The sequence below is a fragment of the Dysidea avara genome, chromosome 2, assembly GCF_963678975.1.
Source record: "Dysidea avara chromosome 2, odDysAvar1.4, whole genome shotgun sequence".
NCBI classification, from domain to species: Eukaryota; Metazoa; Porifera; class Demospongiae; order Dictyoceratida; family Dysideidae; genus Dysidea; species Dysidea avara.
In genome coordinates, this window is record NC_089273.1 from 35,775,257 (window position 1) to 35,919,435 (window position 144,179).

At 37.9% G+C, this 144,179-nt stretch overlaps 3 protein-coding genes and 2 long non-coding RNA genes across 7 annotated transcripts; 2 read left to right on the top strand and 3 right to left on the bottom strand.

Moving 5' to 3' along the window:
• Positions 1–18,023: 18,023 nt before the first annotated feature.
• On the bottom strand, positions 18,024–19,879 carry LOC136244585 (uncharacterized). The gene has a single exon (XM_066036151.1). It carries the CDS (start codon positions 19,809–19,811, stop codon positions 18,054–18,056), a length of 1,758 nt encoding a protein of 585 aa, XP_065892223.1. The 5' UTR covers positions 19,812–19,879; the 3' UTR covers positions 18,024–18,053.
• A 3,298-nt stretch (positions 19,880–23,177) lies between these two features.
• LOC136244594 (uncharacterized) lies at positions 23,178–25,529 on the bottom strand. The gene is made up of 3 exons (XR_010695458.1): positions 25,248–25,529; positions 23,873–23,944; positions 23,178–23,380 (listed from the first exon to the last, which is right to left on the bottom strand). It is a non-coding gene; the product is annotated as an uncharacterized lncRNA (long non-coding RNA).
• A 5,106-nt stretch (positions 25,530–30,635) lies between these two features.
• Positions 30,636–90,606, top strand: LOC136247197 (neurogenic locus Notch protein-like). 3 transcript variants are annotated; one of them, XM_066038835.1, is made up of 8 exons: positions 30,636–30,754; positions 31,169–31,236; positions 66,042–66,359; positions 69,006–69,233; positions 82,617–82,730; positions 82,949–83,221; positions 86,425–86,625; positions 90,204–90,606. In XM_066038835.1, exons 3-8 carry the CDS (start codon positions 66,188–66,190, stop codon positions 90,437–90,439), a joined length of 1,224 nt encoding a protein of 407 aa, XP_065894907.1. In that variant the 5' UTR covers positions 30,636–30,754; positions 31,169–31,236; positions 66,042–66,187; the 3' UTR covers positions 90,440–90,606. The 3 variants fall into 3 exon arrangements, with proteins under 3 accessions (XP_065894907.1, XP_065894908.1, XP_065894906.1); XM_066038836.1 differs by lacking the exons at positions 30,636–30,754; positions 31,169–31,236 and adding exons at positions 33,362–33,548; positions 33,596–33,650; XM_066038834.1 differs by lacking the exons at positions 30,636–30,754; positions 31,169–31,236 and adding an exon at positions 34,059–34,199.
• LOC136246322 (uncharacterized) lies at positions 48,226–50,266 on the top strand. Its single transcript, XM_066037716.1, has 3 exons — positions 48,226–49,477; positions 49,541–49,630; positions 50,253–50,266. The coding sequence occupies exons 1-3, from the start codon at positions 48,241–48,243 to the stop codon at positions 50,264–50,266; spliced, it is 1,341 nt and encodes a 446-aa protein (XP_065893788.1). The 5' UTR covers positions 48,226–48,240.
• A 14,961-nt stretch (positions 90,607–105,567) lies between the features above and the next one.
• Positions 105,568–140,362, bottom strand: LOC136247211 (uncharacterized). The gene is made up of 4 exons (XR_010697197.1): positions 140,241–140,362; positions 135,680–135,804; positions 124,660–124,855; positions 105,568–105,843 (listed from the first exon to the last, which is right to left on the bottom strand). It is a non-coding gene; the product is annotated as an uncharacterized lncRNA (long non-coding RNA).
• Between the last annotated feature and the right edge of the window lie 3,817 nt (positions 140,363–144,179).

The following is a 144,179-nucleotide window of genomic DNA, read 5'->3' on the forward strand; positions in this document are numbered from 1 at the left end:
TAGAAATGTGGTCTCTTAACATAGGTGCATGGTCACTATATGACAGGTTCCACCTTACAATTGTAAATGATATTACATATCTAACTCAGCATCTAATAATAATGTTGGAAATACAAATCTGCACTATGTGCAAGTACCATACTGCATGGTGTGCATGGGTGGGAGAAAATGGGGCTACTTTTTGCTCTTATAAATGGCTATAACTTTGCAATAGTAAAAGCTATGGAGTTTCTTTAAATGTTAGTGTACTCTTCAGAGCAAGAGCATTAATTTGACACCAAGTTTGTGAATTGTGACCGAATTTTGGAAAATCACCCATATGGGCGCATTTGATACCTAAAATATTTACTGATCAAATCACAAACTTTATAGTGCAAATCTATTTGTTAAAGGTTTTAAGCCATTCTCAATACCTTAAATTACAAGAAAATTCTTGAAAACTGTGCCCTGCTCTTATTAGCAACCCACTAAACATGGAAATTCTAATTATTTCACATGCACCCATATGGGTGATTTTCCAAAATTCAGTCACAATTTTGAACCATTTATAGGTGAGACAGATGAAAAACTGACCATTTAAAGCATTAAATTGGGTGTGAAGGTCATCAAAGGTTAAATCTGAGGTGGCTCCCTATCAAAAAATAACCTTTATGATACATACAAACTATGTGGCAGGTTTCATGCTTTTATCCAAAAGTGCACATAAAAAAGTCTTAGCACCCTAACTATATTGCTATTATTGATATGTACGTATTACTGCAATGTGGCACTTACACATATTGGATGACCCCCTGCTCCCTATCAAAAAATAACCTTTATGATACATACAAACTATGTGGCAGGTTTCATGCTTTTATCCAAAAGTGCACATAAAAAAGTCTTAGCACCCTAACTATATTGCTATTATTGATATGTACGTATTACTGCAATGTGGCACTTACACATATTGGATGACCCCCTATTTGCTTCATCAAAACTATTATGCATTGTGCCAGGTATGCAATGTTTATTAACTTGTGTGAAAGTTTATTACACCATCGCTGCCCAACGATTTCCTCAGTTGCCCTTTCCCCAAAGTGATTATAATTTGTGTACATAGATATTTTTGCATGAGTGTTTGTCAGTGGTGTAGCCAGGAAAAAAATTTACCGAGGCAAAGTTTATACATTGGCCTAATTGAGATTCTATTATGTGTGGTACAGTAATGCTGTCTAGTAACATTTGAGTAGAAACTCCGGGGTGCCAAAACTCAGGCCTGCTCAGCCTGTTGTTACTGTTTGTTAAGCATGTTGCATATACTACATGGTTTTGTTAAAGGTGTGTATAAATGTATTTGTACGTAGGAGTGTTAATTGTAAAGCGTTCTTGCAAAATTAATAATAGTCATGAAAACACATAAATTTTTATCTCAAGCTTAGTTATGTGTTTCTGAGTACATGTATATAGTAACTAATTACTAATTATTATTCAATTTTATTAGCTACAAGTAATTTGCTATCATAATTATTGTTTATTGTTCACCTATACAGTAAGGATACTGAGGATGATGAAGCTATGTACTATCGTGATTCCTTCATCGAAGTGATGAATAAGATTGAAGACTTTGAGATGTAAACATTTACAAATGTGTAGTATTATAGAGTTACACAAATACATTTCCTCTGTACCCATGCATATTTTAGTTTTATGAACATTATTATTGTATCACCCTCTGTAGCTTATGTAGTTTTTACCTTACATCATAACATAGCTGAATAGTAATAACAACTGCTTGATTTCTTATTGAAGTACAGTAACTGAGTTGCATAATGTGCATGGATATATGTATGTACGTAGATTGTTATTTTACATCACATTATTATGTATTATAGAACTTTGCATGGGTGAGATGAAAGTAAAAAGTGTACTTTAAATTTCATAAAGTTAGGGATGTGGCGATTATGCCAGCATAATTTCGGGCATAATGGATATGTGTGGGAATCAGAAATTATGCTGGCATTTTAAGGTGATTATAAAGCTTTAAAAGTAGGAAAATCTGCAGATTGTACAATTCAGTTTAAAAAGATCAAGATACTCTAATAGAGCAGTCAGAAATTCCAATAGAACAGTCACTGAATATGATTTTTGCTTTAATAAAGCAGTCACATTGAAATGAAGTACTCTAATATAGCAAACAGCTAAAGAATTCGAAGCTTAAACATCAATGAAAATGGTCTGATAGAACAATAAACTGGCATTATTAACCAATTATGGTGGCATAATTTTGGGAATAATGGGCAATCCTCAAAAGCATAATAGGTGATCTTTTGAACACTACTCAAAAGCATAATGTTCAATTTTTGGACATAATAGCCTCATGCCTACATAAAGTACACTTTAGGACAAACAGTGCTTTATTGCCCAAAGAGTGCTTCATTGTATATACAATTAAAGCACACTTTCCAGTGTAATAAAGCACTCTTTGTGGGAAATAAAGCACAGTTTCCCAAGTGCTCAACAGCTCACAGTGCTTACATCAGTACAACCAGTCACCCAAAGCCAGTAAAAGCTGATAACCCTCGCTGCTCTGAGTGGTCAATCACCCCAGCCAACAAAAATGCTACCACTGAATTGCTTTTATAAACATACCTAAATGCTTCAATGATGGGTGGGAGAAGGTAACATTGCTGTTACGTTTGTTAATGTAAATGTACAAGTCCTATAGATATCATGAAAATGCTTCACCATGTGTCACAATAGAATCGATTATTTGTGGGTTGTGACCAAAACTTTCCAAAATACATAATGAATGTCTACCATATGGTGTGAACTACATGTGAGTTACTTTGTTAATCCAGTTTGTGCATTCAGGCTGCTAATTAGGCTTGAGTCTGTTATGCTCCAAAATTTTCCTATTATGCTTTTTGGCATTTCCCCAATTTTTTGCCTATCATGCTTGTTTTTTATGCTTTTCAGAAATGCATTTATGCTTTTATTGTGTTTTTTCTTTGTGCAGAGAAGTTCTTCATACAATACAATGTAAATGGAGAAGTGTCAATTCAACTGCAACATAGCTACAAATAATAGCAATAGCTTCATTGTAAATTCAGAAGTGTGAAGTTCATACTGATGGTATGACTCCTGCGGTCACTTAGTGTGGTCGTCATACTTCTGAAGTATGAGCATCACACTAAGCGACCGCAGCAGTCATACCATCAGTATGAACATCACACTTCTGAATTTACAGTGTTGAAATTGGATGTGCTACAGAGTTGGTAGGCATGTTAGAGCAGGGATGCATATCTATAATCCCTCAAAAGCTATAAGGATTTATTGTATAATATCTTTGTAGCTTTGTAATTTGTATGCAAATAATTGTGACCCAGTCTGGGATTAAAAGCATCAAGAAATGCCGGTTTTAAGTATTAATTTTAGTGCGTTGTAGCTCGCCAATGGTTGACGCTATGTGTACCAAATTTTCACACATTTTACACCAATTTTTTACCTTCCAGAGCATCCACTGTGGAAGTAGCCAATAACTAAGTTTCCCGCCATTTTAGATAGTTTTAAAATGTATCAGGTGAGCTGCAAAATGGTGGGAGGTGGGAAGCCTGGAAAGTGGGCAAGATGGTGTTCAAAAATTGAAAAGGAAGGCGTAGGGATGAATTAGGTCACGTTTTGGGCCAATGAGGTCTCAAAATTGACTAAAATTAAAGGAAATTCACAGCAGAGGTACGTATTCAACACCACAGAGTTGTACAACCACTACAGTCATCCCCAGGCAGACCAGAGCTCTATTAAGGCCCCACACCGCATACGAATCGCCACTGGGCTTGGAAAAAGCAGCCAGCAAAACCAGACCACTCAAGTCTAGCTGATTTTGATTGTGGAATTAGATAGTTTATTCATAGCATTCAAAAATTGAAAAGGAAGGCCAAGAGATGAATTAGGCCAAGTTTTGGGGCACTGAGGTATAAAATGAAAGGAAATTCACAGCAGAGGTACTTATTCAACACCACAGAGCTGTGCAGCCACATACAGTCATCCCCAGGCTGACCAGAGCTCCATTAAGACCCCACACCACACGTACGGATCGCCAATAGGCTTGGGAAAAGCAGCCAGCAAAACCAGACCACTCAAGTCTAGCTGATTTTGATTGTGGAATTAGATAGTTTATTCATGTAGCTTTGTGTCCTGGGTGAAAAATCGAATCTGCTGACATGGGCGATAAGACCGATTTTCTCAGACTGGGTCACAATTATACATGGTTTATGATTGACTCACTGATTGATCTTCTGAGTTGTAGCAGTTGGTATTTAAAGGACAGCAACTGATAATGTGACTTGCATTTGCAGCACATGCCAAGATCAAGACACACGGTAGTGTGTCGTGCGGCCCAAGAAGCCGGCGCGCCACACCGTGAGTATATTGACAGGAAGAACGAAAACGTCATTTTCACACTTTTGTATCTCGGTGATCACCTATCTGATTGGAACCACATTTGCTACACAGTTGCCCGCCACCCAAGGGAGTCTACATTCCAAATTTGAAGGAAATCGCTCCAGCCATTTCCGAGATACGAGCTGCCAAAGTTTCGTTTTTTTTTCTTCGTTTTTTTTTCTTCTTCTTCGTCTTTTCGCACACTTGCAAAAATTGCTATAACAAGCAAACGCGTACTCCGATCGCCTTGAAATTTGGCACACAGAAAGGGAGTCCAAAGGCGAATCCTAGCATCAAATTTGGTACAAATCCGATGAATGGTTCAGGAGTTATGACCGATTATTCGCGTAAAACAAGATCGATTTGTTGTCACGCCTACAGGGTAAACCGCTTCATGGAATGAGTTGAAAATTGCTATGTAGATGGAGTAACCATCGTAGGAGTGTCTTTTGGTGGTTTGAAAGGAATCGAGATAAAGACCACGGAGTTATGACACAAAACCCAAACTGTGTCACAATTACGCGATCAATTTTTATGAATAAAAAAGTATTAGTTTTCACGCCTACTAGGCAAACCGCTTAGAGCAATGAGCTGAAAATCGGTGTATAGCTGGAATAATCTTCATAGAAAGTCCTTGCAGTAGTACAGAAGAATCGGATTACAAACCACTGAGTTATGATTCGAAAGCCAACTCCGTGTAGCAAATGCGAGATCAAGATACTCTAATAGAACAGTCACCCTAATAGAGCATTCGGCTAATTTATTTACTCCAGAATTCTATTACATCACAAGTTATTCTGTAGGGAGTTCAGCTGCAAACAGTTAATCTTATAGACAGTTCAGCAAGAAGACAGTCACCATGTGGAGAGTTAAGCAAATATATCACTATAGAGATTCAGAACATTACAAGTCACACTGAAGAAAGTTCAGCTATAAACAAGTCATGCACTATGTAGAGAATTCAGCTACAATTAAGTCACTCTCTAGAGAATTCATTTACACAGAATTCTGCTACACACAAGTCACTGTGGAGAGAGTTCAGCTACAAACAAATTACCCTTTAGAGTGATCAGCTACAAACAAAACACTTTGCAGGGTGTTCAAATGCAACAAATCAATTACCTTTAGAGCGATCAGCAATGAACAAATCAACACAAATCTACCTGTAGAGAGATCAGCTAGAAACAAATCACCCTGAAGAGAGTTCAGCTACAAAAAATCACCCTGTAGAGACATCAGCTAGAAACTAGACACAATGTAAGGAGTTCAGCTACAAGCAATCAACCTGTAGAGAGTTCAGCTAAAACAAATCAACCTGCAGAGAGATCAGCTACAAACAAATTACCTTATAGAGAGTTCAGCTACAAACAGATTACCTGTAGAGAGATCGGCTACAAACAAATCAACCTGCAGAGAGATCAGCTATATACACACAAATCAACTTGTAGAGAGATCAGCTACAAACAAATCACCCTGTAGAGAGATCAGCTAGAAACTACACACAATGTAAGGAGTTCAGCTACAAACAAATCACCCTGTAGAGAGATCAGCTACAAACTAGACACAAAGTAAGGAGTTCAGCTACAAGCAAATTACCCTGTAGAGAGTTCATCTATAAACAAATCAACCTGTAGAGCAATCAGCTAGAAACAAATCACCCTGAAGAGAGGTCAGCTACAAAAAATCACCCTGTAGAGAGATCAGCTAGAAACAAATCACCCTGAAGAGAGGTCAGCTACAAAAAAATCACCCTGTAGAGAGATCAGCTACAAACAAATTGCCCTGTAGAGAGATCGGCTACAAACAAATCAACCTGCAGAGAGATCAGCTACACACAAATCAACTTGTAGAGAGTTCAGCTACAAACAAATTACCCTGTAGAGAGATCGGCTACAAACAAATCAGCCTGTAGAGAGATCAATTACAAACAAATCACCTTATAGAGAGTTCAGCTACAAACAAATTACCCTATAGAGAGATCGGCTGCAAACAAATCAACCTGCAGAGAGATCAGCTACACACAAATCAACTTGTAGAGAGATCAATTACAAACAAATCACCCTGTAGAGAGATCAGCTAGAAACTACACACAATGTAAGGAGTTCAGCTACAAATAAATCACCTTATAGAGAGTTCAGCTACAAACAAATCACTCTGTAGAGAGATCAGCTAGAAACTGGACACAATGTAAGGAGTTCAGTAACAAGCAAATCACCCTTTAGTGAGTTCAGCTACAAACAAACCAACCTGCAGTGAGATCACCTACAAAAAAGCACCTTGTACAGAGTTCAGCCACAAACAAATTACCCTGTATAGAAATCGGCTACAAACAAATCAACCAGTAGAAAGATCAGCTACACACAAATCAACTTGTAGAGAGATCAGCTACAAACAAATCACCCTGTAGAGAGATCAGCTAGAAACTAGTCACAATGTAAGGAGTTCAGCTACAAGTAAATCACCCTGTAGAGAGTTCAGCTAAAACAAATCAACCTGCAGAGAGATCAGCTACAAATAAATCACTTTATAGACAGTTCGGCTACAAACAAATTACCTTGTAGAGAGATCGGCTGAAAATTAATCAACCTGCAGAGAGATCAGCTACACACAAATCAACTTGTAGAGAGATCAGCTACAAACAAATCACCCTGTAGAGAGATCAGCTAGAAACTAGATACAATGCAAGGAGTTCAGCTACAAGCAAAATCACCCTTTAGTAAGTTCAGCTACAAACAAATCAACCTGCAGTGAGATCACCCACAAAAACGCACTTGTACAGAGTTCAGTTACAAACAAATCACCCTGTAGAGAGATCAGGTAGAAGAATTCACCTTGTAGAGAGTTCATTTACAAAGAAACCATCATATAGAGAGTTCAGCTACAAAGAAATTACCCCGTAGAGAGTTCAGCTAGAAGAAGTCACCTTGTAAAGAGTTTAGCTACAAAGAAACCATCATGTACAGAGTTCAGCTACAAAGAAACCACCTGTACAGAATTCAACTACGAACAAATCACCCTGTATAGAGATCAGCTAGAAGAAGTTACCTTGTAGATAGTTCAGCTACAACAATTCACCCTGTAGAAAGATCATGCTAGAAGAAGTCACCTTGTAGAGTGTTCAGTTACAAAGAAACCATCAAGTAGAGAGTTCAGCTGCAAACAAATCACTCTGTAGAGAGTTCAGCTACAAAGAAACCGCCATGTAGAGAGTTCAGCCTCATACAAACCACCTAGTAGAGAATTCAACTACAACAAATCACCCTGTAGAGAAGAAGTTACCTTGTAGAGAGTTCAGCTACAAAGAAACCACCATGTAGAGAGTTTAGCTGCAAACAATTCACCTGTAGAGAGTTCAGCTAGAAACAAATCACCCCGTAGAGAGATCAACTGGACGAAGTCACCTTGTAGAGAGTTCAGCTACAAAGAAACCATCATGTAGAGAATTCATCTGCAAACAAATCACCCTGCAGAGAGTTACAAAAAAACCATCATGTAGAGAGTTCAGCTATAAAGACACCACCATGTAGAGAGTTTAGCTGCAAACAAATCACCTGTTACAAAGAGTTCAGCTACAAAAAAACCATCCTGTATATAGTTCAGCTACATTTCAAGTCACCCAGTAGAGAGATCAGCTGCAAAAAAAATCCTGTGGGGAATAATGAGCATGTAATAAATATATGTATATAATTTGTATAATTACTAATAAAATCAAAAATAATTGAAGTACTAAAATTCTTCTTTAAGTTCTTTTCTTCTTCCTGTGGTAAAGAAAAAAACACATGGGTTAAAAAAGCCCTAAAGCCAGCCATAGGCCGGCTTTGCAGTATACAAATACAAAAAGAAGTGATATCTAATCAAAAACAGCCAAGCTGTAAAAAAAAGGTGCGGCCCCCATAAAGGCCATGGTGAAAAAAGATGTGAAATCCAAGGTGGCGGCCAAGAAATGGCTGTGATGGTAGGTTAATGGTTACATTTTAATAACGGCAATTCAGGTGAATTTTGTGCTGATTGGTCTTGGCACCAAATTCACCTGAATTGTTGTTATTAAAATGTAACCATTAACCTACCATCACAGCCATTTCTTGGCCGCCACCTTGGATTTCACATCTTTTTTCACCATTGCCTATATGGGGGCCGCACCTTTTTTTACAGCTTGGCTGTTTTTGATTAGATTATATTAGCCTCATAGGGACAAACACTTAAATGGTTCTCAATCTCTTTGTTGCATGCGATGACCGTTCTATTAGAGTGTTTGACTGACTGTTCTATTAGAGAATCTCAATCATTTTGAAATATTATTTTGCTGGTTTACCCAGTCTCACTGCAGACCTGCAGAGACTTCACTATTTTTAATGTCCAGACATTCCACTAACTATACTAACTCACCATTAACTTTACTATCATCAGAACTTCTATTGTATTGACTTTTGTCTTCCAATCGAGCTTTCATAATCATGATCATCATAATGTTATCACATTTTATTCAAAATTCGACGATGAGACGCTTTATATAATAATGATTGAAGCTAAACTGCTTTGCCATGCCTTGGTACTAGTTGGAACATGAACTACATGTGTCCTATAAAACTCAAACCCACAATGAAAAGCATTCATTCCGTCTAGTGCAAACTTGTTGTAGTGCATTTTCTACTCATTGTCAAGAATAATTTCACCATCCAAAACAGGTTAGCCAATGACTTTGTGACTTATAGCAGAAGTTATACTTAGTGTGGTGGAAATTTGCCCATTATGCTCTTAATTATGCTCCATTATTCCAGCATTATGCTTTTCATACCCTATTAGTAGGCATTCCAGCCCAACTTTTAATTTTTGGAAAAATAGGCTTTTATATGCTCAATAGATAGAGTATTAATTGCCGATCTCAGAAATATATAGTTTGTTGGGTTGGAATTAGCTACTTTGCCATGCACAGTGCTTAAAAAAGGTACATTTTTTCTCCAGGGCTCCCCATACATTTTAAAGGGGAAAATGGCACAATTTAATCAGGAAGCCATCTAGCAATCTGGACTATCTTGAAACTGCAGTTACTTCTAGCTGCAAGTTTGTACATGTAATGAGAGTAACTTCAGGTCTTATTGGATCTCAGTGATCTTAATATGCTTTGTGGTGAGCAAAATATGCTTCACCTACTGCACACTTCTCAATACAACGGTGTATATCCATAGGTAAGTGACTATCTCAAGTTGGTAAAAACATCAAGTTAACAACTTATAAAGGTAAACAACTAAAGTGGAGGTGCCACAATGATGCAACAATACCTAAGGTGGAGTTGTGGTTTCATTGTTATGCTGACTTTGAAGTGGCTACACTTTTGAGCTGATGACACAGCCACCAGAAAATTGCTCTGGAGCAGGGGCGTATCTAGACCAATTGTGATGCCCGGGCAAACTACTAACCTTGCAAGCAACTAAGGCCAACATAATAAGATTCCTTGTTTCCCGTCACCTTGAAACCAATCAACTAGTGAGGGCGGGCAGTTATTACTATTAATAACTAAAATTTTATTATTTTGTACTTTAAATTAACAACTACTGTCAAACCTTAGAAAATGATACTTATAAAAAAACTGCGGTAAAACACAAGTTAGTGTATCTACAATACAATACAATACACTGAAAAGTAATAATTTACAACCAGTTTCAAATACATCTCTATAACACACCATTTTACTTACACACAATAAACTACGGAATTCTCTCCTCAAGTTTAAGTATGTTCCTTAGTCTTGGGTCTCTTGATGGGTGTTTTCCCTTCTTCCTTATACAGTCTGCACACATTGGAAGATTAACAACGTCTTCTGACCTGTCCTCTTTTGCACAGTAGCAACATATCAGTTCAAATCCACAAGAATATTAAAATGACATCATTTCTTCTGAGGTGCTGGGCGATATTAACTCTATAGCAAACTTACCGTAAATACCAAATTGTGAGCAAACTGGTATAACACACTGGTCAATTCCAGACTATCAGAGCGTCTATCTTGTTCCCTACAAACGTTTTTAGTAACCTCGTTCTCTTTAATTCCTCTGTTACTTCAATGTGGTATTGTCCAGCCTTTATGCACCTATCAATGTATTGCCCCACTACCCCCCCCCCCCTTGGGCATATATGGGGCTATAGTGGGGATTTGACACAGCCGAATGTCAAATGCCCCATAGTAGGGCAAACCTATCGTGTCAAATCCCCACCGTTGGCCCCAGTTGCAACGCGGGATTAACTCGGGATTTGACATAGCGAAGGAAGTTACAACAAAAAATATTTGGGCACTTACTGAACGATCGTCAAATGCCCCATAGTGGGGCAGCAGTTTCGTGTCAATTCCCCCTGTAAAGCCCCACTTACGCCCGAGGGGGGGGGGGGGGGGTGGTGGGGCAATACATTGATAGGTGCATTATACAAGAAAAGAACTCACTGAATGTCACGTTTTCTTCGTGGAAATCCACAACAGTCCACGGAACTATCACCCTTCCTAATACAATTGTAACTTGCACACTTATGTACATTTGTACAGTTTCTTGTGTAAACAATAATAATCTTACTAAACAACATAGCCACGTAGCAAAGAATATTCTCGAACATATAGCAGAAATCACCTTAAGAACTTACAATAATAATTACCAATGGTAGGGTCCGCAACGTGAAAAATGAAGTAGCAAGAAACAAATTCCCGACTATCGTAGTATGTTACCCTTAGTGCCCCATCACTAATACCACCCTTGGTTTGGAACTGAGTTCCCTTGTTGGAGAGGCACTCGGATTTTAATATCTCACGTGATTGATCTTTATTTCGTGCGCTCCAAAGAAGACGTCCAGAGCTCCCAGATTCTGAGTGTGATATCAAGTGTTGTTGGCCTACCAAACCATGCATAGAAGTGAGTAAAACTTTGCCTGTGTTTTCCACGGAGGCTGACTTTCTGCGGATGGGTCGAGAAAATTTTTCGTTCGAGGTGCTCTACCAGCCAAGAGAAGAGAAGCCAATCCTATCACAGAAGATGGTAATGAAGTTGGATGTATAAGTATTCTACACACCAAGTTTGAAAGAGCTGCGACCTTTCTAACCATCTGGCTGGCAGAGATGAAATATTCAGTGCAGTGATCTTCAATGATTTTGGTGGGTTTCCTCCTTCCTACTGTTACAAACTGTCTTCCTAGGAGCTTTAAATCAGGAGAAGATCCAGAAGAACATCTAAGGCTTCTACGAAGTGGTCAAATCCTTGACTTGTAAAGTTAAAAGGCCATTACAAGCTACTACTCTAATAGAACATTCACTCTATTAGAACAACATGTATAGTCACTACATTTGCCATCTACTATTAGTTGTGTCAATTGAACAGCTGTAGACAAGTTGCTTAGTTAATAAAAGTTGCACAGTCATAATATTATTGTATAAATAATATAGAATATAGTTTCAGATCAAAAACCTTGTGTATTGGTATGTCAATAATCCTGCATAACCTAGCTAACTAGCAACTTGTTCAATGTTTAGGGCAAAGGCTATAGCTTTAAATCATACTGAAGAACACAATTGTATAATTTGCAATGTTTGATGTGCATATTGTGCACTTTGACATCCTCATGCAGTGTGGTTGGGTGTTTTATGTACAAGTAAAGTAGTCCTCCAGGGATGGCATCCCAGACATCCTGCAATGTACATGATGATAGAATCACTGCTAGTTTTCACTAATTGTTGACATGTGTAGTTACATTTTTATCCAAACGCACTTAGTTATAATTGTAGGAGTGCATCTAGCTATAGTTTCATTTGAAACAATATGGTATATACTTTAAAAAGTTGCACAACGTTAATTTATAGCATTACAATTTCCATTTTGTCATTAGCACTCTCAGTCAAGGTGTTAAAGCACAAAAGTGTTCTAGGATGGAATCCCAGTCCCCTGCCATGTAGTTGATCTCATGCTAGGACCAGCACACTAAGTGTTGCATTTCCCTGTGTTCTATGTTGCATACTCATCATCTCACTCACACTACTTTGGATAGCAGTCACCAAAGCTGAATCATCCATGATAGCTGTCAATCTAATGATAGTTCATGGAATGATTGGCAGTATGATTTTAATGCAGGAATAGCAAGGGCGGACATTATTTAAGGGGGGTCTAGATTGATGATGCCATGGTCTAGCTGTGAGTTGAAGACCAAAAAAGGTCACTACCTGCTGGCAATAGTTGCCCTCCACCAACTAGACTATATCTCCTTAATTATAACAACATACGTAGCTTGCTACACTGCTCCTTTAAGAATACTGTGACTGCTCTATTAGAGTATATACTTCAATCTTGACTGCTCTATCATAGTATCTAAATTATTGATGCTATTGAGCTAGGTTCTCCATCACAGCTACAGATAATTTTAGGGGGGCTAAGCCCCCATAATTTTTTCACAGGGGTTGCAGCCCCCTTTCTCTGCTGCCCCTGAGGAATAGACTGTTTTACCATAAAGTTGTGTTAACAACTTTCAAGTGTAGCACAATAAGCACATGCTAAATTTATAATTATGAGCATAAGTAAGCATGTTTATCACTGCAATGACTCCTTCATAATTAACTCTATAATAATTATCTATATTCACTAGTTGCATTGTGCTCAATAAGTAGACAAACTGCCAGGTCTTTCATTTCTTATTCCAGCTCCTGCATACATTTCCTACATCCTATTAAACTATATAGTGAGGCATACCATATATACTTGTACATTAACCTACTCACATTCTATAGGTCACTTCAAAAACAAATTGTGTGATTAGTCTATTACATTACACACATGTAGTTTACAGTAAACAAATCATACATGTGCATGACCATATGCTTAAATAAATTAGGTCACATAAACTCAATCATCAGTTTCTCATCCATCAATACTCAAAATATTGTGCAAGCTAATAGCCAATTATTCTTTACAAACTACTTGGCTGAATTGATGCCCCAAATGATTTGTAATGCTACGTTTTAGTCTGCTCTAGCCATGCATTTATTAACTTTGATGACAGCTTCATACAGCTGCACTCAACAATCAATGGAACAAACAATCATTGATATGGTAAGGGAAACAATGACATAGGCAGAGATGCAAAATTAATAGATCTAGATGAACAGAAATTTGGCTTTATAAAGCAGATAACATTGCAGATTGATGAGTATTTTCAAGATAAGTTTGTTATTTTGCACGGGTGTTGTTACACAGAGCAGTCCAATGCATATGGACCTGTACAACAGGATAAATGTATTCTTTGGCATATTTGGCACAGGCCTAATTGCAAGTACTTTGTAAGGAGATGTGCGTGGTTGAATAATTCCTTAAACACATTAGTGAATTTTATTGTCCAACAGCATAATAAAAAGCATAATAGGCTGGAGTGTTATGCCACATAATGCTAGCATATTAGGTGGATATTTCAAGCTATGGAGCTTAATTCCATGAAAATAGATTGATACTCTCCAATAGAGCAGTCACTTTTAGTGAAATACTCTAACAGAGCATTCACTGATTAAAATGTTCAGATAATTGTCAAAATTGTTGCTAACCTAAGAGCATAATGCAAGCATAATGGGAACATTTGATGAGCATAATAGGTGAAAATTTAGGGAAATTCCTGAAAGCATTTTGGGCAAACTTTTGAGCATATTTGACTCAGGCCTACTTGCAATTGAATGTAAAAAGTGTTTTAATTAGCCCATACAGACACAGATTCAAGCCGGATGCATGCCCCAGGGCTCTGAGACAGTACTTTAGGTGTCACTTTAAAAATTAAGCAGCTACTAACAGTTTGTGATTGCTCTATTAGAATAAAAGCACGTTGATCTTTTGCTACAAGAATTGACCACCAAAACTGGGGGACCATGCATGGCCTGTGGTTCCCTGCCCTATTTTCACTACCTGTGCAAAACATGATAAAAGGACAAAAAATGTGTGTAATCTATTGGTCTACTACACCTATAAAGTAATAAACCACTCTAATAGATAGTGCTGGGCGGTATTGAAAAATAGCAAACGATATACCTACGATAGTCGGGGATTTGTTTCTTGCAGCTTCATTTTTCACGTTGCGGACCCTACCAATGGGGAAGTAAAGTGGTATGCGGGCGGGTTACGGGAAACAAGGAATTAATAAATGCTGGCCTAAGTGAGCAACCTGTGGGATGTTCATACATACACTCATAAAATTTTGTTTTTAGTGCAAAGCATGGCTAGCTATTCTGTATAGCTGCCAACTCTATCTGTATGGTGCATGAACATAAGCATTTATACAGCCTATCTAGCTAAATCGCTACTGCATGATTGCTACCTAATCGATTGTGGGATGTATATGTAGTAGTAGTAATCACGTGCAGCGCCACAACACACTTAAGAGATCTTGTGTGATAAGTCCTCCTCCAGTCCTCCATTGAAGATGTGACTCACTAAACATGACAATTCATCCACTGACTGGCTCTGCTTCAGTGAACTTAGGTCTACACAAACTGGCAAAAATCCTGGTGATCTCCTACCACTGTGACTAATACAATTGTGTTTTAATAATAGCTCTCATCACATATCACACTCCACTCCTAAATTGTACAACACTGACTCCACACTGTTCCCCTTGTGTCACGTTGCATCTAAATAAATTCGGGAGCTATTAGAGGACTCTGTTTAGAGCATTATCACTGACCTCGCACCATCAAACAATAATCAGACAATGTGTAAACACTCACACATCACGTGGAGAACACATGGCGCCATTTTTTGATTTTAACTGAACGCGCAGAGCTAATTTGTTTCATATTATGGCGCACCCCTTTTTAAAGAGAGGGTGCAAGTGTCGATGGCAGGCAGAACCCGAGGCAGAAGCTGCTGGCAAATTAATGGTAATGGGGGTAGGGAGGATTTATGTGTTAAACGCGATATTTTGAGTGGCTGCGAGACCCAACCATTTTCTGATGCCCGGGCAAAGTGAAGTGATGCCCGGGCAAATGCCAGGGTGTAGCTACGCCACTGCTTGGAGATGAAAATCACTAAGTAACTACGCACTTTAAAGTAACCACCAGTGACTACCTTTCACCCGACAGAATGTTTTTTTTAAGTTTTAAAGTATTCTACATACATTACAAGGCTTGAAAAGATTACAAAACAACACCAAACTTACTTATATGTAACGCGCACAATAGAACTAAGATTTTCATGATGATCAGCGTGTGGACAAACCCCACAGTGATTTTCATCCTCATTGGAGCTCGGATGACGGAGCAATCCCAAGTTAAACACGAGTTGTCATTTTGTGGGTTTTATAATACAGAGAATTTTTTAATTTAAAAATCTCGGATACTGGAATGCCTACTATTAGACCCCTATTTGGTGATTATTAGTTTCTCATCCACCGCCTGCATCCTTCTTAGGCTACCGCATGACTCAATCCACAAAGCTATGTTGGTGCTCACCACTGACCAAATTTTGAGTCAAATAGCTTTTTTATGAATTGCCAAAATTGATAAAATATTTAGCATGTCTGTGGAAGACCCCTTTTTTGCAATTCCCCTCACATATAGTGATACAAGCAAAAGTTTTTGTATACACTCCATGCCATACACCATAGGGGTGAGGGTAGGGAGGAGGAGACAGCGCCCAAATATAACACAGCTATATAGAGGTGCACCAACATTGGTATTGGTGAAAGGTTGACTTTTTAGCAGATGTAGGCAGATATTGCACATAAGTACTATAATGAGCATTAGTTGCAAAGGTTTTCGTGATGACCAGGGTTCAAATCCTGAGGTGGTCACACTATTTTTTTTCTTCTTTTTTACACACCTTTTTACCACTACCTTTTTCGTGATTTTTTTTCTTTACATAGGTTTTTGTGACCACTTTTTGGTAACGTTTATTGTATTGTTCATACTGAAAACCTTTTAGATATCTGTATCAGAATCGGTAATTTTTGTAGCCAATATATCAGTTATTGGTATATTGGAAAATTTCCACATCGATGCACCTCTACAGTTATCATTCAGTAATTAGGCTTGAGTACATTATGCTTTTTAAATTACCTATTATTCTTTCTGGCAATTCTTTTTTATTCACCTATTATTCCCAAAATTATTCCCAAATATTCTTGCAGTAATTCCTGGAATTGTAAAAGTCAAATGGATATTCTTCTGCAGCTGAAAATATAACCACTTGCAAGTATAAAAACTATCTAATCCAAAACAGCCAAGCTGTAAAAAAAGTGTGCGGCCCTCAAAAAGGCCATGGTGAAAAAAGATGTGAAATCCAAGGTGGCGGCCAAGAAATGGCTGTGATGGTAGGTTAATGGTAAAAATTTTAATAACGACAATTCAGGTGAATTTTGGTGCCCCGCTTGGTCAATTGGCACAAAATTCACCTGAATTGTTGTTATTAAAATTTTTACCATTAACCTACCATCACAGCCATTTCTTGGCCGCCACCTTGGATTTCACATCTTTTTTCACCATAGCCTTTTTGAGGGCCGCACACTTTTTTTTACAGCTTGGCTGTTTTGGATTAGATTTCACTCCTTTTTGTATTTGTATTCATCAAAGCCGGCCTATGGCCTGCTTTGGGACTTTTTAAACCTATCTTTTTTTCTTTACCACAGGAAGAAGAAAAGATGAAGCAGATGTACCTTAAATATTTCTGATTTTATCAGTAAATGTACAAATTATATATATAATACATATATGTGACCGGGCCTGCTAAAACAGGGCATGTGGGCATGCATCACTCTACAGGTCATATCTCAGTGCTGGAACAGAATATTTGTATTTTGTTACTTGAATTATAAAGCCAGTTACATTCTTACTATATGCTAAAAATTGCATCGCCATAGCATAACGGTACAAAAGTTATGAGTGATGAAAGCTTGAAAAAGTAGGCAAAAATCATGTGCGCACATGCTCTATTTTCGCAGGCCCGGTCACATCAAGACGAGTCGCGAGGCCAGTAAAGCAGAAACGCGCCGCAGACAATAAATGACGCGACCACTACGTGAGGATTTTACAGGAACGAACATTGTCAAATTCGGCCTTCCTGTAACTCACCCGCCACTTACGCTATCCCTCTGAAACTCTAGAGTTGAACTCATCGTGTCACTAGTAACTACCATACAAGCAGTGAAGCAAATCCATGCCGATTGTTTCGTGATCGAGATTGCCGACATCAAAGGGGAAGTTTCATTTTTTTAAATTTTATTATTTTTACCGCATGCGGTTAGACGCAACCGCAGGTGTATGCCTTGCGTTCCTTTGTGCATTCCAAACATTGATTGCCCTGCTATCGCTTCAGTATTCACTTAATCGCCTCAAGATTCACATCATCGATTTCACCATACATGATTACCCTACAGTCGTAATTTCAGCACCAAACGAAGTTTCAGTCGTCCTCAGTCGACCTAGAGGCCAAATACAAATCCCAGATTGTTGTTTTCCGCAATACTCGCTTGGCATGTAGGACAATGTATCTTTAAACTGTTCTAAAAGTTTCGTTCAGATTGAAACATATGTTTTCGAGAATGGCTAGTTTGAAATTTGAATTTAGTCGCCCCCACGTAATTTTTTTATTCGGAAATTCACGGACTTTAATCAACTAAACTACAAACACAATTAACTACAACAGGGGTTTGGGGAAAGGAAAATCAGAGTCCTCACACTGCAAAGCCCAGTACCGTAAAATCATACGGGCATTGTTCGTCCATAAAGAAACTGAAAGTTGTTGTAACAAATGTTTACAAGCCTGTTTGGTTGATGCACCACTTCTGGCTGTGGTGCGTTCAGCGATGGTACGAAGGGTCTGAAGCGCAAATGGTGACCAAAAACCAAAAGTTTCTACAACAAGTGGGACAAAGTCACACCCTGCCTCCTCTACAGCATCTTGATGTCTCTGATCCTTGGCTAACTCACCTGCTGCAGCAGCTACCCCAGCACAAGAAGAAAAAGAAATGTGAGAAGGCTGGGTAGTGCTACGAACAGACACATCAAAATAAGCTGCACGACCATGCTGAAAGTCAGGGTGGTACACATCACCTGGGCGAGAATTATCTTCATAAGAAACACGTTGTTCCTTCAAAACTCCTGAGTGACTCTGGGACAAAGCATGATAAACAATGTCAACTAGAGCATCATGGCGACGAATTCTCATAGGACCATGAGAACATTCTAGAAGATGGTCACCAAATTGGTCAATGGAAGTAAGACACACACATAATGGGGAAAGTGGAAATAGAGGGATTCCGAGCCACAAACGAAGGCCAACAACAAACTCAGGACCAGGAATAGCCAGAGCAAGGGAGACTTGAGGAATAGCTTTGAGCCATCCACTGCTAGTACCAGATGAGTGAGAGAGAGCAGTAAGTCGAGCACGGTTTCGGACGTTGAAAGAAGCAAATAGTTGGTCATACTGATTTTGATCTAACAGAGCCTGTAAGTCCTGCTGGGTAGCAGAGGGAATAAAGATATCAGATGTAAACCTTTCAAAGGTAGCAACAGCATGTTCTTCATTTGGAAACACTAGATCATGAAAGTCCTGGGATAGAAGATGAGAAGCCAGGAGACTAACACTATTACATGAACCCAAAAAGGCCGTAGCAGCGGAAGAAAAGGATGAGCGCAAGCCCAGACCCCCCAAGCGAAATGGTAAAGTGGCTTGGCACCAAGAATCATTAGGAAGACTACATTGTATTATGCGACTTAGGCAAGATTTAAGATTAGAATCAAACTGTTCTAAAAAGGAGTGCAATATACAGAATGGCACTGTGCGCAAAAGATGAATGATCTTGCAGCTTCCAAGGCAGCTGCGTAGTAAATGAAGCTCAACTTGAGGGTCTTCTAAAATTGCAATGCTGTCTTGAGCAGCTGTAACCTTGGCTAAACGAGAGAACAAGAACTGATCGAAAAAGTTGTCAGTTCCCCAAATATAAGATCCCAAAAGCTCCAAACCTTCACCAGCTCGGTTGATACTGGTGGGAAATTCAGAGAAAGAGTCTCCAGAAGGCCAGAATAGTTCGCACTTGGACAGATTTAAATGGAGACCAAATCGGGGACCATGAATTGAGAAAGAATCTAAAAGCTTCAGTAAGGAAGATTTCGAACCAATAAATGTCCCATCATCTAAATACCACAGATGTAATTTGACTAAATCATGAAGCTTGACAAAATCAATAAACTGTAACAGAACTAAAGAAAAAAGCAAAAGGCCCAACGGATCACCTTGTTGTACACCAGATGAGGCCATGATACGTCTAGAACCAAAACGAAGCTCAGCAGGTTGTGAGTAGCACCACTTAACCCAAGCAGAAATCTCTGGGAAATCTTCAGCAACTCGTTCGAAAAAAGCAGTACGACTACATTCATTGAAAGCATTCTTCATGTCTATTTTTAACAGAGCTAAGGAAGAGTCAGAAGCATGTTGGTAAATATAATGACGAGTAACGTGGATAGCGGTCTCCAACTCCCCAGGAATTCCAACCCCCACTTGACCGTAGGGGATAAAAATACTAGGGAGAGAAGGACGAACAGCAAGACAACATAATCGACTTGCTAGCCGCCTAATTACTTCACCCACAGCAATTGGGCGGACCCCTCCACCTTTCTTTAGCAAAGCAGTCAAAGGAGCTCCACACAACCAAGGAGAAAGACAAGAAGGAGCTTTTCCAGAAAGCAAATGGTTCATCAGACAGGTTAGAGAAAGAAGACAATCACGAGCGGCAGGAGCAGTGGACCCAGCAATCGCATCCAACAAATGTTGAGCACGGAGTTTGGAAGCTCCAGGGCTGGTCCCCTTTGGAAATGCTCGCAAGCAAGACAAAACCACTGAGTCATCAACTGTGAATGCAGGCTTAGAAGGCAACACACTTACATCTGGACATGGCGAAGAAGGGTGACGATGGAGCAAATCTTCATATGCAGAATCATCATCATGACCAGCAACACCCTGAGATGAAAGGGCCTGAACAGCATTACTATATCTTCCCTCCCTAGCCCAAAACAAAGCACGAGCCTTACAATACAAACCATGGGAAACCCCTCCACGAGGCTTAGAAACTTTGAGATCATCTAGCAAAGAATTCCAAAGGCTATGAATGCCCCCAGACTGATTCCAAATATGTAAACGGTCGAGTAAAACAGAAGACATGACAAAGCGACGACGTTGACTATTAGTAGCTGGAATGCGTAGAACAGCTTTTGCAAACATAGTCAAGCGAACAAAACCCCAAACAGATGAGCAAGCTTTACGAAGTTCAACACTTAAGACCCTGGCTAAAAGAGAGCGGACACTACAAGGAACATGGGCAATAGTATTAACAGGACAAACCATAACATGGTCCATCATAAAGGTAAGTACCTCAGATTCCATATCCACAGGACCTTGAAAAGAGCCACATGCAACAGAGTTTAAACCAATTTGTAATGGATCAGATGAAGTGGAGGAAGGTTCATCAATGATAGGGGGAGTGGAGGCACATGGGATGGACAACTGAGATAAGGGAATGCTTGACACAGTATTAGCATTTACAAGTGGTGCACGACAATGTTTTCCTGTACTCAGAAGACGTCTACATCCAGAATTATGAAAACGTAAGTGAGAAGCCCAACGGCAGGAAGGTTGTGAGCAAATCAAACAATTACAAGAGTCAAAAAAGTCAGCAGGTGGAAAGGTAGACCTTGAAATATGAACAGAATTAATGTGCTGCCAGAGATGTGAACAGGAGGAGAAATGCTTATTGCACAAAGGACAGTTATTTAGATCTGAAACAGGTGACGGGGTGTGACTGGGGCTGGCTTCAAGGGAAGATAACAAAAGATCTGGATCATCAGCTGCAACGGCTGTAGTAACTGGAGATGATAAAGTATTAACTGAGGATTTGCTGACTAAGTTATCAACTGATGACTCACTAACTGAAGATGATGAAGTATTAACTGAGGACTTGCTGACTATAGATGGTGAAGTATTAACTGAGGACTTGCTGACTGTAGATGGTGAAGTACTAACTGAGGACTTGCTGACTGTAGATGGTGAAGTGCTAACTGAGGACTTGCTGACTGTAGATGGTGAAGTATTAACTGAGGACTTGCTGACTGTAGATGGTGAAGTACTAACTGAGGACTTGCTGACTGTAGATGGTGAAGTATTAACTGAGGACTTGCTGACTGTGGATGGTGAAGTATTAACTGAGGACTTGCTGACGGTAGATGGTGAAGTACTAACTGAGGACTTGCTGACTGTAGATGGTGAAGTACTAACTGAGGACTTGCTGACTGTAGATGGTAAAGTACTAACTGAGGACTTGCTGACTGTAGATGATGAAATAACAATTGAGGATTTGCTGAATAAAGATGGTGGAGCACTAACTAAGGACTTGTTGACTGGCACTGGTGAAGTGTTAATTGAAACATTGCTGACAGAAGCAACTGACTCAGTACAAGCAACCACAGGAGTCAAAACCTTGCCAGTATCCAAAGTATCCACTAAGCAAGACGATGTACTAAGACTAGCTAAAGCAACACTTGGCTGTAAAACAGATGACGCGGACAAATCTCATGGTTACCCCGGATGTCTTGGCTGTTGAAGAATCAAAAAGTGACGAAACAAACTTAAAACATTTTCTTCCTTCCGAACTAGTATACGACTCCAAAAATTCTCCTAATGGTCTCCCACAATAGCGAATAGATTTCTTCCAATTCTTGGTATTCCCTCTTCCAGCGCGACGCTCGAATTCACAAGGCGTCAGCACCACAGAACCGAGAAGCACACAGCGGCTAGAACCATTGTACAAATCTTTCACACACAAACCAGCGCTTAACGAAACACAGACGATGTCCAATACAGCTTTACAAGGAGAGCAGGACGACAACATACCACCACAGGTTGAAAAAAGGATTGCTCTCTACGTAATTTGCTCTCCACGTAATTTGCTCTCTAAGAATTTTACTCGGAATTTAAAGAATGACGCAGAGCACAACTGCGGTCACTGGGTATTGATGAACTGGCGCTCTATGTATAGTTAATCAGTGCATATAGCCACAATGAAGTGTGCTGCCATAGATTATAGTCCACAGATATAATCTATGGTGCTGCATACCATCGTTCGTTTTTAAATTTAGTTGCCCCCACCGTGACGTAATTTGTCCCTCTAAGGGCGCGGCTTAAAGAATTACATAGAGTACAACTGCGGTTACCAGTTGTTGACACAAGCTGCGAGTAATTAGCACATGTAGCTAGCCAATTGTCACCATGCATTATTGCATTTTATAGCACCCCCACACAAAAATTACACATGTAATTATGCACTTGTCAATTTCATTCCCCACCCCCCCACCCCCGGGGAGGGTGGGGGGAATACAGGGGATTTGACAAATCGTGGTGTCAAATTCCCCACTACTGGGGCAAAATCGGCTGTCAAATCCCCACTATGTCCCCACCCCTATAGTAGGGGATTTAACGACACCTCAAGGATGACTAAGCGCATATTTCATGCATGCGACTAGTAATAAGCCTGCCCTGTAGCTAGTAAAATTAGCTATAGCAAGCGCGATTTTATTGTTTAGAAATGCAACTACCGAAAATCGGTCCGCCCCGGGACAACTGTCAATTGCCCCAGTGGTGGGGACAAGAAGCAATGTCAAATCCCCACCTGGGGTGTGGGGACGCCCCGGGGGTGGGGGGGTGGGACATGAAATTGACAAGTGCATTACAACATACAGAGGACAAATGAATACCAAACACTTTTCACAACAATAATGTAAGAATTGTACAATAATGACTGTAAAATAACTGCTATGAAAATGTTTTCCAGTGGCCCGCCATGGTAGCAAGTCTCACATGACGGCATGTAGCTATATTCATCCAAGCACAATGGGAGTAACAAGTAAGTACGATGACAAGTTGATATAACTCCATTTGTAGAATCCAGATGAGTGGGTGTTGCTCCAGTATGTCTAAACAGTTAACAAACATTCCTGTTATAAATACGTGCTAGAGTTGCAATATAATAGTATAGTATTTAAATGCAACAATACATAGTCTCCATTGTATCACTATCAAACGACACTAAGTGGAGGATATTGTTGCATCTCTAGTATGTCTTAATGGCCACCAGTATAGAAAGACAACCTCTCTTGAAAAGCCAATTCCAATTGAGAATTTATACACTGTTACCTGTTTATTGAGTGAAGGTGGCAATAAACAAGTTCCACCGTAATTTATACACGTGATGTGATCCTGTATAATTATTCTGTCAGTGGATGAGATCCACTTGGCCAGGACAAAATGTGACTCAAATGTCCTGGATGATCCATACTCAACCCACTTATGACCCAGTGGCACAATGGAACTGAGTATAGAAAATACAATTATATTTATTTCTAAGATGTGTGGATGTGTGGACACATTACAACACATTACATGTACATACAAGACATGCTACGTACTGTTTTAGCATTTCAAGTCACCACATTATGTACGGACCAGTCAACAATGCTTCATAGTGCCCATCAGTAAACCTGAAGAAAAGTTACGAAAAATAAAAATTCACATAATTACAATGAAACCTCATTAATATGGCCAGCTGCGGAACCAAAAAATTTGGCCTGAATAACAAGGTGGCCTTATTAATGAGGTCATAAAGTACTGCTTAGCTATATTTGGGATATACTAGAGGTGGCCAATATAATGCGGTGGTCTTATTAAAGAGGTGGCCACTAAGTGAGGTTTCACTGTACATACAGTTCACAATCACAGTGGTGAACAATATTAATGGTTAACAATATACACTGAAACCTGCAGGTCACTTCTTGTGGAAGATTGCTCTCTACACTAAATTACACCTTCAGAGATTGTATTTAGATGGATGATACAGTAACACATTGTGACTTCAATACTCGTGATGTGTCAATGCTAGGCAGCAACCATATACACGGCACTGCCAATGCACAACATCACACTTGCTCGCACACACAATTTTGCTCAAGATTTTACAAATTGATAATTAAGAGGTGTGGAAACTAGCTGTTCGCTCGAAAGACTGTGTGGCAGCTGTTTTCCTTCTGTACAAGTGGCCACCAAGACAGGTCCACTGTGGATGAAAGCCAGGCATTAGATATTTGGTATTTCATGTGTTGAAGGCATTCCAGGGCTTCCGGTAGTCTCAAATCTCACCACAGTTTACCTCAGGCAGTATTGTGGTCACCACTAAACCACCGGAATGCTGTGCTATGTTCATCTTATGCTTGGCTACTGTATTGTAGAACTGAAATGGATACTCTGAAAAATATATCCTATGGATAATGACTTCATCACTTTCTTCATCAGGAGCTTATAAGGACCAATAGTGAAACTTTTACACTTTGGGCTGACAGCCAACTGCCTAAGTCTGAAGCAGTGCCTTTGGTGCTCTAACAGATTGGCTGCCTCCTTGCTGCCAGCACTCACTGTCTCATACGCTGTCACACACTAAATCCATCTCTATAGCCAGTTAGAACAGCATGCTTCTTACCTTTTTTAAGGCCACAAAATGCAGTCACCTCTTTAAAAAGCTAGGTCAGAAAATTTTTGTCCCTACAGCCTGAATAATGACCAGTTTTCACTGTACTATTAGTGATTAGTGATCATGGAGGATTATTTATTAAGATACTAAGATAATGCTACAACCTCTAAATATAGCAGTAAATTTTTTTACCCTGGTCCAATGTCTCGTAATAATCGTGAGAGACTCTATTGTGACAAATACATGTTTATCATGATATGTGCTAATCGCCTTTTTACAATTAAGTTTTACAACACAAATACATGTATAGTTAAACTCACCAATTGTGACTAAATCCCTTCAACACGAAAAGACAAGTAATGAGACAACCTTGGAGACAACAGCCTCACAAGCCTATTCTGGTGCGCTTATTTAGTAGTAATATAAATTTTAAAGGCGTTTATTTACAACAGGACATAATTACGTGCCCTTCTATTGTCTCTGTACATACTTGCCTTTTCTTTACTATTCTCATTTCATTTCACAAGACCTCTTGGCAGGGGCGTAGCTTCTTCGCCATATGTGACTAACAAACTAAATGTTTTTGATTTTTTCATATTACAACTAATGATTGTGGTTTCTATGGTACCACTTATTGAAAGTTTTGATCCAGATTTACTTTTAGCATTCACTTTTGTTTTGCTAATGATACCACTGATAGCTTTTTTGATAATGGAAATTTACCTTACAGGGTGAAAATCAAGAAAATTACCAAATACTGTATACCGCCTACACCAGACATTACCAATAACAACAATGAAATACCAATGAGAGATTTTGTTGATAGTATTATTGATGATAGTAGCAGGAGGAATGCCACTGTGTGTGAAATGTGAGTATGCTGTTGTGTCACAAGCAGCAGCACACAAACACATTTCTGATTTCTTATACTATGAAATAATGTTAAATTAATAACTAACACATGTGCCACTCAGATACTGCTGCATAATGATAGTTAGTTATCATTCTAAATGATAATAAAATGATAGTACTGTAAAATACCCTTCACATTACATAAAAATATGTGACTGAATTTCACTAAACAAGGCTTCCATACAGACCATAACTCCATGTAGGAGCATGACATTAGTTTCAAAATTTGACTTGGAATTGTATAATGCTATGATATGGAAGAATTGTGTATAAACGTTAGGTCAATAGCTTACTGATTAGTCAAGTTACAGTTGCTGAAAGTCAGAAAATTGAATGTGTGTGGATTCAGGAAGCCTTGTTTTGTAAAATTCAGTCACATATATATATATATATAGACTGTATTTTAGTATGTATATTAATTAGTTATATACAGTATGTTTATATGTACACAGCAAGATTGATGAAGCTGTTGATTTTCGTGAATCCTTCATTGGAGTGATGAATGAAATTGATCCAGAAGACTGGTAACGTATTATGAGATAGGAACAATCACAACAATAAATTTACATTGCTCATACAATATTGTTACGTTGATAAGTAACACGTATAACTTTTTATGTTGCTGCTGCTTTAATGATATCCCATTTTATTTTTGTACTATTGCTCTTAGCTGTGTATACAAACTGCAGTATATAATATTTTGCATAATATTTATCTGCTGGCAGGTATATAAATCAATGAAAATTTATTACCTTATGTGATGTACTGACCTCAAGTTGTGTAAAGTGTACATGATTAATTATCAACTAGACTATACAAGTAAAGATTTAAAAGTTCCTACATTACATTATCAGTTTCTACTATGTACATGATTGGGTAGGTGATTCCATAATCTATCTGCTGTGGAGAAGAAGGAATGGTAATATGAATCTATTCTTGGGGATAAGTGTAAACTTTTTGTTGCAACTACTACCCATTATGGGTGTGATTAGGGGTGGCCTGAAGGATGTAATGACAGGGTACATGTTGTCCTATTATGATCACACATACACTAGATAGTCAGATGGCTCAAAGGCCATTAGTTTACCCACATGTACAGTATCAATAGGACACGTGAGCTTTTGCTTAAATCTTGCTTGAACCTGTTAACTGTCCAGCAGTGCCAATTTAAGCACATGTGTCAACTTGCATAGAACAACTGACTGGAAAATTCCAGTATATATGTATAGATGAATTAATTGTATTTAAAGTAAAATTAGGAGTATGTGTGATCTGTAAATGCTCCTCAGAAATGTAAAATAGTGTACACGATTGTACACAAGTAAATAAGATGGACAGTGAGTGGATATTGGATTATGCAAGTGCTGTGTGGAATCTCCTGGAGATTCAGAAAAAAAACATCTTTATAGAAGATCAGCCACAAGTATCATTGGTCTAGTGAATGCTGTCATGACTGAACTCTACTACAGGATCCCACTCCCTCTCTTTACTATGCAAGCATTCTATATAATTATATAATTAACTTTCAAAGGTTTTCGTTTTTGTTAATGGCATTTATTTCTGGAATTTTTTCTTGCATGACATGCTCTCTGTACCCCATTGATCCCCTTTTACACATTTATTGTATAATTTTTTATGTGATTGTGCAGTGATGTGCATGTAGCTATAGTTTGTCATGCTTTGTTTTTGTATCCTGTGATTTTGTAGATGATACCCCTATAGGCTTTAACCTTTTATACTCACCTTACCCTTTTGTGGTTGGACCAATAAAAAAATATATTAGTATATAGAATATGCTTTCTGGACAGTCTTTATTAATCATGAGTTCATCATAGGGATATGGTACAGGGGTGATATTGTGTAGTTTACAAAAGTGCTTTCTGTTATAATATTGTTTTACAAAAGACAGCCACTGATCGCTATGAAAACTTGAATTAATATTTGTAGCACAGCTATTTTAGTTGCAGGTTACTTTTACTTTGTTGGATGCATCTGTTTTGGCAAGCATTTCACTCACTTTGTGTAGTCGATTAGCTAACTGGCATAATGTTATTAATTGTACTACTGTGATGATTTGCACATTCATTACACATTTAGGAGAATTTTATAGCAGCACATTACCATAATTATTATAGCACAAAGTTCATCAGGGTAAAAATTTGACAAATTTGATGGTCTGTTATGCAGTATTTCCAAAATTTCCCTCTGTATTAGTTGTATTTTTGAATACAATGTCAAGAATTTCATCAAAATTTTGCTCGTGAAAATGCTTGATTGTTTGGATATATCAAAATTTTACCTAATCAAATATTTGTACTACATAGTGTTAACTAAAAGTTCTCACACCAAATAATGCATTTTTGCCATTCCGATAGTAGTAAGTGCAATAATGCTACTGAAATTCAATTGTGCTTCTTCAGTGTTCCTATTATGCTTAATATATTATGCTCCTATTATCTTGGAACATTTTAATCAGTGAATGCTCTATTAGGGTATTTCACTACAAATTAAAGCAATTATTTTATTAGAGAGCATCGATCTAAGGAGCTATGTACAATACATTTAGTACTCTACTGCAGATTGCAGTTCCACTGACTGCTCTATTGGGGAGTATTCATCTATTTTCATGGAATTAAGCTCCATAATTTGAAATATCCACCTAATATGCTAGCATTATGCTGGCATACTACTCCAGCCTATTATGGTTATAATTATGCTAGCATACAATATATATTTGAGACAGGCCTACTTCCAGACCAAGTGGAGAGTTGATTAAGACCTACTGCTAATCAAAAGTAAAAAAACCATTGCCTGTACGACAGCAGGCTGTACTTGCACTTTTAATTTTACTACTACTCTTGCAAACTGAATGTGCATTGTACCTAGCTTTGAGAATTTAAAAACTGCATGGAATCCATGATAACAATTCAAAATAAATTGTCGATAACTGTGTGTAAAGACATTCTGAAGTGTCTAGATAAGTCTAAGGTATTTATTTATCATCGCTATCATAGTCTAAAGTATTTATTTATTATCATCATCATCATTATCATCATTATCATTCCACAGTATATATCCTTCATATAATTTATATGTTACTGCTGAAAAATTAAATGACCAATTACGCAAAGGGATAATCCCATGTCCCGTTAACTTAATCAGATGACACACAGTACTGTGTGTATCATATGTGACTGGATTTTGGAAAAACGATCCAAATCGCACATTAGAAGTTTCGAGATAAACGGTTTTGAAGAATTGAAGCCAGCATAACTCTCCAAGGATAGCAAGCACGCGTATGAAATTTACACAAAAGATGCATCAATCTGTTACCTTTCAAGCCACTTCCAGTACTTGTAGCTGCTTGTACAGTTTCCCGCCAAATAAGATAGAAAATCTGAGCAGTTGGACGAGCGAAGTAGTATCACGAGTGCTCACAAAGGGGTGGAGGCTGGGGAGTGGCGTGGAGGCTGGGGGGTGGAGGCTGGGGGGTGGAGGCTGGGGGGTGGCGGGGAGGGCAAAAGATAGGCCTCAAAATGGAGGCAGACCACGATTGGAGTCCAGACACGAGATTACAGGGCTGTGCTGGCTCCTTAGTGGCTGATATGTAGCAAAATCTACAGAGAACACGTCTGGCCAACATTGTAGGGCTGTCCACCAGTAAACCACTGATTCTTGGCAAGCCAGGTCCTTCACAAGGCCTGAAACCGCCATTTGGGCACTCCACACCACCCAGAAAAGACGTCTATTAAAACCAGCCTCGTGTAGTTTGAGTAGTGCTGAGGGTCAAAACTTGTAGTACGATAGTGTAGCTATCCACTGGTGGTGTTAGTTTGATTTTGCCTGATGTGCGATTTGGTTCGGTTCTGTAAAATCTGGTCACATATTAGGTTTGTTTCTAGTCATGGCAGCATTTTACTTCTAGTGATAGATAGTGACTGATAATCATACATATATTATGTAGTTTGTTGGTATAATTGTATCTATACAAGTTGTAACTTTTAAACATTGTTAAAACAGCTTTGACATGCAAACAACTTTTGATAATTCCAAAAGATGTTTACCATACAGAATGGTGTGTACATCAACTGAAAGTAATGTACATATTCAAATATTGACAGTTAAACAATGACTATTCTAATAAAACAAAACTATCAATACATAAACATTGTTTACCAAAAGTGAGGGAGCTATCTTTTCTCAGATGTTCTGATACACAAAGCTTCCATGTACAAAACCATTCCATAATATTATTATGTATAGTCTTATATATTCACACACATATACACTGTACGCTGGTAATTGTATAATATATATCTACATCTACAGGAACAGTTGCATTCTAGCTATTTAAGTAGTAGCTGTAAAAGGTTTCAACTACCATTAAAACACAGAAACAATCCTCATTACTACTTTACTGAGTAGCTATACACTTTAGTTCTGCTTTAAACACATGTACAACAGGATGATATCTTACAGTATACCATAGGTATAAATTTATGGGTTGAAACCTGCTGGTGACTGTTGTTGGTATGTATAGATTAAATATTTGAATCCAAGTTATGTAAGTTGATTAGAAGCCATCTAATTAAATCTGTTATTTAAATAACCTGACCCTAAATGATAGCATACAAAAGACTCTTGAAAGTCACTTTTTATGGGAAAGGCATCATTTTATCTGTATGGTCATAATAATTGCCATTCAATTTATAAGGATTTAACATCCTTTTATGGTTTCCATAGCTCTATTTGGCCTATTAATAGAATGGGTTCAGAAACCAGCTTTAATTGATGGACAAGTTGCTCACGAAATTAATATGACCTGCTGAGCGAAAACCCTACTTGTTTGCACATTTCTGTTTTTAGCTTTTGAAATACGGTACATCGAGTAAAAGACCTGACTTGTGCTTATATAGTAAGGCCTTATGTTGTACTATATGGTCAAAGTGTCTATTAATGGGCATATGGAAACTATCTGGGTGCTTGTTGATCAGAATTCTCTAATGGACATGTGTATAGTATATATATATATATATATATATATATATATATATATATATGACCAGGTCTGCAAAAACAGTGCACGTGGGCACAAACTACACCCTGCCACTCTACAGGTAATATTTCAGTACTGGAACAGAATATTTGCATTCTGCAACTTGTATCATAATGACAATTAAATGTGTAAATAGAGCTAAAAATTGCACTACCATAGCATAATGGTACAAAAAGGTATGAGTGATGAAATTTGAAAAAGTAGAGGAATATCATGTGCCCACATGCCCTATTTTTACAGGCCCAGTCACATATACTGATTATTTTTGTGTAGGTGGCAACCTAGTAGTCAGGATGGAAGGTGATATCGAGGCAGTGAGGTAGAGTGATATTGTGTGATTGGTGAGTCAAGTAGAGGTGTACCGATATGGGTTTTTGGCATGTACCGATATCCGATATTGGTGCCACCAAAAGAGGCCGATAACCGATAGTCGTTCCGATATTTGCATTATAGTTAAAAGTGTACATTTACCTACCCTACAACAACATGTGCATGTATTCATTGCTATACTCTGCCTGTGGTGGTACACAGCTTGGGTTTCTATTGTGCAATCCAGACAATTAGTCACCCACAAACATTTTTTATGTATACTCCCATGAAGCCTTGTAGGATATTTCTGCATTCTAATGGTTTGTGAGAAAGCTGGTACTGTGACAGCAAGTTTCCTTGGTTATCCCGTGACCCTTCTTTTTATTACAAGGTAGCTACTCTATAACTGCTTCATTTATAAAGACTGTGTCTGTGATAAGCTTTCCAGCAACAGACAGTAGAATCGCGTGTATTTATATGGCTTCTCGTAACGTAGCGCTTGTTTCATAGTGAACAATAAGCCACTGGCACTAAAGAACCACATGAATAACGTAGAAAACCAATGCACAATCCGTTTATGTACAAACTATTACTACTGTATAAATATCGGTAGCGATATCGGTCCTCCTGCTGTTCTGTACCGATACCCATATTGGTAAAAATTGCCATATTGGTGGCCGATATTATAGCCGATCCGATTATCGGTACACCTCTAGAGTCAAGCCAGAAACTGAATAATAGTGAGTTCTGACTAAAGGAAAGAGGGGTGCATACGTTGGTATATGCCTTCTTTAGTCTTCCTTGTAGCCATGGGTAGTCTAGTGAATCTCCTACTCTGCTTCTTTAATACAGTAAAAATACAAAGAGTATGCCTATGTAGACCACTGATGAGTGTATAATAAAAAAATATATACAGACTGAATGAAGAAACAATCCCATCTCTCACTTGTGTTTTGTTGTATTGTAGAATACATTAACTCTAGCTGGTTGTAAGTTTGGAACAGTTGCATAGGTATATCTGCTACCATATTAGGCACTTTTACAGCCAGTGCTGGGATGATGTACATGGTTAGGGCATTTTATCTACCTGTGTGTGCATGTGTGTGTGTGGAAATCTCCATTTCAGTATTGCACTAATGACAATCCAATACAGCATGCATATATGAGATGGGTACTTTTACAACTATCTATGTATTAATTATTATACATATAAATAATCCATAGCACTTTCTTACCGTTCACCTCTTTGGAGACTGCACCTTATAAAATACATTAATTTACTTCAGTGCATACAGTGAAGAGTCACTACTAAGTTTTTCATAATGAATATTCCTCAAAAAACTATAAAACTCATTTGATCAAGCTTGGAATGCTACCTTTATGTATATAATTAGACTTGCCAACAACTTGCTTTCTTATTCACTAATAATAGCTTTAACATACGTACTCAATTTCATATCATTTAGTAACAATCCTACTAGATCATGTAGCTCTAAACTTCATTACAGTTTTATTCTATTAAATGAGGTTTATATTGATACAATTTAAATCAATTTAATTTCAAACTAATTTTGGAATCATTTTGTCCATACATTTAACAACGGTTTTACTCTCTATTACTTGTATCCCAGTTGTAAGTGCTCTAATCTCTCCTGTCCTGTAAATTTTAATCATTTATGTGCCTAAGTAAGTGTCTTTGTATGTTGTAATTAACCAATATTTTAAGTAATTAGTTTGGGCAGTTGGCACAAGTTGCCATCTGACATCCTCAACACCATCACACTATTTTGGTACCTATGAATCTAGTCTTGTATAGTATATATATATATATATATATATATAATTATTAAATAAAGATAAGAGGCGACTTTCCTGGAGGAACATGCATGGTGGCTGACCTCAAGATCAGTTAGTAATGAAAAAGATAGGGTGCAGCAAAGCCAATTCAATGTGTTAGTATATATAATATAAGGCATTGCATTTTGAGAGGAGTTCAACAAGCCAGCGATAAAAGTGATTGCTTCTTTTCTCATGTGCCCAGTTTTGCAAAAACCAATGGAGCAAAACAAGCCGACTCCACCTTACAGACATAATCACCATACTCCCATTCATTCTGCATCTCATGAAATCCATGGTACAGTAACAAAAAATACAAAGTACAGTAATATTTGTAAAAAGAACTGCAGCTTGATAGTTTGAAGTCTCCTCCAAGGTATGGCAGAAAGAGAGAGAACCATAAACATGTAAATACATTACAATATTTAAGATGAGACCTCATTTGTGCAACCACTACTAGACTTTGACATTCATCAATGAAGGGTAGGACCTTCACACATCATATCAGGTAAGGTGAATACAATTAATACATTAGCCTGACATGCTGTGACTTAGAATCAAGAAGATTCCGTGGCCAGCGACACCATACGTGGCATACTACAGATGTAAGGTATATTGCCAAATATGTGCACCAAGCAAGATGACATTGCTGTGTGGCACACAATACATTGTTACGTCTCAGACGTGGAGCCACACATAGAAATGTGAAATTATAAATGGACTGTACTGTAAGTAAATGTAAAGTAATACCTTTACCATAAAGAGTGACTTACACTGTAACATGTAGCAATATCTGTAGTGAAGCAAAAAAGTTGAAATTAGTGTTAATAGAGGAATGAAAGTAAGAACCAAAATAGACTAGATTAAGTTATTGCAACAAAGTGATAAACAACTGGCTTCCTTTAAAATTATACAAAGGGTTCAAAATATTTAATCTATACATACCAATGGTAACTAGCATCACGTATAGTGATCCTTATGTTGATGTCTTATGTAAGATATCTTACCAGTGTAGCTACTTGTACATAAAGAGATAAAGTGTGCAGGATTAGTGCTTACAGGAGTGTTGCTTGAATGGGGTGCAAGAATTTAAAACGTGCTCTTACATTGTGGTGCTCCTTTAATTGTTTACTTTTGGGAGTTAATGGATTAGATGACAGTAAGTATATGTGTAGCTACACCAAACTATGTACAGTAATTCAGGGCAGCTTCTTAACTACTGTATCTGTTTGTTCTAAGTTCTCATGTACCTTAAAATTATAATCTCGCTATAGCAATGTGAATGATTCAACATTATAATTATTTCAGTATATATTATGTATATAGCTACAGAGGCAGATCCAGATTTTCAAAAGGGACTTCTGGTATGTAGCTAATCAGTCCAGCTACCTATAGACGGGTTGCCTATATAGGACGTGTCCCTTGTGTAACGCGAGAAAACGCGACTTTCCGTTTTACGCATGATTACAATGTTGGTCAAGTCAACAAAAAACCTATTTTTAAAAATAGTTTGACAAACGTTTTTTGATTCTTCAAAGGTACAAGGTGAGTTAAAATCATCCAGTCTATCATTCTAAGTAGTAGCAAAGTCTTGCAAAGAATGTTTTCAGCGAGTTTTATCGCTTTCCAAAAAACCTGAGATTGAGAGAAAATCATCTTCTCGTTCAGCCTTCACCTTACACGCTGGATATGTTATAGCTCGAACCTTTCTCTATAACATACTTTCTGTTCTGAAGGCTGGCTAACTCTTGCTTAATAAAGTTAACCGAAACGTTCATTTTCTCCATTAGCCGTAATACATTTTTGACTTAGCGAACTCGGAAAGTATGTGAAAGATTTACGGTAAAACGACCAAGCCTTAAAAAGGCAACCCGTCTATATAGTAGCAGCGTTTCACAGGGGCGTAGGCAGGATTTCCAAAAGGGGGGTTCTGCCCTAAGTATAGAATTTCGTAGGTGTGCACATGTAAACACGTGTACACGTGTAAACATGTGTATTCTTATAAATTCATTCGCAATAGCGAGTAGAGGTACTTGAATTCCTCTGCCTGAAGACCTGTAGCTACCCATTTCAGTGGATTTGTGTAAGTTAATTCAGTTCTAGTTAACCAGTATCACGATTTAAAAAACTTAAGTCTGAAAAGGGGGTTCGTCCGAACCCTTTGAACCCCCCTGGCTACGCCCCTGTTTCATAACAAATAATCAGTCTCTAGCAAAGTTTCATTGTTATATTCGCGACCGGATCTGCAAGAATAGACACATTCCAAAATTACGTCACTGTCATAGCAACAGTCTTCCGCCATTTTGAATGGGGCCACTGACAATAATCATGATTGCACTACGTTGAAATACGATGATGAAAACAGCTCGAAAAAAGTGGCATTATTGAACAACAGGCTATGGAAGCCTTCAAGGTTGCAAATTAATGTTTCTGGTTAGACGCAGGTGGTTATCAGGGTTGAACAGCTGCAAAGCGTTAACAACAGTAATTGCCTTGTTTGCCAGCGTCTGGATGGCCAGCCGCTATTGCTGTCACTTTCACTAACACAGCAGTAATGACTACTAGACAAAAACGCTATCCTTGTACTGGCAAACAAGGTAATTACTGTTGTCAACGCTTCGCACCTGTTCAACCCTGATAACCACCTGCGTCTAACCAGAAACATTAATTTGCAACTTTGAAGGCTTCCATAGCCTGTTGTTCAATAATACCACTTTTTCCGAGCTGTTTTCATCATCGTATTTCAACGTAGCGTAACCATGATTATTGTCAGTGGCCCCATTCAAAATGGCGGAAGGCTGTTGCTATGACAGTGACGTAATTTTGGAATGTGTCTATTACATATGTTAGTCCAAACCTAACTTTGCAATGGGCAAAATATTTACGAATTCGGAAAAAAAATTGAGCATGTGAAGTCCTCCGACAACATGTGTTCCATAAAAGACTTACAATTGTAGGGCTATAGTGGGCATAGCAGGGAAAAAGAAAGAAAATCGTGCGTGTATTTGTGCAGCAGCAGATCCAGGAGCTGGACACAAACAGGCTAAATTGAAGGTGGTTGGGGAGAGCAGATAGTTTCTGTATTTTTAAAATGCCCCATGCTATATCCTCCATTAGTATGTGTTGTGTGTGTGCATGTGTGTGTGTGAAAAAGTATGCAGAATAATAAATTATTATAATTAATTACAGTAGCTTTGACTAGCTGTCTATTCCTTAAAAATTCCTACTAAAGAAAGTTCTTTTAGAAACACAGTTCTTTCTAGCCTTATAAGCTTGCTCTTGTCATGTGGCTTTTAACAGTGGCTGTATATAGAAAGTAATAATCTGGTTGTATGAAACTAGTAACATGGCCATTTTGCTTGATGGGATGCAATTGAAAATGACCCAGGACACTGATGATCTCAATTATAGTTGAGTAACAATGTAAAATATTTGAACAATCCAACTCAGCTAATATTTGCATTAGTTACTAATTTGTATAGTATGTTCTGGTTTATTTTGCTTCCATTATGGGCTGATTCAAGGTGGTGTTCTAGATCAAAAAGACTTTTAAGTTAAATGACGCCCATTGTGGAAGAATGTCTGTTGTTAATAACAATGTCCTGAGTGACCAAAATTGATGAAGGAATGGTTTCTTGAGGAAATTCATTGGAATGCAACATTGCATAGCTGAACGCTGAGGTCTTAATGGGTAGGCAGAAGAGCTTGGTCACTAGTATAATAATGTAGCACTTGGTTGTGTCAATAAGTGTACTGCTTAATGTGCACTACACCTTGCATCCTCATCAATCCTCCAAAACTCTCATACAGTTGCTAAAAGTTTAATTTTGATATCTTGGTTCTTGTATACTAAACGTATCCTGATTCAACTACTTCTCGTACTATGATTTTTTTGCTCTGAAATCTTGAAATTGTAACATGGATAGTAAACTCAAGTTTAAAATATTTCAAATCACATCTGATAATCAATCTAATCAACAAAAACAGAATGCTAAAATGCTAGACAACCCTAAAGGTGGATTTCCGAGACCTGCACAGTAATGGGTGCCTCAGCAACTGGGCAATGTAAGCTATAGACTGGGCACCGTGTATGCACCACTGCTTGAAGTATCTTAGTTTACTACAGTGGTATATCCCCAGTATATGGAACAGTTAATTGTTTGTTATTTTAGTAGTTTTTCAGTAAACCCGCATTCACTGATGTTTTACTGAGAGTTTAAAACTTAGTAAAATAATTATGTTCCATATACTTAAGTTTACTGACACTTTACTATCAGTATAACTACAGTAAGGCATCTTAACAAATTAGTAAACTGAGAACCTTCAAGCAGTGGAACATGCACATTATTATCACAAATCCATCCCATCACTACTGTAAGACCAACGTTGAAACCGGGTCACTACTGCTGACCCGGATGACCCGGAGAAAATGTGACCGGATGACCCGACCCGGTTTCAACGCTGTGTAAGACCATACTTGATCCTCAGTTCTTGTACACCTTGAGTGGTCAAATCTCCCACAGTCCTGTGGTAGTAAAATTAGGGTTTTTGAGATGAGAATGTTCAATGTCTAATCCTATTCCCTTCTCTTCTTTCTACATTTTGACAGAAGTTAGACTGGACTGGATTGTTTGAAGGAGCACTTAGATTAAAATTTTGAATATCACAAAAATGACCTCTCAAACTTACCCCCATGGGGGCTGAAGCACCCACACTCAAAATTTTACTATGTACTAGCTACAAGGATTGTAGAAGCAACTGCCAGTACAGGTGAAATTACATCTAAAGCATACATGGGCAAGGAAAGAGTTAGAAGAGAAGAGATAATCTGCCAGAGTTAATTTAAATTTGCCTCTTATAGGAATTAACTAGAGGGGATATGTTTCAGGGGTATAACTTCTAAAAAAAACTGCTAAACATGAAAATACTCTAATAGAACAGTCAGCTACTCTAATAAAATATTCATCAGGAACTTGTTATTCTTAAAATTATAAAGAAAAAAGACCAACTCACAACCTCAGTTTCCAAACTAGCTAATAAATTGTGGGAATATTAGCTGTTGACTACTTGATCAGTGGATGATCTGGAAGGTAACAATTGTAAAACATGTGATATTATTTCATGTGCATGGCTACCACCATTTGCAAGCTAAAATGCTCCAAATACTTTAAACTGACATTTCTCAATATTTTTCTAAAAGGGCGATAAGACTGGTTCTCCCAGAGACAGTCACATTTTCTAACCAAAAAGGTCAGTAACACATTAGATAGCTCTCTTTTGTGCTTTCTCCAGTATTTGACAGTCACCAAAGTAATGCCCAGACAACATTTGTGTATGGTCTTACCAATGTTTCGTTGAGTATAGTAAGTGCACAGGAGTTTATTCTGTTGAATGATTTTTTAATGCAACCTAAGACATCATTAGCTTGTTTGTAGCAGCAGTTGCTTGACTATGAAACATCAAATTAGAATCCACTATTATTCCTAGGTCCTTAGTGTATGTTTTGATACAACGTTTAGGGGTTGTTCATGATTTTCTCCAGATGTATGACCACCGTGTTTGCTATAAATTAAATAGCCACTTCATAGACCATTTTATGTTAAATATTTAACAAGATCTTGTAACTGAAAAGCACTCAGCTAGTTAACAGTTGGACAATAGAATTTATCATCATCTACAAACAGCAATGCTGGAGACACTATCACACTTGGGAGATCATTGATATAGAACAAAAGAAGACTTAACACTGACCTTTGAAGTGCACTGCTATAAACATTATTTGCTGCTGATTTATACCATTTATCACTACAGCTAGTTTCTTCTTTGATCTTATCTATTCAAATACATTGCTCTGTTACAAAGTTGTACACATTTCTCTGTGCCAAGATACTTTAAGCTTCAAAAGTAATCTTTCACAAGTCACTGAAACAAAAGCTTTACTAAAGTCTGCATACATAGACTATGCCCAATGTTTAAGAGCTGTGAGAAGTTGCGTTATGCAAGAATTTAGATCATCTAATTTGTCTTGGTAGCCATGTTGTTGGTGCCTATCATACAGGAGTCTCAATGGATGCTGATGTTGTTTGTAATGGTCTTGCCTCATCAAATCACAAGGTTTTGCTCTCCCTGATGTGCGTCCTCACCATTCTTCTCCACCTCCTCATGCTGTTTAACGGTCATTTAAGGTGAAATGTATGCATTTTTAAAATTCTCAATCTTATGAAGAGAGCTCGAATTCTGTAAAATAAAGCTTCTACCAATAACATTGAAAATTGTGACCAACATAATTATGTTTTTGTTATACGTTGATAATATGCAATTTGTTCATCAGAATAGTTATATTACTCAATAAATATATACACTGAGGTGTTTGGAGCTGTTTAAGATCATGTAGTGACATGATCCATGACTAAACTCCTCTGTTCAGAAACCTGGTTGCCTGCACTAGTAATTTCGTACAGCATGAGAAATTCGACAACTGTTAATCTTAATCATTGGTAGCTCAACGATTGGCTTCTGTTGACCTTTTTATGTACCTAATTGAACATTGGAGACTCCTAGCTGTTGTTATCTACTTTACCGATTTTCACTGTAGCTGTATGAATGCATGATTCCTAGGGACCCGCCGATTATGCTCATAACTTTACCTATTATGCTATGCTGCACTGCTCAAAAATTTACCTATTATGCTTAAATAATACTTACCCATTATGCTCAAATTATGCCCAATTATTTATGCTTCAGTTCCCATGCTCTAGTAATAATTTCCAATTTATGGATAAATAATAAGTGGCTGAAGCACAAACTTACTTGTCAAAATGCATATCACTGAAAAGATCGATATATACTCTAATAGAACAGTCAGTTATATGATTGTTCTATTAGAGTTACTGACTGTTCTATTAGAGTATATCGATCTTTATGTGATAGCTATTTTGATAAGCAAGAATTCATACTATTGCACAAATATTCTACCTATTATGCTAGCATTATGCTCAATGCCTTCAGACACCTATTATGCTCATAATTATGCCAGCATAATCGGCGGGTCCCTAATGATTCCTGCTTTGACATATTGCTGTGTGTAGTTTGTCTTGCTGGCTGGGTATTTTTGTTGAGATTTCATTACTTTTATATACAAGTCCTTATTAACAGGTTCCACTGCAAATTCCAAAAGATCAGTTTAAAAATTTATGATCTGCTTTTTGCTTGTGGCTTTACCACCCTTGTGCACTCTTTAAATTCCAAACAATTGATCTGTTGCAGACAACACATCTTCTACCGAATTTAATTTGTTCCTCCCTGCATGTATTTCTGTATAAAAATAAGTCTGATCCTATAATCTAATAGGTACTGCTGCAATCTTCTCTGGATCTGCTCTGATTCCTTGACTATCAACAAGGTGTCCCAGTAATTTCACAGATTTTTGGTTGAATTCACACTTAGTATGGTTCAGGGTGACATTAGCAGGCTGTAGTCGCTGAAGTACTGCCAATAATCTAGAGTTGTGTTCTTGTGGGGTGGAACTAGGCTTAAGTCTATTATCCTCCAAAATCTTCCTATTATTCCTTCTGGCACTTCTTTTTTTATTCACCTATTATGCTCAAATTTATTCCTGAGTCTACCTATTATTCTCAAATTATTCCCAAATATGTGTGCCAAATTAGTATTTTTGTTAAGGTTTTTAAACAAGTGACTGCTCTATTAGAATTATGGACTCAAAGTTGACTGCTCTATTAGGGTGACTGCTCTATTAGAGTATCTCGATCGTTTTCATCGTTTTAATGCTTGCAATGTTTTGGTAGTAAATCTAAAAGATTTTTACACTACACCACAACAAAACTTTATAATTTTGTACCATTTATTCTTAGAATTCATCCGATTATTCCGGAATATTCCCCAATGCTTTTCAGTACCTATTATTCCCGAAATTATGCCAGCATAATAGACGCATGCCTAGGTGGAACCGTGGAACTAAACACAAGGATATCATCCATCTGGCATACTTCCCCTTGCAGACCCTCAAGAATTCTCTTCATCCATTTCTGAAATAGTTCTGGGGCACTTGTGATGCCAAAAGGCAATTTCATGCCAATTTGTTAAAACAATACCGCCCAAATGGGGTTATGAATGTTGTAAGGTGGCGAGAATCTTTGGCAAGAGGAATTTGCCAAAACCCACTATTGGCATTGAGTTTGGAAAATATAGTGGCACCATGCAGCTAACAAGGCTAAAGTTTCATCTACTTTGGGAATCGGGTGTACTTCTCTGAGAACACCTTCATTCAACTTCTTCAAATCGACACAAATTCTGATGGCCCCAGATTTTCTTGAACCACCACCATCCCAGCACACCATGGTGCGGACTCGTCAACCTTAGAAATAATACCACCAGACTCCATTCGAGCTAATTCTTCTTGGACTTTCTTACGAAGCGGTAGTGGTATGTTACGAGGGGTATGAAGAGAATGTGGCTGTGTATCATCCTTGAGTTTAATCAAATATTCTTCCCCTAAAGTGCCCAAACCTCGGAAAACTGTGGGAAACTGGCTGTAAATGTCCTCAGCAACCATAGTATGAATTCTGCAAATGAGCTGCAGTGCTGTGATGGCTGGTAATCCTAAGAGGTTGTGTATCAAGCCCTGTACTACGAAGATTTCCTGTCTAGATGAAATATCTTTGTTAGACAGAGCACCTGTAAATTGTCCTAGTACAGTCAACTTTTGGTTGGCAGGTCCTGACAATATCTTAGAGGGCTTCTTCAACTCTGTTTTTTGGAAGTGCACGGTATGTTTCCTCTGATATGGCTGTTACTGCAGCACCAGTGTCTAGTTTGAACTGAACAACTTTGGTATCCAGAGTCACTGTAACATACCAAGATGATTCTGAACTGGTTGCCAAGGCATCTAGGAATGCAGTATCAAGGGACAGTTCTTCAACAGGAGGTAGTTTCTCACTGGGTGTGGTATCTACAGATAATTCATCAGTGGGTGAAGTGTCGACTGAAAATGCTTGTTTCTTAGTCTTGGAAAAACAAATTGAGCTGTAATGCCCTGTTCTGTTACATCTGTGGCATGTGGCACTGATAGCTGGACACTTCACACCTTATGGATGTCTACTGTGACCACACCTACTGCATGCTTGTGCAAATTGTTGTTTGTCTGGCAAATGCCCCCTCTGAATTGTTGTGGGTGGGGTGTGGTTTTTCCACCAATGGCTCTCTTGTTGGAATACTTGGATACAGCATCCACTACTACAGGATCTTGCATTGTCTCTTCACCTTTTAACTGACGTTACTGATCCTGTACAGCTTCGTTCAAACGTATTGCCTTCTTAGCTTAGCTTTGTCGAGCGTTAGTTCCGGGTCGAGCTGAAGGCGTTTGGACATGACTTCATCTCTTATTCCAACAACAATTCTGTCACGGAGCATCTCTTCTGTTAAGTTTCCGTACTCACAAGTCTCTACTAAGGCATAAAGCTCGGAGATGTACTGCTCCACCGTTTCACCAGGTAATTGGTTGCGACGATTAAATTAGGCTCTTTCAAAAATCACGTTCCTTCTAACTTTGAAGAACCCGTCAAGTTTGGCCAGGACAGTGTCATATTTCTTTCGTTCTTCACTAGTAATTCGCGTGGAAGTTAGAACGTTGTCGGCATTTTCCCCCATCGTATACAACAGTGTGCTCACTTGTCGAGTTTCAGATTCTCCCGATAAACCAGACGCTTCTCGAATCTTCTTTTCCATTTGGACCAGCTGTCTGGATTATTGAAGTCGAAAGGTTCCGGCGTTTTCAACTGAATGCCAGCCATCCCACTTCTGACACCATGTGATGGTTGCTGCGGTGCGTTCACTAACAAGTCAAACAATTATTAATAATTCTGTTAATCAATACAACAATCACTAGCACACTCAAGATTACAACAACTCATAATAATTACAATAACGAGACTCTTTGTACCCTACGTTGCATCACTATAAGAAGTCTGTTCATTACGTAATACCACAGAGCACAGTAGGGATATAACACTTCTTATTGTTTTACTGTGATTTAATATCATGCTTATTTCAGTACTTTTATCGATGTGCTATAGTCCCTACTCTAGTTGAAAATTCCAAATTTTTCTGTGTACTTGTTTATAAACTTTTTTTGTGAATAATTATTATGACCGGCATACCGCATCTGAAATGGCACCACGCGGCCAAATTATCGTCTAAAAGGTGAAGCATACATTGTCAGCTACGTTACGCAAAATTTCGAATCAAGAACTGTTCAAAAAGCACCTCTGCAATCCACGCATACAGAAAGAAATGGTGTCGTGCCCCAGTTGTATCAAGTATCGTCTGAAAGTGAAGTATCTATTGGCGCTTCGTTGTCGGCTATGTTCAACCAGTTACACAGCAGTAGCTAACTACGAATTTGAAAGTACCCTGCTATCAAAATAGCCACTATTAAAATACGGACGATTTCCGTTACGAAGGGAAACCATCACGTGCTATCGCCAAATCAACACTTTTCGCTGTCAGCAAAGATGAATGGGAGGACACTGGTAAGTCTATGAAGAATTCATTGTACGTACTGCGGTATTCGGGCCAAAAGGTACCTGTCGCCGAAACGACGTCGAACAGTGAAAAAATCAAGCCCGTAGCCATAGCCGTTATCGAGTTACGCTTGTCTGAAGGCATCAGTCAGTTTAATACTTACTCAATTGGTAGCTAAAACCGGGAGGGGAGCGGGAGATTTCTTGCTAAAACCTGGACCGGGAGCTGGGAGATGACGTACACAATACTACTAGCAACTGTTATTTTTGCACTAAAGATGGTTTATTGATGTAGAAGAGGACTCATGCAAGTAGTTTCCCTCCTTTAAGGTGGCGCTGAAGTAATCAAATGAAGCCTTACAAGGCCAATGGGACATCACGTTTGTGGTCATGCACGAAAAAACACGGAAAACTAATAGAACAAAGCGAAGTGCTTCGAAATATTGAAAGAACCAGCTCTATCAGACTGTCAGGCTACTATTGCTGATACAAGTAACGATATTCACGTACTGACTTCATCACCTTGTCAAAACTCTGGTAACTTCACAGCGAACAACACCAGCTGTCATCGCGTGATTACTGCTTTACGGAGCGCGCCCTGGCCAGTTACACTGTCTCACAATTCGTGAAATAATTCCATATTTACTTACCATAGACTCTCAAAATTTGGGAGAGGCACTGGTGAAGCGTTTCTTTACAGGGCTATGGAAAGATTTTTCGTGATTCGCTGTTGACGGGCGTGATATCACTTGTTGAAAAATGCAGGTTTGCATTTTAACCAGTTTCCACGTTATTATCGTTAAAAAGGATTCCATAGAGTTGTTCTACAAGGTGAGAAACCATAAGAGCCAAGGCGGCTTAGCGCTAGGTTGTTTCTGGGGTGAGTTATTTTTAAAATCGGCTCATAAGTTCAGAGTTTAATAGCCACGAAATTAAAGCGGGTGATTTCACGGAACTTGGCATGCTAAGCTACAACATTAAAGACTATCATAAGAACTCTTTAAATGTAGACTACATGGTTCACAAGCACAGTTCTCCACCACCCTAAAATAGCTAATTAAGCACGTGGGCTAATTTTAATAGTGACAAATGGGCATTGTACGGCTTCACATAATTACTTCAGCGCCACCTTAAAACATGAGATAATAATATTATTATACGAACTTACAAAAGATCGAGATACTCTAATAGTGGCAGATGCAATTGAACATTGACAAATGTGTAGTATTAAGGTGCACAAGATCAATATCTCCCATTAATTATGACTATAATTTAAATGACGAAACTCTTCAAGTAACAGAACAACATCGATACCTGGGACTTATTTTGCATGAAAGCATGCAATGGTCACATCATGTTCAAGCTATGTGCATTAAAGCAAACAGATCCTTAAATTTTCTTCGGTGCAACTTAAGTAAATGTAGTAGTAATGTCAAGCAAAATGCCTACATTACCAGTATAAGACCATTGTTAGAGTATGCAGCTTGTGTCTGGGACCCTTATCATGAATACTTAATATATGACATAGAAAAAATCCAACGGCGTGCTGCAAGATGGGTCCTTTCTGATTTTAGTTGGTACAGTAGTGTGACAGATATGTTGAACTTCCTTGAATGGCCAACCCTACAAGAGAGAAGACGCATATGCATTAATAGGTTAAGCCAATTTCACAAAATTGTTCATCAGCTTACTCCTTCCATACAGCTACCATCTTATTTCTTACCAACTCAGTATCCAACTAGACAGCTTCATCAACATCGATTCATCATCCCAGTCAGTTCCACTGTATCGTATCAGAAAAGTTTCTTTCCGAATACTTTAAGAGAATGGAACACTACCTAACAGCTTTATTGAAGAGCAATCCACAGAAATTTTTACCAACCACCTTGTCATCACATAATAAATAATTTTATGTATGCATGTATGTGTTAAATGTTTTTTGTTTGTAATTACCTGGGTCAATTATCAGATATGCTGTCTCCACCCAGTATATAATCATAATCATAATAGAGCAGTCAGCCGGCCACTTTATAGAACAGTCTCATATTCTATCTCTTAACTGTGACTGATTTTGCCAGTAGCTTGTTAATGTATTTTTAATAACACAGTGAAAAGTCTTAGTGCTTTCAAATAAAAAAAATCTTGCTGAGTGGGACTTGAATCATGCTCCTAGAATGTCACCCATATCATGCTTCACTCCATGTATGACCTTCATTGCTATAAGCTTACCCAGACTCTTTAACTTGCTCTACTGGTTTTATTCTACCAATTGCAAGTTATTGTTGCTCTGGTTGTGTATACAGTTGACGGTCCATGCACTTTCACACTTAGCTATTGAATTCAGCAAAAGTGGACAGATTAGTGTCACGTGAAGTAGCAGGCATTGCAAAATTGTCAGCTAGCAGATTGATGTGATTAAGTGACACATCACCGCTACAGTTTTGAAATGTTTATTAAGAGAGTCTGAAGTAAACAAATCATTCAATGCTGCTTTTATGGTATCAATTCTTCCAATTATGTTATTAACGCATGACATATAGGAAGCTTTTTGTGAACAATTCTTGCTTTGCAACACTGATGACTGAAAATGATCTACCTTGGTTTGGTGTAGCTACCATGAGTTTAAGGACAAATTTCCTTTTCTATACTATCTAATAATTATATAAAAGAGATTTCTGATAATTACATTCTTGGTCCTTTTCTTAAATAAAATAACATGTATCATTGTCTGGCCATATCTCTGGAATGCTACAAGGTATCAAGTTAATATTTAACACAAGATATTTGGTGCCTTTTATTTTAGCTACAAAAGAGAAAAATTGACCATTGAGCCAAATTGAAAAAAGGATGTATGCACCTAAAAATCATGAGTAGTGAATACTGTGGCAAATAGTGAACTTCACTACAATTCTTAGTGATGCTCACTATTTGCCATGGTATATTCACTACTCATTTTTACTGTTTGGTTTTCCAAAGTTGGGTCACATTAATGATGTTGAATTCATCAGGATGGATTTCATGAAGAATAAGATGTTGACAGGAAAATGCATTAAATACAGTATAGCTACAACCATTAAGGTTACGGAAAAGTTTAAAATGTGTGGGCGGAACAAATTACAAAACCTGCTTTAAACCAAGCAGGGATAAATAATTTCAACAACTGTGTTGTGTTAGCAGTACAACTAATTGTGCTTGTTTGTTTTTACTACAGAACAACGACTGTTCTTGGGTGTGTGGTCCACAGTAGAGCGATGTTTCATAAAAACGCGCCGCCAAAAACCAGACTAACAGATTACTGAATCCTTATAATTTCAACACAAGTGATTAAACAACTAAAATATTTAGGTCCTGTCGAAGCGATTTTTTAAGTTACTGGTTGTATAGACGTTTTATTGAAGTTTTAGTAGTTTTTCGAGTGAAACAAGCTCTTTGAAGGCTTGTATCTGAGTCACTGGGAAGAAACACGCCAAAAAATGCTTCCACAGGACCTAATAAATTTAATATACAGTATCACTATGCCCCAGAAATGCCAATACAGCCTACAGCTTTTGCGTATTTTGCGGCGGAAAAACATGGTAGTGACAGCTGGAACTGAGCGATGTGCGGGCTGGCTTACTTGTGTTACTACAACAATTGTAGTGTTCCACCTGCCTCAAACTAAACTGTAGCTACCTAAAAACATTAAATATGAAGGGCTTCACCTTCATTTGAAACTTTTCACGCTGCTAGACTGGTTTTATGGTCTTCTCAAAAAGAATCGATAGGCATTCAAACTTTTGAATGATTGCCCATGACTATACCATAACCTTAAGTCAGTGGAACAAGCCATAGCATGAGTCTGACAATGCTAATGGATTGGACTTATAGAATAATTATAGTGTTCACATCGGCATGCATCACTTCATGGACTGTGCATGGGGGCAGAACTCCAAATGAGAATTTTTTCCCAAGATAAATTTAGATTTATTAGAACTATTAAGTAGCAAAGCATGAAGTGGAGCAGGTCAAAGAATCTTATAGCAATGAAAGTTACACATGGAGTTTGAAGCATACAGCTACAAAATGCAAACAGTGATGGGTGACTTTCTGGGAGCATGATTCCCACCCAGCATAATCTTTTTTTAAGTTGCTCTAAGGCTATACTTTTAGACTTGTTATTACAAATAAATTAATAAGCTACTGGCAGTCAAGAGACAGAATATAATATTATGAGACCGTTCTATAAGAGTGGCTGACTGCTCTATCAAGACACACGGTAGTGTGTCGTGCGGCCCAAGCAGCCGGCGTGCCACCCGTGAGTATATTAACAGGAAGAAAGAAAACGCAATTTTCACATCTATGTAGCTCTGTGATCCCTTATCCGATTGGAACCAAATTAGCTAGAGAGGTGCCGGCCAGCAAGGGGAATCTACACACCAAATATGAAGAAAATCGTTCCAGCCATTTTCGAGATACGAGCGAATAAAATTTCTTTTTAATTTCTTCGTTTTTTTCTTCTTCTACTTCTTCAATTCGCACACTTCGCAAAATTCGCCATAAAACACGAATGCGTGCTCGGATCGGACTGAAATTTGGCACACTTAAAGGGCTCATTAAGGCGGATCTCTGTACCAACTTTGGTAGGAATGCGGAGAGTCGCTCAACTCGATTGTGGGAATCGTAATGGTCGATTCTCTCCCTGGTTTTCCGGAGAGTCGCTCAACTCTGGAGGCCGTCGACATAGTATGTGGGACTTTGCAAGCGAAGTTGATAACCAAGGAACTGTCCAGTGGCACCAGTCGTTGTGTTCGGCTCAATGGGGACCTTTTGACTCCATGTGACCTTCATCGCAAAGCGGGTAAAGCTTCTTCTAAGAACTGGAAGACAACCATTCGCTACCAAGATCAGCCCATATCGAAGTTTTTGGTGTCTTATCGTGATGAGATGGGCAGGCGTCGTTGCCGTTTTGAACCAAATGCGACACTCCAGGCCAGCTCGAGGGCCAGCTTGGATCCGCAGAGTTCAATTCTCCGGGAGGAAAGTCCCTCATCCGTCGCGCAGGTTGACGAGGAGGAAGAACCTAACGCCCCCTGCTTGACTTCTAACAACTCCAACGACATTCTATTGAACAATTCGTCAGTTGTTGACCTACCTGATTTTCAACCTGTAGTTCAGCCTAACTTTCAGTGGGGGGATCTTGATGGAAGCTGTTTTATCTCAGAATTGGATAAAGTTTATTTGGAAGTGATACATTGGAAGAAGAACAGTTTTGCAGTTCCACAGGGTTCAGCTGGTAAGGCTTTTGTACTTGAACTGGCTCGTTTGTTTCGTGCTGTAGGTGAGGGTTCTTCCCTGGAATCTGTCGCCCTTAAGGCAATTGTTGTGGTTTGTATATTACTGCTCCAGAAGCCAAGCGGCACATCTAAGGACAAGGATCACACTCTCCTATTGGAGCAGCGGCTGAAACAGTGGAAGGATGGGAATCTACTTGAACTGGTTACTGAGGGAGGAGCTATACAGGGTCGTCTCAAGAGCCATTTACCAAAACTAAGTGAGGCACAACTTGTACGTAACTTTTCTAAGCTAATGTTTGAGGGTAAAACCAAGGCTGCTTTACGATTAGTCTCAGGTTACCAACGTGGTGGAGTTCTAAACTTGGATGAGATAGCTGATTCTGCTTCTCCCGGCCATTGTGTTCGCGATGTTCTGCGGGCTAAACATCCTCCAGCTCAGCCTTTGGATCCTAAGTGTCTTCTACAGCATTGGGCTGACCCACCATCCGTACACCCTGTTATATTCTCTTCTCTTAATGCTGCTGTTATCAGGTCTGCTGCTTTGCGGACATCTGGTGCGGCTGGACCCTCTGGGATCGACGCTCGTGGTTGGCGTCGACTTTGTACCTCATTCCACTCTGCTTCAGGTGAATTGTGTGTTGCAATGTCCTCATTTGCTCGTCGTTTATGTACTGTTTTCCTCTCCCCAGATTTGCTCTCGCCTTTTTTGGTGTGTCGCCTCATTGCTTTGGATAAAAATCCTGGGGTGCGGCCTATTGGTGTGTGCGAGGTTATGAGACGTATATATATATATATATTTGTTAATGTACAAACTCAATCATGAGTATATTCGTACATATGTAGTTAGCTACTTATTTACAAATTTATATAATTGTTAAATAAATCAAGAGATGGAGCTTGGATAATATGATCATCTAGTTGGTTCCATAATTTTATTGTAAAAGGAAAGAAGGAGTTCATATAAGCATCTACCCTTGTTGGCAACTGCAGAAATCTTTGATGGTGACCTCTAGTTGTGGTGTTGCTTGGTCTAAACTGTTGGTGCACATTAATATCTACCATGTCATTAATTATTTTATACATTAGTGAGGCTCTCAAACTATTTCTTCGCTTCTCCAATGTGTGCCATTGTAAACTGTTCAACATTTCTGTCACACTAGCTGTTCTATTATAGTTATTCATCACAAACCTTGCTGCTCTTCTCTGTACCATTTCTAATTTATAGATGTTATGATGGTATGGGGACCACACTGTACTGGCATATTCTAGAATGGGGCGAACAAATGTATTATAGCAGTAGCATTTAACTGTTGCAGGACACTTTGCTAGATTCCGTTGTAAAAGACTTCTTACTGAGTTTGCTTTTGCAGTGATCATGTTAACGTGTTGTGTCCATTTAAGATTTTTGTCGATAATGACACCCAGATACTTTGTATGACTTACTGATGGTATTAAGGTATTAGATAGGTAATAGGATGATTGAACATAATTCATTTTATTGGTAATTCTCAAAAATTCAGTCTTTGAAGGATTAAATGACATCTGCCAAACATCAGCCCATTGTGATAAAGTATCCAAATCATTCTGAAGGGCTACCACATCTTGTTCAGAATGAATACTTCTGTAGAGTAAAGTATCATCTGCATACAACCGAATTTTTGATGAAATATTGTGTGCAATATCGTTAATGTAACATAGAAACAAGAGTGGTCCCAACACTGACCCCTGTGGCACTCCTGAAGTTACTTTACACAGTTGGCTATATTCACCATTCACAACAACTTGTTGGGATCTGTCTGTCAGGAAGCTTTTAATCCATCTTAATATATTTCCACAAATACCATAGTGACTAAGTTTGCTGCAGAGTCTGTTTATAGGTACGGTATCAAAGGCTTTAGACATATCTAAGAAAATTGCATCAATTTGTCCTGATAGGTTGAGAGTAGTGGCAAAGTCATCAATTGTTTCAATTAACTGGGTTTCACAAGATCTTCTGGATCTAAAGCCATGTTGTTGGTCAGCAAGAACATTGTGTTTATTTAAATGAGAGTAGATATTTGAAGATATTATATGTTCTAGGGTTTTGCACACAACACTGGTAAGAGAAATTGGCCTATAATTTGCTGGTAAACAGCGATCCCCTCTCTTAAAAACAGGTACCACAAAAGCTTTCCTCCAATCATCTGGGATAATTCCTTGTTCTAAGGATCCTTGGAATAACATTGTAAGGCAAGGTGCTAGTTCTGAAGAGAATTCTTTCAAAAATCTGGTTGGAATATTGTCAGGGCCACCAGCCTTTTGAGCATCCAAGTTAGACAGTAATTGTGTCACTCCTTCAACATTAACTTCAATACAGTCCATATCTGGAAAAGGTGGGCCTGGTACTTCTGGTGTTACTGAAGTATCTTCTATTGTAAACACAGACTTGAATTGATCATTAAGAGCATTAGCCTTATCTGTATCATCTGTGATTGTGTTCCCTTCAACTGTCAGGGTTGTGATTCCAGTAGTATCTTTACGACAATTTTTAATGAAAGACCAAAACTTTTTGTTGTTCACTCTAGGGTCAGATATTCTTGACACATAATTGTAGTATGCTCTGCGGCATTCATGCTGAGATAACTTTTTTATGTTTTTGTAGTTGGACCAATCACTCGCTAACCCAGTAGAACGGGCTTTATTATATAACCTTTTCTTTTTCCTACAGATACGTTTGGTTCTGGTGGTGACCCATGGTTGGTTGAATCTAGAACTAGGATATGTGTAAGGCACAAGCTCCATACAATCCACACACATTGCTTTGAAGTCATTCCACATCTTCTGTACACATGAAGTGGTTGTATTAGAGCTAGTGAAACTTGAAGTAAATTCTGTAATAACTTGTGATAACAGTTGGAAGTCAGCTTTTGCCCACTGTATTGTTGCTAAGGCTGTGCTGGTCATCCTGCGGGATGACATTCAGGAGGCAGCTGGTTCACACCAACTTTGTGCGGGGCAACTTTCTGGGGCGGAGGCTGCGGTTCATGCTGTCCGAAAGGTTTTTGAGGAAGGAAGCACTGAGGCTGTGTTGCTGGTGGACGCCTCCAATGCCTTTAACTCGCTGAACCGTTTGGTGGCTCTACACAACATCAGACAACTGTGCCCGCCACTTTCCACTATTCTGATCAATATTTATAGGTCTCCAGCCTCTTTGCTTGTTTCTGGGGAGGTTATTTTATCAGAGGAGGGTACTACACAGGGAGACCCACTGGCTATGCCTATGTATGCCCTTGCTACAGTGCCTTTAATCAATCAACTTCATGGGACAGTGGACCAGGTCTGGTATGCTGATGATGCTTGTGCTTGTGGCAGTATACAGGACTTGCTCATCTGGTGGAACCAGCTCTGTATTAAGGGACCTGCTTTTGGCTATTTTGTGAATGCTCCTAAAACTTGGTTAGTTTCTAAGGAAAGGTTCCATTCAATTGCTACTACTCTGTATTCAGATACTGATGTTCAAATTACTTCCGCGGGCCGTCCCTACCTTGGGGCTGCCATTGGTTCAAACGCTTATGTCCAGGAATTTGTGAGGGACAAGGTTGTTGGTTGGTCAGCAGAGATTACACGGCTTGCCAAGTTCGCACAAGTTCAGCCGCATGCTGCTTATTCCGCTCTCACTCATGGCTTGTCAAGCCATTGGCTCTACCTTTGTCGCACTACTCCAAACATATCAGAGGCTTTACAACCCCTTGAGGACAACATCCGGCTGGTACTTATCCCTACTTCGATGGGTTGCTCTCCACCAAATGACACAATCCGTAAATTATTTGCCCTTCCACCTCGATATGGTGGTTTGGGTATCATAAACCCAACTCTTATTGCAGCTGAGGAGTATTCAGCCTCGTGTCACATTGCTGAGCCTCTTTCACAATTCATTCTGGACCGGGGTATCAATTCGGCTATTGTTAAAACAGAACAGCTATCTCGCAAGTCCGCAATCCGCAATTCCAAATCTTCCAACTATTCGGATAGATCTTCCAGTTTGCGTACCCACTTAGATCCCTCCTCTCAACGCGCTTTAGATCTAGCCTCAGCCAAAGGGGCCTCCAACTGGCTTACCACCCGGCCCCTACAGGAACATGGCTTTGCACTGCATAAGTCCGCGTTTCACGATGCCGTGGCACTACGTTATGGGTGGTCTCCTCAGCGGACTCCTGCTCACTGTGCATGTGGGACTTCCTTTTCAGTGGAGCATGCTTTATCCTGTCCCAAGGGTGGCTTACCTTCTATCCGACACAATGAGATCAGAGATCTAACTGCTACCCTGTTGACTGAAGTATGCTCTCAGGTAGCTGTTGAACCAGAGCTCCAGCCGGTTTCACAGCAGGACTACCCTGCTTCTGCCAATATCCAAGATGGTGCCCGTCTTGACATCGCCATGAATGGTTTTTGGGGTGGAAGAAGTGAAAGATGTTTTGTGGATGTGCGGGTGTTCAACCCTCTGGCTGCTTCTAATGCGTCCTCATCACTGGCCTCCTGTTATCGGAGGCACGAGAACATTAAGAAACGTGCGTATGCTCAGAGAATTCGTGAGGAGGAGCATGCCTCTTTTACCCCCCTGGTAATGTCTGCCTCTGGTGGTCTGGCTCATGAGGCTTCTGTTTTTTATCAACGCTTGGCTCATCAACTTTCAAACAAGTGGGGCGATGATTGCTCTGTTGTCATGGGGTGGTTAAGGTGCTGTCTATCTTTTTCTCTCTTGCGGTCCTCCATACAATGCATCCGCGGAGCCCGCTCATCCATCGGTCACTATGTTAAGACTCCCCCAATTGTGGAGCTGATTCGGGCAGAGTCTCAGTTTGCCGTGGACTAAGAAAGTCCCGGTTTGTCCAGCACAGGCCATTTATGTGCTGGGGGTGGTAGGCAAGGGCAGTCCATCAAGCCCGGGTAAAAAAAAAAAAAAAAAACTTTGGTAGGAATGCGACGAGCATTCACGGTGTTATGACCGATTATTTTCGTAAAATAAGGTCGAAGGTCTGTCACGCCTACAGGGTAAACTCCTTTGAAGAATCAGTTGAAAATTGCTATGTAGATGGAGCAACCATCGTAGGAGTGCCTTTTTGTGGTTTGAAAGGAATCGGGATAAAGACCACGGAGATATGACACAAAATCCGACCTGTGTCAAAACTACGCGATCAATTTTTATGAATAAAAACACTATTAGTTTTCGTGTCTATCAGGCAAACCGCTTAGAGCAATGAACTGAAAATCAGTATGTAGCTGGAATAATCATCATAGACAGTCCTTGCTGTAGTACAGAAGAATCGGATTACAAACCACTGAGTTATGATTCGAAAGGCAATTACGTGCAGCAAATGCGAGATCGAGATACTCTAATAGAACAGTCATCCTAATAAAGCATTCAGCTGCATTTATAATTTACTCAATTATATTACATTGCAAGTTATTCTGTAGAGAATTCAGCTACAAACAAGTCACCCTGTAGTCAGATCAGTCAGAAAAGGGTACCTAATAGAGAGTTCAGCTACAAAGAAACCATCATGTAGAGAGTTCAGCTCAAACAAATTGCCCTGTAGAGAGATCAGCTAGAAGAAGTTACCTTGTAGAGAGTTCAGTTACAAAGAAACAATCATGCAAAGAGTTCAGCTGCAAACAAATCACCCAATAGAAAGTTCCGTTATGAACAGATCACACTGTAGAGAGTTCAGTTAGAAACAAGTCATCTTGTAGAGAGATCAGCTAGAAGAAGTCACCTTGTAGAGAGTTCAGCTACAAAGAAACCACCATGTAAGAGAGTTCAGCTGCAAACAAATAACCTGTAGAGAGTTCAGCTAGGAACAACTCACCCTGTACAGAAGCAAGTCACCCTGTAGAGAATTCAGCTACAAACAAATCACCCTGTAGAAAGATCAGCTAGAAGAAGTTACATTGTAGAGAGTTCAGCTATATAGAAACAAATCACCCAGTAGAGAGTTCAGCTAGAAACAAGTCACCCTGTAGAGAGATCAGCTAGAAACAAGTCACCCTGTAGAGAGTTCAGCTAGAAGAAGTTACATTGTAGATAGTTCAGCTACAAAGAAACTACCATGTAGAGAGTTCAGCTGCAAGCAAATCGCCCTGTAGAAAATTCAGCTACAAACAAACCACCCTGCATGTAGAGAGTTCAGCTACAAGCAAGTCACCCTGTAGAGAGATCAGCTAGAAACAAGTCATCCAGTAGAGAGATCAGCTAGAAGGATAACCTTGTAGAGAGGTCAGCTACAAAGAAATCCCCCTGCTTCATCTTTTCTTCTTCCTGTGGTAAAGAAAAACTGATAGGTTAAAAAAGCCCTAAATACAAATACAAAAAGAAGTGAAATCTAATCCAAAACAGCCAAGCTGTAAAAAAGTGCGGCCCTCAGACAGGCTATGGTGAAAAAAGATGTGAAATCCAAGGTGGCGGCCAAGAAATGGCTGTGATGGTAGGTTAATGGTAAAAATTTTAATAATGACAATTCAGGTGAATTTTGTACCAAGACCAAGCGGCACCAAATTCACCTGAATTGTCGTCATTAAAATATTTACATAAAACACGAACGCGTACTCGGATAGGGCTGAAATTTGGCACACTTGAAGGACTCATTAAGGAGTATCTCAGTACCAACTTTGGTAGGAATCCGATGAACATACACGGAGTTATGATCGATTATGTGCGTAAAATAAGGTCGAAGGTCTGTCACGCCTACAGGGTAAACCCCTTGGAGGAATGAGTTTAAAAAATATATATGTAGATGGAGTAACCATCGTAGGAGTGCCTTTTTGTGGTTTGAAAGGAATTGAGATAAAGACCATGGAGATATGACACAAAACCCAACCTGTGTCAAAATTACGCGATCGATTTTTATGAATAAAAAGACTATTAGTTTTCACATCTACCAGGCAAACCGCTTAGAGCAATGAGCTGAAAATCAGTGTGTAGCTGGAATAATCATCATATGAAGTCCTTGCAGTAGTACAGAAGAATCGGATTACAAACCACTGAGTTATGATTCAAAAGGTAACTACGTGTAGCAAATGCGAGATCGAGATATTCTAATAGAACAGTCACCCTAATAGAGCATTCAGCTACGTTTATAACTTACTCCATTACAGAATTATAGTACACTGCAGGATATTCTGTACGGAATTCAGCTACAAACAGTTAATCTGATAGACAATTCAGCTACACGCAAGTCACCCGTAGAGAGTTCATCTAGAAACAAGTCACCCTGTATCAGCTAGAAGAAGTCACCTTGTAGAGTGTTCAGCTACAAAGAAACCATCATGTAGAGAGTTCAGCGGCAAACAAATCACCCTGTAGAGAACTAAGCTACAAACAAACATGCACTGTAAAAAGATCAGCTAGAAGAAGTTACCTTGTAGAGAGTTCAGCTACAAAGAAATCACCATGTAGAGAGTTAAGCTGCAAACAAATCACCCAGTAGAAAGTTCAGCTATGAACAGATCACTCTGTTGAGAGTTCAGTTAGAAACAAGTCATCCTGTAGAGAGATCAGCTAGAAGTATCACCTTGTAGAAAGTTCAGCTACAAACAAATCACCTGTAGGGAGTTCAGCTACAGTACAAACAAATCACCCTGCAGAGAGATCAGCTAGAAGAAGTCACCTTGTAGAGAGTTCAGCTATAAAGAAACCACCATGTAGAGAGTTCAGCTAGAAGAAGTCACATTGTAGAGAGTTCAGCTACAAAGAAGCTACCATGTAGAGAGTTCAGCTGCAAACAAATCAGCCTGTAGAGAACTCAGCTACGAACAAATCGCCCTGTAGAAAGATCAGCTAGAAGAAGTTACCTTGTAGGGAGTTCAGCTACGGACAGATCACCCTGTAGAGAGTTTAGTTACAAAGTAACCACCATGTAGAGAGTTCAGCTGCAAAACAATCTATCACTCTGTAGAGAGTTCAGCTAGAAGAAGTCACCTTGTAGAGAGTTCAGCTGCTAATAAATCACCCTGTAGAGAATTCAGCTACAAACAAATCACCCTGTAGAAAGATCAGCTAGAAGATGTTACCTTGTAGAGAGTTCAGCTACAAAGAAACCACCATGCAGAGAGTTCAGCTGCAAACAAATCACCTGTAGATAGTTCAACTAGAAATAAGTCACCCTGTAGAGAGATCAGCTAGAAACAAGTCACCCTGTAGAGAGTTCAGCTAGAAGAAGTCACATTGTAGAGAATTCAGCTACAATGAAACTCCCGAGTTCAGCTGCAAACAGATTACCCTTTAGAGAACTCAGCTACAAACAAATATGCCCTGTAAAAAGATCAGCTAGAAGAAGTTACCTTGTAGAGAGTTCAGCTACAATGAAACCACCATGTAGAGAGTTCAGCTACAAACAAATCACCTGTAGAGAGTTCAGCTAGAAACAAGTCACCCTGTAGAGAGATCAGCTAGAAACAAGTCACCTTGTAGAGAGTTCAGCTAGATGAAGTGACATTGTAGAGAGTTCAGCTACAAAGAAACTGCCATGTAGAGAGTTCAGCTGCAAACAAATCACCCTGTAGAAAGTTCAGCTATGAACAGATCACCCTGTAGAGAGATCAGCTAGAAACAAGTCACCGTGTAGAGAGTTCAGCTAGAAGAAATTACCTTGTAGAGAGTTCAGCTACAAAGAAACCACCATGTAGAGAGTTCAGCTGCAAACAAATCACCCAGTAGAAAGTTCAGCTATGAACAGATCACCCTCTTGATAGTTCAGTTAGAAACAAGTCATCCTGTAGAGAGATCACCTAGAAGTATCACCTTGTAGAGAGTTCAGCTACAAACAAATCACCTGTAGAGAGTTCAGCTACAAACAAATCACCCTGTAGAGAGATCAGCTAGAAGAAGTCACCTTGTAGAGAGTTCAGCTATAAAGAAACCACCATGTAGAGAATTCAGCTGCAAACAAACACCCTGTAGAGAGTTCAGCTAGAAACAAGTCACCCTGTAGAGAGATCAGCTAGAAGAAGTTACCTTGTAGGGATTTCAGCTACAAACAAATCACCCTGTAGAGAGTTCAGCTACAAAGAAATCATCATGTAGAGAGTTCAGCTGCAAACAAATCATCCTGTAGAGAGTTCAGCTATGAAAAGATCACGCTGTAGAGAGTTCAGCTAGAAGAAGTCACATTTTAGAGAGTTCAGCTACAAAGCAACCACCATGTAGAGAGTTCAGCTGCAAACACATCACCCTGTAGAGAATTCAGCTACAAACACATCGCCTTGTAGAGAGACCAGCTAGAAACAAGTCACCCTGTAGACAGATCAGCTAGAAGAAGTTACCTTGTAGAGAGTTCAGCTGCAAACAAATCACCCTGTAGAGAATTCAACTACAAACAGATAACCCTGCAGAGAGTTCAGCTAGAGTCAAGTCACCCTGTACAGAGAATCCTGTAAAGAGTTCATCCACGTACAAGCAGATCACCCTGTAGAGAGTTCAGCTACATTTCAAGTCACCGAGTAGAGAGGTCAGCTGCAAATCATCCTGTGGGGATTAATTGACATGTAATAAATATCTAATCCAAAACAGCCAAGCTGTAAAAAAAGTGTGCGGCCCTCAGAAAGGCTATGGTGAAAAAAGATGTGAAATCCAAGGTGGCGGCCAAGAAATGGCTGTGATGGTAGGTTAGTGGTAAAAATTTTAATAAAGACAATTCAGGTGAATTTTTGTGCCGCTTCACAAAATTTACCTAAATTGTCATTATTAAAATTTTTACCATTAACCTACCATCACAGCCATTTCTTGGCCGCCACCTTGGATTTCACATCTTTTTTCACCATAGCCTTTCTGAGGGCTGCACACTTTTTTTACAGCTTGGCTGTTTTGGATTAGATTTCATTTCTTTTTGTATTTGTATACCCCAAAGCCGGCCTATGGCCAGCTTTGGGACTTTTTTAACCTATGTTTTTTTCTTTACTACAGGAAGAAGAAAAGATTAAGTAGATGTACTTTAAATATTTTATCAGTAAATGTACAAATTATATATACTGTATAATACATATGTGACTGGATTTGCGAAAAGGGGTCTTCCACACACATCCAATTTGCCAACTTTGACAATTGATAACTTCAGATTGGAAAGAGCTATTGCCTTGAATATTGGACAGTGGTGAGCACCACTATAGCTGAATACGTGGTGAAAGTTTTAGGTTAATATGTTACTTGAACACTGAGTTATGGTCTCCAACGGTTACGGAATTGGATGTGTGTGGAAGACCCCTTTTCGCAAATCCGGTCACATATATTGATTACAGAAATCTCCATGGTGGTTTCTTTGTAACTGAACACTCTACAAGGTGACTTCTTCTAATTGCTCTCTCTACAGGGTGAATTGTTTGTAGCTGAACGATCTACAAGGTAACTTCTTCTAGCTGATCTCTCTACAGGGTGATGTGTTTGTAGCTGAAATCTGTATAGGTGATTTGTTTGCAGTTGAGCTCTTTACAGAATGGTTTCTTTGTAGCTGAACTCTCTAAAAGGTAACTTCTTCTAACTGATCTTTCTACAGGGCAATTTGTTTCTGGCAGAATTTTCTACAGGGTGATTTCTTTGCAGCTGAACTCTCTACATGGTGGTTTCTTTGTAGCTGAACTCTCTACAAGGTAATTTCTTCTAGCTGATCTCTCTACAGGAGATTTGTTTGTAGCTGAACTATCTACAAGGTAACTTCTTATAACTGATCTCTCTACAGGGTGATTTGTTCGTAGTTGAATTCTGTACAGGTGATTTGTTTGCAGCTGAGCTCTTTACAAAATGGTTTCTTTGTAGCTGAACTTTCTCCAAGGTAAGTTCTTCTAACTGATCTTTCTACAGGGTGATTTGTTTGTAGCTGGACTATCTACAAGGTAATTTCTTCTAGCTGATCTCTCTACAGGGTGATTTGTTTGTAGCTGAATTCTGTACAAGTGATTTGTTTGCAGCTGAGCTCTTTACAGAATGGTTTCTTTGTAGCTGAACTCTCTACAGGGTGATTTGTTTGTAGCTGAAATCCCTACAAGGTAACTTCTTCTAGCTGATCTTTCTACAGGGAGATTTATTTGTAGCTGAGTTCTCTACATGGTGGTTTTTTTATAGCTGAACTCTCTACAAGGTGACTTCTTCTAGCTGATCTCTCTACAGCGTGATTTGTTTGTAGCTGAACTCTCTACAGGTGATTTGTTTGTAGCTGAACTCTCTACAAGGTGATACTTCTATGTGATCTCTCTACAGGATTCCTTGTTTCTAACTGAACTCTCAACAGGGTGATCTGTTCATAGCTGAACTTTCTACTGGGTGATTTGTTTGCAGCTGAACTCTCTAAATGGTGGTTTCTTTGTAGCTGAACTCTCTACAACGTGACTTCTCCTAGCTGAACTCTCTACAAGGTGACTTGTTTCTAGCTGAACTCTCTACAGGTGATTTGTTTGTAGCTGAACTCTCTACATGGTGGTTTCATTGTAGCTGAACTCTCTACAAGGTAACTTCTTCTAGCTGATCTTTTTACACTACATATTTGTTTGTAGCTGAGTTCTCTACAGGGTGATTTGTTTGCAGCTGAACTCTCTACATGGGAGTTTCATTGTAGCTGAACTCTCTACAATGTGACTTCTTCTAGCTGAACTCTCTACAGGGTGACTTGTTTCTAGCTGAACTATCTATAGGTGATTTGTTTGCAGCTGAACTCTCTACATGGTGGTTTCTTTGTAGCTGAACTCTCTACAAGGTAACTTCTTCTAGCCGATCTTTCTACAAGGTGATTGAGTTTTTTGCAGCTGAACTCTTTACATGGTGGTTGCTTTGTAGCTGAACTCTCTAAAAGGTGACTTCTTCTAGCTGAACTCTCTACAGGATGATTTGTTTGCAGCTGAACTCTCTACGTGGTAGTTTCTTTGTAGCTGAACTCTCTACAATGTGACTTCTTCTAGCTGAACTCTCTACAGGGTGACTTGTTTTTAGCTGATCTCTCTACAGGGTGACTTGTTTCTAGCTGAACTCTCTACAGGTGATTTGTTTGCAGCTGAACTCTCTACATGGTGGTTTCTTTGTAGCTGAACTCTCTACAAGGTAACTTCTTCTAGCTGAACTCTCTACATGGTGGTTTCTTTGTAGCTGAACTCTCTACAAGGTAACTTCTTCTAGCTGATCTTTCTACAGGGTGATTTGTTTGTAGCTGAATTCTCTACAGGGTGATTTATTTGCAGCTTAACTCTCTACAAGGTGACTTCTTCTAGTTGAACTCTCAACAGAGTGATTGATTTTTTTTGCAGCTGAACTCTCTACATGGTTGTTTCTTTGTAACTGAACTCTCTACAGGGTGATTTGTTTGTAGCTGAACTCTCTACAGGGTGATTTGTTTGTAGCTGAACTCTCTACAGGGTGATCTGTTCATAGCTGAACTCCCTATAAGGTAACTTCTTCTATCTAATCTCTCTACAGGGTGATTTGTTTGTAGCTGAATTCTGTATAGGTGATTTGTTTGCAGCTGAGCTCTTTACAGAATGGTTTCTTTGTAGCTGAACTCTCTACAAGGTAACTTCTTCTAGCTGATGTATCTACAGGGTCACTAGTTTGTAGCTGAATTCTCTACATGGTGGTTTCTTTGTAACTGAACTATCTATAAGGTGACATCTTCTAGCTGATCTTTCAACAGGGTGATTTGTTTGTAACTGAACTCTCTACAAGAAAACTTCTTCTAACTGATGTCTGAACAGGGTGAATTGTTTGTAGCTGAACTCTCTACAGGGTGATTTGTTTGTAGCTGATCTCTATACAGGTTACTTATTTCTAACTGATCTCTTGAATTCTGTTCAGGGTGACTGCTCTATTAGGATGACTGCTCTATTAGAGTATCTCGATCTCGCACTTGCTACACCAAGTTGGATTTCGTGTTATAACTCCGTGGCTTTAAGTCTGATTTTTCTACACCATTGAAGAGCCTTTCTAAGATGATAACTCCATCTGTACAGCGATTTTCAAAGCATTACCCCAAGTGGTTTATCTGGTAGGCGTGGCAAGCAAAATAATAATAATAATAATAATAAAAATTAGCTAATCTTGATTGCGTAATTGTTACACACTGTTGATGTTTTCGCTGTATCTTCCTGGTTTTTAGCTCGATTTCTTTCAAACCACAAAAGGTTTGAGGTTCAATAGTTAACCTATTCACCCACCGATTTTCAGCTTCTTCCAATACGCGGTTTACCCTGTAGGCGTGACAACATATTGGTGTTATTTTTCGTGCATAATCGCTCATAACTCTTTGCCTGTTTATGGTATTCCAGCCAAAGTTGGTACAGAGATGCGCCTTTATACCCCCTTTCTGTGTGCCAAATTTAAAGGCAATCGGATAACGCGTTCGCGTTTTATAGCAGTTTTTGTAAGTGTGCGAAAAGAGGAAGAAAAATAATAATAATAAGAAGAAGAAGAAGAAAAAAACGAAGAAACTAAGCCAATTTTTGAAGTCGCATATCTCAGGAATGCCTGAAGCGATTTCGCTCAAATTTGGAATGTGGAGTACTGAAGTTGGAGGGAATGTACACAGCAAAAATTGTCTTGTTTCATCAAGGCAGCACAGAGCTACGGAGGTGCGAAAATTGCGTTTTCTTTCTTCCTGTCAATATACTCACGGGGTTGCGCGCCGGCTTCTTGGGCCGCACGACACACTACCGTGTGTCTTGATATGCTCTCTTTTTATATTATGAACTCTTGATATATGCATTACATATATAATTTGTACATTTACTGATAAAATCAGAATGAGTTAAAGTATTTATAAAATCTGCTTCATCCTTTTCTTTTTCCTGTGGTAAAGAAAAATATATAGGTTAAAAAGTCCCAAAGCTGGCCATAGGCCAGCTTTGGGGTATACAAATACAAAAAGAAGTGAAATCTAATCAAAAACAGCCAAGCTGTAAAAAAAGGAGTGTGGCCCTTGAAAAGGCTATGGTGAAAAAAGATGTGAAATCCAAGGTGGCGGCCAAGAAATGGCTGTGATGGTAGATTAATGGTAAAATTTTAATAACGAAAATTCAGGTGAATTTTGCGCCAATTGACCAAGCGGCACCAAATTCACCTGAAGTGTTGTTATTAAAATTTTTACCATTAACCTACCATCACAGCCATTTCTTGGCCGCCACCTTGGATTTCACATCTTTTTTCACCATAGCCTTTTCAAGGGCCGCACTCCCTTTTTTATAGCTTGGCTGTTTTTGATTAGATTAGAGTATCTCGATCTTTTGCAAAAGTATTGCAATTCCCTAGCTTATAGCTAGTTTGTATAATATCTCATGTCTGGAAGGAAGGGAGACTACTTGCATGAGTCCTCTTCTGCATTAATAAACCATCCGGCTTTAGTGCAAAAATAACAGTTACTTGTAGTATTGTGTACATGATCTCCCAATACGTGATCTCCCAATTGCCGGTCCCGGTTTTACCAAGAAATCTCCCACTCCTGCTTCCCTCCCAGTTTTACCAATACCCCTCAATCAGTCAGTAGGAAGTTCCGTTAAATACATTATTTTAAAAATTCCATAGCAACTTGTTGATATCATTCCGGGTTGATCTGAAAGCTTGTTTAGGCTTAGATTTACCTAATCAATACTGCCATCGTCGTCAGGGGAATTTGAGGCTGATTTTTGGGTGATATTATTTTGTGGGCCACGCCTACTCCTTTGTGGTCCCTACTCCTTTGTGGTCCCTACTATACAGTTACTATCATACTGTATGATTAATTTTGCTTTGTGATATAAAGCTTTGCCACAAAAAGGCAAGCCCCAGATGGTACAAGTTACTGAAATACCCAGAGGTAGGCCTGAGTCTATTATGCTTTTTAAATTGCCTATTAATGCTCCCAAATTCAAACCCAGGAGGTCAAATTTTAAAACTTCTCTCAGAAGCTATCCAACTAGTTTCATGTGTGCATGTCTTTCATTCATCCAGGAATACCAAACAAAGTTATGCAAATGAACCTAACTTGTGTACTAGAGTTCCAATCTTCTCCTCATAATGTAATAATCACTGTTTATCCTAAAACATTTTGTCTCCCTTCCCCCCCAACAGTATCTCCTAACTCTGCCTATGCTGCTTGTACTATACTTTGGCATGTCTATTTACCCACTCACCTGACATCATGATCTGCTATTGAAGACATTCAGATACAGGGGCGTAGCCAGGATTTTTTGAAGGGGGTTCGGATCTAAAGTACAATTTTTTAAGGGGAAGGCCTGGGTGCACCCCCTAGACCATGCACGTTTCAACGAAAATGATGCATACACAAAATGTGTCCTTGGGCAGTAACATAAAAAGGTGCTGTTTGTGCATTCAACTAGCTAAAACCTACACACTGCTGTTTATGCAGCTTATAGAAACTATAAACCTATTGTAAAACTAATCTTCACTCAGACAGCATACTGACAACCAACTTCAATTTCCTAGCACATGGAAGCCCTCCAGGGCCACACTCGAGTCCCTTTGCTGGCAATACTTCTTTCCAGGTATACATTATTCTCGGCCGGTCCTCCTGTTGAAACTTGGCTTGTACTCCATTATGTTCGAGACATCACGTGCCCACAACATGTAACAAATAAACAAACCATTCATCAGGTAAATGTACATCAACAATTCATAGTTTGTGCTAACCTGACACATGTATAACACGACCACTCAAGTTTAGTAGCTCCTTCCTTGTAACATGTCTCAACCAACCACTAAACAGTCTTTCGCCATTTCACTCGCGCCATTTTAACCATGCATCACGTGCGCAATTGATCACGTGATGCAATAGATACAATTTGCAATGGTTCGGCATTGCTGTGACCCTCAAGAGTAGTATAGAGAGGAGCGCCAGTGGGCAAATAACTATTGGAGAGCTCCAGGGCTGTAAGATTCAGCGTGATTTTTAATTTAAAAAAAATTCTGCCTCTGAAAGGGGGGGGGGGGGGGGGGTTCGTCCGAGCCATCCGAACCCCCCTGCCTACGCCCTTGAGATATCGCATGTATACACACAGAGTGAGTATGAGACTAGATTGAATAATGAATTTGCATTAAATTCCATTGAAATTCTAAGGTATTGTACTAGTTAGACCCCTATTTGGTGATTATTAGTTTCTCATCCACCGCCCGCATCCTTCTTAAGCTACCGCATGGTAAGCCATTGTTTACTCTATGCATGTTCAGAAGAACACGTGATACCAAACTGTTATAATTTTTTTTGTTGATGAACGCTACAATGCGCTATATTTAGGGATGCGGCGATTATTCCAGCATAATTTCGGGCATAATAGGTATGTGTGGGAATCAGGAAATCATGCTAGCATTTTGAGGTGATAATAAAACTTTGACAGTTGGAAATCTACAGATTGCACAATTCCGTTAAAAAATCGAGATACTCTAATAGAGCAGTCAGAAACTCTATTAGAACAGTCACTGAGTATTATTTACTCTAATAAAGCAGCCGCATTGAAATGAAATACTCTAATACAGCAACCAGCTAAAGAACTCAAGACTATTTGAAGCTTAATTTGCTTGAACATCAATGAAAATTGTCTGATACAGCAATAAACTGGCATTACTAGCCAATTATGGTGGCATAATTTTGGGAATAGTGGGCAATTCTCAAAAGCATAATAGGTGATTTTTTGAGCACTGCTCAAAAGCATAATGCTCAATTTTTGGAGCATAATAGCCTCATGCCTAGCTATATATCGCCACGAGAACTGTTGTTTTCCTTAGCAAATTGCTGCAGTGCCAGTTTCAATCGTGTTCTATCGACTTCATCAAAGCAGGCTTTCAGTTGACTGTCGAAGAACAGTTGGCGATCACGAAAAGTAGCTAGAATCAGCTGGTGAAGGAAATGTTTGTAGAAAGAAAGACAATTTGGAGAAGGTCTGTACATCAGTGTGTTAATAATGGCATAATGGTAATACCCTCCCGCCCGCATCATAATAATTAGAAAGGCTGGATGACAAACTAATAATCACCAAACAGGGGCTTTACTGCTAACTTTTCTACCATTGCATAAGGATTATTACATGCTGTGGAACTACTGAAACTGAGTTTGTAGTAATTTTCTTGTGCTAATATCAATTAGATTATTTTACACTTGACTTCTTCAAAGGTACATAATTATCACATTCATCCTGTCATATATGGTATATATCAATAAATTCATATTCTATTAACACATTGTTTCCCTACAGCTTGCACTGAGGGCGATATTCGTCTTGTTGGTGGTGTTGGAAGTAATGAAGGTCGTGTGGAAGTGTGTCACAATAACATATGGGGAACTGTGTGTGATGATCTTTGGGGTACACCTGATGGAATAGTTGCTTGTCGTCAACTGGGAATGAGATTTGTTAGTGCTGTTAGATCAGCCTTATTTGGAGAAGGAACAGGACCAATCTGGTTGGATAATTTACTTTGCACAGGATCAGAGTCTCGACTAATTGACTGTGCCCATAATGGATTAGGTGCACATAACTGTGTACATCAGGAAGATGCAGGCCTCATTTGTGAAGGTAATTGGTGAACAGTTGACGTTCTTTTTGTGTATCATAATTTAAAAAGTGACCATCCTAGTATGGTTACATATCAGGAATAGACTATCTTAGTTATTAACAAGAGTTGCAAAACCCCAGACTGAGAGGTAATTTACTAACTAATTAAAGATGTTCTGTGACTACTGTGATATAACTGGATTCTGTCAAAGTGAACGACCTGTAGATGCTTTGATATATAATGCCTTTTATATGGCTTGCATGAATACATTATACTTATGCTGTATTTCTGTTGTCACATAATATTATTTTTCTCCATTTAAGTATATAATTTCATACTGCATCATTATCCATCTGATCAATGCATGCACTGATACTCTATATACATAGTGGGTATGCAGTATCATGCAGTACACAGTACACAATGTTTAAATGGACATAAAGTCCACACACCAACATTGTTTGATAAGCATTTTTCAGTAGCTCATCCAGGGGTAATTCCTCCCTCCAAAATCTTTACCATACGGTAAGTACCACACTATTTGATTGTGGCTAAATTGCATAGTGATACCTACTGTAGTTTGAAAAGTACACAAATTATCCCTCTATCAACCCTAATCAAACTATCACCCAGTATCTTCATCTATATTCAGCACCTTAGTGGCATAGCCAAGGGTGGGCCTGGGTTGACATGTGCCTATTCCCATCAGGCTTTATTAGTATTGCACATGTGGGATGTAACTATTTGGATAAGTGCTAAGACATCAAAAAACAGTGAATTTAATTTGTAATCATAAAATGTAATGTTGTTAACAATTCTGGTTCAATACTTAAAGTAAGTTCCAGGAGTGATGCCATTCATCGGTCATCAAGAATCAAGGCAGCAGTGCCAAGTTTGATAAATTTATATGGTAATAAAATTTTGTTACTTTTGAAGTTCATCATGATGTCAGAGGCGGTACAAAACAGTGAGTTTATAGTTTGCCTTCACTGACAGTGTTAGAATATTTCAAAGGATTGAAAACGGGTTTGAGACTCGTATTATCTCGAACCAGGCACACATAAGAAACCAAATGCTGACTACCAGTTTCTCAGTCTAAGGCTCGGGTGAACTGTTTTGGTACCACCCAACCACTGGTATTTAAGTTTATTCAGACTTATCATGGTGGAACAGTGTCTTGCATTTGTCTTGCAGCTAAGCAAACAATCAATGAAATAGATGTACACACAGAATGTACATGTACACATTCTGTAATGTTGTAGTCTGTTCCTTGCACTTGGGAGAGAGAAGTGTGTGTTGTGTTCTCTTCCATCTGCAACTGATTGAGCTTCAGTAATGTTTGTTTCATAGTAAGCAGAAGTATGTATTTTTATTCCTTTATGCACTTCAAGTTTTCCATGTCTGGTTACTTCAGATTAGTCACTGAGTAATTGAACCATTTAGTGAGATAATAATTCAAAAGTTCCAACCAATTTACTTCTTATAGGTTGAGTAAATTTCAGTGTTGTTCTTAGTTTATTTTGTGGAACCAAGGTTACATTTTGTCAACACTCAGAGTCTTGGGCTAAGTGACAGTGTGTATATTGCTTTTGGTTTCTATTAATTTTGCTACTTGTGTTGTGTATCTGGGGACTGTTCTCCTTTTCCTTTAGTATTTTAACTTAGTTGCACACTAGCACATTGTTTCATCTCAGATGCAGAACACTTTCACTTTGCCTTATGTCTGTCATGCACTATGTTTCAATTTGGTAAGCTCTTCCCCTTCCATCATAGTTTGTTGGTGACAACACTACATCAGTAATGGATTAAGATTTTGCATATCACTCTATGAGCAACTGTGTGTTTGTGTAGGTGTGTGACTAATTTTGTATATCTTTAGTGAGTTATTTTATTTTTGGTTGTACCATTTATGTCAGCTGCGTAATGTCATTAGTAAATATACCACAAGCGACAAGTTTGTACATGAATTAGTCAAGATTAAGTTGTAGGAATTCCAACTTAATCAAACATGGTTATACTTACCTAGTGAACGAATTTCATTTATAGCGCTTATCTATGATTGAACTGACTGTTGAGACTAGTGAAGAGAGGTAAATCACCATTAGTTACGCACTCGTATATCAAAATGTAAAATTTTACAGTGTATTAGCCTGGTTTTCCAGCTAGTTTATAGTGCCAGTACAATGAAACATTACTGTAGAACGTATTGCTGACCAATATTTATATATGTAATTTATTCCTCAGTAGTGCTACAAACAAACGGTTTCCCCTCTGGGTGAATCTTACAATACATTGCTTCTGCTGGAACCTGCACTTCATTGCCAAAAAGCAGCTATTGAAAAGCCAGTCAGGCTACTGCACTGTCGATAAAATGCATGGTTTGCTATATGATGTACTTTTAGTTTCTGAGCGATATAAGGCAATTTACTTTAAGATGGGGATGTATTTTAACAAAATACAATTATTCTTTTATGGCCAGCCCAATAGGAGCAATACATTTTCTGTAATTACTTTTTTGTGGGCATGGTCTTTGAGTGATTTTGTATTGATAATATATTTAGACTTTTAGTGCATATTTATATTTAGCATTCTTTGAGTTTTATAGTAACATACTTTGTGCCTATATTCAAGAGCCTGTTGTGTTTATAACAGTACTCTATGTATAGATATAGACAATTGTGATCCTAATCCTTGTCAGAATGATGGTAACTGTACTGATGGAGTTAATTCATTTACATGTGACTGTGAGGATGGATATAGTGGAGACACTTGTGAAATAAAGATTGATGATTGTGACCCTAATCCTTGTCTCAATGGAGGCACATGCAGTGATGGAGTCAACATGTTCACATGTGATTGTGTTGATGATTTTACTGGGGAGACATGTGACACTGGTGAGCACAAATGTTAATTTTTAAACTGAATACAGCCATCACTGTTATTAATCAATGTAAATGATATCATAAAAACCAGTCATGTAGAAACAGCTACATCTCGTTAGTCATACCTCAATGCTTAAATGAAAGTATGCATTCTATAATATCTAACAACCATTTATAATAGAATTTCTAGTAAACAAGACTAATTCCTACAAAGTTTTACGCTGCTAAGAAACATACTGTTTAATATAATTTATGACTACAATGCAGGTAGCCACTTTGTTCATCATCTGGGGACTCTCTATGGAATTCTAATTATGTGACCGTATTTTGGAAAACCATACATTTGGGCACATGCAAAATTTGTGGGAATTCTCAATCAAAAATTTCTGTTTAATATTAATTTTTGCATATTCTCATAAAGCAACTATTAAGCCTTCTTGCTGTGAAATTTCACACCCATAGCTTCTTTTATCTAGGAGATATACTGAATTATATCAGACCATGTACTAGTTTCACAATATGTGGGACAGCAATTAACTTACATTCCCAAAACCAAACATTTTCTTGTCTTTAGACAATAATACAAGTGATTTAACTGAGAAAAAGCACAAAGAACACATGATTAAACTCTCAAGGATCTCTTTTCATTAATTTTAGATTGTAAGAATGGTGATCTTTGTCAACAAAGTGATTTGTCATCAATTTGTCACATCTGATCACTACACAGCTCTATAAACTGATAATGAAAAGTTAGTTTGTAATGTATTAGACAGTAAATTGGCTATATCTTTGGAATGCTTCAACGTTTCATCACAAAATTTTGAAACAAGGTAGATAACCACTCAGTGCTTCATTGTAGCTATAAAAAAGAAAATTGGCCAATGTGCCCAAATGTATGGTTTTCCAAAATAGGGTCACATAATTATATCAATGCAGTTCAGCGGCGGAGGAAGTAGTTGATATGAGGGGGGGCTCCGCTGAGCTGACCCAGGCTTATTTCTATAGTTTGGTAAGGTGAGACCAAAAAAAAAAAAAAAAAAAAAAAAGGTCACAACCAACTGACAAGAGCTTTCCACCTCACCAGCTACCATTTCTAGCTGATAAACCACATAAAAATCCTTACATAGCTCGCTACACACTGACTACTTTATTAGAGTGACTGCTCTATTAGAGTATCTCGATCTTTATCACGGTTTTCAGCCCTACTCCAAGAAAGATAATTTCGGTGTGATATCATTCTGAGGGGGGCTTTAGCCCCCTAGCCCCCCCCTTTCCGGCGCCTATGATGCAGTTATGTATACATGCCAAACGCATTGCATTCCTTACAAAATCTTTCATACAAAATATATACAGTCAGGGCCGCTCAGAGAAATTAAGGGGCCCAGGGCAAAGAGTTAAAGTGGGGCCCTTGATCCAAGTTGTAAGGTGAAGACAAAAAAAAAAAAAAAGGTCACAACCTGCTGGCAATGACAATAACTACCCATCACCAACCATATCTAAGCTTGCTACACTGCTCCTCTGAAGAATACTGTGACTGCTCTATTAGAGTATTTAGATCTGACTGCTCTATTAGAGTATATCGATCTTTTAAACAGGTATTCAGGGGGCCCTTCATGGGGCCTCCTGGGGCCCCTTTCAGGCTGGGGCCCGGAGAAAAATGCCCCAGTTGCCCCCCCCCCCTGTGGGCGGCCCTGTATACAGTGGTATAGATTTAGTACATATGTTTAGCATCATACAATACGATAGTACTGTATAATATCTCCATATGTGGCATGATATAGGACCAAAATTTTAACTACAATAATACTTTCTAAGTAAACAAGGTAAACACGGTTACATAAAATTGCTCAAGTATATTTACAAAATTCATGTACAATTCCAATGTTGAAAATGAGTAAATAACAGGTAGCTAATTGTCTACATGGTTAAACACAGGTAAACAATGGCAAATGCAGGTAAACATGAGTAAACATGGTTTAACACAGGTAAACAGGGTAAACATGAGTAAACACAGGTAGATATGAATAAACATGATAAGCACCGGTAAACACAGGTAACATGAGTAAATACAGGTAAATATGATAAGCATGTGTAAACACGGGTAAATGTGACTAGTAAACAAGGGTAAACACTGGTAAAGAAGGGAAAAACCAGTAAACAAGGGAATATGCTGATAAAAAGAGTAAACATGAGTAAACACAGGTAAACATGAGTACTCAGGTAACCAAGGATGACCACAGATAATCAGTGTTTACTATGCAAAATGTTTTACTACATTTTGTTCTATGTACATTCCTATAGCTACAATTATATAACTGAAGTAGAGTTTAAATGTCCACTAGTCATGCAGGTGTATATAGGCAACTACTCTTTTTCTTTACTATGATCCTTAATTGAATGTAAAGTACAAATTTTGCTTGTTTACTTTTTTGCCACATAGGTCCAGTCTATTATGCTTTTGTTTCCACCTATTTTTCTTTCTAGCATTCTTTTATTTTTCATCTACATCAAGACACACGGTAGTGTGTCGTGCGGCCCAAGAAGCCGGCGCGTAACACCCGTGAGTATATTGACAGGAAGAAAGAAAACGCAATTTTCGCACCTACGTAGCTCTGTGCTTCCTTGATGAAACAAGACGATTTTTGCTGTGGACATGCCCCCCAACTGCAGCACTCTACATTCCAAATTTGAGCGAAATCGCTTCGCGCGTTCCCGAGATATGCGACTTCAAAAATTGGCTGAGTTTCTTCGTTTTTTTTCTTCTTCTTCTTCTTCTTCTTATTTTTCTTTTTCTTGTCGCACACTTACAAAAACTGCTATAAAACTCGAACGCGTTATCCGATTGCCTTGAAATTTGGCACACAGAAGGGGGGTATAAAGGCACATCTCGGTACCAACTTTGGCTGGAATACCATAAACAGACAAAGAGTTATGAGCGATTATGCACGAAAAATAACACCAATATGTTGTCACGCCTACAGGGTAAACCGCGTATGGGAAGAAGCTGAAAATCGGTGGGTGAATAGGTTAACTATTGAACCTCAAACCTTTTGTGGTTTGAAAGAAATCGAGCTAAAAACCAGGAAGATACAGCGAAAAAATCAACAGTGTGTAACAATTACGCAATCGAGATTAGCTAATTTTTAATATTTTTATTTTATTATTATTATTATTATTATGCTTGCCACGCCTACCAGGTAAACCGCTTGGGGTAATGCTTTCAAAATCGCTGTACAGATGGAGTTATCATCTTAGAAAGGCTCTTCAATGGTGTAGAAGAATCAGACTTAAATCCACGGAGTTATAACACGAAATCCAACTTGGTGTAGCAAGTGCGAGATCGAGATACTCTAATAGAGCAGTCATCCTAATAGAGCAGTCACCCTGAACAGAATTAAAGAGATCAGTTAGAAATAAGTAACCTGTATAGAGATCAGCTACAAACAAATCACCCTGTAGAGAGTTCAGCTACAAACAATTCACCCTGTTAAAACATCAGTTAGAAGAAGATTTCTTGTAGAGAGTTCAAATACAAACAAATCACCCTGTTGAAAGATCAGCTAGAAGATGTCACCTTGTAGATAGTTCAGTTACAAAGAAACCACCATGTAGAGAATTCAGCTACAAACTAGTGACCCTGTAGATACATCAGCTAGAAGAAGTTACCTTGTAGAGAGTTCAGCTACAAAGAAACCATTCTGTAAAGAGCTCAGCTGCAAACAAATCACCTATACAGAATTCAGCTACAAACAAATCACCCTGTAGAGAGATCAGCTAGAAGAAGTTACCTTGTAGATAGTTCAGCTACAAACAAATCATCCTGTAGAGAGATCAGCTAGAAGAAGTTACCTTGTAGATAGTTCAGCTACAAACAATTCACCCTGTACAGAGCTCAGTTAAAAGAGGTTTCCTTGTAAAAAGTTCAGCTACAAACAAATCACCCTGTAGAGAGATAAGTAAGAAGAAGTTACCTTGTAGATCGTTCTGCTACAAACAATTCACCCTGTAAAGAGATCAGCTAGAAGAAGTTACCTTGTAGAGAGTTCAGCTACAAAGAAACCATCATGTAGAGAATTCAGCCGCAAACAAATCATGTATAGAGAGTTCAGCTACAAACAAATCTCCCTGTAGAGAGATCAGCTAGAAGAAGTTTCCTTGTAGAGAGTTCTGCTACAAACAAATCACCCTGTAGAAAGATCAGCTAGAAGAAATCACCTCGTAGAGAGTTCAGCTTCAAAGAAACAATCATGTGAGAGTTCAGGTACAAACAAATTGTCCTGTAGAGAGATCAGCTAGAAGAAGTTACCTTGTAGAGAGTTCAGCTACAAAGAAACCATCATGTAGATAGTTCAGGTACAAACAAAATCACCCTGTAGAAAGATCAGCTATAGAAGAAATCACCTTGTAGAGAGTTCAGCTACAAAGAATCTATCGTGTAGAGAGTTTAACTACAAACAAATCACCCTGTAGAAAGATCAGCTATAGAAGAAATCACCTTGTAGAGAGTTCAGCTACAAAGAAACCATCATGTAGAGAGTTCAGCTACAAACAAATCGGCCTGTAGAGAGATCAGCTAGAAGAAATTACCTTGTAGAGAGTTCAGCTACAAAGAAACAATCATGTAGAGAGTTCAGCTGCAAACAAATCACCTGTAGAGAGTTCAGCTAGAAACAAGTCACCTTGTAGAGACTTCAGCTAGAAGAAGTAACATTGTAGAGCTACAAAGAAGCTACCATGTAGAGTTCAGCTGCAAACAAATCACCCTGTAGAGAACTCAGCTACAAACAAATCGCCCTGTAGAAAGATTAGCTAGAAGAAGTTACTTTATAGGGAGTTCAGCTATGAACAGATCACCCTGTAGAGAGTTCAGCTACAAACAAATCACCCTGTAGAGAGTTAAGTTACAAAGAAACCACCATGTAGAGAGTTCAGCTGCAAAAAATCAATCACTCTGTAGAGAGTTCAGCTAGAAGAAGTCACCTTGTAGAGAGTTAAGCTGCAAATAAATCACCCTGTAGAGAATTCAGCTACAAACAAATCACCCTGTAGAAAGATCAGCTAGAAGAAGTTACCTTGTAGAGAGTTCAGCTACAAAGAAACCACCATGTAGAGAGTTCAGCTGCAAACAAATCACCTGTAGAGAATTCAGCTAGAAACAAGTCACCCTGTAGAGAGATCAGCTAGAAACAAGTCACCCTGTAGAGAGTTCAGCTAGAAGAAGTCACATTGTAGAGAGTTCAGCTACAAAGAAACTACCACGTAGAGAATCCAGCTGCAAACAAATCATCCTGTAGAGAGTTCAGCTAGAAGAAGTCACCTTTTAGAGAGTTCAGCTACAAAGCAACCACCATGTAAAGAGTTCAGCTGCAAAAAACTCAATCACCTTGTAGAAAGATCGGCTAGAAGAAGTTACCTTGTAGAGAGTTCAGCTACAAAGAAACCACCATGTAGAGAGTTCAGCTGCAAACAAATCACCTGTAGAGAGTTCAGCTAGAAACAAGTCACCCTGTAGAGAGTTCAGCTAGAAGAAGTCGCATTGTAGAGAGTTCAGCTACAATGAAACTCCCATGTAGAGAGTTCAGCTGCAAACAAATCACCCTGTAGAGAACTCAGCTACAAACAAATATGCAGTGAAAAAGATCAGCTAGAAGAAGTTACCTTGTAGAGAGTTCAGCTACAACGAAACCACCATGTAGAGAGTTCAGCTACAAACAAATCACCTGTAGAGAGTTCAGCTAGAAACAAGTCACCCTGTAGAGAGATCAGCTAGAAACAAGTCACCTTGTAGAGAGTTCAGCTAGAAGAAGTCACATTGTAGAGAGTTCAGCTACAAAGAAACCACCATTTAGAGAGTTCAGCTGCAAACAAATCACCCAGTAGAAAGTTCAGCTATGAACAGATCACCCTGTTGAGAGTTCAGTTAGAAACAAGGAATCCTGTAGAGAAATCACCTAGAAGTATCGCCTTGTAGAGTTCAGCTACAAACAAATCACCTGTAGAGAGTTCAGCTACAAACAAATCACCCTGTAGAGAGATAAGCTAGAAGAAGTTACCTTGTAGGGATTTCAGCTACAAACAAATCACCCTGTAGAGAGTTCAGCTACAAAGAAACTATTCTGTAAAGAGCTCAGCTGCAAACAAATCACTTGTACAGAATTCAGCTACAAACAAATCGCCCTGTAGAGAGATCAGCTAGAAGAAATTACCTTGTAGATAGTTCAGCTACAAACAAATCACCCTGTAGAAAGATCAGTTAGAAGAACTTACCTTGGAGAAAGTTCAGCTACAAAGAAACCATTTTGTAAAGAGCTCAGCTGCAAACAAATCACCTGTACAGAATTCAACTACGAACAAATCACCCTGTAGAGATCAGCTATAAGAAGTTACCTTGTAGATAGTTCAGCTACAAACAAATCTCCCTGTAGAGAGATCAGCTAGAAGAAATTACCTTGTAGAGAGTTCAGCTACAAAGAAACCACCATGTAGAGAGTTCAGCTGCAAAGAAATCACCCTGTAGAAAATTCTGCCAGAAACAAATTGCCCTGTAGAAAGATCAGTTAGAAGAAGTTACCTTTTAGAGAGTTCAGCTACAAAGAAACCATTCTGTAAAGAGCTCAGCTGCAAACAAATCACCTATACAAAATTCAGCTACAAACACATCACCTGTAGAGAGATCAGCTAGAAGAAGTTACCTTGTAGATCGTTCAGCTACAAACAATTCACCCTGTAGAGAGAGCAATTAGAAGAAGTCACCTTGTAGAGTGTTCAGTTACAAAGAAACCACCATGGAGATTTCTGTAATCAATATATGTGACCGGATTTGCGAAAAGGGGTCTTCCACACACATCCAATTCCGTAAATGTTGGAGACCATAACTCAGTGTTCAAGTAACATAATTATTAACCTGAACATTTCACCATGTATTCAGCTATAGTGGTGCTCACCACTGCCCAAATATCAAGGCAATAGCTCTTTCCAATCTGAAGTTATCAATTGTCAAAGTTGGCAAATTGGACCCCTTTTCGCAAATCCGGTCACATATGTATTATACAGTATATATAATTTGTACATTTACTGATAAAATATTTAAAGTACATCTACTTCATCTTTTCTTCTTCCTGTAGTAAAGAAAAAAACATAGGTTAAAAAAGTCCCAAAGCTGGCCATAGGCCGGCTTTGGGGTATACAAATACAAAAAGAAATGAAATCTAATCCAAAACAGCCAAGCTGTAAAAAAAGTGTGCGGCCCTCAGAAAGGCTATGGTGAAAAAAGATGTGAAATCCAAGGTGGCGGCCAAGAAATGGCTGTGATGGTAGGTTAGTGGTAAAAATTTTAATAACGACAATTCAGGTGAATTTTTGTGAAGCGGCACAAAAATTCACCTGAATTGTCATTATTAAAATTTTTACCACTAACCTACCATCACAGCCATTTCTTGGCCGCCACCTTGGATTTCACATCTTTTTTCACCATAGCCTTTCTGAGGGCCGCACACTTTTTTTACAGCTTGGCTGTTTTGGATTAGATAAATTATTATGCTCCACATTTTTCTCCAAGATTATCTATTTTGTTCAGAATAAATGGACATTTGCTACAGCACAGCTAAAATTAACTGGAATATCTTGTTGTTACTTGCTCTTCCCATAGCAATCCCTGATAATAATGTTGTTGTGTTTAGAATATATTATTATTATAAGCTATGTATCTCTGATAATAATATTGTTGTGTTTAGAATATATCATTTTAAGATGAAGCGTGAAAGTATAGAATTTTAGTGCGCACTTCACAAATTGCACCCATTATGCCAGCATTTTGCTCATTGCTTTTAATCACTCATTTACCATAATTTTGCAGGTAAAATAGGCTGGCCCCAGTGGTGTAGCTACCATTGAGGCAACCGAGGCAGCTGCCTCAGTAAAAATGCTCAACAATAGCCTGGGTTTTGGCACACCGGATTTTCTACTCAAACGTTACCAGACAGCATTACTTTATTCCAGTAACTGAAAAGTGGTCCAGCGCCATGTAAGGCACCATGCCACCATAGGCTTCAGTCCTGCTTAGCACTACAGCCATAGATTCTATTTTGTGTGGCTTGAATTTGTAAAAGATCGAGATACTCTAGTAGAGCAGTCATCGTAATAATATATTCTAATAGAGCATTCAATGCAGATTATAGCCACTGCTCTCATTACACTGCTGGTAGTGCTTGATAATTTACATTTATGTTAATTGTATTTACATTTATGCTAACATTACTTTTCAAAAGTTCCAATGAATCAACTGCATTGAGCTAATTGATCATACATATCAGGGGCGGATCCAGAGTTTGGAAAGGGGGAGTGCACTTCGCTGAAAAGTTGAAGACCAAAAAAAAAGTCGACAACAATAATGGCTGTCCTTTACCAAGTGTATGCTATAAAGTATATAAAGATCCTTATTCAGATCCTCATCCATAGCTTCATAGTTAAGCTACACTTCCTCATGTACACTGTGACTGCTTTATTAGAGTGATTGACTGCTCTATTAGAGTATCTCGATCTTATATGCATTTTTTTTTAAGGGATAAGGGGGCACGTGCCCCTTGTGCCCCCCCACTGGATCCGCCACTGCATATCATGCATTAGCAGTTACAATCAAAAAAATAGCCTCCATCATGCCATTTCAAACCTTATATTTTCAAAAATTTCTTGAGGGAACATTCCCCCAGACTCCCTAGCTTGACATGCTTAGCACGTGCAGTTGAGGATCACATGCAAGAAAGAGATAACTATCTCTTAGATATCACATCAGATCAATAAAAAGTGACCTCCGTTGCAGTCCATGGATGGCCTGACCACTCAAAATATCTCTGGAGTAAGTTGTGTTGCATGCAATTAAACTAGTCTAATAATTGAAGCATGGTATACTGTAGCATTAACTATGCTGGAGCATTACTTATGTCATGTAGAAAAGTGCTAAGAGTCTTCTGAAACAGCTTTCTCCATCCAATCAGATAGTCAACCTGCAAATGCTGTACCACCCATACTTGAAAGTCTTTGTGAATCAGTTGAGTCAGAAGCAGACCCTCTCAATTTGGTCAATGTATAAACTTTTCCTCAGTAAATTTTTTTTCTGGCTACGCCACTGGCTGGCCCCTAATTATGACTGTTGAACTTGCACAGACCACTTCAAAATAAAGAATGGCCACAGACTAAATATTTCATCTGAATGTGCACCCCAGACATTAATTAGCAAACAGTTAATGGACCAGGATGCTTCATTTTCAGCTATGTTCAGCCCATTACGCAGTGTTACGAACAAACAATAGCATGAAAAGTGCCTCTGCAGTCAATCCAGTCACTATGAAAAATACAGAAGATTCACTCATTTACATGTGCACCACAACTATTGATAAAGCGAATGAGCCATTGCATCTTGCTTTCAGTTAGTTATGCTAAACATGCTACATAACGTTCCAAATCCAGAATATTATATACTGTCTAAGAAGTGCCTCGGCAATCAATGCATCATTAAGTCTCACACTGAAACCATTATGTACGTTGCCACTAATCAGCACCTATGTGGTGTAGTTCATGAACACAGGTATATAAATACAAGTAAACATGGGTAAAGAAGGTAAGCATGAGCAAACTTGAGTAAGCACAGATCAAATAAACACAAACTTTAATAAAATAAAAGTTTTTAAACTTGTGCGACTTCAGTGATTGGACGAGAACTGGTGCTCTCAATGTGGTATGGTTGTGTATAATATTTCATCAAAGTCACAGCAAATTACATGCAATGTCATGTATGAAGTTATGTTGCAGTAGCTAGCTATAATTGCAAACCCTGGATTATGCAACCAATCTCTGACAATGCCCCCCAGCAAAATGGTGAAGACAGTAATAGACTTATGGGGGGCTTGGGGTTTCTTGCCCTAAAATGTCACCCAAAAACCAGCCTATTGTTTGTTGGTCAAACCAAAAATATCTACTAATCAGCCCTGAATCTTTCCAACAATTTGCTAATAAAGTTTTAATTTAAAAAGGTTCAACTAACTAACATAACTCAACTATGGATTCGATAAGGTTACAGGTTTTATTTTTCACTGTCTGACGTCGCTTCATCCCAAAACATTCCTTTTTGCCAACCACAGCAACTACAATGCATTCACTGTAGTGCTACCTCTGTCCTCCTTTGTGTCCTGTTCCTTTCTCTACCCTTGTTTACCTGTGTTTACTCATGTTCACCCATGCTTACTCATGTTTACTTGTCTTTACCCATGTTTACCTGTGTTTACCCTTTTTTACCTGTTGTTTACCCATGTTTACCTGTATTTACCCATGTTTACTCCCGTGTTTATCCATATTTACCTGCATTTACTCCATATTTACCCATTTTTAACTATGCTCATGTTTACCTGTGTTTACCCATATTTACTCTTACCCATTTTTAACTATGTTTACCTGTGTTTACCCATGTTACCCATTTTTAACTATGTTTACTCATGTTTACCTGTGTTTACTCATGTTTACCCATTTTTACCTGTGTTTACCCTTGTTGATTCATGTTTACCTCTGGTTTACCTGTCTTTACTCATGTTTACCCGTGTTTAACCATGTTTACCTGTGTTTACTTGGGTTTATCCTTGTTTACTCATGTTTACCTGTGTCTACCCATGGTTACTCATGTTTACCTGTGTTTACCCTTGTTTACCTCTGGTTTACCTGTGTTTACCTGTGTCTATCCATGTTTACCTGTGTTTACTCGTGCTTACCCATGTCTACCTGTGTTTACCCATATTTACCATGTGTTTATCCTTGTTTACTCATGTTTACCTGTGTTTACTTATGTTTATCTGTGTGTACCCATATTTACCTGTGTTTACCTAGGTTTACCTGTGTGTACTCATGTTTACCTGTGTGTACCCATGTTTACCCATGTTTACCTGTGTATACTCATGTTTACCTATTGTTTACTTGTGTTTACCCATTTGTGTACCCGTGTTTACTCTTATTGTCCTCCTTCTACAACCTCCATCTACCCTTACAGGGGCGGATCCAGGGGGGGGGGGGGGGGGGGGCTTTGGGGGCTGAAGCCCTCCCCCCTTCATATTTAGGCTTTACTTGATCAATATGCTGATGAAATTTTGTCTTAGCATAATTATATGATCACTAATAATACAAATACTCATAAAACCACTTTATAAACATCTTTCCAAGGTATTATTAGTGGATTTATGTTAACGTTTATGCAACAAGGGCCCGGATCAGCATTGGAGGTGTACAAGATCGAGATACTCTAATAGAGCAATCAGCTAACTACTCTAATAGAACATTCACTGGAAATATGTAGTCAGTTCTGTTATGGAATTTTTCAAATCTGCCTGCACCTATACATACAATGAAGTGCATTGGTCTGTTTAAAGGGCTTCATTCATCTACTTGTGTAGTTAATATGTATGGCAATACTTAATTCAGGTACACAATTTCCATTGAAAATGCTCTCAGATTCAATCTTGTATTGTTCAAATTTCAAAATTTTTCACTTTCTACATTCTTATTCTAACATGCACCTATTCAGTGTTATGCAATTGTGAGAGGGGTGCATCATGTACTTGGTTGTCTGTATCTACCCAAACTTTTCCATTAGCAAAATGCTTCAGAGAGCCATACTTATAATCTAAAGGCAGTATATAAAATATCTACAGGTATGAATTTTATGTGGAAATGTCTCCAAATTGCAGTATTTTAGCATCTATTTTTCAAAATTTTTGTGGTGGGGCATGCCCCCAGACCCCCTAGTTCTAGCATGCTTCACATGCTGGGAAGTGTGTTTTGCACACCTCTACCCAAGAGATTAGTACCTTGAGTTAGCCCCCCACTTTTATAAATCCTAGATCCGCCCCTGCTTTACTAATATTTACTTTGTTTACCTGTTTACCCAGTTGTACAAAATGTACTTCTACACCTTGTCCTATATCATGCCATATCTCGTATAATAAGGATGACGAATGATGAAATACTATCCAAAAAATTCCCCCTCATGATGACATGACAGGTAAAATCTAGCCCAAAAGTGCCTTCAAATCGACTTTTTTTGTCAAGTAAAAAGTTATACAAAATTTTATCAACAAAATTTTCTACTGATCATGATGCCTGATGCGTTCAGTCAAGCAAAGCAGAAAAGTGGTTGCTGTAACAGTTACGGCCCTAATTCTTTTATAGAAATGCTTCAAATTCACTTAACACTGAACTTTTGGCATATTGACATGTGCACTATTGTCTTGCTTTTTTTCTTTCATATACTATAGCAGCCATAGCACAGTACAGTTTTGATCTCCGAGCATGCACGTATTGCACCAAACTACTGACAGTTTTTTTGCCAGAGATGAATGTATTATGATCCCCTCAGCCATTCAAGAAAAACATACCCACTGAAATAATAATATGGTTTCATTCAATCATAAAACTTTGCCTCCAGTGGTTACAAGTTCTCTGTTCACCTTGTATCCACTCCTCCCCTCCATATCCATCCCACTTCGCACTTGGTTTATATAGCTTAATGTTTTAGTTTATTATTATGTAGCATTTCCGTATTAATTTATATTGTGTAATTTATGCAAACGTTCCACATACTGGAATACATGTGGATTCAGTGAACTGTTCTCAGCCAGTTTTGTGTTAGTTGCCTGCCAACTGGAAATGGACTACTTGTAAAATGGTATGCACAAAGTGTAGGTATTAAAGTAGACCATTGTTGTGAGTTAGTCTGCGTGTAAGCTTGCATGTAAGTTAATTAGTCTGGCCACTATGTCAGACCTTGGTGTTGTTGGTGTGTATCGGTGGTAAACGCAGCTGGAATGTAAGTGGACAGCCACTTCTGCTTCTATGAACATAATTATTAGATTCATGATTGTTGCAAATCACAATCTCACTCATGAATATAATTAAAACTACAGCAGAATTGTATTACAAATTATGTGAGATGGTAATGAATTGACAGGAAAAAAAGTTCACAAACAAATGCAAGAAAAATATTAGGAATTTTAAACTAAAGTAATTTAAGTAGGAACAGTGTAGTACCGCTGCAATAGAAAGTACTGGATCAGAGTAGTACATAATATCCAGATACTGCGGTAAAACAATAAGAAGCAAATATCCCTATATACTGTGCTACAGAGATTCTACAATCAAAATTCACAGCAGGGGTATTTATTTCTTATTGTTTTACAGCATCTGTACATTACGTATCACTCCAATCTAGCTTGTTTCAGTACTTTTTATTGCAGCAGCACTATGTTATCCCTGGTCTTGTTTAAAATTCCTAATTATTTCTTATACTTGTTCTTAGAGTTTATCATTACATACTTTGTTTAAGAGTCTGTATTGTTTATAATGTTACTCTCTGTACAGTTATAGACAATTGTGATCCTAATCCTTGTCAGAATGATGGTAACTGTATTGATGGAATTAACTCATTCACTTGTGAATGTATAGATGGATTTATTGGATTTGCATGTCAAATAGGTAATGAATATAATGTTAGAGATTTGAAGTATACATACTTTAAGTATTGTAGTTTATCAAGACACACGGTATGTGTTGTGTGGTCCAAGAAGCCGGCGCACCATTTGAATTACATGAAAAAGCAAAATAATAATTTTATCAATAATTTAGAGATAGATATCAAGTTATGTACTTATAACTCATCACTTGTAATGTTGCCATCATACTACCATTCACAGCAATATGTCCACCACTTGCTGCTCCTAATAATGGAAAGATAGAATGCATACTGGCATTTCCAACTCCTAGTCCTGAACCAACCCCTGCTCCAGTTGATGGTGGACTTCTTCCTTTACCACTTCCTGAACCGCTTCCTATTACCAATTTTCTTCAAGGTGACAGGTGTACTTTCAAATGCAATGAAGGATATAAACTACGTGGTAGTGAGAACAGGACATGTGAAGATGATGGCAGCTGGAGTGGAACCGATGCCACTTGTACAGTACCACCAAGTATGACATGACTAATAGCTATGCACAGATATTATTCACATGTTTTTGAATCAATATATACTGCCTGCATGTACTAACTCCATCTTTTTGTCAGTATTGAAGCTGCTTGTCTAGCATAAGGAAATGGAGTAGTATTGAAATAGTATTGGGACCTGTGGTCTGCTTTAGTTGTAGTGTTGTAGAATAGTAGTTTAGTTCCAATACTGACATAAAGAAGGAGTACAGGTATATTGAGGCAAGATTTACACATAATTCACTGTGTTGTATTTTTATTCCTAAATTGTATAAGTAAACCAGTACGGTAGTAATGCTAAGTAGGGAACACCCCAAAATGACGCACTCCACCTAAAATGATGCCTTTATAGATCATCCTAGACAACTCTTATGATCACCGATACTGAATAATTTTAGTGTATATTATCTATCAAACACAACATTTAAAACAAGAAAACACTTACAAGCAGCCTGATATATAATTTAAAAAACAAACAAACCAAAACTTGGATTTTAGATTGACTGATGACTGACTGACCACAGTTGCAAGCACGTATAGGCCAAACAAAGCATTGCACAGCCACCATTATTTTTATGGTGCAATAACAAACTCACCAGTGGGATGTGCCTTTTGGGGCTCCGACATGTATAATTATGTCTTCTGCGCCTTGTCTTTCCTTTTATCCAAGGCTCACTGTCTTCTTGTTATTGCAATGAAACCACATTGAAGCATTGATTTTCCCTATCAACATTTTCCTTGAGCAGCATATTTAGATGCCACAACCTTAAAGTAGTGAAACAAGAGATGAATAATAGCAAAGCTCAGTAGGAAATTCCCACTTTGAAAAATGATTGTCATAACATGCCAATGTGGGGATTTTCCCTCCGAGCTATGCTGCAATACTATCATTCATCTCTTGTTTAAATACTTTTATTGTTCATCACTTGGATCCTTACTTCATTTTTAAATTAAAAATTTTAATATAATAGTTTAAATGCAGATTATGCAGACGAGATTATTCACAACATACCTTTATCCCCCTTGTTAATGTTGGAAACACACTCAAAACAGTCCAACCAGTCCTCCAATGTCCCTCTTTGAAAAATGCTTCAAGTGGGCAGGATGCTATTATTTAAATCATAATCGCTGTGGTTCACAATACCACCATGAGTGAGTTATCAGTTATACATTGTACTCCACTAACTAAAGAAGTCCATTTCATGGAATTGGCAACATCTCAGAACACAGTAAAAAATAATTTGGTAATACTTCTTGCATTTGCTCTGTCTTTCTTGCTGTTGATTTGCCCATGCATGTATTACTGTAAACTCTAGTTATTAGGCACATATGGTTATTAAGTGCATATTCCTTGTTAAACACATTTGGAATACTTGTGCTAAACACTTTCTGTTAAGCACATATTGTTGAAATCACTCCTGCAAGCTAGTACTTGTAGAATGATAACAACAATCCAGAAGCATCACAGTACACTTGATACTTCACCAGGCACATGTCTAGTAGTGTTGTTCCAGTTCTTAGTACTGGAACTAAAATAATTCCAGTTTCAGCCCTTTTTATTCCAGTTCCAGAACTGGAACTATAATTTTGCTTTCCTTAAGACTGGAACTGGAACTAGAACTATAATTTTGCTTTCCTAAAAACTGGAACTAGAACTAGAACTATAAAGAAATTTTATTAAGTACTGAAACTAATACTGGAACTGGAATTGGTCATAACCATACAGTTTTTGTCAATGAGCCTTATCCAAAATTACATCACAGACATAAATATGGCCACTGTAGTGTGGGGACATTCGTAAAATTTGTATGGGTGGCTATGGAAACAAAATTTTGAAGGGCAATATCTCAGCCAAGAAGGAAGATATTGAACTCTAACTAGCAAGTATGGCTACAAGACATTACAATGAGTGCGTAAAAGCAATTTTTGGTTGATTTTCAAAACAATGCTAGATTTCTATTCTTTCAGCTAATTTATAACCATACCTGCTCCATATCTTCCTTCTTGGCTGAGATATTGCCGTTCAAAAATTTTCTTACAATAGTTGCCCATAAAAATTTTACAAACGTCCTCACACTACAACAGCCATTTTTATGTCTGTGATGTAATTTTGGATAAAGTCCATGAGACTTTAAGCTCTTTACAAGACCAGAATTTTATCTGCTGACAAAAACACACAATGTAGTATATAATTTCATAAAAGCCGTATGTATTACAACCATGTATGCATGTGCTAAAAAACTGCTTGAAACAACTCATTAGCTATAATATTAGAAGACAACATCAAATGCAATGCTGGCTCAGTCACATTGTTATGTCTTGTTCAGCATTTGATAATTAGCTACAGGTCTTTTAGTACCACCCTACATAGTGTTATAGTTGTTTGTGTACTGATGCTGATAACTACAGTATTAATTACATCCTTGAAACAATTAAACCTGGCAAGACTAGCGTATATAACTTAATATTGTCCATAATTCATTATGGGCTTTTGGTAATACTTAATAAGTTAAAGTAAGTGTTGTTCTAGAAATTGAAGAATAATTCTAAATGTCATGGTTCCTGAACTGGAACTAGAACTGTAATTTTAAGGTTACAGTTCCAGAACTGGAACTAGAACTGTGATTCTAAAGGTTATGGTTCCAGAACTGGAACTAGAACTGTAATTCTCAAGGTTATGGTTCTAGAACTAGAACTGGAACTGTAATTGTAAAGATTATGATTCCAAAACTGGAACTAGAACTGTAATAACTAGCTGATACTGGAACAACACTAATGTCTAGCAGATGCCAACGCCTATATTAATGATAGCTGCACTTGAATTTCAGGACTGTTTTTTCCTTGATTGAAGTAAGCTATTAGACTGAACACTGGTAACTAAATCGCTAGAAAAATGTGGTGGGCACAAGTAATACTCTCCCAGCAGAAACCCATCACAATCACTTAAGTGCATGGGCTTAACAAGCATAGTGTATTTTTCAAATAATTCCTCTGAATACAGTAATAACTGCTTAATAATAACCAGTTAAAATAACTGGAGTGTACGGAATAGAGTGCAGAAAAGTGAGTAGTAAATTTGTATAAAACACATAAGCTTCTCAAATCAATGTTGTAAGTCTCTCAGTTGTGTATACTGTACAAACAAACTATTATTTAGATTATTTGGTACATGTTTTCTAATTCTCATTAGGAGCATGTAAACCACTTACTGCTCCTGAAAATGGAATGATCGAATGTGATTTTGGAGAAGATGGATTTGCTACTAGAAGAGACAAGTGTACCTTCACATGTGATGATGGTTATGAATTAAAAGGTCTGATGAAAAGAATGTGTTTGGTTTGGTGGGGTAGAAGAACAAAATGGACTGGTACTGAAACTGAATGCAAGGAAGGTAAAGTTGTTTGTAATGTAGCATGGTGTTGTAATCTTCAGATTCACAACACACTCACTCATGTGCAATTATTCTAGTTCTACGCCATATAATGTACTTCAAAATATTTTGCGACTGGATTTTTGAAAAGGGGCCATCCAATTTACTGACTTTCACCATTAATAAATTCAGAATGGACTCAGTCTGACAAAATTTGGCAGTAGTGGGTTACAAACTTGCTTAAGGTTACACTATAGTCACGGGCAATCATTCAAAATTTTGAATGCCTATCGATACTTTTTGAGAAGCCCATAACACCAGTCTAGCAGTGTGAAAAGTTTTAAATGAAGGTGAATCCCTTCATGTTTAATGTTTTTATGTAGCTACAGTGTAGTTTGAGGCAGGTGGAACACTACAATTTGTTGTAGTAACACAAGTAAGCCAGCCCGTACATTGCTCAGCTCCAGCTGTCACTACCATGTTTTTCCACCACCAAATACAGCAAAAGCTGTAGGCTCTATTGGCATTTCTAGGGCATAGCAATGCTGTATATTAAATTTATTAGGTCCTGTAGAAGCATTTTTGGCATGTTTCATTCCAGTGACTCAGATACAAGCCTTCAGAGAGCTTGTTTCACTCGAAAAAACTACTAAAAGTTCAATAAAACATCTATACAACCAGTAACTTTAAAAATCACTTCCACAGGACCTAGATATTTTAGTTGTTTAGTCACTTGTGTTGAAATTATAAGGATTCAGTAATCTGTTAGTCTGGTTTTTGGTGGCACGTTTTTATAAATTATCGCTCTATTGTGGACCACACACCCAAGAACAGTCGTTGTTCTGCAGTAAAAACAAACAAGTACAATTAGTTGCATTGCTAACACAACACAGTTTTTGTCCCTGCTTGGTTTAAAGCAGGTTTTGTAATTTGTTCCGCCCACGCATTTTAAACTACTTAAAGTATTAACCTAAAATTTCCATAACATCCTACATTATGAAATAACAAGTCAAAATGTGAAACTGTTAGCATACTCATTGAGTTACAGTCCTCCAGTCATAAAATTTGTGTGGGAGCTTGGTTTTGTCTATTTAATTTTGGTTCATTGTATTGCTAATGAACAGTGTAAATACATGCAGGAAAGATTTTCAATAATTTATAATCATATAGAATCAACCTTGATGACAGAAAGAATGGTACCTTATACAGTAATTATGATAAAACGGAAATCTTATTAAGTACAATAGAACCTCGGTTATCTGAACTCCAATGTGTCTTTGGCAAAGGTAAATGTGTTCAGATAAGGAAATAGTTTGGATAACTGAAGCCCATATAACTCTGTTTAAATACTGTAATAGAATATACACCTGTGCTCAAAATACTTGAGTAGAACAGCCAATTACAATTTCAGATAATGAAAGTAGAGGTGGACCGATACTACTTTTTACCAATACTTCCAATACAAGTATTTGGACTGAAATTATCTGCTGCATGATACCGATTCCAATACTGATATTAAGTATTGAATCATAGACAAGTTTATTATAGAAATTTCACTGTTGTGATACATATCTAGCTATTAAAATATCGCAGTTTGATTGAGAAGTGATGATCTCAGTTCAACCAAGTTTCAAAATAATTACTCATTTTATTATCAACTAAACATGATAAACATCATTGTGGATTACTAATTGCTTGATTTGAGGTATATGCTAATTGATAAGGTAATTAATTGTGTGGGCGGATGGTAATTCTACAATGTCTGTTGTAGTCTTGCAACCAAACCTTTCCTTGAAAAAACAAGCCATGGCAAGTATAGCCATAAACTTCTTTCTTTTTACAAATAACTGCACTGTCTTTTAATTACAAAGGATTTATGTGCTCTGATATATTAGAATACACACAGAGCAATCACAGCAGCAGTACTCGGAAAGAGTAACAAAGGCTTTGTTTTCATTACTTTGTTAGCCCAACTAAGTTTTTGCTACTGGAAAGTGTAAACTAGGGACCCGCCGATTATGCTGGCATAATTATGAGCATAATAGGTGTCTGAAAGCATTGAGCATAATGCTAGCATAATAGTAGGCATTCCAGACCGATTTTTAAATTTTGGAAAAACAGGCTTTTTATATGCTCAATAGATAGAGTATTGATTGCTGATCTCAGAAATATATAGTTTGTTGGGTTGGAATTAGCTACTTTGGCATGCACGGTGCTTAAAAACTGAAAAAAGGTACATTTTTTCTCCAGGGCTCCCCATACATTTTACAGGGAAAAATGGCACAATTGAATCAGGAAGCCATCTAGTAACCTGGACTATCTTGAAACTGCAGTTGCATCTAGCTGCAAGTTTGTACATGTAATGAGAGTAACTTCAGGTCTTCTTGGATCTCAGCAATCTTTGTATGCTTTGTGGTGAGCAAATATGTTTCACCTACTGCACACTTCTCAATACAATGGTGTATATCCATAGGTAAGTGGCTATCTCAAGTAAGTAAAAACATCAAGTTAACAACTTATAAAGGTAAACAACTAAAGTGGAGGTGTCACAATGATGCAACAATACTTAAGGTGGAGTTGTGGTTTCAATTATGGCATTGTTATGCCAACTTTGAAGTGGTTTATACTTTTGAGCTGATGACACAGCCATCAGAAAATTACTCTGGAGCTGAAAATCGCTAACCCGAGTGAAGTAACTACGCACTTTAAAGTAAGCACCAGTGACTACCTTCCACCCGACAGTACGTTTTTTAAAGTTTTAAAGTATTCCACATACATTACATGGCTTGAAAAGATTACAAAACAACACAAAACTTACTTATATGTAACGCGCACTATAAAACTAAGATTTTCATGATGATCAGCGTGTAGACAAACACCACAGCGATTTTCATCTTCATTGGAGCTCGGACGACGGAGCAATCCCAAGTTAAACACGAGTTGTCATTTTGTGCCAGGGTTCTATTGGGGAATATACGGAGAATTTTTTTATTAAAAAATCTCGGATACTGGAATGCCTAATAATAGGTAGAATATTTGTGTAATAGTATGAATTCTTGCTTATCAAAATAGCTATCACAGAAAGATCGATATACTCTAATAGAACAGTCAGTAACTCTAATAGAAAAATCATATAGCTGACTGCTATTAGAGTATATCGATCTTTTCTGTGATATGCACTTTGACAAGTAAGTTTGTGCTGCAGCCACTTATTATTTATCCATAAATTGGAAATTATTAGCAGAGCATGAGAACTGAGGCATAAATAATTGGGCATAATTTGAGCATAATGGGTAAGTATTGAGCATAAATTTAAGCATAATAGGTAAGTTTTTGAGCAGTGCAGCATAGCATAATAGGTAAAATTATGAGCATAATCGGCGGGTCCCTAGTGTAAACGTGGCTAGAGATGACTTAATAAAAGTGGTGAGTGTCTACTGATGGTATCTGTACCTTTGTGTTACCAATACTGATACCACTGGTATTGGCATTGATACCAATGCTGCCTCCACCTTTAAATGAGAGTATGGACAAATGAGGGTCAGATAACTTGTATGTATAACTTTAACTGCCGCTTCATAATTCTTTATCTACTACAGCCAATGATGGTGTTCAAGATGATGATGATGAAGATGATGATGATGATGATGATGATGATGATGATGATGATGATGATGATGATGATGATGATGATGATGATGATGATGATGATGATGATGATGATGATGATGATGATGATGATGATGATGATGATGATGATGATGATGATGATGATGATGATGATGATGATGATGACGATAACGACGATGATGATGAAGACGATGATGATAAATGAAAAAATAAACACTCTGAATTGATTTAGATACTTTAGAATGTAGTAGCACACACCTATAAGCAATTCATTTTGAATTGTCACCATGGACACACACAGTTTAAACATTTATATATTTAGGTACAATGCACATTCATTCAGAAGAGTAGCTGGTTGCATTTAAATTTTATTAGTGAATGTATTAAATGAACACAGTGGTTATTCGTCCAGCAGCCAGACACATTTTTTTTCACTACTCGTCCAGTAGTGTTACCCATAACTAGGGTATCAAACATACTGATTGTATGAAGGTAAAATTTTGGGTGATTTCGAGATAAGTTATATGGGGTTGAAGCAAGAGTCCTAGGGTTGGAGCAAGAGAAGCGATCGTCCTGGAAAAGCTGGGCCAACCCTTACCTAGCTCGCCTCAAACTCATCCAAAAACTTACCTTCATACAGACATTGAAAGTCATTACGTTTAACAGGCAAACATCAGGTTAACACTAGGGTTGGTTAGGGTCAGGTTCAGCTTTGGTTTCTTCTTCACTGGGTATTCTTCTTATAATGATATATGTTTCTTCTTGAATGACATATATAAGGTTGAAACTAAAGGAGGTGAGTAGTTAGCATTGCAGTGGCTAAATTAGTAGTGCACTGGAATAGTTAGTGAGAACTCCCAGATTTGAATCTCGCTCACTGTAAACTTTTTTCTTCAATTTCTTAGGTTTTTTTTTGTCTAAGCTTTTCTTTATTCACATGACTGCTGGAAAAATAGTCACTGCCTTAAACAAAATGTTACATTGAAGGTTCTGTGTAAATGGAATCATCTATATGATTATAAAAACAAAACGCAGCCTCTAGCACTCAGCTTTCTACTAGCTATCTTGTCTCAACATATGTGCATTACATTTAATTTATATCATTAGAAATTTTAAGTTCAATTAAAAATAATAGAAAAAAGTAGGGAAACAAGGCCTTACAAGGGAAGTCACCTACACCTGCAGATATATTAGTGGATATTAATCTCTACTGACTAGGCATGACGCTATTATGCTCCAAAAATTGAGCATTATGCTTTTGAGCAGTGCTCAAAATATCATCTTTTATGTTTCTGAGAATTGCCCATTATTCCCAAAATTATGCCACCATAATTGGCAAATAATGCCAGTTCATTGCTGTATCAGACCATTTTCATTAATGTTTAAGCTTCAAATAGTTGTGAATTTTTTAGCTGGTTGCTGTATTAGAGTATTTCATTTGAATGCGACTGCTTTATTAGAGTAAACAATATCCGGTGACCATTCTATTGGAGTTTCTGACTGCTGTATTAGAGTATCTCGATCTTTTTAATGGAATTGTGCAATCTACAGATTTTCCTACTGTTAAAGTTTTATAATCACCTCAAAGTGCTAGCATAATTCCTGATTCTCACACATACCTATTATGCCCAAAATTATGTTGGCATAATCGCTGTATCCCTACTACTGACTGGTGGTGCTTGTTTACTCTCTTGTAACATTATTATGAATAGTGACAAGGGCGTAGCCAAGATTTCTTGAAGGGGGGTTCCAACAGTGCTAGCAGTATTGGGTTACCAGAATCAGGGGTCTCTGGAGGCTGTGCAAGAAGCACATTAATTATAATGCATATAAGTGCCCCTGGGATGACACTAGTACTAGATAAAGTTACCTAGTGGAAACAGACAGCATAGCACATAGAGACACACATAGTAATCTGTAAGTGACAATGATCTTGTTGCTATAGGAACAATAAATCAACTGATACAATATATTGACTTACAATCAAAACATTATAGCTATACAAATATGCATTCATATAATTAGCATGAATTGATTTTGCATAGCACAAGTATTAAATTACTGGAATTCTATATTCAGGTGAATTTGATGCAGAATCCTAGTGGAGGAAGCAACGCAAATTCACCCGTAATTAAAATTTTTGCCATTAACCTATCATCACAGCCATTTCTTGGCCGCCACCTTAGATTTCACATATTTTTCATCCTGGCCTTTTTGGGGGCCACACTCTTTTTTTACAGCTTGGCTGTTTTGGTTTAGGTATCTTTAAACACTGCACACTAAAGCTACAGCAGTATAAGGTCATGCTCAGTTTTGCATTTAATTTTAGAATGCCTGAAAAACTTCACTAATGAAGTTCCTTAACATATGGATGCGGATATTTACATGCATGTCCTATTAGCTATAGAATATACGTGACTGCTCTATTAGAGTATCTTGATCTAATAAATTTGAAGAGGGCTCGTGTTACCTCTGTAAATCCTTCCCAGAAAGATGAATGCAAGTTTTATCAATTATTGTTGTACTGAGTCATTACACTATATTACTCACTCATTTTGTCCAGCCACACTAAATGGTGTATTAGGGTCCTGCTTGCAGAAGTCCAAATTTTACAGGATGGTTCCTGAACCCCTTGGAACCCCCCTTCTTACGCCCCTGAGTAAATCCGCATATACCTCATCAAAAGAAGAGGTGGCACCACACCAGCCCATCACTGACACACTCTTCATACTCCCTTATCCGGAAAATCTGGTAAGTAGTACAGTCTAGGGTTGGGCAATACTTCAATATTATCACCAGAATTCAATATGTGACTAGGCCTGCGAAAATAGGGCATGTGGGCACAAACTACACCCTATCACATAACATGTCATATCTCAGTATTGGAATCAAGACACACGGTAGTGTGTCGTGCGGCCCAAGAAGCCGGCACGCCACAACGTGAGCATATTTACAGGAAGAAAGTAAACGCAATTTTCACACCTTTGTAGCTCCGTGATTCCTTATCCGATTGAAACCAAAGTTGCTACAGAAGTGCCGGCTAAGTAGGGGAGTCCACAGTCCAAATTTGAAGAAAATCGCTAAAGCCATTTCTGAGATACGAGTGGCCAAGTTATATACGAGCGAGTAAGTTAGATACGAGCGAGTAAGTTAGATACGAGTGAGTAAGTTATATACGCATTCAGCTACGTATATAACTTACTCCATTACAGAATTATATGACATTGTAAGTTATTCTGTAGGGAGTTCAGCTACAAACAGTTAATCTTATAGACAATTCAGCTACAAGCAAGCCACCCTGTAGAGAGTTCAGCTACAAATATGTAGCTGTAGAGATTCAAAACATTATAAGTCACACTGAAGAGAATTCAGCTATAAACAAGTCATACACCCTGTAGATAGTTCAGCTACAAACAAATCACCCTGTAGAGAGATCAGCAAGAAGAAGTTACCTTATAGAGAGTTCAGCTACAAAGAAACCATCATGTAGAGAGTTCATCTGCAAACAAACCACCTGTAGAGAGTTCAGCTACAAACAAATCTCCCTGTAGAGAGATCAGCTAGAAGAAGTTTCCTTGTAGAGAGTTCAGCTACAAAAAAATCACCTTGTAGAAAGATCAGCTAGAAGAAGTCACCTTGTAGAGAGTTCAGCTACAAACAAACCACCATGTAGAGACTTCAGCTAGAAGAAGTTATCTTGTAGAGAGTTCAGCTACAAAGAAACCATTCTGTAAAGAGCTCAGCTGCAAACAAATCAACTGTACAGAATTCAGCTACAAACAAATCACCCTGTAGAGAGATCAGCTAGAAGAAGTTATCTTGTAGAGAGTTCAGCTACAGATAAATCACCCTGTAGAGAGATCAGCTAGAAAATGTTACCTTGTAGATAATTCAGCTACAAACAAATCACACTGTATAGTCCATGAGCTGGAGGGGTCAGTCGGTACCATCTGAGCTGAATAAAGTTCACTGCTTTTTTTTGAGAAGGTATCCATCTCAATAACACAAAAATGCATGATAGCAATGTATTTGTGGTAGCTTCTAATTTTTATGGTCATGTTATGCAGATACAGTAATTACGTGACATGAAAATTATGCTAAATCATATAACTAGTTACATAAAACATTTTTGTTTATTTTTAAAAGTCATGATCTTCTTCTAGTTCATCTTGAAGTTCATTTATGACATCTTCATCATGATCAGCATGATCAGCCTGATTGCCACAGTCCTGCAGTCTACACATTTCTGTGCACTTGAGCCTATTAGTCATACAAATGCACCTTGGCAACTCACACTTCTTTGCACAATTGATCTAAAATAGTTTGGGGTGCTGGTTGACCAGTCATCCAGTGTATCACTAGTTGAGTGTACTTCAATCCTCCATCCCCTGCCTTCAGGACTTGGAATACTAGTGTTCTGTTCCAAACATCTTCACCAAGTGGCAGCCTGAAAATTTGATCGAAGAGCGTGCTGAACTAGGTGATCTTTGCAAGGTGGAAGCAGATGGCTTTCAACCTCACCCTTCTTGGCACAGAACAGATGATACCTTAGCTCTTTGACTTTATTAGAAGATGTCTTAGGAGCATAAAGATTGCACGTGAAATGCCCAAGCTTGTTTATTAACTCTGACACATCCCACCAATTCCATGAAGGTATCTTGGTAATCCTTGCTGTGAGTCAGCATCTTCAGAGCTTTAGCCTTACCTTTACCAGCAAAAGCACTGACAGTGTCATACCCAGTAAATGCATGCATACCAATTAGGGCTTGGCACATTTCCACACCAGAACCAACTTTTTTGATGTCTATAACTATTTTCCATATTTTTGTGCCGCACTCTTTTGAAATAAGGGTACTCCAATTGCATCATGGAAAGCTAACAACATGATGAAAACATCTGTATCTTCTGAGCAGATAACTATAGCCTGATATCCATCTTTTACTGCATGAACAGCATGTAGCAAAAGGCATCCATCAGCTTCTTCTTGATTACACTATAATAGACATGGTACTTGCACGCATTCCTCTGATGCAATTTTGAAACAAACCTCACTAAAGGTAGCATACAAACCTTTCTCACCCAATTGTTCTCTGTGCTGTGTATATACTCCTCCATTCACTTACTAAAAAGGTAATTAAGCTGGTTTTGTTAGTGGTTCTTGACAAGAAATTCCTCCATTGCCTTACGATCTGTGCTGTGAAACTGATGACCAGTTTCCAGACCTCGCAGCAACCTCTTGCTGTTTTTGATTGAATTTTCTTTGTATGTGTCAAAAACAACATCAATTCTCTTGCTGTGTTTTCCTTCTCTCAGCACCATTTGCAGTACTGCAGTAGCAACATCACCAAATGTAGATTGCTCACATTTTCCCTTTTGCACTAAGCTCATTCCATCTATGTTCAATGCAAAATTATCTGGTAACTGCTCAACTGGTGCTACATTGCTTTGAAGACATGTTGCTAAAGCAGCTTTATTGGTTTTTCTAAGCAATCCATCTGGTGTGGACAAAGCCCAAGGAAATGGTCCAAGGGGATGGGACAGAATATCTTCCATCTTGAAGTTGTGCCCTTGAGCCATCACAATAATTCTCCCATCAATATAGCCACTCTGCCACTAGATTTCACTTGCTTCTTTTGCACAGACTACTGAAAGATTTTAACTTATTCAATACTATTGGGTCATGAAATTTCTTTACTGGAGATCTTTTTCTAGATGCTGATCTTTAAAATCTGAATAACAATATCATGTGCCTTCATCAGATCAGAAGCAACTTCTCTAGGAGCTTTCCTAGCTGTTGGTATAGTCAGTAGATCCTGGTTCTCTGCAAATGGATTAATCCAACCTTGAAGTAGTTCACACACTGTTTCAACTGTTTCTGCATCTTTCTGAATCTTTCTGAATTCTTGTCTGCTGTAAATCAGGATGCTGGAGTTTAGTTTTGTTTCCATCAACAATGTTTCTTATCTGTGCCAAGAAGGCACTTCGATGCTCTGCAAAATGCTGAACAGCACCTGGCTTCAAACTAAATCCAGTGGTACCTGGAGTCTGAGTATCTTTGTTCACAGTCACTTCAGTAGCTTGATCAACTGGCATTCATCCAAAGGGTTGAGACAAGATAATTGAACTGAAAACTGTCCAGCAATGCTTGATAAACTTCAGGCTTACTCTCTGGTAGAGCTAACATTTCATCGTAATACACAGTGAGGTATCTGGCATAATTGACTTTGTCAGATGCAAAACACCATGGAATTAAACTTCTTATAGCATTGAGATGCAAATCCCAGTTTCCTTCATGCGATCTATGCAAAAGTCCAAGAATTACATTCTCAATCAGGTCAATGTATGCCATCCAATAAGCTGATGGTTCTCCATTATCCGGTCACAATGCAAATGATGAAGAAAGGAATTCCATTTGTCATTAATTTGGGTAAGAGTTGACTATTGAACAGTTTGTTAAAGCTTCCTGGTTAAGATCACTGGCCACACTGCTCACCTGTTCAAAAAATAATACAGCTGCGGAGTGGGATTCCTGGTCATTTCCTGTCAAAATTAGAAACTGTGCCCACATCAATCTCATTAATGTTTCACAAATACATTTATGGACTCTAACAGCACAATTGTGCTGCTTATTGTCAAGAACACCATTGATAGAACCCTCAGCAGCAAGCCAAGCTTCAATGCAAATGTCTTTTAAACCAGCATCCTGAAATCATTCTCCTAAAATCAACAAAGCATTACAGAATAATACCCATCCTAAGAACTACTTTAGAGCAAAATTCTTTTTACTTTCAGACCAGAGGTATATACTATGTGGTTTTTTGAAGAGTAACCATCCAGTCTATAGGTGTGGTCTACTAAACACACCGGCAAGATTGAATTGTCAAATCCCAGCACTGCATTTTTATGGGATATCAGACCAGAGCTACTATGTGGTTATTTGAAGAGTAAGTATCCAGTCACTGCATGGGTGTGGCTTACTAAATTTACATGCTGACAAGATTGATAACCAAATCTATAAATATATATGTCAGACTAGAGTTACTATATGGCTCTTTGAAGAGTCACTATCCAGTCATTAGAATAAGCTGAAAAAATGGACTGTTAGCATAAGTACATTTCATTACCATGGTTACTGTCAATGGGTGTGGTTTGAAAACCACATTAGTAGGATGCAAATTATGTAAAAAAAAATCATAGTTATGCCAAACTTAACCCCAACTATACTTGCTACATTCGCATATGTATGTGACTCATGTTGAAATTTGGGGTGTGGTGAAAATCGTGCCATAAAAACCACAAGCTACCACATCATCAATGCTATCATAAATCTTTCAACTACTGGGATGTATACCTTCTCAAAAATTAACATGAACATTATTCAGCAAAGATGGTACTGACAGCCAAAATTTTGGTGCCTAGCTCATGGTAGGCCCCGGCCTATTATGCTCAAAAATTTGCCCATTATGCTTTTGAGCACTGCTCAAAAGTATAGCCCATTATGCTCAAAATTATGCTCATCATTTCTTATTATGCTACATTACAAGTACAGTACATAACATTCATGTATATTGTTTTAGTATAATTACTGATTGTTTTTTACATGCACTGATAGTGTCACTAATAGTTATATTGCAGCATGAGGGATGCTTCAATATAATCTTGAAGGGAACTCTCTTGCTGTGCATTGAAAGTGTTTGTTAAAATTGAGAATACTCTTTCAACAGCACCTGATGAAGGCTGTATAAGAGCAACCATCATTGCAGCGGATGACCAGTGCGGTAACTCCTGTGAATGTTCAGCCCACCAGGACATGACATCTACTTCTGGCGATGTATCTGCAGATACCGCAATGTACTGCGGGAGTTCAGACTTGAGATTGTCTAATGTTGTTTTGTTGTTCAAAAAGGTTATTTCTGATAATGAATTAACAATGCTAACATCTGGTGCCACTTCTTTCACTTTTGATGGAGCAAAGACTCGTGCAGCTTTAAAAATTGATAGACTCTTAGACAGTTCATTTGAAAATTTAGATTTAAAATACTTCACAACAGGTGTAACCCTATCTTTCCCATACTTCATAAACCTGTCAAGCAAGGAATGCACACTGCCTGTCAACCTTTTTGCCACAGCAGAGAGATTGGGATAGTGCTGTAATTCTATAGCACTAAGCAGTTTGGTATATATTTCATAGCATTTGAATGCCAAAGCCCCGTCTCCCTCTAGGCTATACGTAGCCTTGACAAATGGTTCACCTGCATCAATAACTACTGCTAGTTCAAGCTGCAGATACTCATGCTTTTGCCTGTCAGAAAACAACTGCAGTAATTTGACTGTAGTTGCAGGTGATGCTTCTGTATTTCGTAAAAATGAGACAATATCACCGAAATAATTGAAAACTTGGTGCAGCACTTCCCATTTGCTCCACCACCTTGTGCAACTATGAGACTTAATTGAAATCCCAGTTGTTGTCCGCCAGTCAACTTTTGCCCGTGAACTGTGAGCAAACAAACTGACCCACAGTCGAAAAAATTCATCAAGTACTGGAACATCAAACTTATCTCCTGCCAAATCAATGGTATGAGAGTAGCATCCTATATCAACAAGTGAGGGAAAGACTACGTTTATTGTTCTCATGGCTGCACCATTAACAGATGCGCGGTCATGCATGCATGCCAAGAGCTGATCTGACTTTACTCCATACGTAACTTGTAAAATACTAATAACCTCACGAGCTAGTTCCTCACCATTCATTGGCTTTGCAAGTATTTGTAGCTTTACCAACCTTTGCACAATTTTGTCTGCTAAAATAAACCGTAGTACAATAGCAAAAGCCTCCCCAAGCCTGGTAGTGCCATCAAAAATTATGGAAACAAATTTCCCTGAAAGCTCTTCCTTGATCTTATTCCCTTCATTAGTACGAACAAATGGTATTAGGTCACGCATACCTCTTTCATCTGTCAGCCTGTATCCACCAATCTCCAAAACTTCTTTCAGTCCGCCAACCTTTTGAAGTGGTATTCCTGATTTCAAAAAAGCTGTCACTACTTTTATTCTGTACAGTTTGTGCGATTCAGATAGAGTTTCACCTCTAGGATGAGTTTCACTTTCATATGCTTGCAACTGCTGGGCTAAAGTTTTGTCACCGCATACTCTCTTGGCTTCTTTCTCCTTGTTCACTTTGTGCTTATTGGAATCAATGTGATGCTTTATACTGCTAAGCTTCATTGACACCTCCTCTCTACAACATCCACAAAAGAGCTTTCCACCAGACACAGTCAAGTACTCTTTCGGGAATCGATTGCACCTATCTCTTGGGGTCACTGATTTCATTGAAGTTGATGCAGATGAACCAGTGCCAGTAGATACTTTTCTTTTCTTTCCCTTAGGTGGATTATTGCGAATTGCTCTTTTTCGACTTAAATCTGATGTTTTAGCTTGCTGCAATACTGAGAGAAGAGATGATGGAGCTCTCTTTAAAGCGTTATCAGTAGCAGAGGTACTCCTACTTTCCCCATGACATTCACTTAGCGATGTTGTCTTAGACGTCCCCGAGGTAGAAGATATTAAACTAACTGTATCATGATCATCGACATCACTGTCCTGTTCATCACTCGATGCAGACGACGCTTCACTGAGTTGTGCTAGTACACCTTCACCAGCTGCCATGGCACTTTATTTATAGCGCCACTCTGTAATAATTATAGTTATTAGTATTAAGGCGCTACTTAATGGCTGGATCTTCTAGAAGAGTGTTCGAGAGATCGTTGTTTGCAGGAACTCGAGCTGGAACTCAAAGAATGATGGAATGGCCTAGGTTTGGTAAAATTAAACAACAATATGCTTGTGTATTTTGCCTATTATGCCAGCATTATGCTCGATGCTTTTGCCTGCCTATTATGCTTTAAATTATGCCGGCATAATCGGCCGGGGCCTAGCTCATGGACTAGTAGAAAGATCAGCTAGAAAAAGTCACCTTGTAGAGAGTTCAGCTACAAACAAACCACCACTTAGAGAGTTCAGCTAGAAAAAGTTACCTTGTAGAGAGTTCAGCTACAAAGAAACTATTCTGTAAAGAACTCAGCTGCAAACAAATCACCTGTACAGAATTCAGCTACAAACAAATCACCCTGTACAGAGATCAGCTAGAAGAAATTACCTTGTAGAGAGTTCAGCTGCAAAGAAACCACCATGTAGAGAGTTCAGCTGCAAAGCAATCACCCTGTAGAAAATTCAGTCACAAACAAATTGCCCTGTAGAAAGATCAGTTAGAAGAAGTTACCTTGTAGATAGTTCAGCTACAAACAAATCACCCTGTAGAGAGATCAGCTAGAAGAAATTACCTTGTAGAGAGTTCAGCTACAAAGAAACCATCATGTAGACAGTTCAGCTGCAAACAAATCACCTGTAGAGAGTTCAGCTACAAACAAATCTCCCTGTAGAGAGATCAGCTAGAAGAAGTTTCCTTGTAGAGAGTTCAGCTACAAACAAATCACCCTGTAGAAAGATCAGCTAGAAGAAGTCACCTTGTAGAGAGTTCGGTTACAAAGAAACCACCATGTAGAGAGTTCATCTATAAACTAGTGACCTTGTGGAGACATCGGCTAGAAGAAGTTACCTTGTAGAGAGTTCAGCTACAAAAAAACCATTCTGTAAAGAACTCAGCTGCAAACAAATCACTTATACAGAATTCAGCTACAAACAAATCACTCTATAGTAAGATCAGCTAGAAGATGTTACTTTGTAGGGAGTTCAGTTACAAAGAAATCACCTTGCAGAGAGATCAGCTAGAAGAAATCACCTTGTAGAGAGTTCAGCTACAAAGAAACCACCATGCAGATAGTTCAGCTGCAAAGAAATTACCCTGTAGAAAATTCAGCCACAAACAAATTGCCCTGTAGAAAGATCAGTTAGAAGGAGTTACCTTGTAGAGATTTCAGCTACAAAGAAACTATTCTGTAAAGAGTTCAGCTGCAAACAAATCACCTGTGCAGAATTCAGCTACAAACAAATCACCCTGTAGAGAGATCAGCTAGAAGAACTTATCTTGTAGATAGTTCAGCTAAAAAATGAATTACCCTGTAGAGAGATCAGCTAGAAGATATTACCTTGTAGATAGTTCAGCTACAAACAAATCACATTGTAGAAAGATCAGCTAGAAGAAGTCACCTTGTAGAGAGTTCAGCTACAAAGAAACCATTCTGTAAAGAGCTCAGCTGCTAACAAATCACCTGTACAGAATTCAGATACAAACAAACCACCATGTAGAGAGTTCAGCTAGAAGAATTTACCTTGTAGAGAGTTCAGCTACAAAGAAACCATTCTGTAAAGAGCTCAGCTGCAAACAAATCACCTGTACAGAATTCAGCTACAAACAAATCACCCTGTAGAAAGATCAGCTAGAAGAAGTTACCTTGTAGATAGTTCAACTACAAATAAATCACCCTGTAGAGAGATCAACAAGAAGAAGAAGTTACCTTGTAGATCGTTCAGCTACAAACAATTCACACTGTAGAGAGAGCAGCTAGAAGATGTGACCTTGTAGAGTGTTCAGTTACAAAGAAACCACCATGGAGAGTTCCGTAATAAACATATGTATTATATATATAATTTGTACATTTACTGATAAAATCAGAATTATTTAAAGTACATCTGCTTCATCTTTTCTTCTTCCTGAGGTAAAGAAAAAAGATAGGTTTAAAAATATGGCCGGCTTTGGGGGTATACAAATACAAAAAGAAGTGAAATCTAATCCAAAACAGCCAAGCTGTAAATAAAAGGTACGGCCCTCAAAAAGGCTATGGTGAAAAAAGATGTGAAATCCAAGGTGGCGGCCAAGAAATGGCTGTGATGGTAGGTTAATGGTAAAAATTTTAATAACGATAATTCAGGTGAATTATTGTGCCGCTTGGTCTTGGCACAAAATTCACCTGAATTGTCATTATTAAAATTTTTACCATTAACCTACCATCACAGCCATTTCTTGGCCGCCACCTTGGATTTCACATCTTTTTCACCTAGCCTTTTTGAGGGCCGCACCCTTTTTTTACAGCTTGGCTGTTTTGGATTAGATAGAATATTTTCATTCTGTAACTTGTACCACCTAAATGTTTATTCAGTGCTGAAAGATTCATGGCTACACAGTCATGGAATAAAAACTTATGATACATCAACGTTTGACAAAGTAAGCAATTTTTATGTGTCCACATGATCTATTTTTGCAGGCCCGGTCACATATTATGATGTGTAATACTGAGTACCGCAGCTACTTTGAAAATACCACAATACTGTTTGTGCAATATTATTACAATTTCTATATAGTTGCTAAGTGAAAAGCCATAATGATTATGCTAAAGAAGATTTAATTATTATTACTACTTATTAGTACTTTATGGTGCATGACTACAGGACTGATAGACACTAGAGAACTGGACCTGAAGGTCTGACAGTTACTTGTACTACAATTACATGCCAGTACCTTATTTATGGATATTGTAGGCCCATAATAATGCACTAAATAATCTTGATTGATAACGTAGTTTATTTCTCTTATTAGACATAGCAATAATTGCAATTATCACAGTCACCTTGTCGCAATAATCGCAAGTAGAAATTACCAGTACCGCCCCACCCTAGTATTCTCCATGCTTCACACCATTCACAACTAAGAAATACATGCTAATACGCTAAAGTAACAGTTAATGTTTTCATCTGAATGTGCACCCTAGCTATTAATTACAGATTCGAAGATGAAATGGCCATTACACTTCACTTTTACCTATAATGGATGATTATGTAGGAAAGAGATGTATCATGCTACCATGAATCAAAACCTTGGGCTGTCATCAGCAAAAAGAAATGCGACACAGGTAAGTCCATGATCCATGCATGGTACATACTGTGGTATGCCAATAGGCATGCCTTGACATCCAACAGTGAAAAATCAAGCCCACAGCCTTAACCATTATTGAGTTACGATTGCCGCAATTAGTCAGTAGAAAATGACATTAAATATATATACATTTTTTTTTTAATTTGAAGCAATGTTTTGGAAGCATTAAGGGTTGTACTGAAGACACCTATGATCTTTGTTATACGTACCTAACCAATACTACAGTTGTACCAAAGTACCAGGATGGTATTGTAAAGCTATTTAGGGTTGATATTTTTGGACAGAAAAACCAAAATCTCTGTGATCCCTAATATACAGTACTATAGACCGTAATAAATGATCTTATATTTGGCATGGAAAATTTACACAGGATTCTCGAGTAATTAACCATCTGAAAACCATTGGCAAGCCTTATAACGCTGCATGAGGATGATGTGGCTGACTTTAATGGTTATTATTACTATATATCAGTTAGTTGCACAAAGCTTAATGGGCTGATGAGGCATGGTCACTCCCCTGCACTGTAAAAATGTTATATCACATAGCAACCAAGGTATTGGTTAAAATCACTTAACATGTAAACAGCAACCTTTAGATATCTTCCTTCATGTGCTTCATTTACTGTAATCCAAAATTCATTATGGTCAAGCCAAATGACTACTTTGGGTAATGGACGTACCTGAATAACACACTCTAAAAGATAAAGTGTGTCCTGTGACACCAAAGTGTGTTGTTTTGGTGTCACAAGGCACACTTTTGTGTGGAAAGCAAACATCATTTTTTACAGTGCAGAGATCAATATAAGGGAGGTTCCACCATAGTGAGGAGTACTACCACATGACATATCATACCACTTTCATTTGTAATGTAGAAATCAAATGGCAGGGCTGCTAATATAATTATGTAGTACTGTACATCACCTTATCCCATATCACAACGTTGTATTATGTAGAATAAGTAAGGCAACACTTTTAAAGATCTACCTTTCTACATGGATTGAAGCACAGTGCACATGCTAACAGGGCTGTTTACATACTGTATGAGCTGCACCTGTTGTACACTTAGTAATACGCACATCAATTATAATATAACCAGTTGTTTTTGGTTTGTCAATAGTCAGCTTTCATTAGAGCTATATTTTCATAATTTTTGCCAATACATCAAGCTTTATAATTAGGTTTATGCTACTTTGACATTTTAAATAAAGGAATATAACTTTGAAATTTGCATTAAGCAAATCTATAGCACTTCACAGATCCTTTGTGCTTTACCTCTTCTTAACTGTACACTTCTTTCCCACACAGAGCTCTATTGCATACTAATGTACAGTAACTGTTTTAAATGTCAATGAAACATAAAAGTTTCACTTTTCCATTAGTATACAAATACATGATAATAGAATTGGTTGAAACATGAAAATGTGGCACTTTTGCACATAAATGAAGCAGTCTTGTCTTTCATTACTTATGGAGGAGTTTACAACACCTAATAAAGCCCATTCATTTCTTCTGAGACAGCAGTAATTTTCAGGTGAATGTAGTACTTCGCCCAAACCTGAGCAAATAACAGAACACTGTCATATTGTACATGAAAGACAACATACTACACCTAGATAGAGGTACATACTTTATGTTGTTTGCTTTGGGCCTTTGTGTAAAAACAAAAAAGCCTTGACACAATCATTTGTAGTACTAATTATTTGCTTTATCCTCTTACTATCACCTTGATGCATATTTACTTATATACTCTCTCATTGGACAATTGATTGTGGGTTTTAATTATGATTTCAAATTATTGACTAGACTTCCACTGCACACAGAGACAATGGTTCAACTACAACATGCAATAGTAAAAATCACTCTTCAATGCTGCTTGACAATTGAGGAAAAAACACAATTATAGGACAATAATTAATAATAGATGTTTAATGAAATTAATCCTTTATTATTTGGCTGTGAATTTTGTTAGTGTATTCATGTAGCTAGCTTATAGTTTACGTATATGCACGAGTTCAAAAATCAAACTTGCTGTCATAGATGATAAGACTAGATTTTCCCAGATCACTTAAATATTTTTTTGTAGGATATCACTCATGAGTGTAGCATCCAATACCTATGAGTGGTTTGCATCCTTACACTTGTCAATGACTATTCTGTTATGTAGTATTGATGCATTGACAGTCCATTGAATTTTGTCCATCAGCACAAGCTCTTACTTCTGTAGCTACGTTATTAATAAAGAATACTAAATTTGAGTAAGTATATAGGAAATTTCTTATTATACTACGTAAGTAAGTTATGTTTGTGTTAAATAAATGAGACTGACCTCTATATTACTAGAACACCTACAAAAACAAGTCCTGCACACATACGTAAGACACCAAAAACAAACAAAAAATGTACATTAACACTTGATACATGCAAAAGGCAAATATCATAGCTGCTTCAAAATCATTAATACTTGAAAAAGAAATTAGCTATGCTAGTTTCAAAGCTCTACTAAAAAGGTTTGTAGAGATCTCCATTATGTATGTACTAGCTCCATACATTCATAATTATTATATGTCACATTCTTTCAAAAATGAAAATAAAAACATACAAACAAAAAGCCATAAAATAATGACTTTAACAGTCAATTCATGTTCACCCGGCCACTTGCTTTGTAACTACTATTGCATACATAGGCCAACTTCCCAAACAGTTCCTCTGCAAATTCTGTAACTGTTTATTAAAAAAAAAAAAAAAACACAATTATGTTATTAAAAATACAAGAGAAAAAACAATACCATTATTTTTTTATTTACTGTAATAGAGTACAGTATATGCATAGGTTCATCAGTCATAATTATGCTAGTAAACAAACAAGTACATACAAGGAAAAGGTAAAATTTATGTTCAATAGAGATCATGCACAGAAATAAAAAAGAAGGGACATCACCTACACATGAAGATAAACTTTAGTGGACATTTGTGACTGTCTCTGGGAAAACCGGTCTTATCACCCATTTAAAAGTATCGAGAAACGTCGGTTTTAAATATTCAGAGTGTTGTAGCTGGCCAATGGCGGTAGCTACACATACCAAATTTTCACACGTTTCACAACAATTTCTTACTTTCCAGATCATCCACTGAAGAAGTAGTGAACAGCTAAGTTTCCCGCCATTTTAGATAGCATTTAAACCGAGGTTGTCTGTACCAGGCGAGCTCCAGAAGGGTGGGAGGCGGGGGCCCTGGAAGGCGGTCAAGATGGTGTTCAAAAATTGAAAAGAAACGTGTTGGGATGAATTAGGCCAGGTTATGGGCCATTCAGACCTCAGAACTGGCTGAAATGAAAGGAAATGTACAGCACAGGTCATTGTCCAGCACCACGGAGCTGTACAGCCACACACAGTCATCTCCTGGTTGGCCAGGGTTCCATCAAGACCCCAGACCACTCGTGCGGCTCGCCACTGTGCTTTAAAAAAGCAGCCAGCAAAAGCAGACTACTTTACTCTGGTCGACTGTGGCAGTGAAATTTAGTAGTGCATTCATTAAGCTTTGTGTTTCTGAAAAAAAACCAAACTTCCTGTCTTGGGTGATAAGAACGGTTTTCGTAGATCCGGTCACATTTAATCCCTACTTCAGTTATAGCAGTGGTGAATACAGGGGGGTTGCAATGGTTTCAGCTAAAAAACCCTCTGAAAATAGTGCACACATCCCAAATTTATTTACAATTAGATAATTGGATCGGCCAAAATATCGGCCACTGATATGGCAATTTTTACCAATATCGGCATCGGTACAGAACAGTACGAGGACCGATATCGCCATACCGATATTTATACAGCAATAGTTTGTACATAAATGGATTATAATATTGGTTTTCTACGTTATCCATGTGGCTGTTCAGTAGCAGTGGCTTATTGTTCACTGTACAGCAAGCGCTACGCTACGAGAAGCCATACAAATACGTGTGGTTCAGCTAGTGTTTGTTGCTGGAAAGCTTATCAGTCTTAAATAAATGAAGCAGTTATATATAGTACCTTTGTAATAAAAGAACAGTCACAAGAAAACCTACTGTACCAGCCTTCAACAAGCCAATAAAATGCGGAGTAGCTAATGTAGAAATATCCGTTTAAGGCTCCATGGGAGTATGCATAAAAATGTTTGTGGGTGCCTAATTGTCTGGATTGCACAATAGAAACCCAAGCCACTATTACAACAGGCATAGAGTGAGCAATGAATATATCCACATGTTGTTGTAGAGTATAGGTAGCTGTACACTTATGCATATATTAACTATGACTTTTGTTTGACATGCAAATATCGGATCGACTATCGGTTATCGGCTTCTTTTGGTGGTATCCATATCGGATATCGGTACATGCCAAAATCCCATATCGGTACATGCCAAAATCCCATATCGGTACAGCTCTATTTACAATTAGTGTGGGTGATAAAATCACCAAGACTTATTACATTTGTACTTTTCTACTGGCCAAACTTCATAATTTTGCCTTTGAAATCAATGAAAATGCTATCACGATGTTTAGGTGTGTTAAGCACCTCTAAAAATAATTTTTGAAACTTTCTTCAATGGCCTTGATTGGTAAGATTCAACAGTGAAACAATGCTGTGGGGTGATTTTTACTGATTCGTTGCTAGATAGTTTACACCATAGATCTAAGTAACCAGCTATAGTTTTTAAAATGATCACAGCTATTGAAAACTTCCTGAACCTGAAACTCCCTCAGAAAATTTCTAGATCCTCCACTGCATAGGTATAGAGTGAAGTAGGAATTAAATATCCACTAGTATAACTTCAGATATGGGTGACGTTATTTGTATAATCTGCAAAGTCCCACTAGTATTTCTCCTTGTACTTGTTTATAAGAAACTTGCTATTAAGTCACAAACGTATTTCACAAAAAGAGACCTTACATGCATTATAGTGAACTCAGCACACCATAGTTTACCACTTCATAATTCTGGTGAAAAATAATTATGGTTTTCCAAAAATTCTCTGTCTTCATTGTGTATACAGTGGTTAATGACACAACATCTTACATCTAGTATATACTTTTATAGTAACAGCCATCATGGTAGAATTCACAAGTTTTCTACTAGGATGATCTTTTATCTTGGCATATATAAAAATATAGAGAAAGCACTACGTATGTAACCAAATTTGACAAAACAAAGCTTCCACACACATACCAATTTTCTGACTTTAACCAACTGCAATTGACTACTCAGTAAGCTATTGACCTAAACTTTTCACACAATTCCAGCACTGTAAAATACCAGATCAAAACTGAAACTAATGGAATACTCCTATAATGAGTTATAGCCTTAATTCAGTCACATATACCTTGATTGAAGTGAGTGAACTGACAGAGCAAAGTCCTATTTTCACATCCTGTTTTGGCTGTGAGTTATAATCGATTACATAAGTACAGTAAGTGTCTGAATTGTTTGCTGTATATTTGCTATACAAAGCAAATTTCTTACTACAATATCTAGTACAATCATGTGTAGTTGCATAAATAATATTGCTGAAACTTGGCGGTCTACTTTTCAATTACTACAGATATTCAAAGAATTAGCAAAAACAGCTGGTTTTGACTTGGCTGGTTGCATACATACGTTGTATGCTACAACACTTGTAGTCATTAGTTTAGTAGCAAGGACAGTAGAAGTTACACTGACAGTAGATACAAGTAATTTTGGTATTGCTATCAGTTAGTGCTATATGTTATGCAGTTTTGTGGTCAGAAGAGGAAGTCACTACAGAGTAGTTATAGACACTCCCCTGGGATGTAGAAATGTATTACCACCTAGCAACCAAGTGATAGTTATTATTAGTAGAATAAACAAGCCACCATACAATGGAGGTGCTTGGGATGTCTGTCCAGATAAGGGAGGTTGCACTGTATTATAGATGTACATAGGTAGTATTATCAAACAGTACGGTAGTACTGTTTAAGTAGGGATCCCTCCGAAAATGACACATGCCACCTAAAATGTCACCTTTAAAAATCATCCTAGAGACATCTTACATGATGAAAATCACCTTTACAGAATAATATTAGACTAAATCCATCTACATAACATGAAATACAGCATTAACAACAAGAAAACACTTACAGGTGACCGGATATTTAACCCTCCAAAACTTGAAATTTCGTCTCATTCACTCACTGACCATAGTCGTAAGCCTAGGGCCCAAACGAAGAAATGCATGGTCACCATTTTATGCCACAACAACAAACCTACTGGTGGGATGTGCCTTTTGGGGTTCTGATGAGTGTACGCCCTATGTGCCTTGTCTTTCCTTTTATCTTCAATCAGGTTGGTTGTCTTCTTCTTCAAGCATTGAAACCATACCTAATTACTGAGCGATTGCGGTTTGGAAATGAACAACAATTCTCACTTTCATACAGACTGCTACAGTGACTGGAATCATTTTGCTGTGAAACTACATCTCTAGACAGGTTATGTAAGCCAAGTAGAAGACCGTAAACGGTGTGAATGCTTGAAGGTAATGCAATGGCACGGAGCATTTGGAAATGTAACCACAAGAACAGCAACGTCAGCCCATTGTAGACCGTTAATTAACTCAACAGGCTTATTTACTACAAGTTCTTGTTAGTACAACAATCGTGACAACATTACAAGCTTGTACCAGCTGCTAGAGCCTGGCTGAAGCGGCTGTTTGCAATTCACATGGGGCGAGGCTTTATGGAGCAGTTCTATTCACTACTAAACAATGATGTGAACTGCAGCGGATATACCTTACAAGTAAAACAGTACAAATTTATACCATTACCATCGCTTTGTTTACAATTATCCCATTAGAAGATCACTACAAGTTCGCCATTTGTGGCGTGATGTAATAAAATGCAACAAATTAACACGCCATGAACATATTTTACTGGATGTGAAAATAGCACTTGCATGGCTTGGCACACTGTCCCTTTAAGGCTGCTGAGTTGTCACTTCAGCTTTTGCCAACGCCTGGACTGCAACTTAATAGATGGACTGACACTCGACAGCTTGTTCCTCTGAACACACTGACTCAGCCACTTAGTGCCCACTGCTACTACAATCAAAGGTAAGCTATGCACGCTACTATGGGCCTATGTGGTTCCAATTTTGGCATAGTAAGTACTTTAATAAGCTGTACAGGAACTTAATAGCTAGCTCACAAGTTACACTGTAACTAGCTGTAATACAACAAAAAATTAAACAAACTAGTATTTTAGAATATTGTTAGTTTAAAAATGAAGTAGGGATCTAGCTATGCAATAAAAAGTAGTGAAACAAGAGATAGATGACGGTATTACAGCATAACTCGATGGGAAATTCCTTACTTTGGCACATTAGCTATAATGTTGCTCAATGCCAAAGTAGTGATTTTTCCACTGAGCTATGCTGTAATATCATCATCTATCTCTTGTTTCACTACTTTTTATTGCATAGCTAGATCCCTACTTCAATTTTAAATATTATTTTTTTTAATACTAGTTTCTTACACACATAAATGTTTTATAATTGTAGGATGAGAAATGTTATCTACAGCTGTACCGATATGGGATTTTAGCATGTACCGATATCCGATGTGGATACCACCAAAAGAAGCCGATAACCGATAGTCGATCCGATATTTGCATTACAAACAAAAGTCATAGTTAATATATGCAAAAGTGTACAGTTACCTACTCTACAACAACATGTGGATATATTCATTACTCACTCTATGCCTGTGGTAATAGTGGCTTGGGTTTCTATTGTGCAATCCAGACAATTAGGCACCCACAAACATTTTTATGCATACTCCCACGGAGCCTTAAACAGATATTTCTGCATTACTCCGCATTTTATTGGCTTGTGTGAAGGCTGGTATAGTAGGTTTTCTTGTGACTGTTCTTTTATTACAAAGGTACTATATATAACTGCTTCATTTATTTAAGACTGATAAGCTTTCCAGCAACAAACACTAGCTGAACCGCACATATTTGTATGGTATCTCATAGCGTAGCATCTGCTGTCCAGTGAACAATAAGCCACTGCTACTGAACAATAAGTCACTGCTACTGAACAGCCACATGGATAACGTAGAAAACCAATATTATAATCTGTTTATGTACAAACTATTGCTGTATAAATATTGGTAGCGATATCGGTCCTCGTACTGTTCTGTACCGATGCCGATATTGGTAAAAATTGCCATATCAGTGGCCGATATTTTGGCCAATCTGATTATCGGTACAGCTCTAATGTTATCCCAATTAGCTAAAAAAAAATTAATTCAAGAATATACTGCTATCTACTAATTAATCCTTGTCTCTATGTCTCACATTGGCTAGAGCTAAGAGGCCTAACTGATCTGTGCCTCACCTCATGTACAATCTATTCAGTTAGCAGCAAGGACTGGTGGTCACTGGTGACAACAGTCATGATTTACTATGAAAGAACACAGCATGATTATTTTGATGATTTTGAGCAGCTACTGTAAGTGTACGGTTTATGCAAAATGGTGTTGTCAGCATGTTAGACATGCTGTGTTCTGAGATGGAAATGTGTGAATGCGCTGTAATTCATGTATGTGACAATCATGCATGTAAAGTGAAATTATTGTTATATTTGAGCAGCATTATCAAAGTAAGTGCTTCTTTGTGGATACAGTACTGTAATGTATACATCTCCACACAACACAATCAACCGTAAGTCTCCTATATTTATTATAGAGGAGAACTTTCCAAAAATTCATATGCGATGCATCAGCATATGGCATCGGAACTGTACTGTACATCACACCAATGCTATGCATTTTATACTCTCACCTGTTATAAATAATTGTGGGTTTCAGTTTCAATAAACAAAAATTAATGATGTTTAATTGCTTTGATCCATAAAGATTGACTAAAGGTACTATGTATGCATCTGATCTTTAACTACCATAAGTAGCTGTAGCCACATCTGACTTTTGTCAAGAGACTTAACTACTCAAGAATGTGCATTAACTGCTTATTACGGTGTTCCCATGTGCAATAAACTGACAATGTAACAATGTCTCTAGGCTAGATATTCACCATTGCAAAACAAGACCTAATAGCATAAGGTGATGACATTAAAAAGTAGTCTGGTCATTGAAAATAATGTTCTTGTGCTGTATTTCTGATACAGATCGAAACTGTACTTTAATACAAAACAGATACAAATCAAATGTAACCAGATCTGCAAGAACCCCACACATTGCTGCATTTTTCAAATTATATTTTCTTTATCTAGATAGCTACATGAATGGTCAACCAAAGTTTCAGCTCTAGAAACCATGAACTTCTGAAGTTACAGCACTACAAAGTGGCAACAACAGTAAAATTGATTTGTACTGTGATGATACAGAAAAAAAACTAGGTACAGGCATGTAATCAAACAGTCATAACTTATGAATGAGTCCTCTATTGAGATGAAACTAAATACAGGTTTTTGCAATTGAATTCATTGCATTTGCAATAGAATTCGTCGCATTTGCATTACAATTCATCATACACAAAACGGCTCCAAGAAACCAACCGTTCATTAAGAGTGAATTATTTATGCCATGGAGAGTTACACTTGAGACACTAGAAGGTAATTGGAGCTGGTAGCACGTAAAGCTGATAGCTGACTGACTAGTTAATTTGCTTGCTTGCGAGTGACCATACCCATCATGAATGGCATTGTAAATGGCATAGTAGAGTTTGGAATGTTGCTGGATAGGCTGTAGAGGAAGAATTATTGCCTTATAAAGAGTTGCTTACTACTGTTGTACTTGAACAAGTTCTTATAGCAGCTGCTACACCATGTTTTCATGTTTTCTCCAGCTGTCATTCTTGTTATGGATGAATTTAACTGCAAACGCAATGAATTCTGTTGCAAAACCAACAAATTCAATTGCAAATGGGACGAATTCAGTCGCAAAACCGACAAATTCAGTCGCAAAACCGACAAATTCAATTGAAAACGGGACTAATTCAATTGAAAAAGTGACAAACTCAATTGCAAACAGGACGAATTTAATTGCAAAGTCCCCAAATTCAATTTCAAAAACCTGTAACATCGTCACCATACAGATGCAACAGATTTTTTGTCATCTACATCACTTTATGCCATATTATGGCCAAGCACAAAGTTGTATTTGTAGAGTAAATACGTAGACAACACTTATAAAGATTGAGCTTTCTATGTAGCTTGAAGCACAGTACACAAAATGTGCTACATAGCAGGGCAGTTTACATACTGTATGAGCTGCACCTGTTGTACAGTTACACACATCCACTTGTTTTTGGTTAGTAAGCTTTGATTAGAGCCAGGCATGGGGCCAAGTACATTTAAAAGTACTTAAGTAAAGTACAAGTACTTTTGAATTTTCCAAGTACAAGTACAAGTACTCCAGCAGCAATCAAGAGAGTACTTAAGTAAAGTACAAGTACATGCTGGAAGTACTTAAGTAAAGTACAAGTACATTTGCTGTAGCAAAATATATACTGTATTAAGTGTATTGTAGTATGTAAGTGTGCCTAGGGGCATGGTACTTTCAGGTTTTTGTCAACCATTCTCTCTCTTAAACCCTTAATATATATAGCAGCATTGCTTTTGTTTGCCGGAATGCTATGACATTATTAATCATGGCTACATGATACATAGTAAGGTTGAGGAAGGCACTAAAATAATTGTAAGAAGTTGTTTCATACAATTTTATTGTTCTCATTGTACACCCATTGTGTACAAACTACGTATAATGTGTGCAGTACTTACAAGTATTTAAAAGTACTTTAAGTACTCAAGTACATACAAGTACTTGAGTATAAGTACAAGTACATTGGAGATATTAAGAAAGTATTTGAGTTAAGTACAAGTACTTTCAAATCTGTACTTAAGTATACTTAAGTGCAAGTACTCATGTACTTGGACCCATGTCTGATTAGAGCTATATATTATTGTTGTCATTCCACCAAGCTTTAATATTAGGTTTATGCCACTCTAACGTTTTAAATAAATGAATATAAATTTGAAGTTTACACTTGGCAAGTTTATAACATTTCACAGACCCACCGTGCTTTATCTCTCCCCCAACTGTACACTTCCTACCCACACAGATCTCTATTTACATACTAATGTATTGTGTAAACAAGTCGATGTTGTGCTACTTCTAAAAACCAGGAGCCATGCAGCTAGCTAACTCATCTGGACTTAACCAATAGGTTTTTAGTTGTGCTTACTGTAATTCTCGGATTTCATAATCATGAAATGTTTGTAATTCTTCAATTACATTGCTATGCACTGCTAAGGAAGCGCTTGTTAACCACTTCACCGCCACATTTGTAGAGGCTCCAATCTACTGTTTCTAAATTACTATAACTTACACACCATACCATATAATCCTATAAAACTATATATCAATTTACTCACTATAGAACAAGGAATTTGATTATGAAGTTGTTGTTTACACAACAGCAACCACAAATCCATTATATAACTTTAAAGTACGAAAATCGATCTAAGCCAAACCAAACATGAAATTTCACTACTTTACAGGCTAGCATTGTTTATAATAACACAATAAACATCACTAACCAGTTTACAGTTGAAGCGATTATATCTAAGTCTGGTTTTCCAACATTTGAGCAAGTGCGCATGCGCATACAAGCATGAGGTTCCTGTTTCGAGGCATACAAAAGTAGCAACATGCCACTCCAACCTATATAATCCCTCTCCTTACTGTTTCTCTTTATTAGTAGTGCCATTATCACGTCGAAGAACCATCTACAATGCTTGTTATCAATGTTCCGAAAGTACACAATTGCATCATCTAAATGCGCAATAGTGCGCGAGAGACCGGTTATCCCTGTTCCAGTTCACTTAAGAGCGTGCCCACTACAGGATAAGCGCAGGGGGCTACTAAAACGCTTGACTAAGTTACAGAGCGTTTAGAATGTGATGCTACGGGCGTTTATAATCGGAAACCGCCATATGGCAGTTGTGGTGGTGAGAGGGTTAAACTAACCGCTTTTAACAACATACGTAAATTATTATGCATGAAAGGATCTTCTAAATTGTTTTATAGTTTGACTACTGTGATTTTACCACAAATTCTCTCGACAAAGCCTAGAGCTATTCTTCATTTTCGTTTGCATACATAGGGAATACGCCCCCTTCCCAACTTGAAGAGAAAGGCTATTCCTGGTAGTCTACAAGGCTAGCACTGTTGTTTTTCATTTGTTAAATGCCTGTAAAACCGGAAGGGAGGAAATTCACAAAGTCTGAGGAGAGTCGCCACACCTGCATTTCAGACCGCCAAAAAGAAACCACCTCTGAACAAAGTTTACCTGTGTGGAAATTTAGTACAGCCTTCATTTTGCCTTTATTTCTTACGTAAAAGCTAGTTTTACCATTTAACGATTTTGCTCACGTGGGTACGTATGGATAATCTTGTTCTTTACTCACCTTTTTTCATTGCATAGAAAGGCGATATTCTTGAAGAAAAATTGATCGAGTACGATCGCTTCGACAAGACGTAAACAAATGCTCATAACTTGTGTATCCTTGGGTCTACTGCAACAAAAAAAAGAGTTTACAACTTCTCTTGAGCAGGCAAAAAAGATGATATTCAGGTTTGAATTGTTAGTCCTTTCCTTAACTTTTTAAAAAATCACAGAATTTTTCAATAATACGTAAGTATTTCATCCATTGTGTTAAATGCTTAATACTGTAAATTTAGGCTTGTGTGATTGTGTCGGATTTTTGCAGATCTTGTCACATATGTACGTATGTACACTTGTAATGTTCAAATCTACTCAAAAAGAATTTGTTTTTAGCTGAAAGTTAGCTTGATGATAATGAAGGACACATGATAGTGTGTTATGCAGCCAAGTACATATATCTAGTGTAAATTTTGTGACAGACAATTGTGGATTTTACAGGAACCAAGAAAGCATCGCATTCATAGCTCAAGGTAAACTAACCAGTTTTGCTGTGTGGAAATTCCCTCAGGGTAGGGAACTTCCTGTTCAAATGTTTAGATGTCATTGAGATACGTACGCACCTTGAATGTTCATCTATTTTCATTGAATTTTCTTGATCTTCTTTCTTAATTCTTTTTCTTTTTGCACACTTTAGAATAAAATGCAAAAACTCACACGTGCTTTAGCTGATTTACTTTAAATTGGAGAGCAGCAAGATTATGCAGCATGTTAATTTTCATACACATTTTATTAAGAACAAGGAAGTTATGTTGGGCTGAAGTGACGTTAACGTTGAGCAGTGAAAAATTAAGTCCATAGCCTTAGCTTTTATTGAGTTACGTATGTTTGGCTGAAGGCATCAGTAGGCAGTCAGTCAGTCAGTAGAACCTTATTGGAAGCATTTCTTACTTTTGGGCTTGGTTATACCTAACCAATACTGTCAAGACACCATGCAGATATTGTGAGACTGATTTTATGGTGATATTATCAACCAGGAAAACCCAAACCCTGATTTATTGTACTTTGTGTGGGAGAATCAATGTACCTATGCTTGTGTGTACAAAAATACAGTACTCAGGGGTGTCTTGAGACAAACACAGTGCTTGACTTTGCTTCGTGCTGTATTAACCTCTCGACATGCCCTCTCATGCTGTATTTTCCATTCACATGTGCAGCAGTGCTTTAACTATAACATAAAGAACTTTGCATGGGAGGATCAAAGCAAAAAAAAATTGTGTTCTATATTTGCCATACAAGCACCAGTGTTCTATTTTGGGCAGTTATAGAACACTTTAATAGACCACAGTTCTATATCAGGTACCAATGATAACACTACTCTGTGAGTTTCTAATTGTTTCGTGTGTCTTGTGTGTACCTCAAGTTGACAGTTCTCTATACCAGATAAAGCACTGCCTTTTGCTTATGCTATACGGGAAATATAGCACTCAAAGAGTGGCCTGGAGATGAATTATAGCACTCGGCGAACATACTACAGTATATAGGAAATATAGCACTCAAAGAGTGGTCTCAAGACAAAATATAGCACTCGGCTTTGCCTTATACTATATTTGTATCTCGCCCACACTTTTTATGCTATATTTCCCATATAGCACTCGCGGCAGTGCTTTATCTAATACTTAAAGTACTGTAAGATATGTACATGTCTGCACACAACAACAATAAGTCTCCTATAGTAATAGCTAAAGGAAAACATTCCAAAAATTTTAATTTGATGCTTCCACATACAGCATAGGAGCTGTTCATCTATCACAAGTATGGGGTTCCATTTATACCTTTATTTGTGATAAGTGATTGTGGGCTTAAGTTTTCATAACAAAAAGTACAGCAAGTTTAGTCAATGCAATGTAATCTAAAATAGAAAAACTGTAATTTTGTGACTAATGACTATCCATGGTAGACCCTAATAAAAAAAAAGATGACAAAAGTGTGGACAAAAATGATTGCAGTGATTTATATTGTTTTTAATGATAAGAACTGACATTTGTGACCGTCTCAGCAAAAACCTGACTAGTTCACACAATTAAAAAAACATTACTCACTCACCATTATCTGCAGTGTCCAAGGAATGGATCACAAAAGTTTCAGCCTTCTGTGGTCTGTAGATTTGAAATTACAGTGCTAGAAAGTAGGAAGAATAAGGAAATCAATTTGTACAGTGACTATACTAAAAATAAACTACAGGCGCTTGCATTCGCATTCCTTTGGATTAGCCTACAAAGTTGGAATTTGGCTTACAATGTTCACCATGGATTGGTAGATCAACCAAGGTATAGTTTTATCCTTGCAGTCACTTGCGCATAGGTGTATGAAGACGGTTTAATAGACGAAACGATGACAATCTTGTTTATGTTTACTGCATCATAAACAAACACACATGGCACCCATACCGTTGAAGCTACAAAAATGAAACAAAGATTTTCGAACTTTCCATGAGCAGGCAATAAAATGATATAGTTTTAATCGATTTGAGTCTTCCTTCTTTGAGTACTGGCCCGATAAAAAGTTGCATACTTTTTCTTGTAGCATGCGTAATTTTATGAATTATTTTTAAATTACAATTTCTCAAATGCTTGTACAAACTAGATGGGTTTTCGCTGAGACGGTCACATTTAGTACAGTATATAATCCGCTGAGCAACAATCTAACTAATTCACACTATCTCAAACTTTGTTTACTGTTTTTTATTGTCTAGAAGGAATAATCAATGGGCTGTGAAAGCTTTAATGTTAGTTGTCTGGTAAATACTTTTGTAGTTACGTATACGTAGTATAGCAACAGATTGCAAGAAGAGCAAAAAATTGATGTGTACAGTAAATTATAAGTGCTATTATAAGTGCAACAAACTATGGAGTTGGAACTTGTTTCATTACATTCACCATGAACTGGGGAATTCATTACAGTACAGTTTTTGGCGTATATGTAGATATCCAGATATGTCTGTAAAAGATGCATTTGAAACTTTGCATATTAAATGACTTGTGGCACCCAACTTTTAAGGGGTCAAGCAACCGGCAGTACTAGACATTATGTATCAAAGTTTCGAGTCTTACGTAAAAGAAAATGCTAAAGAACAGGGATACTGCTGAGCCTTGCTTGTGATTTAAATCGGTTTGTACGAGTTATGCCGAAAATGTGGTAAAAATAAATTGTGACCTAATTTTAGAAAACCGTCGATCTATACACAATAGTACTTTTGTAATAAAAAGCATTTAAAAACAACGGGTAAAAATGCAAGCTTCAGAAAAAATTTACACAAGTTTTTATCACCTTGCTGGTCAGTGAATTGACACTCCAGTGGATAAATCCTGGCTATCATCATGTTTCCCTATTCATAGGGAGTTCAAAAATCCTTCATACACAGAAGGGTTTCTGAGTTATGGACATTTGTTTACGTTGCGGTGACAAAAGAATTTATAACGATTCTTCTTAAATCAATTCTCCTTTCTTCCGGATCACAGAACAATATCATTGGCAAAAACTATACCTTGGTGGATTCACTAATTTATGGCGAATACAATGAACAAAGAATCAACTCCATATGCCATTGTATCAGTACGTTATGATGGTTTATGAAAGTGCCTGTAGATTATTTTCTCGATGTCTTATCAAACGGTATGGTTGTACCGTTCAAGTAAGGATCGTGGTAAAATTTTTGTGTGCCGCCCAAAATTCCGCCTTTAAAAAGCATCCTAGAGATATCTTTATAAGACGAAAATCACCTTTACGGAATAGTACTAATCCACATAATACATAAAACAGCATTAAATACAGCAAAACACTTACAGGTGGCCAGATATAGAATTTTAAAAAATTGCCAAAACTTGGATTTTAGATTGACTGTCTGACTGCCTGACTGACCACAGTCCCACAGTCGCAAGCCTAGAGGCCAAAAGAAGCAGTGCACTGATTCCATTTTACACCACAATAACAAACTCACCATTGGGATGTGCCTTTTGGGGATCCGATGAGTGTGTGCCCTCTGTGCCTTGTCTTTTCTTTTATCTTCAATCAGGCTGCTTGTCTTCTTATTAATCCAACGAAGCCATATCAAGGTGTTAATTTTCTGTATCAACACTTTCTCTAAGCAGCATAATAGACACCACAAGATTATTTAAGGTGCTTAGACTATGCGCTACTGTACAGAGGTACCGGTACTAGATAGCTTTCACGATAGGTAGCAAGATCATGCCATTATTTATTATACGCATTATTGATCTACGTATCAATTGAAACCATGATGACACACCCCTTTTATGCTAGCTGTATTTCAGTGACCACACACCTTCAAGTTGGAAGGCTGACTTGAGATACTCTAATAATCAATCGAAACCACAATGACCATGCCCCTTTTGGGCAAGCTCACCTCTTTGCAGGCTGACTCAAGATACTCTAATACAGCAGTCACCCTAATAGAACAGTCACATGTTTATAGCTAGCTGTATGCCTTAACAAAAAACTAAACAAACTAGTATATTAAAAATTATAAATTTAAAAATGTAGTAGGGATCCAAGCAATAAAAAGTAGTGAAACAAGATATGAATGATGGCAGCTATTACAGCATAGCTCAGTGGGAAATCCCTACTTTGGCACTGAACACAAAATAATTGCTACACCATGCCAAAGTAGGGATTTCCCACTGAGCTATGCTGTAATAACTACCATCATTCATCTCTTGTTTTGCTACTTTCTATTGCTTGGATCCCTATTTCATTTTTAAATTTATAATTTTTAATATACTATAATGTACATATTGATTTACTTGCTCGTCCAGGTGTCTACTGCTGTATTACTCTATATTATGAAGTTGAAACTAAGCCAATCCATTCCTCTGTCCCTGCAGACAACAAAGAACCAATAAAATAAATTTTGATGAATGTGCGTATATCAATGGTTTTTTAAAATTAAATCACAATTACTAAACGAATTATGAAACTTAATAACCATAAAATGCTGTATATAGAAGACAAAAACAACAAACAGTTACAAGTATTAATTCTATGCCTATGTACTGTAGCTGTAGTAGGGATGGTATTCACTGCTTGGGTGCCTGAAGTAGTTCAACATTAACATGTTCCAAGTGTTGTGAAAAAGATCATGCACAGAAAAAAAATCACGAAGGCACATCTCTAAGTAATGGCTGGGTGGGTTCAGTTAAAATTCGGTGCTGTACTCCAAGGAAGTTTACACAGCAAAAATGTTTTAATACACATAAGTCAATTGGTATTGCAAACAATGTGTTGTTCTACTGGATTAGCTGTTTCACAGGCCTAGCTGACTGACCCACAATTGAAAACTTTACATAAATTTTTAAATGAAGTTAAAATAAAATCAAGACACACGGTAGTGTGTCGTGCAGCCCAAGAAGCCGGCGCGTAACACCCGTGAGTATATTGACAGGAAGAAAGAAAACGCAATTTTCGCACCTCCGTAGCTCTGTGCTTCCTTGATGAAACAAGACGATTTTTGTTGTGGACATTCCCTCCAACTGCAGCACTCCACATTCCAAATTTGAGCGAAATTGCTTCGCGCGTTCCCGAGATATGCGACTTCAAAAATTGGCTCAGTTTCTTCGTTTTTTTTTTTCTTCTTCTTCTTATTTTTCTTTTTCTTGTCGCACACTTACAAAAACTGCTATAAAACGTGAACGTGTTATCCGATTGCCTTGAAATTTGGCACACAGAAGGGGGATATAAAGGCGCATCTCGGTACCAACTTTGGCTGGAATACGATAAACAGGCAAAGAGTTATGAGCGATTATTAACGAAAAATAACACCAATATGTTGTCACGCCTACAGGGTAAACCGCGTATGGGAAGAAGCTGAAAATCGGTGGGTGAATAGGTTAACTATTGAACCTCAAACCTTTTGTGGTTTGAAAGAAATCGAGCTAAAAACCAGGAAGATACAACGAAAAAACCAACAGTGTGTAACAATTACGCAATTGAGATCAGCTAATAAAAAAACCACTGCTTGCCACGCCTACCAGATAAACCGCTTAGGGTAATGCTTTGAAAATCGTTGTACAGATGGAGTAATCATCTTAGAAAGGCTCATCAATGGTGTAGAAGAATCAGACTTAAAGCCACGGAGTTATAACACGAAATCCAACTTGGTGCGGCAAGTGCGAGATCGAGATACTCTAATAGAGCAGTCATCCTAATAGAGCAGTCACCCTGAAGAGAATTCAAGAGATCAGCTAGAAATAAGAAACCTGTATAGAGATCAGCTACACACAAGTCACCCTGTAGAGAAATCAGCTAGAAGAAGTTACCTTGTAGGGAGTTCATGCAACTATGGAAAGAGATAATTCAGCTAGAAAAAATCACCTTGTAGAGTTCAGCTACAAAGAAACCACCATGTAGAGAGTTCAGCTACAAACAAATCGCCCTGTGGAGAGATCAATAGAAGAAGTTACCTTGCAAAGAGTTCAGCTACAAAGAAACCATCATGTAGAGAGTTCAGCTACAAACAAATCTCCCTGTAGAGAGATCAGCTAGAAGAAGTTACCTTGTAGAGAGTTCGGTTTCAAACAAATTACACTGTAGAAAGATCAGCTAGAAGAGGTCACCTAGTAGAGAGTTCAGTTACAAAAAAACCACCATGTAGAGAGCTCAGCTACAAACTAGTGACCTTGTAGAGACATCAGCTAGAAGAAGGTACCTTGTAGAGAGTTCAGCTACAAACTAGTGACCTTGTAGAGACATCAGCTAGAAGAAGGTACCTTGTAGAGAGTTCAGCTACAAACTAGTGACCTTGTAGAGACATCAGCTAGAAGAAGGTACCTTGTAGAGAGCTCAGCTACAAACTAGTGACCTTGTAGAGACATCAGCTAGAAGAAGGTACCTTGTAGAGAGTTCAGCTACAAAGAAACCATTCTTTAAAGAGCTCAGCTGCAAACAAATCACCTGTAAAGAATTCAGCTACAAATAAATCACCCTGTAGAAAGATGAGCTAGAAAAAGTTACCTTGTAGAGAGTTCAGTTACAAAGAAACCACCATGTAGAGAATTCAGCTACAAACTAGTGACCCTGTAAAGACATCAGCTAGAAGAAGTTACCTTGAGAGAGTTCAGCTACAAAGAAACCATTATTTAAAGAGTTCAGCTGCAAACAAATCACCTATACAGAATTCAGCTACAAACAAATCACCATGTAGAGAGATCAGCTAGAAGAAGTTAACTTGTAGAGAGTTCAGCTACAAAGAAACCATCATTTAGAGAGTTCAGCTTCAAACAAATCACCTGTAGAGAGTTCAGCTACAAACAAATCTCCCTGTAGAGAGATCAGCTAGAAGAAGTTACCTTGTAGATCGTTCAGCTACAAACAAATCACCCTGTAGAGAGATCAGCTAGAAGAAGTTACCTTGTAGAGAGTTCAGCTACAAAGAAACCACCATGTAGAGAGTTCAGCTGCAAAGAAATCACCCTGTATAAAATTCTGCCACGAACAAATTGCCCTGTAGAAAGATCAGTTAGAAGAAGTTACCTTGTAGAGAGTTCAGCTACAAAGAAACCATTCTGTAAAGAGCTCAGCTGCAAACAAATCACCTGTACAGAATTCAGCTACAAACAAATCACCCTGTAGAGAGATCAGCTAGAAGAAATTACTTTGTAGAGAGTTCAGCTACAAAGAAACCACCATGTAAAGAGTTCAGCTGCAAACAAATCACCCTGTAGAAAATACAGCCACAAACAAATTGCCCTGTAGAAAGATCAGTTAGAAGAAGTTACCTTGTAGAGAGTTCAGCTACAAAGAAACCATTTTGTAAAGAGCTCAGCTGCAAACAAATCACCTGTACAGAATTCAGCTACAAACAAATCACCCTGTAGAGAGATCAGCTAGAAGAAATTACCTTGTAGATAGTTCAGCTACAAACAAATCACGCTGTAGAAAGATCAGTTAGAAGAAGTTACTTTGTAGAGAGTTCAGCTACAAAGAAACCATTTTGTAAAGAGCTCAGCTGCAAACACATCGCCTGTACAGAATTCAGCTACGAACAAATCACCCTGTAGAGAGAGCAGCTAGAAGAAGTTACCTTGTAGATAGTTCAGCTACAAACAAATCTCCCTGTAGAGAGATCAGCTAGAAGAAATTGCCTTGTAGAGAGTTCAGTTACAAAGAAACCATCATGTGGAGAGTTCCGCTGCAAAGAAATCACCACTGCCCAAATTTCAAGGCAATAGCTCTTTCCAATCTGAAGTTATCAATTGTCAAAGTTGGCAAATTGGATGTGTGTGGAAGGCCCCTTTTTGCAAATCCGGTCACATATGTATTATATATATAATTTGTACATTTACTGATAAAATATTTAAAGTATATCTACTTCATCTTTACTTCTTCCTGTAGTAAAGAAAAAAAACATAGGTTTAAAAAGTCCCAAAGCTGGCCATAGGCCGGCTTTGGGGTATACAAATACAAAAAGAAATGAAATCTAATCCAAAACAGCCAAGCTGTAAAAAAAGTGTGCGGCCCTCAGAAAGGCTATGGTGAAAAAAGATGTGAAATCCAAGGTGGCAGCCAAGAAATGGCTGTGATGGTAGGTTAATGGTAAAAATTTTAATAACGACAATTCAGGTGAATTTTTGTGCCGCTTCACAAAATTTACCTGAATTGTCATTATTAAAATTTTTACCATTAACCTACCATCACAGCCATTTCTTGGCCGCCACCTTGGATTTCACATCTTTTTTCACCATAGCCTTTCTGAGGGCCGCACACTTTTTTTACAGCTTGGCTGTTTTGGATTAGATTATATATATCACCAGAAACCCTGAGCACAATACTCATGTTTTTTCCAATTCATTTATATGGTCTGCCCGCAAACATCTTCTCAAACACTACCTCAGAAACACAATATGGGGGCTTGCATAATTATCTGGATATCAAGAAATGATTTGGAGAACTTTTAATTGTCGTTTTTCCATACTAGAACAAACCGCATATAGTGAGCAGTTGGCATGATAGTCATGTGATGAATTATATTAACACATTGCAATATACACTGTATTGTACTATAGACTCTATTTACCTTTGGAGATCCTAAAATCCTGGTTGCTCCTTAAGATGAGTTGGCAGAGTCACCACTGGAATTGAGAAAATCTGAGTTCAATTAACAAGGATCCATAGCATTGCTTTCCAGTACATATTAATGGCTACTATACACAGTGTAATCTATCCAACTGTGGCTAGGGTTGGCATCCAATGGTGACATTAGTCGTGACCTACTGGGAAGAACACAACATATATGTGAATTATAAGCAACTGGTTACAAATAGCTATTAGCTCTGGTACAATAACTTTTCATGCAGACATTTGAGCGTATTTTATCACAGTAACTATAATAGAAGTTTAACTACAAGTCATGCATGCATTATCAAGACACACGATAATGTGTCGTGTGGCCAAGTATAGCCAGTGCGGATGCATGACAACAAGCATGTATTTTACAGGAACCAAGAAAATGCTGTTTTCACGCATCTGTAGCTTGATAATGACTGGACAGAAACTAACCATTTTTGCTGTGGAAGCTCCCTCATGGTGGGGCACCTCCCATTTCAAATTTGAGCTGAATCCACTAGGCCATCACTGAGATATGTGCCTTCAAAGTTCGTCTCAGTTTCTTTGCATTTTTTTATCTTCTTCTTATTCTTCTTTTCACACCACTTAGAAAAATAGCTATAACTCATGCATGCTTTAGTCGATTTTCTTCAAATTTGGACGGCTGTAAGAATGTAATTTAGCATGTTTACAATCCAAATTTTGTACACTTTGGAAAAGGAACAAGGGAGTTACATGTGATTTTCAAAAAAATCGATAGCAATTTATATAACGGCCACAGGGTAAACCGTTTGAAGGAATGACTTGAAAATTAGTCGGTACATGGAGTAACCATCGTAGTGCAAACCTTTTGTGGTTTGAAAGAAATTGCACTAACAGTCATGTAGTTATAAACAAAAATGCCAACCATATGTAAAATGCACACAATCAAATTTTGTTAATTAAAAAAAGTAACACTTGCCACAAGGCAAACTAGATAACTAGATTAAAATTGACTGAACTACACTATGAAAGTGAATTATAGGTGTAACAAGTGTGCGATCGAGATACTCTAATAGTGCAGTCACCCTAATAGAACATTCAGCTGTGCAATAAGTCACTCTATTAGAACGTTCAGCTACAATTAAGTCACCATGTAGAGAGTTCAGCTAACAACATAGGGAGTTTAACTAAAATCAAGTTACCCTTCAACTACTATCAAAAACAAATAGAGTTCAGTTACAAACAAGTCACCCTGTAGAGAGTTCAACTACAAACAAGTCACCTTGAAGACAGTTCATCAGCAAACAAATCACTCTGTAGAGAGTTTAGCTACATTTCAAGTCACCCCGTAAAGAGCTCAGTAGAGATCAGCTAGAAACAATTTACCAAGTAGAGATCAGCTAAAAACATACCACCCTGTAGAGAGATCAGCTAAAAACAAGTCACCCTGTAGAGAGTTCAGCTGGACACAAGCCACCCATGTAGAGATCAGCTAGAAACAAGTCACCCTATACAGAATTTAGCTACATTTCGTAGAGTGTTTCAGCTAGAAATAAGCAACCCCGTGGAGAGTTCAGCTACAAACAAACTCTTTCAGTAGAAAGATCAGCTAGAAGTAAGTGATCCTGCAAAGAGTTTAAATCCAATTGAAGTCACCCTGTAGAGAGATTAAGCAACCTTGTAAAGAGATACGCTACATTTCAAATCATCCTGTAGAGAGATCGACTCAAAACAAATCATGCTGTAGAGGGATCTGGTAGGAACAAGTCTCCCTGTAAAGAAATCAGCTAGAAACAATTCACCCTGTAGAGAACAGCTAGAAACAAATCACCCTGTAGAGAGATCAGCCAGAAACAAGACACCTTGTAGAGAGTTCAGCTGGAAACTGTAAAGAAATTGGCTAGAAACAATTCACCCTGTACGGACCAGCTAGAAACAAATCACCCTGTAGGAGAAATTAACTAGAAACAATTCACCCTGTAGAGATCAGCTAGAAATAAATCATTCTGTAGAGAGATCAGCTAGAACTAAGTTACCCTGTAGATAGTTCAGCTGAAAACAATTCACCCATAAAGAGATCAGCTAAAAACAAACCACCTAGAGAGAATTCAGCTACATTTCGTAGAGTGATTCAGCTAGAAATAAGCAACCTTGTAGACAGTTCAACTTAAACAAACCCTTTCAGTTGAGAAATCAGCTAGAAGCAAGTTATCCTGCAAAGGGTTTAACTACATTTGAAGTCAGAACAGCTAGAAACAAGTATAGCCTTGTAAAGAGATAAGCTACACTTCAAATCATCCTGTAGAGAGATCAGCTCGAAACAACTCACTCTGTAGAGAGATCTGGTAGAAACAAGTCACCCTGTAGAGAGTTCAGCTAGTAAGAAGTCACCTTGTAGAGAAATCAACTAGAAAAAATCACTCGTAGAAAGATCAGCTAGAAACAAGTCACCCTGTAGGAAGATTAGCTACATTTCAATCACCCTGGTGAAAGATCAGCTTGAAAAAAATCACCCTGCAGAAGGATCAGTTAGAGAAACAAGTCATCCTGTAGAAAGATCAGCTTGAAACAAATCACTCTATTGAAGGATTAGTCAGAAACAAGTCACCCTGTAGAGAGATCAGATAGAATGAAGTGCGGACCGTGTAGCACTACCAGAGAACAGTGCCATGAAACACCTATGAATTGTCCATGAACAGTAAAATAATCCCCATGAAATACTCATGATTTCATGGTAATTTTATAGCACTGACAAATTATTTCATGGCACAAGAAAATTTCATAGTTGCAGTGGCCATGAATTGTCAAATTTTCATAGGCATTGTCCATGAATTTTTATAGGCAGTGTCCTTGAAAACTACATGAAAGTTCATGGTATACCATCACATTTCACAGGCTCTTCTGTGGGAGTTCAGCTAGAAATAAGTCAGATCAGCTAGAAACAGATCACACTGTAGAGAGATCAGCTAGAAAAATCATTCTCTAGAGAGATAAGCTGGAAACAAGGCACCTTGTAGAGTGAGGCTGTAGAGAGATAAGCATGATTAAGTCACCCTGTAAGAGTCCAACCACTTTTCAAGTCACCCTATGACGAATCCAGCTATGAACAAATCTCTCAACAGAAATATCAGCTGGAAACAAATCACCTTGCACACTATTCAGTTAGAAGAAACATATCCCGCTGTAGAGAGATCAGTTAGGCAAGTTACCCTGTTACCTACAAAGAGTTTAACTATTTTTCAAGTCACCTGTGGAGAGTTCAGTAGAAGCAAGCAGCCCTGTAGAGAGATCAGCCAGAAACAAATCACCTTGTAGAGAAATCGGCTGGATCAAGTCACACAGTACGGTGTTCAACTACATTTCAAGTCACCTTGTAGAGAGTGTAACTAGAAACAAGTCACCCTGTAGAGAGATCAGCTAGAAACAAGTCACCCTGTAGAGGGTTCAGCTGGAAACAAGTCACCCTGTAGAAAGATCAGCTAGAAACAATTCACCCTGTAGAGATCAGCTAGAAACAAATCACCCTGTAGAGAGATCAGCCAGAAACAAGTCACCCTGTATAGAGATCAGCTGGAAACAGGAGAGACTTCAGCTATATTTTGTAGAGTGTTTCAACTAGAAATAAGCCACCATGTGGTGAGTTCAGCTACATACCATTCACCATGTAGTCAAAGAGTACAGTTACATTATGAGGCACCCTGTAGAACTACATACACATTTACCCATAGCTGCAAATAGTTTAACCTGTGTGACATATTTTTATGATCAATCAATGCAATTAAAAATTTATGCCTAAATGTACAAGTAGCTACACAAATCATTAAAATCTTCTTCATAATAATCTTCTCCCTAGATCTGTGGTAAAGAAAAAGACAAGTTAAAAGTAATACCTAAAGCTGGCCATAGGCTGGCTTTAGGTTTGAAATTACAAAAAGAAGTGATACACCTGTACACTGTGGATATTTAGATTCAGAGTCATGCTTTTAAAGCAAACTACAAGCATGCTACAGGCTGCACACAAATGACATATGTGGTGGTGCTGGTATGTGCGTGTAATGTGTTGCAACAAACTGCATGAACATATCACAGTTCACACACATTGCAACCATGTGACATGCATTTATTTTTTTGAAGTTATGTTATTTTGAGCATTACCGTAGTAAATCAACAGAAGACATACGCAATAAATAGGGTTTTAATTATACTAGTTTGTTTACTGTTTGCTATAGCGTATATAGTATACACAATGCTGGTGCTATACATGCACATCATACAGTACAGTAGTACTGTATGTACCGTATATACTGTATAAGGATTGTGAAGAACTGGGCTTTCCAGCCAAACATTATCACCCTAAAAAACTAGCCTCATTTTCCTTTATGACGCCAAGCTGTGGTTAGGTATACGGAAACCCAAAAATGTCTTCATACCAACACTAAACCCTTCCAAAAAGTTTCTATGGAATTTAAAAAATTTCTATTTAACAGAATAATAATACTATGCTGACTGACTAACTAACTAACTAACTGATACCTCCAGCAAAGCATAACTCAACAATGGATAAAGCTACAGAGTTGATTTCTCTGTTCTACATTCCTTTATTCCGAGATATGCCTTTTCACTGACCTGCAGTATGTACAATACACACATCATGGATTTGCTCTTGTCCTCCTTTGAGTCCAGTTCTTCTTGCTGATTACGCAAGGTGTCAATTTGCAATAGTGCAATGCGGCTTCCCTGTAACTGTGTTAGCTTTTATGCTTATCACCAGTATTTTTAAGGTGACTGGATTGATAGCAGTGATGCTTCTCACACGGTTCATCATTTGTAACACTGTGTAACAGGCACAGCATAGCTAAAAACAACGCACAATGACCACCTCCCTTTCTGTATTGTTTTTGCTTCTCCTTTGGAACTTTGTTTTTGTGAAACCAAATAAAACATACTATTATTACATGAACAGTAACATGTACATCTTTTGATGTGGTATGCAGTGGTTCAGTAGTCATAATCATGTTATTAAAAAAGTAAATAAACAAATGGAAGGAAACATTACGAATTTTAAGTTGGATTAGGAATAAAAAAAAGTAGTGGAACAAGGGATAGCTAAAGAGTGGTGAAGCAAGGAAGATTGCCTATGCCTGCAGATATACTAGTGCACATTAAATCCCTAAATGTCAGTCTATACTTTTTAACTATTGCCTTGTTTCACTACTTTTTTCCTTGATCCCTAATCCAACTTAATCTTTCATCCTTGTTAGAACGCATGGCTGTGGTATTTGAGTGACTGTTTTATTAGATTGTACTGCTATTGTTGGTAATAGAGAGTAAAACTGCAACTAATAGTAATTTTGTAAATGCAGCTAGACAACTAAAGAGTGTAGTCATTATGCTCTGGTAATTAAAAAGGTGCAATCATCAGTCATGCTCTGCTTACAGTAGTGATCCACTCATTGAATACATAGGTGCAGCTACATTTCTCTTACAGTAGCATTAAATAATATCATGGTATCTAAATATGCTCCTCCAAGGCAAGTCGCAATTAGGAAAATAAAGACTTGTTTTAGTTTCCTTGAAAGAAGATGATTGTAAACTGAACACAGAACTGAACAAAGGCACATGCCACACGTGAGTTTGCATAAAACAGTGGCCATGCAGTCCTTATTTAGCCTACAGCGAAATCGAGTGTTGACATTTTTTGAATCAATATTCATTTTTCTGTGATGGCTTTCTTGTTTTTAATGTTATATTGAAACGAAATGATGATTTTTGTAATGAATTATATCTCTATATAGTAATGGTTTTTAATGATAGACACCCTGCATTTGGGGGGATGGGACCTTAATACACAGGACTACGATAGTTCTAAGTTAAAAGACCACACACATCCAAGATCCACAACTCTTTGTGTGAAACCTTCCAAAAGTTATTCACACAGATCTTACAAAACTACCATGAGTCCAACTTGTATACAAAGACAAATACCAAAACCTATTTACTTCCCTACATATTAATATTAATTGTGCAATTTAGTTTATACAGTTATTAGTCAGAGCAAATTATTACATTCATAAAGAAAACAAAACATCAGTCAGAATGCTTAACTTGTGGTTGATAGTCTGCAATACACATGTTGCATGTATTTACCATTTCGAAGTTTAGGAAATGTTAATTGGTTTGTAAAAGTGCAGCCACTATTCCTGAGAAGGATTTGTGAGAAACAAAGAAGATCAGTACAATCTATATGTAATGACGTCATACTGATGTTATTGAACTGTAATCTTAATCTGCCCTATTTATAATGTCCAAATTTTATAACATCACCATTACAACATAGTTTTTATAAGGGTTACAATTTTCATGACAATATCTCAACTTTTCCTGACTGCCTGATGTGTTCAAACGTAGCGGAAAACTGGTTACAGCTACAGCCCTAATTTTTTCACAGAAACGTTTCTCATTGAATGAAGAAAAACCCTTTGGTATAAACATATAGTGCTTTTACTATTGCCTTACCTTTTATCCTTCTTTACCATGACCGTCAGTCAAGGTTCTACCACTGATAGTGTTAATAGACTACAATAAGGCTCCCATTTACGGTGTATCAAACTAACTATTCGAATACACATGGTTGCACCAAACTATTTGAATGCACATGGCTTAGTGGTTTACGAAGTTGCTAGTTGATATCCATCAGTGAGAGCAACTTGCGGTGAACTAGCCATGTGTGAGTCAATATAGTAACAGCGTTAAAACTGCGTCAGGTCATTCAGGACCTGCTTTACACATTATCTGGGTCTGCCCTGGATTGGATCACATGCTAAATTAACTAGTGTAATGATGTGGACGTGTAGTAACACGTCATCTGCTTCTTTCATGAGTCACGCCCACTTATATAAATACCTGTCTGTAGGCATATGGTAGCCACGCTCATTTGTCAATCTGTAGGTATGCACTAATCCATGTCTATCTGCAGGCTTTTGTAGAGCCATGCCCACTAACCAGCTGTTATTGTATGAGTCATAATCTAGTATACTGTGATTAACTCTATATAGACTAAGTATTGTGACTGGTTTTGTGAAAAGGAGGCTATTTAGTAGTCAAGAACTTGCAAAAAAGTTCACAAACAAGTATAAGAAAAAAATTTGGAATTTTAAATTAGAGTAGGGGCATTGTATAGTGCTGCAATAAAAAGTAAGTGTAGCACAGTAGGGACATTCACTTCTTATTACAGTATTTCACAGTATTTGAACGTTACGTACTACTCCGATCCAGCTTGTTTCAGTACTTTTCATTGCAGCACTATACACTGTCCCTATAGTATGTTCACATTGAGCTGAATCCTGAAAAAAACGGCTAAAAATTAAAAGTGGATTTTTTCTCAACAGAGTTAACATTTCAGCCAACTAGATGATTATTGGTAACAGCTAAGGTGTCAACAACAGACACGTACAATTTGGCTCCATTACAAGTTCGGGAAAGGGCTGTATTGGACACTGTACTTATATGGCTTCCCCATAGGAAATGTATTGTCAAAATTTTGATTGACTGTAAATATTATGTCTAACATTTGAACAACAAGATTTTGAAATATTTTTAGCGGGTCAAGCAGTACTACAAATGAGCCAAATTTCAAGATCGTGTGTAATTGCATCCATGAGTTATTAAATGTTTTTGAGGGCTCAGCTCAACGTGAACATACTATAATCTAATTTTAAATCCCTAATTTACTTGTATAAATAGGAATATGATAATGTAGTGTCAAGCAACAATATTGTACTTTCTGTGAAGTATTAGAACTGCTCAGTTCCATGTTAATAAAATTAATAATGACACTGAAGTCCTATCATTACTGACATAATGTACGTAGCATCGTTGAATCCATATCTTATTATATTACTTTTTGGAAAGGCTGCGCACCTTTTTGCATTTCATGTATGTAGATAAAAGGTTACATCTTAGTTCTTCTAACAGTGATAGTGTCTATGCTGGTAAATTATAGATCTTGTCAAGTTTCTCCTACTTGGCTTAGGAAAACTTTCCAAAAATTTTGATGTAATTCAGTTAGTCACATGATGCATTGTAACATGTACACAAATCTAGTATTTATAATAGGCTCTCAATCAATTGATTGTGGTTTTCAGTTAATGTTTACTCTATTTGCAATTGCATAATACACATGGTGAACACGTTTCCTAAAGAATATAATGTTGACTGATATGTACAGTACTAATAATAACTGCTATCCTACTGTAGGTACGTATTGTAGTTTTTATCAAAGCCATTGTGTTCTTAAATTTATGGTGGAAGCAGTACCTGTGAGTAAGTTCTGGCACTTCTACATATACAGTATTATGAATTGTGTAGAAGCTGTCTATTAGAAAGCTAGTTACTACTTCATAAATAATGCATGAATACTTTTTCCTCCTTGAAAATAAGGAAAACTGCAATTTGTAAACATTTGTGGCTATCTTACCAAAAGCTTGCATTATCTACACAATTTTCAATGTATTTTTATTATCGCAGCATTGTCTACAGTGTCCAAAGAATGGGTTACCAAAGTTTCAGCTGATTATGGTTAGTAGTGTTTGAATTATAATGCTAGCCAGAAAGAACAGCAAAGAAATTAATTTGTACAGAGACTACATTAAAAGTAACTTAAATTTGTAGCCACATGTTTCATATGCATTGATCTTTAGACTTGAGATTTCACTTAAACGTTTCACCGTTAATTGGCAAATCCACCATTGTATAGCTTTTAGCTCTGTATTCACTTGTGTATACAAGTATGGAAGCATTTAAGTGAAGAAGTTGCATATATCTACCACATTGAAAAACACACGTGACATGCATACCATTTGGGCTACAGAAACAAACCACAGCTATTCAAACTCTCCATGAGCAGGTGAATAAAATGATGTAAGTTTAATTGTCTATCACTATAATTCCAAAAGTACTTACCAGATAAGTCTGAAACTTCATTGGTTTTTCCCTCTAGGCAACAAAAATGTCATAAAATGTACGTAGTTCAAGAAAAATGCAAACAAGTCAGGTTTTTGCTCAGTGGGTCACATTTTGTGGTATACATTTTCAGCAGACTTAGATGTAAAATATAATTATGGGTGGAAATAAGGTTCTTAATGATATTTTGAAGCTAGACTGTATATTGCTAAGAGGATTGAGTGTCCAGTGGTTCGTGTATGCTACATGTATGTGCTTCTGAAATTCAACTCCCCAGTCAATGCCATCACCTGCTATAAATATTACTTAACCTGTAGACCCGCACATTCAGGAAACTGAATTTGAAAAACGACTTAAAATGTACAAAACTTTTGCAGAGTTACATAATCTGGTTAACCCTTAATCCAGAAAACTGGATTTGATTTAAAAAAAAAACAAATTGAAAACAAACAATACTTTTGCCAATCTACAGAGGCGGTTACAAACAAGCATATCTTATGATTCGTTTTAAAAGAACAAAAGATGGAGGTAGTGAAAGAGCCTTGTAGTTAGAATTGATGCACTCATAAAGCTACCTAATCAATATGGATGGAATCTTGGTTATGTTAACAGCCTTTCATTCATCTCTCACTTACTTTGTGGCTGTTAGATGTGTCATTATTGTGACATCATTGTTTAATTACATTCTATACAGATATTATTAATTGGCAAAGAGTAAGCTATCTGTCAGTATATAAACTTTCAACATACAAACAAGAAACTCAACCACTACGATGCGCTGAATCATTTTCAGTCCTTCCACGTTTGTATCGACACTGTGCTTGTCTGACAGTGATGTTTATCATGTGATACCTATATATCAACTAAATCGCCATCATGTGAAGAGTAACATGACACCAAGCAAAAGTCGATACGACAAAGTATGGCTGAGTTATGGCCCTTTGTACATTGTAATGTGAAGAAGGAAGATGGAGAGATAGTTCTTGTACTCTTTCAAAGTGAAGCGAGTATCTCTGGGTTGGATGAACGTGACGAAGTATGGGACCATTTAAACCAAAATTTAATGGTGAGTAAGATGGTGTTTGTCAGTTTTGGATATAGCTTTAACAGTTTTTGTGTTATAGAGTTTAGTTTTACAAGGCATGCATGTGATCCAGTTTACTGGATTATGCGTTTTTAGTGCTTGCATTTTATAAAACAGCTGCGGGTTTAAGGGTTAACAAAGAATGTACCCAATACACATTTCACCCTTGCATTATCACTGTCATCATCAGCCATATGATGACATCTAATTATATATCATTTGAATTGCCAGCACACACATGCATCTGGTTAAAAGGCATGAGGCATGCAGCTAACTACCACAAGTAATATGATGTCCCAGCAAATCAAAGAATTCACACATTACAGTAGTTATTGGCACGGTACAATAAAACTACCATACATGCAGTCCAGAGGTGTTTAACTCTTAAACCTGCATAATCCAGAAAACTGAGAATTGAAAATGCACAATACTTTTGCCAATTTACATAAGTGGTTGCAAACAGGCATATCTCATGAAGCGTTTGTCTAATCGCTTAGAAAACAGATTTTATTAATTGGCAAAGAGGAAGCTATCTAACTGTGTATAAACGTTCAACATACAACAAGGAACTCACCCACTATGACTCACCCACTATGACGCGCTGAATTATTTTGCATCCTTTTACCTTCGTATCGTCATTGTTTCATCTGACATTGACTTAATTAGATGATATCTATAATTATATCAACTGAATCACCACCACATGATGAGCAAATGACACCAAGAGAAAGTCTATACGATGAAGTGTAGCCAAGCTATGGGTTTGTACGTCGTTATGTGAAGAAGGAAGACTGATTATTTTAAGGGTTAATCACTGCCTTCGACAAAAGAAGTATGCATTGCAAACAGCAAATTTAACCCCGAACAAAGGTTTGTAATCAAAATTCGTTGTCAGTACAATATGTTAACCCAAGCTGTGTATGAAGTCGATGCAAGTTATATATATACGTATACATCAATGTACCTGCAACTTTATCACTGGGATTAAAGCCGGTTATATGACAACATTTATAAAGGCCATAAACACTTGACTTCAGCTTTGCCTCAGATCCATCCCATATTGTACTCCTGCTGTGGTGATATACCATCCTATTATTAATATTGTAAAATATGAATGAAATTCAAATGAAATACAGACAAATAAAACTACTCAGAGTTGGTAAATGAACACTTGTAAAATTTTAATAGCCATTGAGACAAGTAACATACATATTATTATATGACAGATCACTGGGGTCCTACCCACTACTAGACATGTCAGGTTTAATAATGTTATTAACATTACAACTTTCCAAAAATTACTCAGTTATGAAGAATATACACTGAACTATTGGAGGGTTTACTGGTATTGGCATAGACTTGACTAGTACATTTATAGTGTCTTAGAAAATAATGCATTATGGGTTTGTGTTTAACTGAATTAAAAGCGAGCTACAGAGCACTTCGACTATTATAACATGGTTATCTGTAATAGGAATGTGATGACATACGTAGAAATTTTATGTCATGACATAATTTATGCTAGAAAAACCTAGCATGTTTCCCTTGGCTGAATTTCCACAAAACATCAATACTTTCAATAGTATAATACACATAGTTGTTGGTCCCAATGTAGGAAATTTTGGACATTAAAGTAGCCCAATTTGTGTGCTACTTCTATGTCACATCACGACATACTATATGTATGGGATTTTGTGTCATATGACTGTCCTGATTATCATGGCATCCCTAATCTGTAACGTTTTGTTATTACAAAAAAATCCTTAAAAATAAACAATACATACTATAAGAGAAGTAATTTACATTACCACTCAGAACTGCGCTAATTCTCATTAGAACAAGAAACTTCATAATTGTCATGCCAATATGAAAACAAAGCCAGTGCGTATTCTAAGAACATAACCATAATTCACCCAGGTATTATTCAATGCTTTATAGTGTAAATTTAGGCTAGTGCAATTGTGTCAGGTTTTCACAGATCTGGTCACATATGTAATATATAATATATAATATAATAATTTTATAAAATGTGAGCACTAAAATACTGAAAGGAATTCTAATAAAGGAAAGAAAAGTATAAGTGTGAGCTAAGTCTCTGGAGCACATTGTTTGAAAGTATAACAGGAATAGTTACTACCTAGAGGAGTTGATAAAGATGATTCACTGTGAAAGTCCAGTCATATCTATATCAAGGGCAGCAAACTGGACTGTCATGAAGGATGGTAGATGAGTACAATGATTTTACATATTGTAGTTTTAAGTAGTGCAACAGTGAATAAAGCTGCATTGACTGTATAGATTTAACCCTTAAACCTGCAGAAAACTTTTGGAAATGCGTGTTTACACAATATGGGCATACATGGCGACACTAGGTGGGGTAACTTAATTCTTACAGCCTACAAATACACATAGATTAAAAGTGTGTTTACTGGGCTACTTGGAGAAAGTTAAATGAACACTGTACGACAGTGGCTTACTTGTTATGAAGCGGTGAACAGTGACGAGTGACGTCTCCATGTTTCTAAATTCTTGCCACGTGTTTAATTTCAATTGTGGGTTTACTCACGTGAGTCATATATGGCCTAATGCAGACTTTCACAATGAGTTGAATGAAAGCTGTTGCAAAGCGATAGGATCAACTACTATCGAGTTATCAACCATTTTATAAAGGTATGTAAAGGGTTTGTATGTTTCCTTACCGAAACGTTATTTTCACGGCTAGTTTTGGCTTCACCATTTAGTGTTAGGGTAAAACCCTAGGTATCATTTTGATCCTTGATACATCACGAGTAGAATGACATAAATTGCATAGCCGTAGGATGGACGCTTCAAAATTTACAGTGCTTTGTGCAAGGCATGCGTATTTATTAAGTGTAAATCCAGTTTTCTGGATTATGCGGGTTTAAGGGTTAACTGGGGGCAATGCACTATAACCATCCAATTTGCATATGAATACTTGTTTTTGAGCCCTCATGAATGTGGGTTTTGCATACACTTAATTACATAACTCATTACCAACTATGGGTGTACAGCAACGGACATGGTTAAAGGCTTAAAAACACTCCAATATAGCACACGCCTTGGCGTAATCATCATCTGTGTGTCTTTTTCTAATTTTTGCTGGTATTATTATCATGTCTGGTGCCTTCAGTAGTGATGGCATATATAATTAGCCATGGATTTAATTTAAAAAAACAACTATTTACTAGTATGCTGACAACTGTGTTGCTTTTGCAATACATACTGCCTATGCTGTGCTATACTGTGATGTTATGCATTGTATGCATGCATGTGTGCATTCATGTGCCTGCATGTATTCATTATTGTAATGTTTTAAAGTAACATATTTTGAATTTTTATAGGACAAGATATTGAAGAAAATAACTGATGACTGAACTATTAATACATACAATGTGTGTAGATGTTTTAATTTTTATCACATAGTCATGTGATCTCAAGTGATGTGTTAGAAATTACACTTGTGGGCTGGGGGAGAGGTTGATGTGGGATCGGTGGCATAATGTCTGGTACTGCTGCCCAACCAGCTGATGGTGTAGCTATATCTTTTATATGTGTAACAGGGCATTAACAGCGTTATAAAATCCTCCCTTTTTTAAAAAGAAAAAAGGCGCAGGTTTCAGCTAACTACCTTACCAAATCTTTTATATCCAAAGAGTGCTGAATAACTGTACTTAGTTTGATTGAATTCTGGAAGGTTATCTGAATACTTCCCACCTTAATCCTTTGTAACAATTGCAGAAACCAATTCCATGCACAGACCCACCATCTATGGGATAATTATGTTGGAAATCAATCACTGTGCTAAGAAGCCATACAAGTGTCAGTAAAAGTGAAGAACGATTAGATTTTGCATATTCCAAGCCGGTGGTAAGTTGAATACTCAAACAGTATTTGTGTGTGTGTGTTTGTGTGCATGTGTGTGTGTGTGTGTGTGTGTGCATGTGTGTGCGTGCGTGCGTGCGTGCGTGCGTGAGAGAGAGAGAGAGAGAAAGTAAAAAAGCTAACTACTGTGTATGGGTGTTTAGTTAAATGGAGGGAATTCCCCTTGTTATGAGTGTTTAAATCCTTCAAAGCTTTATTATGTTGCTAACTGAAAAGTGTGGCTTTAAAAATTCAGGTAACTAGAATGGTCAACCTATGTAAATATCAAATCAGCTAAGGTAAGATATAATTTTTGATGTTTAGGCGGCCACAGTTCAGATTAGATGCTATTCGTAGCTTGAAATGTGTTTTTTTTTGCCGGTATGCAATGCAGTAGTATTATTTCAACCTATACAAATTGTATTGGAAATATAATATTATTTATTAATTAAATTGCCAGGCTTAAACAGCATAACTTTTCTAGTTTTCTAATGCTAAATGAGATAATATTAGGTGGCATACAATTTTGATGCTATTCAGCAGTAGCACTCTATTCACTGCTGTCAGTGTTGGGCAAGTTACTTTTTTAAAGTAACTAGTTACATATTACATGCAACTGAACTATTTAGTTATAGTTACATATCACATGACATGATTGCATTGTTGGACAATGTGCAAATCTTGGTTATAAGTATATAAGAAGCTGGTGAATAAGCTTCATTCAGTAGGCTTCGTTACTTCAATGTGGCTAGGCGTTACGTGTTACTTAGTGGATTACTAACGAGATTAATAACTTCATTACTAGTAGTTATAATATTACGTAATAACAAATTCGTTACAGTTACTTAGGTAATGCGTTACATTTGTAAGTAAAATAAGTTATATTACCTGTTTTTATAGCGTATTTCGTTATATTACTTAGTTACCACAAAAGTAATAATATTACGTAAAGCGTTACATAAGATTTAAGATTAGGTACTGGGCAGTCAGCTCAGCTGGTTTGCCCAGGGGGTGAGAACCCCAAATGGTACAATCAAATACATACGTACATACAATTTGATAATTAATTACAGTAGTGAAGGTTAAGTACGTAAGTAACACGTTACTCCCAACACTGACTGCTGCGCTATGTTTCCTTATATTTACGTTCCCATACGTCTTCAATACATTTTTTGTGTCTTGAATCATAGTATAATGACTATCGAAAGTTGGCAATGTACAGGGAGCTGAGACAATGTACAAGGAGCTGAGACAATGTACAAGGAGCTGAGACAATGTACAAGGAGCTGAGACAATGTACAAGGAGCTGAGAGTTTAATGATTTTGAGCAACAACATAAGTCACAGTAATAACTATATTCATGCTGATCATTTATTTATTTATTTATTATTGCTTTACAGCACAAGTACTGAAGATCTGTAGGACACCTGGTCCTACAGCCTGCTCAAAGACTTACTGAAGACTTTAGCTGCATATCATAAGGCGGGCGTCATATGGAAGGGAAAGAAAGGAGTTAGGCGTGAAACAAAAACGCCTGACTAAAACACTCGCATTACACATAGTGCTTTTACTCTCTTTAGTCTTTACTGTGGCATGACACGAACACGATACGAGTAGCTAGCTACCGACAATACTTGACTCACCCAGCGATGTCATTCCATCTAGTACTGCTATCTGCCTCCGCTTAGTATAGCTACGTTAAAATGGCATAAGTCCTATGATTGTTCATTTCCAAGATCGAGTTTGGACGTGGCCATCGTTTCCTCGAATCTTATTTATTTACTCTCAGGGGCTCGCGCTTCACCGTTTTGGCGCCGCCCGCAAAGCGCGTAGGATCCAAGGGGTTCAGTGCTTTTGGGTTTACAGTAGGACCCTAACACACTATTAGTATGGCAGGACGAAATGAATGAATAATAGTGTATAGCACAGAACAACAATTGATAAAGCTTACATTCATCTCTCAGAGAAGATATTTAGGATATTTAGCTCAAAGATTTTCGCTTAGGCTCCTAGGCTATGGGTAAACACCTCGAACAGGCTCTGCCTTCTGTGTACACCCTCCAGTGCCTAACTGGTAAAGTAGATAATAACAATATAACATGAGCCCTCTGGAAAAAGATCGATACACTCTAATAGAGCTGTCACGTATTTACTCTAATAGAGCATTCTCACCAAGTCAGCATGGTTTTACCACGAGGTCTGGTACTAGCCAACTTCTTCAAGCAATGTATCATTGGGCACACGACAAATGCCCTATGGATGTTGTGTACTTGGACTTCCAAAAACATTTGACTCAGTTCCACATAAATATTTACTGAATATGGACACGGTATTCAAGGTAACCTGCTATCTTGGATTCAATCTTTTTAACTGGAAGAAAATAGAGTTTTTTTAAATGGGAATTGTTCTACCTGGGCTGATGTGATTGGTGGTGTGCCTCAGGGATCTGTTTTGGGGCCGCTGCTTTTCAATATTATATGTGACTGGATCTACGAAAACCGTTCTTATCGCCCAAGACAGGAAGTTTGATTTTTTCACACAAACACAAAGCTTAATGAATGCACTATCAAGTTTCACTGCCACAGTCCACCAGAGTAAAGTGGTCTGCTTTTGCTGGCTGCTTTTCTAGAGCACAGTGGCGAGCCGTACGAGTGGTCTGGGGTCTTGATGGAGCCCTGGCCGACCAGGAGATGGCTGTGTGTGGCTGTACAGCTCTGTGGTGTTGGACAATGACCTGTGCTGTAAATTTCCTTTCATTTTAGCCAGTTCTGAGCCCTGAATGGCCTATAACTTGGCCTAATTCATCCTAACACGTCTCTTTTCAATTTTTGAACACCATCTTGCCCGCCTTCCAGGGCCCCGCCTTCCAGGGCCCCGCCTCCCACCCCTTCTGGAGCCCCCGCCTTCCAGGGCCCCCGCCTCCCACCCCTTCTGGAGCCCCCGCCTTCCAGGGCCCCCGCCTCCCACCCCTTCTGGAGCCCCCGCCTTCCAAGGCCCCCGCCTCCCACCCCTTCTGGAGCCCCCGCCTTCCAGGGCCCCCGCCTCCCACCCTTTCTGGAGCCCCCGCCTTCCAGGGCCCCCGCCTCCCACCCTTTCTGGAGCCCCCGCCTCCCACCCCTTCTGGAGCTCGCCTGATACAGACAACCCCGGTTTAAAAACTATCTAAAATGGCGGGAAACTTAGCTGTTGACTACTTCTTCAGTGGATGATTAGGAAGGTAAGAAATTGTTGTGAAACGTGTGAAAATTTGGTATGCGTAGCTACCACCATTGGCCAGCTACAACACACAGAATATTTAAAACCGACGTTTCTCGATACTTTTAAATGGGCGATAAGACCGGTTTTCCCAGAGACAGTCACATATGTAAATGACATACCTGATGTTGTTAAGAGTCCAATCCTACTTTTTGCTGTGGACACCAAGATTGTTAGGCGTATTAAATATTCCCATGAAGATTATACCCAGCTTCAGCTTGACTTGGATTGTTTCTCTAAATGGTCATTGAGGTGGAAATTAAAGTTTAATGTTAGTAAATGTGTAATGTCTTACACCTCGGAACTATTCAACAATACACTTATTACCTTTGTGGCATTGCCATCCAGCGCAATCTGTCAGAGACCTTGGAGTTGTGATTGATCAAGATATTAAATTTCATAAACACACCTTACTTGTGACTAACAAAGCAAATCGTGTACTTGGGTTGATGAAGTTTTGCTTACTTAATTGGACCCTAATATCTTAGTTCGTCTTTACAAATCTATGGTGCATCCTATACTCAAGTACGGTAACATAATATGTGGACCTCACTACTTAATGGACCAAACGAAAGTTGAAACAATTCAATGTAGCGCAACCAAATTGATCACCAACTTACATGACAGTGACTATGGCACAAGACTTGCAGAATTAAGGCTGCCTTAACTTAATTATCATTGTCAAAGTGGTGATATGACTATACTTATATCAGATATTCAATAGTTCAGTAGACATCAATGTTTATGATTTAATTACAAGATCATTAGGAATTACTAGAGGATGTGAAATGAAACTTTACAAGTGCCATTCCTCTTATTTGTTATGAAGCACCTTTTTCTCTTACCATTTAGTGAATGTATGGAACAATATACTACAACATGTTATTGAGGTACTCTCCTTAAGCAACTTCAAGGCCAAATTGGATATGCTTTAGACAGACAATTATGTACTATTTTGTATGAGCTGGTGTACAGGCTATTTTTGCCTTCTTGCCAAAATAATAAATAAATTAATAAATAAATAAGCAGTCACGTATACTCTAATAAAGCATACATGTAAATATATATGTTAAGATGATTAAGGAACTTCATTAGTGAAGTTTTTCATACATTCTACATGTAACATATAAATGCAAAACTGAGCATGACTATAGCTTTGGTGTGTAGTGTTTAAAGATATAGAACTCCAGTAATTTATATCAACACTTGGGCATACAAAATGAATCCATGCTAGCTACATTTTGATTGTAAACCATTCCATTTGTATCAGTGGATTCATGGTTCCTATACCAGTGGGATAACTACCACTTACAGATGTCTATTATGTGTCTATGTGTTGTGCTGTCTGTTTCCACTAGGTAGCTGTATAGCTTCATCCCAGGGGCACTTATATGCATCATCTATTTGTTGCATAAAATGTAGCAATTTGCTGAATTTCGATTCATTAAAATATTGAAAATCTCTCAACGGCTGGAGGCTGTGCCCCCAGACTCCTACTTCTGGTACCTTAGTATTGCCATTGGAACCCCCCTTCAAAAAATCCTGGCTATGACCCTGGCCTGGCTCAGCTTAATTGATCTGCATCAGCTCTAGGCTAGTCCTGTGCCAAGACTGTTTTTAAAAAATTTTATTTTGTTGTGAAAGCTTCGCAAAGACTACATATGTGACCGGGCCTGCGAAAACAGGGCATGTGGGCACAAACTACACCCAATCACTCCACAGGTGATATTTTAGTGCTGGAAAAGTATATTTCCATTCTGTAACTTGCATCATGATGCCAATTAAATGCTTACTACAAGCTGAAATTGCAATGCCATAGCATAATGATACAAAAAGTTATGAGTGATGAAAGTGTGAAAAAGTAGGCAAAAATCATGTGCCCACATGCCCTATTATCGCAGGCCTGGTCACATATACACAGGGAGGAAAAACATTTATACATTACAAGTTAATATAGGTGATTTGGTTCTTGAATTAATTTCTTTGATGTAGTTGTTTTTGCTTGTTTTGCATTATCTGCTTTACCAGTTAGGCACTGAACAGCGAATGCTGGAGGCAAAGCCTGTACGAGGTGTTTACCACAAGCCAGGGAAGTTGGGTAAATTGTTCCACATTCTACAAGCATTAGGTCCAAAGTTCTCTCAAATGGAACTGGAATGTTATTCACATGTGCCCTTGTTGTGATGGTAGATTCTGCTGTTGTGGTGTTAGGTGAGGTGAAGTCACTAAATGGGATGCATGTTAAATTGTGGATGTTATTTAAAAGAGGCACAAACAAGAGTTATGTCTACGAGTTTCAAGTTGTTGCCAACCAAATTGCAATTGGT

Coding starts and splice junctions, on each gene's coding strand:
- LOC136244585 (XM_066036151.1), bottom strand. CDS start 19,811: ATGAAGAATGCTTTCAATGAATGTAGTCGTACTGCTTTTTTCGAACGA.
- LOC136247197 (XM_066038834.1), top strand. CDS start 34,115: ATGGGGTGCAAGAATTTAAAACGTGCTCTTACATTGTGGTGCTCCTTT. Junction 82,731..82,948: donor TGGATTTGCATGTCAAATAG/GTAATGAATATA, acceptor TACCATTCACAG/CAATATGTCCACCACTTGCT. Junction 83,222..86,424: donor CACTTGTACAGTACCACCAA/GTATGACATGAC, acceptor AATTCTCATTAG/GAGCATGTAAACCACTTACT.
- LOC136246322 (XM_066037716.1), top strand. CDS start 48,241: ATGGTCGATTCTCTCCCTGGTTTTCCGGAGAGTCGCTCAACTCTGGAG. Junction 49,478..49,540: donor CTCATTCCACTCTGCTTCAG/GTGAATTGTGTG, acceptor TCCTCTCCCCAG/ATTTGCTCTCGCCTTTTTTG.